General features: G+C 37.1%; 1 protein-coding gene and 1 pseudogene across 2 annotated transcripts; both read right to left on the bottom strand.

Annotated features, from left to right (window-relative positions):
* Positions 1–34,312: 34,312 nt before the first annotated feature.
* Positions 34,313–128,432, bottom strand: LOC110139862 (zinc finger X-linked protein ZXDB-like). 2 transcript variants are annotated; one of them, XM_070461940.1, is made up of 3 exons: positions 125,918–128,432; positions 107,073–107,166; positions 34,313–35,473 (listed from the first exon to the last, which is right to left on the bottom strand). In XM_070461940.1, the coding sequence occupies exons 1-2, from the start codon at positions 128,354–128,356 to the stop codon at positions 107,125–107,127; spliced, it is 2,481 nt and encodes an 826-aa protein (XP_070318041.1). In that variant the 5' UTR covers positions 128,357–128,432; the 3' UTR covers positions 34,313–35,473; positions 107,073–107,124. The 2 variants fall into 2 exon arrangements, with proteins under 2 accessions (XP_070318041.1, XP_070318042.1); XM_070461941.1 differs by lacking the exon at positions 34,313–35,473 and adding an exon at positions 60,159–60,521.
* LOC110139858 (cAMP-regulated phosphoprotein 19 pseudogene) lies at positions 60,159–60,507 on the bottom strand (annotated as a pseudogene).
* Positions 128,433–144,179: the final 15,747 nt, after the last annotated feature.

Here is a 144,179-nt window from a genome sequence, read left to right as displayed (position 1 = left end):
GTCTGTGTGTGTTAGTATTCAATCATGTCTGACTTTGAGAACCCATGGAATGTAGTCCACCAGGCTCCTCTGTCTGTGGAACTCTCCAGGCAGGAATAATGGAGTGCATAGTCATTCCTTTCTCCAAGGGATCTTCCTGACCCAGGGATAGAACCCAGGTCTCCTGCATTGCAGGCAGATTCTTTACTGTCTGCCACCAGGGAAGCTCCAAAATAACTTCAGCTGTTTGGAGATATAGAGGTGTTTAACCATTGTAAAAAAAAAAAAAAAGAGAGACAGAGAGAGAGAGAGAAAAGAAGAAAAAGAAATTTTAAAACTTCAAATTGGAAAATCGTCACTCTATGCAAATTATATAATACCATACATAGGAAATCTCAATGTTGCAACCAGAGAAATACTAGACACCATCAATGAATTTGTTAAAGTTTCAGGATAAAAATTTGTTGTTGTTTCTCAGTCACTCAATCATGGCCGATTATTTGTGACCCCATGGACTGCAGAACACCAGGCTTTCTTGTCCAACACCATTTCCCAGGGCTTGCTCAAACTCATGTCCATTGAGTCAGTGATACCATCCAATCATCTCACCCTCTGTCATCCACTTCTATTCCTGATTTCAATCTTTCCCAGGATCATGGTCTTTTCTAGTGAGTTGGCTCTTTGCATCAGATGGCCAAAGTATTGGAGCTTAAGCTTTAGCACCAGTCTTTCCAATGAACATTAAGGGTTGATTTCCTTTAGAATTGACTGGGTTGAGCTCCATGCAGTCCAATGGACTCTCAAGAGTTTTCTCCAACACCACAGTTCAAAAGCATCAATTCTTTGGCCTTCTTTATGGTCCAACTCTCACATCCATACATGAGTACTGGTAAAACCATAGCAATCTTGATTCCAGCTTGTGCTTCATCCAGCCCAGCATTTTACATGATGTACTCTGCATATAAGTTAAATAAGCAGGGTGACAATATACAGCCTTGACGTGCTTCTTTCCCAACATAGGACCAGTACACTGTTCCATGTTCGGGACTAACTGTTGCTTCTTGATCTGCATACGGATTTCTCAGGAGGCAGCTAACGTGGTCTGTTCCAGTTTTTTGTGATCCACACAGTCAAAGGCTTAAGTGTACTCAATGAAGGGGGAAGTAGATGCTTCTCTGGAACTCTCTTGCTTTTTGGATGATCCAACAGAGGTTGGCAATTTTATCTCTGGTTCCTCTCTGTTTTTTAAGTCTAGCTTTAACATTTGGAAGTTCGTGGTTCACATACTGTTGAAGCCTAGCTTGGAAATTTTGAGCATTACTTTTCTAGTGTGTGAGATGAGTGCAATTGTGAGTTAATTTGAACATTCTTTGGCACTGTCTTTCTTTCGGGTTAATTGAAAAGTGACGTTTTCAAGTCCTGTGACCACTACTGAGTTTTCCAGATTTGCTGGCATATTGACTGCAGCATTTTCACAGCATCATCTTTTAGGTTTTGAGATAGCTCAGCTGGAATTCCATCACCTCAACTAGCTTTGTAGTGATGTTTCCGAAGGCCCACTTGACTTTGCACTCCAGGATGTCTGTCTCTAGGTGAGTGATCACACCATTGTGGTTATCTGGGTCATTAAGATCTTTTTTTTGTATAGTTCTTTTGTTTATTCTTGCCACCTCTCCTTAATACCTTCTGCATCTGCTACATCTATACCATTTCTTTAATTTGAGTCTGAATTTTGCAATAAGGTGTTCATGTTCTGAGCCACAGTCAGCCCCTGGTCTTGTTTTTGTTGGCTATATACAGCTTATCCATGTTTGGCTGCAAAGAATATTATCAATCTGATTTTGGTACTGACCATCTGCTGATGTCCATGTGTAGAGTCATCACTTTTGTTGTTGGAAGAAGGTGTCTGCTATGACCAGTGCCTTCTCTTATTAAAACTCTGTTAGCCTTCACCCTGCTTCATTTTGTACTCCAAGGCCAAACTTGCCTGTTACTCCAGGTATCTCTTGACTTCCTACTTTTTCATTCCAGTCCCCTATAATGAAAAGGACATCTTCTTTGGGTGTTAGTTCTAGGTCTTGTCGGTCTTCAAAAAACCATTCAACTTCAGCTTCTTCAGCTTTAGTGGTTGGGGCATAAACTTGGATTATTGTGACATTGAATGGTTTTCCATGGAAAATGAATAGAAAAGATCATTATTTCGTTTTTGAGATTACACCCAAGTACTGCATTTTGGACTCTTTTGTTAACTATGAGGGCTACTGAATTTCTTCTAAGGAATTCTTGCCTACAGGAGTAGATATAATGGTCATCTGAATTAAATTTGCACATTCCAGCCTATTTTAGTTCACTGATTCCTAAAATGTCAGTGTTCATTCTTGCCGTCTCCTGTTTGACCACTTCCAATTGACATTGATTCATGGACGTAATACTCCAGAGTCTACGCAACATTGTTCGTTACAGGAACAGACTTTACTTCCATCACCAGTCACATCTTCAACTGGGCATTGTTTCTGCTTTGGCTCCACCTCTTCTTTCTTTCTGGAGTTTTTCCTCAATCTTCTCCAGTAGCTTATTGGGCATTTACCAATCTGGGGAGTCCATCTTTCAGTGTCTCATCTATTTGCTTTTTCATAGTGTTTAGGGGGTTATCAAGGCAAGAATACTTAAGTGGTTTACCTTTCCCTCCTCCAGTGCACCATGTTTTGTCAGACTCTCCACCTTGACCCATCCTTCTTGAATGGCCTATTCTCATTCATTTCATTGAGTTAGACAAGAGTGCAATCAAGTGGTCAGCTTGGTTAGTTTTCTCTATTTGTGGTTTCCATTCTGTCTGTCTCCTGATGGATAAGGATAGGAGACTTGTGCAAACTTCCTGATGAGAGGGACTGGCTATGGGAGAATCTGGGTTTTGCTTTGTTGGGCAGGGCTATGCTCAGTAAACCTTTCATATAATTTTCTTTTTTGCCTTTTTTTAAATATATGTTTTTTTCTTTTTATTTTAATTGGAGGCTAATTACTTTACAATATTGTGGTGGTTGTTGACATACATTCACATGAATCAGACATGGGTGTACCTGTGTTCCCCATACTGACCCTCCCTCCCACATCCCTCCCTATCCCATCTCTCAGGGTCAATCCAGTGCACCAGCCCTGAGCATCCTGCCTCATGCATCGAACCTGGATTGGGGATCTATTTCACATACGTTAATATACATGTTTTCAATGCTATTCTCTCAAATCTTCCCACCCTCACCTTCTCCCATACAGACCAAGAGTCTGTTCTTTTGCTGTCTTTCACATAGGGTCATCACTACCATCTTTCTAAAATCCATATATATGTGTTAATATACTGTATTGGTATTTTTCTTTCTGACTTACTTTGCTCTCTATAATAAGCTCCAGTTTCATCCACCTGATCAGAACTGATTCAAATGCATTCTTTTTAATAGCTGAGTAATATTCCATTGTGCATATGTGCCACTGCTTTCTTATCCATTCGTCTGCCCATGGACATCTAGGTTGCTTCCATGTCCTGGCTAGTATAAACAGTACTGTGATGAATATTGGGGTACACGCGTCTCTTTCAATCCTGGTTTCCTTAATGTGTATGCCCAGCAGTGGGATTATTGGTCATATGGCAGTTCTATTTCCAGTTTTTAAGGAATCTCCACACTATTATACATAGTGGCTGTACTACTTTGCATTTCCACCAACAGTGTAAGAGGGTTCCTTTTTCTCCAAACCCTCTCCAGCATTTATTGTTTGTAGACTTTTTTAGCAGCCATTCTGACTGGCTTGAGATGGTACATCATTGTGGTATTGATTTGCATCTCTCTGATAATGAGTGATGATGAGCATCTTTCCATGTATTTGCTAGTCATTTGTGTGTCTTCTTTGCAGAAATGTCTGTTCAGCTCTTTGGCCCATTTTTTGATTGGGTTGTTTATTTTTCTAGAATTGAGCTGCATGAGCTGCTTGTATATTTTTGAGATTAACTCTTTGTCAGTTGCTTCCTTTGCTATTATTTTCTCCCATTCTGAAGGCTGTCATTTCACCTTGCTTATAGTTTCCTTCGTTGTGCAAAAGCTTTTCAGTTTACTTAGGTCCCATTTGTTTATTTTTGCTTTTATTTTCATTACTTTGGGAGGTGGGTCATAGAGGATCCTGCTGTGATTTATGTCAGAGAGTGTTTTGCCTATGTTTTCCTCTAGAAGTTTTATAGTTTCTGGTCTTGCATTTAGATCTTTAATCCATTTTTAGTTTGTCTTTGTGTATGGTGTTAGAAAATATTCTAGTTTCATTCTTTAACAAGTGGTTGACCAGTTTTCCCAGCACCATTTGTTAAAGAGATTGTCTTTTCATGATTGTATATTCTTGCCTCCTTTGTCAAGGATAAGGTATCCATAGGTGCATGGATTTATCTGGGATTTCTATTTCATTCCATTCATCCATGTTTCTGTCTTTGTGCCAATACCATACTGTCTTGATGACTGTAGCTTTGTAGTATAGCCTGAAGTCAGGCAGGTTGATTCCTCCAGTTCCACTCTTCTTTCTTAAGATTGCTTTGGCTATTCAACATTTTTTTTAATTCCATACAAATTGTGAAATTATTTGTTCTAATTCTCTGAATAATACCATTGGTAGCTTGATAGGGATTGCATTGAATCTATAAATTGCTTTGGGTAGTATACTCATTATCCCTATATTGATTCTTCTGATCCATGAGCATGGTATATTTCTCCATCTATTTGTGTCCTCTTTGATTTCTTTCATCAGTGTTCTATAGTTTTCTATATATAGGTTTTTGTTTCTTTGTTTGGATTTATACTTAAGTATTTTATTCTTTTTGTTGCAGTCCTGAACGGAATTGTTTCCTTAATTTCTCTTTCTGTTTTCTCATTGTTAGTGTATAGGAATTCAAGGGATTTCTGTGTGTTAATTTTATATCCTGCAACATTGTGTATTCATTGAATAGCTCTAGTAATTTTCTGGTGGAGTCTTTAGGGTTTTCTATGCAGAGGATCATGTCATCTGCAAACAGTGAGAGTTTTACTTCTTCTTTTTCAATCTGGATTCCTTTTACTTCTTTTTCTGCTCTGATTGCTCTGGCCAAAACTTCCAAAACTATGTTGAATAGTAGTGATGAGAATGGGCATCCTTGTCTTGTTCCTGACTTTAGGGGAAATGCTTTCAGTTTTTCACCATTGAGAATAATGTTTGCTGTGGGTTTATAATATATGCTTTTATAATGTTGAGGTATGTTCATTCTATGCCTGCTTTCTGGAGGTGTTTTATTTTTTTTAATCATAAATGGATGTTGAATTTTGTCAAGGGCTTTCTGTTCATCTATTGAGATAATCATGTGATTTTTATCTTTTAATTTGTTAATGTGGTGTATCACATTGATTGATTTGCGAATACTGAAGAATACTTGCATTCCCAGGATGAAGCCCACTTGGCCACGATGTATTATCTTTTTAATATGTTGTTGGATTCTGTTTGAGGGAATTTTGTTAAGGATTTTTGCATCTATGTTCACCAGTGATATTGGCCTGTAGTTTTCTTTTTTTGTGGCATCATTGTCTGGTTCTGGTATTAGGGTGATGGTGGCCTTATAGCATGAGTTTTGAAGTTTACTTTCCTCTGAAATTTTCTGGAAGACTTTTGAGTAGGATAGGCGTTAGCTCTTCTCTAAATTTTTGGTAGAATTCAGCTGTGAAGGCGTCTGGTCCCGGGCTTTTGTTTGCTGGAAGATTTCTGATTATGGTTTCAGTTTCTGTGCTTGTGATGGGTCTGTTAAGATTTTCTATTACTTCCTGGTTCAGTTTTGGAAAGTTATACTTTACTAACAATTTGTCCACTCCTTCCAAGTTGTCCATTTTATTGGCATATAGATGCTGACAGTAGTCTTTTATGATCCTTTGTATTTCCGTGTTGTCTGCTGTGATTTCTCCATTTTCATTTCTAATTTTGTTGATTTGATTCTTCTCCCTTTGTTTCTTGATGAGTCTGGCTAATGGTTTGTCTATTTTATTTATCTTCTCAAAGAACTAGCTTTTAGCTTTGTTGATTTCTGCTATGGTCTCTTTTGTTTCTTTTGCATTTATTTCTGCCCTAATTTTTAAGATTTCTTTCCTTCTACTAATCCCGGGATTCTTCATTTCTTCCTTTTCTAGTTGTTTTAGGCGTAGAGCTAGGTTATTTATTTGATTTCTCTCCTGTTTCTTGAGGTAGGCTTGTATTGATATGAATTTTTCCCTTAGCACTGCTTTTACTGAATCCCACAGGTATTGGGTTGTTGTGTTCTCATTTTCATTCGTTTCCATGCATATTTTGATTTCATTTTTTATTTCTTCTGTGATTTATTGGTTATACAGAAGTGTGTTGTTTAGCCTCCATATGTTTGTATTTTTCATATTTTTTTCCTGTATTTGATGTCTAGTCTTACTGCATTGTGGTCATAAAAGATGCTTGAGATTATGTCAATTTTTTTGAATTTACCAAGGCTAGATTTATGGCCCAGGATGTGATCTCTCCTGGAAAAGGTTTCGTATGCACTTGAGAAAAAGGTAAATTCATTGTTTTAGGGTGAAATGTCCTATAGATATCAATTAAGTCTAACTGGTCCATTGTATTATTTAAAGTTTGTGTTTCCTTGCTAATTTTCTGTTTAGTTGGTCTATCCATAGGTGTGAGTGTGGTATTAAAGTCTCCCACTATTATTGTGTTACTGTTAGTTTCCCCTTTCATATATTTGATAGCATTTGCCTTACATATTGCAGTGCTCCTATGTTAGGTACATATATATTTATAATTATATCTTCGTCTTGGAGTGATCATTTGATCATTAGTTAATGTCTTTCTTTGTCTCTTTTCATGCCCTTTATTTTAAAGTCTATTTTATCTGATATGAGTATTCCTACTCTTGCTTTCTTTTGGTCTCCAATTGCGTGAAATACCTTTTCAAGCCTTTCACTTTTAGTCTGTAGGCTTGAGGTGAGTCTCTTGTAGACAGCATATATAGGCCTGTTGTTTTTGTATCCATTCAGCCAGTCTTTGTCTTTTGGTTGGGGCATTCAGCCCATTGCCATTTTCTTTGTTGTTTTGGGTTTGAGTTTATAAACCTTTTATGTGCGTCCTGTCTAGAGAAAATCCTTTAGTGTTTGTTGAAGAGCTGATTTGGTGGAGCTGAATTCTCTGAGTTTTTGCTTGTCTGTGAAGCTTTTGATTCCTTCTTCATATTTGAAGGAGATCCTTGCTGGGTACAGTAATCTGGGTTGTTGATTTTTCCCTTTCATTGCTTAAGTATGCCCTGCTAGTCCCTTCTGGCTTGAAGAGTTTCTATTGAAAAATCAGCTGTTATCCTTATGGGGATCTTGTGGGTTATTTATTGTTTGTCCCTTGCTGCCTTTAATATTTGTTCTTTGTGTATTTTCTCCATTAATTTAATTAATATGTGTCTTGGGGTGTTTTGCCTTGGATTTATCCTGTTTGGGACTCTCTTGGTTTCTTGGACTTGGGTGGCTATTTCTTTCCCCATTTTAGGGAAGTTTTCAACTATTATCTCCTCAAGTATTTTCTCATGAACTTTCTTTTTGTCATCTTCTGGGACTCCTATGATTCGAATGTTGAGGCATTTAACATTGTCCCAGAGGCCTCTGAGGTTGTCTTCATTTCTTTTAATTTTTTTTCTTTTTTACTCTCTGCTTCGTTTATTTCCACCATTCTATCTTCCACCTCACTTATCCTATCTTCTGCCTCAGTTATTCTACTGTTGGTTCCCTCCAGAGTGCTTTTGATCTCAGTTATGACATTATTCATTATTGATTGACTCTTTTTTATTTCTTCTAGGTCCTTGTTAAAATTTTCTTGCATCCTCTCAGTCCTTGTCTCCAGACAATTTATCTGTAACTCCATTTTATTTTCAAAATTTTGGATCTTTTTTACTATCATTATTCTGAATTATTTTTCAGGTATATTCCCTATCTCCTCCTCTTATGTTTGGTTTGGGCTTTTATCATGTTCCTTTACCTGCTGAATATTTCTCTGCCTTTTCATCTTGTTTAGGTTGCTGTGTTTGGGGTGGCCTTTCTGTAAGCTTTAAGTTTGTGGTTCCTCTTTATTGTGGAGGTTCCTCCCTGTGGGTGCGCTTGGACGAGTGGCTTATCAAGGTTTCTTGGTTAGGTAAGCTTGCGTCAATGTCCTTGTGGGTGGAGTGAGATCTCTTCTCTCTGGAGTGCAATGAAGCATCCAGTAGTGAGTTTTGAGATGTCTATGTGTTTGGTGTGACTTTTGGCTGCCTGTATTTTTGTGCTTAGGATTATGTTCCTGCTTTGATGGAGAATTATCTTGGTATGTCTTCCTCTTAAACTTGTTGGCTCTTGGGTGGAGCTTGGTTTCACTGTAGATATGGAGGCTTCTGGATGAGCTTTTGATCTTTATTGGTCCATGGAGTCAGGAGTTTTCTGGTGTTCTCAAGTTTTGGATTTAAGCCTCCTGTCTCTGGCTTTCAGTCTTATTCTTATAGTAGCCTCAAAACTTCTCCATCCATACAGAAACGATGATAAAACATCTAGGTTAGTGGTGAAAAGATTCTCCACAGTGAGGGGCACCCAGAGAGATTCACAGAGTTACATGAAGAGGAGAAGACGGAGGAGAGAGAGAGGTGACCAGGAGGAGAAGAGGGCAAATCAAAAGTGGAAAGAGCAGTCTAGCCAGTAATCAGTTCCCTATTTGCTCTCCACAGTCTGGAATACTCAGAGAGGTTCACAGAGCTCCATAGAGAAGAGAAGAGGGAGGAAGGACATAGAGGTGACCAGGAGGAGAGAATGGGGATTCTAAAGAAGAGAGACCAATATAGACTGTGGTCAGTTCCCTAAGTTTTCTCCACCACCTGGAACACCCAAAGAGATTCACTGAGTTAAGTGGAGAAGAAAAGGGAGAGGGAGGAGATAGAGTTGACCTGGGGGAGAAAAATGAGAGTCAAAGAGGGGAGAAAGCAATCAAGCCAGTAATCACACTCCTAAGTAAAAATGGATACTGAAGATTGGATTCATAAAATCCAATTAATATTAATTGGATTAATAACAAATACCAAAAAAAATTAATAACAAATACCAAAAAGCAAAGATTAACAATCTAGAGTAGAGGTTCAGTTCAATTCAGTTCAATCACTCAGTCGTGTCCTACTCTTTGTGACCCGAAAAATAGCAGCACGCCAGGCCTCCCTCTCCATCACCAACTCCCGGAGCCCACCCAAACCCACGCCCATCGAGTCAATGATGCCATCCAACCATCTCATCCTCCATTGTCCCCTTCTTCTCCTGCCCTCAATCTTTCCCAGCATCAGGGTCTTTTCCAATGAGTCAGCTCTTTTCATCAGTTGTTCAAAGTGTTGGAGTTTCACCTTCAACATCAGTCCTTCCAATGAACACCCAGGACTGATTTTTAAGATGGACTGGTTGGATCTCCTTGCAGTCCAAGCGAGTCTCAAGAGTCTTCTCCAATACCACAGTTCAAAAGCATCAATTCTTCGGCGCTCAGCTTTCTTTATAGTCCAACTCTCACATCCATACATGACTACTGCAAAAACCATAGCCTTGACGAGACGGACCTTTGTGGGCAAAGTAAATATTCTGCTTTTTATTATGCTATCTAGGTTGGTCATAACTTTCCTTCCAAAGAGTAACCGTCTTTTAATTTCATGGCTGCTATCACTATCTGCAGTGATTTTGGAGCCCAGAAAAATAAAGTCAGCCAGTTTCCACTGTTTCCCCATCTATCTGTCATGAAGTGATGGGACTGGATGCCATGATCTTAGCTTTCTGAATGTTGAGCTTTAAGCCAATTTTTTCACTCTCCTCTTTCACTTTCATCAAGAGGCTCTTTAGTTCTTCTTTACTTTCTGCCATAAGGGTGGTGTCATCTGCATATCTGTGGTTATTGATACTTCTCCGGGCAATCTTGATTCCAGCTTGTGCTTCCTCTGGCCCAGCTTTTCTCATGATGTACTCTGCATGTAAGTTAAATAAGCAGGGTGACGATATACAGCCTTGATGTACTCCTTTTCCTATTTGGAACCAGTCTGTTGTTCCACGTCCAGTTCTAGCTGTTTCTTCCTGACCTGCATACAGGTTTCTCAAGAGGCAGATCAGGTGGTCTGGTATACCCATCTCTTGCAGAATTTTCCACAATTTATTGTGATCCACACAGTCGAAGGCTTTGGCATAGTCAATAAAGCAGAAATAGATGTTTTTCTGGAACTCTCTTGCTTTTTCAGTGATCCAGCAAATGTTAGCAATTTGATCTCTGGTTCCTCTGCCTTTTAGACTCTCAAAAATACAATATAATAAAAACAAAAACAAAATCTCAGAAGTTTTTTTTAAAAAAATATGTAATCTGCTTTAACAATAGGGTCTTTTTTTTTCCCCAAGGTAATAGTAGGTTTTAAAAAAAAAATTAAAGGAATAATTAAAAAAAACAACAATTTTTAAAAATTTAAAAATGATAATAGTAAAATATATCTAGGAATTTCTCTGGAACTTTTGAGGGCAGTGTGTGGTCAGTTTAGTTTCAGATAGTTTCTTGTTCCACCTTATACTTCTTCTCAAGGTCTCTAGGTCACTTCCAATCTAGCCAGTGCTAACTATAGGGTTTTAATCTGTTGCACCTGTTACTTCCAAAGCTGCTCCCTCTTCTTTGTTTATTTTGGATTCCTCTGTTTGCAAGTCTCTTCAGTATCTAACTTCTACCCTGACACAAGGGGGCAAAGGTGGTCATTTATTTAGGCTCACTTGTTCAATTGTTCTGCAGGGAGGGAGGAACACTGTAAACAAATATAGCTGGCATGTGTGGGGAGTGTTTGCAGTGTCTGAGTCACACTGGGTTTGCCCCTGCTCACAGCACGTGTGCTTTCTCAGTCTGCACTGCTCAGGCTCCATATTGCTCTGCCCTGCAACTGTCTAAGGCAGGTTCTGGGTTGCATGCACTTCCCAGATCTATGCCACTCAGGTTCAGGTTCTTGGGTACTCCACAAAGGCACAGACTAGGTTGGGCCTGAGTTTTGTGCCCTTCCCAGGTCCGAGCAGCTCAGGCGACCAGGTGCTTGGTGAGTGCACTCTCCCCAGGTACAGTACGTCTTATCACTTCCCCACTACCAGCCACTCGGTTTCCTGGGTGTGCGGCAGGAGTACCTTGTCAGGTGTGCCGTGTGTCTCCTCTGGAGAGCTGATCTCTGGCTGCGGCCCTCCTGGCAGTTGTCAATCGTCCAGGATGCCAGGGGGATTTGGTTATGAGAGAGTCATTTCCTAGGCAGGTTGATAAGAAGTCTAGGGGTCCCCAAGGAGAGAGGGGTCTGGAATTCTAAAGGAGGAAGAAAGGACAAACTTTTTTCCCCCTCTACATTCCTTAGGATTATATAACAATAATGTTTCCTGCCTGAGGACAGTCTATGGATTAAACCTTCTGGTTAATCCTGTTATCTTAAAATGTAAATTATGGGAGTAGGTCTGGTGAGGTCTTTACAACCTCCAGACATTCTTTGGATTCATTGGAGAGTACATAACTCCCTTGCTAACACTAGCAAGTGGGTACTCTTTCTACCCCCTTCTAATGTCTATGTCAGAAGCTTTCTCTATCTCCTTTATACTTTAATAAAAACTTTATTACACAAAAGCTCTGAATGATCAAGCCTCATCTCTGGCCCCAGATTGAATTATTCTCCTTTGGAGGCCAAGAATCCTGGCATCTTTGCGTGGTTCAGCAACAACATTTCAGTTAGCAACTGGAAGCCTGCTCACAGTTTGGTAGGGTATGCCATCTCTGGGGCCGAGTTTGCCCCTTTCCTTCCAGCTCTGGCTGGTGCCTTCCTGCCTCCCTGCCTCCAGCGACTGATGGCCTGGTCCACACCCGGCTAACTCTTCTCTGGTCTTTGCTCAGTCTTTTACTCTGTGAGCGGGCCCAGCAGTGCCCTAGGTTAGAGTTTTTCATGGGAAACTTCTCTCTGTCTCTTTCCTCTTTATTTTCTTTCTCTTTTCCTCTCTGGATATCCCAAGGTTTGGGTTGCTATCTCATGTTAGCTTCCTCAGATTGCCCACAGAGCATTCAGGCCTGGTCCTTACCCTAAGCAATACAGCCTCCCTGTTCAGCCCCTGCTGCTGGTGCCAGACGCAAGCATCTGGTCTACTTCTCCACTGGGAGTTGCCATTAGGCACGTAATCTGTGGGTTTTATTTATTTTTTCCTCTTGCTTATGCTGCTTTCTGAGATTCCAAAACTCCACACAAACCTGTCAGTGAGAGGATTTCCTGGTGTTTGGAAACTTCTCTTTTAAGACTCCCTCTGCAGGATGGGTATCTGTCCCTAACTCTTTTGTCTCCCTTTTTATCTTTTATAATCTGTCCTACCTCCTTTTGAAGACAATAGGTTGCCTTTCTGGGTGCCTGGTGTCCTCCACCAGCGTTCAGAAGTTGTTCTGTGGTATTTGTTCAGCGTTCAATTGACCTTTTGATGAATTTGTGGGGGAGAAAGTGGTCTCCCCGTCCTATTCCTTTGCCATCTTTGTGAGTTCCCTCTTCAATTTTTGAAAGAGTTTTAGAAAGATAGGCATGATCTCTTCTCTAAATGTTTGATAGAATACTCCTTTGAAGCCATTTGGTCATGGGCTTATGTGTTTTGGAAGATTTTCGATCACAGCTTCAATTTCAGTGCTTATAACTGGGTTGTTCATAATTTCTATTTCTTCCTGATTCAGTCTTGGAAGATTGAACTTTTCTAAGAACCTGTCCATTTCTTCCAGGTTATCTATTTTATTGCCATATAGTTGTTCATAATAGTCTCTTATAAACCTTTGTATTTCTGCATTGTCTCTTGGAACCTCTACTTTTTCATTTCTAATTTTGTTGATTTGATTCTTCTCTCTTTGTTTCTTGTTGAGTCTGGCTAAGTGTCTATTTTGTTTACCTTCTCAAAGAAAGAGCTTTTAGTTTTATTAATCTTACTGTTGCTTCTTTCATTTCTTTTTCATGTATTTCTATTCCCATGTTTATTTCTGTCCTTCCACTAATACTGTTTTTTTTTTCTTTTTTCCAGTTGCTTTAGGTGTAAAGTTAGGTTCTCTATTTCATGTTTTTCTTGTTTCTGGAGTTAGGCTTGTATTGCTATAAACTTCACTGTTAGAACTGCTTTTGCTGCATCCCATAGGTTTTGAGTTGTTGTGTTTTCATTGCCATTTGTTTCTAGAATTTTTTTATTTCCTTTGGATTTCTTCAGTAATCTGTTGTTTATTTAGAAACGTGTTGTTTAATCTCCATGTGTTTGTGTTTCTTACAGTTTTTTCTTGTAATTAATATCTAGTATCATAGCATAGTGGTCAGAGAAGATACTTGATATGATTTCAATTCTCTTAAATTTACTGAGGTTTGATTTGTGACCCAACATGTGGTCTATCCTGGAGAATGTTCCTTGTGCACTATAAGAGGTGTATTCTTCTGCATTTGGCTGCAATGTCCTCAAGATGTCAATGATATCCATTTCACCTAATGTATCATTTAAGATTTGTGTTTCCTTATTAACTTTTTGTCTTGATGATTTGTCCATTGGTGTGAGTGGGGTGTTAAAGTCCCCTACTGTGATTGTGTTGCTGTCAATTTTTCCTTTTATGTCTGTTAGTGCTTGTCTTATGTATTGAGATGCTGCTGTGTTGGGTGCATAGATATTACAATTGTTATGTCTTCCTCTTGGATTGATCCCTTGATCATTATATGGTGTTCTTCCTTGTCTCTGTAATCGTCTTTATTTTAAGGTCCATTTTGTCTGATATGAGGATTCCTACTCCAGCTTTCCTTTGCTTCCCATTTTCATGGAATATATTTTTCTATCCCCTCACTTTCAGTCTATGTGTGTCTTGAAGTCTGAAGTGGATTTCTTGCAGACAGCATATATATGGGTCTTGTTTTTGTATCCATTCAGCCAGTCTGTATGTTTTGTTTGGAGCATTTAATCCATTTACATTTAAAGTAACTATTGATATATATATTCCTATTGCCATTTTCTAATTGTTTTGGGTTGATTTTGTGGATCTTTTTTCTTCTGTTGTATTTCATGACTATAGAAGTTCATTTAACATTCTTTGTAAAGCTGGTTTGGTGGTACTGAATTGTCTAACTTGTGCTTGTCTGAAAAGCTTTTTAGTTCTCCATCAATTTTGAATGAAATCCTTGCCAGGCAAAGTAATATTGGTTGTAGATTCTTCCCTCTCAGTACTGAAATATATCCTCCCATTCCCTTTTGGCCTGCAGAGTTTCAGCTGAAAGATCAACTTTTAAGCATGTGGAGTTTCCCTTGTGTGTTACTTGTTGATTCTCCCTTGCTGCTTCTAATATTATTTCTTTGTGTTTAGTCTTTGTAAGTTTGATTAGTCTGTGTCTTGGCATGTTTCCCCTTGGGAGTATCCTATATTGGAATCTTTGTGCCTCTTGGACTTGATTTGTTATTTCTTTTTCCATGTTGGGGAAATTTTCAACTACAATCTCTTCAAAAATTTTCTCATGACGTTTCTTTCTATCTTCTTCTTCTGGGACCCCTGTAATTCGAATTGTGGTGCATTTGATGTGGTCCCAGAGGTCTCTGAGACCATCCTCAGTTCTTTTTATTCTTTTCAGTTTTTTCTGCTCTTCAGAAGTTATTTCTACCATGTTATCTTCCAGCTCACTGATTCATTCTTCTACTTCAGATATTCTGCTATTGATCCTTCTAGAGTATTTTTAATTTCAGTAATTGTGTTGTTTGTCTCTGTATGCTTATTCTTTAATACTTCTATGTCTTTGTTAATTGATTTTTGCATTTTATCCATTTTGTTTTCAAGGTTTTTTATCATCTTTACTATCATTATTCTGAATTCTCTTTCATGCAATTTTCCTTTTCCTTCTTCATTTATTTAGACTTCTGTGTTTCTAGTTTTCTCCTTCATTTGTGCAGTATTTCTCTGCCTTTTCATTTTTTCAAATATTGTGTGTGAGGTCTCCTTTTCCCAGGCTTCAAGGAAAGTTGATTTCTTTCTTTGAAGAAGGTTGAATTCTTTCTTCTTTTTGGTTTCTGACCTCCAAAAGTTGGCCCAGCGGTTTGTGTGAGCTTTGTATAGGGTGAGATTTCCGCTGAGTTTTTGTTTATTTGATTTTCCTCTGATGGGCAAGGTTGAGTGAGATGCTAATCTTGTCTGCTGATGATTGGGTTTGTATTTTTGTAATGTTTGTTGTTTAGATGAAAGGTCCTGCCGAGGGTGCTTCGGGTAGTTGAATGATGCCTGGTCTTCTATTCAAGTGGTTTCCTTTGTGTGAGTTCTCGGTATTTGGTACTCCCTAAGGTTAGTTCTATGGACTACAGCCTTGTCTAACTCAGTGTAACTAAGCCAAGCCAAGCCAACCAAGACAAGATGAGTCATGGTGGAGAGGTCTGACAGAATGCAGTCCACTGGAGAAGGGAATGGCAAACCACTTCAGTACTCTTGCCTTGAAAACCCCATGAACAGTATGAAAAGGAAAAATGATAGGATACTGAAAGAGGAACTCCCCAGGTCGGTAGGTGCCCAATATGCTACTGGAGATCACTGGAGAAATAACTCCAGAAAGAATGAAGGGATGGATCCAAAGCAAAAACAATACCCAGTTGTGGATGTGATTGGTGATAGAAGCAAGGTCTGATGCTGTAAAAAGCAATATTGCATAAGGACCTGGAATGTTAGGTCCATGAATCAAGGCAAATTGAAAGTGGTCAAACAGGAGATGACAAGAGTGAACATCGACATTCTAGGAATCAGCGAAGTAAAATGGACTGGAATGGGTGAATTTAATTCAAATGACCATTATATCTACTGCTGTGGGGAAGAATCCCTTAGAAGAAATGGAGTAGTCATCATGGTCAACAAAAGAGTCTGAAATGCAGTACTTGGATGCAATCTCAAAAACGACAGAATGATCTTTGTTCATTTCCAAGGCAAACCATTCAATATCACAGTAATCCAAGCCTATGCCCCAACAAGTAACGTTAAAGAAACTGAAGTCGAAAGGTTCTATGCAGAGCTATAAGACATTTTAGAACTGACACCCAAAAAAGACGTCCTTTCCATTATGGGGGACTGGGATGCAAAAGTAGGAAGTCAAGAAACACCTGGAGTAACTCAAAGGCAAATTTGGCCTTGGGGTATGGAATGCAGCAGGGCAAAGGCTAATAGAGTTTTGCCAAGAGAACGCACTAGTCATAGCACACACTCTCTTCCAACAACACAACAGAAGACTAGACACATGGACATCACCAGATGGTCAACACCAAAATCAGATTGATTATATTCTTTGCAGCCAAAGTTGGAGAAGTTCTATACAGTCAGCAAAAACAAGACCGGGAGCTGCCTGTGGTTCAGATCATGAACACCTTATTGCCAAATTCAGACTGAAATTGAAGAAGTAGGGAAAACCACTAGACCATTCAGGTGTGACCTAAATCAAATCCCTTATGACTATACAGTGGAAGTGAGAAATAGATTTAAGGGACTAGATCTGATCGACTGAGTGCCTGATGAACTATGGACGGATGTTTGTGACATTGTACAGGAGACAGGGATTAGGATCATCCCCAAGGAAAATAAATGCAAAAAAGCAAAATGGCTGTCTGAGGAGGCCTTACAAATAGATGTGAAAAGAAGAGAAGTGAAAAGTAAAGGAGAAAAGAAAAGATATTCCCATTTGAATGCAGAGTTCCAAAGAATAGCAATGAGAGATAAGAAAGCCTTCCTCAGCAATCAATGCAAAGAAATGGAGGAAAACAACAGAATGGGAAAGACTAGAGATCTCGTCAAGAAAATTAGAGGTACCAAGGGAATATTTCATGCAAAGATGGGCTCGATAAAGCACAGAAATGGTATGGACCTAACAGAAGCAGAAGACATTAAGAAGAGGTGGCAAGAATACACAGAAGAACTGTACAAAAAAGATCTTCATGACCCAGATAATCATGATGGTGTGATCACTCACCTAGAGCCAGACATCCTGGAATGTGAAGTCAAGTGGGCCATAGAAAGCATCACTACAAACAAAGCTAGTGGATGTGATGGAATTCCAGTTGAGCTATTTCAAATCCTGAAAGATGATGTTGTGAAAGTGCTGCACTCAATATGCCAGCAAATTTGGAAAACTCAGCAGTGGCCACAGGACTGGAAAAGGTCAGTTTTCATTCCAATCCCAAAGAAAGGCAATGCCAAACAATGCTCAAGCTACCGCACAATTGCACTCATCTCACACACTAGTAAAGTAATGCTCAAAATTCTCAAAGTCAGGCTTCAGCAGTATGTGAACCATGAGCTTCCAGATGTTCAAGCTGGTTTTAGAAAAGGCAGAGGAACCAGGAATCAAATTGAAAACATCTGCTGGATCATTGAAAAAGCAAGAGATTTCCGGAAAAACATTTATTTCTGCTTTACTGACTATGCCAAAGCCTTTGACTGTGTGGGTCACAATAAACTGTGGAAAATTCTGCAAGAGATGGGCATACCAGACCACCAGACCTGCCTCTTGAGAAACCTGTGTGCGGGTCAGGAAGAAACAGCTAGAACTGGACATGGAACAACAGACTGGTTCCAAATAGGAGAAGGAATACATCAAGGCTGTATATTGTCACACTGCTTTTTTAACTTCAATGCAGAGTACATCATGAGAAATGCTGGGCTGGAAGAAGCACAAGCTGAAATCAAGATGGTCAGGAGAAATATTAATAACCTCAGATATGCAGATGATACCGCCCTTATGGCAGAAAGTGAAGAGGAACTAAAAAGCCTCTTGATGAAAGTGAAGGGGGAGAGTGAAAAAGTTGGCTTAAAGCTCAACATTCAGAAAACTAAGATCATGGCATCTGGTGCCATCACTTCATGGGGAATAAATGGGGAAACAGTGGAAACAGTGTCAGACTTTATTTTTTGGGCTCCAAAATCACTGCAGATGGTGACTGCAGCCATGAAATTAAAAGACACTTACTCCTTGGAAGGAAAGTTATGACCAATCTAGATAGCATATTAGAAAGCAGAGACATTACTTTGCCAACAAAGGTCTGTCTTGCATGACTATGGTTTTTCCAGTGGTCATGTATGGATGTGAGAGTTGGACTATGAAGAAGGCTGAGCACGGAAAAATTGATGCTTTTGAACTATGGTGTTGGAGAAGACTCTTGAGAGTCCCTTGGACTGCAAGGAGAACCAACCAGTCCATCCTAAAGAAGATCAGTCCTGGGTGTTCATTGGAAGGACTGGTGCTGAAGCTGAAACTCCAATACTTTGGCCACCTCATGCGAAGAGTTGACTCAGTGGAAAAGACCCTAATGCTAGGAGGGATTGGGGGCAGGAGGAGAAGGGGACAACAGAGGATGAGATGGCTGGATGGTGTCACTGACTCCATGGACATGAATTCGAGTAAACTCTGGGAGTTGGTGATGGACAGGGAGGCCTGGCATGCTGCTATTCATGGGGTCGCAGAGTCAGACACAACTGAGTGACTGAACTGAACTGAAATGAAGTTTAGTTCTTTGGTAGTCTAGGTTATTGGAGTCAGTGTACCCCCTCCAACGGCTCAGGGTTTGATCTCCGGTCAGGAACAAATATTCCAGAAGTGTTTTTTTTTTTTTATGGCGCTAAGGGAGAGTATAACAAATGCCCAGAAATGAGAAACCAAAGATGAACCACAGACCAGTGGCAGTTATAAAATGAGGCAAATGCTAATTAAAATAATAGAATATACACATATACATATACACCCATGAACAAAGTGAAAACAGTCCAACAATAATACAGTAGATTGATCCGGTGAACAAAGGAAATAAAAAATAATATTTACCAGTTAAGAACAAAACTAACTGAAGCACAAACTGGAAAGTAAAACTAAAGCAAGGTGCCAACTGGGGGATAAAGCAGTGAAAACAAAACTAACAAATATGTTTTGAGGAAAGGAGAGAAAACAAAGAAAGAAAGAATAGATATGCAAAGTTAAATAGAGGTAGATAAAGAAGATTTATACACTTTAAAGATTAACAGCAAGGGGAAAAGAACATTAGGAAAAACATACAAAGGAATAAATGTAAAAAAAAATAGGTTTAAAAATATAATTAAAATAAGAGAAAAGAAAAGAAAAAGTGGAAAACTCCACAGAACTGCAAAAGCCCAACAGAGGTTTATGACAACTATAAAAAATGTGACTGAGGAGAAAGAAAAAAAAAAAAGCTCAAAGGCTTAATGAATTTCTTAGTGCCAATAAAGTTGACAACTACAACAGACATGTGAAAAAAGGGAAAAAAAGAAAGAAAAAACACAAAAGAATCTACAGAACAACTGAAAAAATAAGAATAATAAATGATTTTCTTGAGTCTCTGCTGTCAGAGTCCTTTCCCGCTCTGGGAATCACAGTCCACCTTACCTCCCTAGGATGCCCTCCAACACTGTACTGATCTCTGGACCTGCTGTGGGGGCTGCTCAGATTCTAATCTGGTCCTACTCCTGTGTGTTCTTGCCTCCAATGTCCACAGCTATCAGAGCTAGTGCATTTTCTTTTGTGGGAGCTCTCAATGGCCTTTTATATATTCCATAGACACAGAGTCTGCTTAGTTGATCATGTGGATTTAATCTGCAGCTTGTACAGCTGGTGGGAAGGTTTTCAGTCTTCCTTCTTAGCCACATTGCCCCTGGGTTTCACTTGTGGTTTTATTTCCACCTCTGCATGTGGTTCATCCACTGGGGTTTAGCTCCTGAGGCTACCCTGGAGGGCTTGGGTTTGCCCCTGTGAGGGCCAGGTGTGGAAGTGATACATCTGCTTGGGTCGCACAAATTCTGGCAGCAGCATGTACTCTGAGGGGTTGGTGTCTAGGGCAGCAGGAAATATAGTGCTCTAGAAGGCTATGGCAACATGTATTGGCCAATACACTGCAGTATTATTGCCTGGAGAACCCCCTCTCTGACAGAGAAGCCTGGCAGGCCGCAGTCTACTAGGTTGCAAAGAGCTGGACAGGACCAAAGCGACCCTGCATACATAAACACAAGACTTTTTTTTTTTTTTTTTTGCCTGTGGCAGCTCTGCCCCAGTGAGAGTTGAGGGTGAAGGTGGTGCAACTTCTTGGCTTGCAGGGACACTGGCAGCACCGAGTGTTCAGGGACACAAACTGCCTCCAGGGCAGCAGTTACGGCTTTTTTCAAGACTCTTGTAGCTGGTGATCAGAAGGCTTCTTCAGCCAGTCTTTCTCTGTAGCTCCTCCCAATCAGGCACTTAAAGGGATCCCTTGACTGGGGTCCTTCTCTGTTTTTTGGCAAGTCAGACACATAGAGGGGCCCCCATGACTGGGGTCCTACTGTATAGTTTGGTGCATGAGGCACTTAAAGGGGCACCCTGGGTGGGGTCCTACTCTGTAGTTCAGTGTGCTGCCTATGTTGGCACGTGGAGAGAGAGAGGCGTGGTGATGGGTCCACACCCTATGTGTGACTCAGAAGTATTGCCTTGCTTCCATGACTGCCTGGCTTTCCTCCACAGGCTTTTCCCACCACGATCTCCTCCCTCACATCCCTTTGATCCATCTCTCTGTAGTCAACAGCAGCCCTCGCACTGGGATTGCTTCACAATCCCTTAAGTCCAACTTCCAGCCTCTGCCCCTTCCAGGAGACCCACGTTCCTGCCCAGCGTATGTATGGCTGTGGCAAGGACTGTCTGATTCTCATTCCATTTAGGCTGCCACAGATCAGCTGTTTCACTCTCAGCCTTAAATAGTTCTCCTCTGACTCAGACAATTGCCCCACTGTGGGGATCGGAACCCTGCTTCAGGTCCCCCATCCACGGAGGGTAGGTCCAGTCCTACTAATACTCTTGTTTTTCCCCATTGTTCCTTCCTCTTACAGGATTTTGCATGGTTCTATATATTCTTTTCCACCTGTTAGGTCCTCCTTTCTTCTCTCAGCTGGTGTTCTGCATGCACTTCTGTGTTTGAAGGTGTATTCTTGATGTATCCGTGGAGACAGATGTACTCCACATCCACCTACTCCTCCACCATCTTTTTCTCTATATATGTTTTGTTCTGTATATATGTGAGTCTGTTTCTGTTTCACTACATAAATTCACAAGTTTTATATTTTAAACTTTACAGGTGATAATATAGAGTATTTGTTTTTGTCTCACATTTCACTAAAGATAATACTATCTAGATCCATCCACATCATTCCAATTGGCAGAATTTCATTCTTTTGTATGATTGAGTAATATCCCACTGTATACATATACCACATCTTTATTTATTCATCTCTTGATGGACATTTAAGTTGCTTCCATATCTTGGTTGTTGTAAACATTGCTGCTGTGAACACTGGGCTGCATATATATTTTCACCAATTATTCCTTTTATCAGATATATATACCCAGGATTTACTAGACCATATGGTCATTTTATTTTTACTTTTTAAAGAAATCTCATTAATGTTTTCCATAATGCTATGCCAATTTACATTCCAACCAACAGTGTAAAACTGTTTCCTTTTCTTTACATTCTTATTAACATTTGTTATTTGTGGAGTATTTGAAGGCAGCCATCCAGACATTTGTGAAGTGATATCTCATTGTGGATTTAAGAAGGACTTTGTATAATGTCAAATTTGCCACAAAGACACAGAAACTTTAAGCTCATATGCCTCAAACATCACAGATCCTAAATATGTGAAGCTAACATTGACAGAATTAGAGAGAGAGAAGGCAGGTCAGATAAATAGTAAAATTCTATTTTCAATATTGAATAGAGCAACCAGACAGGAAATCAGTTTAAAAAAAAAGCAAGCAAGAAAGAAAAATTAACAAACATGAAGAATACGATAAAACAATGGACTTGACATGATGTATAGAGAAAATTCTATTCAACAATGGCAAAATTCATATTTTCTCAAATTCACACAGAACAATCTCCAGGATAGATCACATGTCAGTCCAAAAAAAAAAATAAGTCTTGTAAATTTAAGAGTATCAAAATCATATAAAGTGTGTTTACAACAGCAATGGAATAAAACTAGAAATTAATGGTGGAGGGAACACTGAAAATCTAGAAATTAAAAATGCAGATACAATGTTAATTAAACAATACACTTAAACAATCAATGATCAAAGAAGAAATCACAATGATCAAAGATAGATCAGAAACTATCCTGAGACTACTGATTATAATAACATATCAAAACCTAAATCTAAGAGAAAATTTTAACTGTAAATACTTACATTATAAAAATAATGACTCCGTCAAAAGAAATCCCTGACTGCACACATTAAGAAAAAGAGAAAAGAAAAAATAAACAAACCCGCAGCTAAAAGCAGGAAGGAAATAAGAAAGATTAGAGCAGAGATAAACAAAATAAAGAATGCTTTAAAAGAAAAGAGAAAATCAATGAAATCAAGCATTGGATCATTGAAAAGATCAATGACCTTGATAAACTTTTAATAAATTCAGATAAAAGAAAGAAAATCTTTAATCCATTTTGAGTTTATTTTTGTGTATGGTGTTAGAAATGATCTAGTTTCATTCTTTTACAAGTGGTTGACCAGTTTTCCCAGCACCACTTGTTAAAGAGGTTGTCTTTTTTCCATTATATATTCTTGCCTCCTTTGTCGAAGATAAGGTGTCCATAGATTCGTGGATTTATCTCTGGGCTTTCTATTCTGTTCCATTGATCTATATTTTTGTCTTTGTGCCAGTACCATACTGTTTCGATGACTGTGGCTAAAGATCTAAATGTAAGAACAGAAACTATAAAACTCTTAGAGGAGAACATAGGCAAAACACTCTCCGACATAAATCACAGCAGGATCCTCTATGACCCACCTCCCAGAATATTGGAAATAAAAGCAAAAATAACAAATGGGACCTAATGAAACTTAAAAGCTTTTGCACAACAAAGGAAACCATAAGCAAGGTGAAAAGACAGCCCTCAGATTTGGAGAAATAAATAGCAAACGAAGCAACAGACAAAGGATTAATCTCAAAAATATACAAGCAACTCCTCCAGCTCAACTCCAGAAAAATAAATGACCCAACCAAAAATGGGCCAAAGAACTAAACAGACATTTCTCCAAAGAAGACATACAGATGGCTAACAAACACATGAAAACATGCTCAACGTCACTCATTATCAGAGAAATGCAAATCAAAACCACAATGAGGTACCATCTCGCGCCAGTCAGAATGGCTGCTATCCAAAAGTCTGCAAACAATAAATGCTGGAGAGGGTGGGGAGAAAAGTGAACCCTCTTACACTGTTGGTGGGAATGCAAACTAGTACAGCCGCTATAGAGAACAGTGTAGAGATTTCTGAAAAAACTGGAAATAGAACTGCCATATGACCCAGCAATCCCACTTCTGGGCATACACACCGAGGAAACCAGATCTGAAAGAGACACGTGTACCCCAATGTTCATCACAGCACTGTTTATAATAGCCAGGACATGGAAGCAACCTAGATGCTCATCAGCAGACGAATGAATAAGGAAGCTGTGGTACATATACACCATGGAATATTACTCAGCCATTAAAAAGAATTCATTTGAATCAGTTCTGATGAGATGGATGAAACTGGAGCCCATTATACAGACTGAAGTAAGCCAGAAAGATAAAGACCAATACAGTATACTAACGCATATATATGGAATTTTAAAAGATGGTAACAATAACACTATATGCAAAACAGAAAAAGAGACACAGATGTACAGAACAGACTTTTGGAGTCTGTGGGAGAAGGCGAGGGTGGTATGTTTCGAGAGAACAGCATCAAAACATGTATATTATCTAGGGTGAAACAGATCACCAGCCCAGGTTGGATGCATGAGACAAGTGCTCGGGCCTGGTGCACTGGGAAGACCCAGATGGATCGGGTAGAGAGGGAGGTGGGAGGGGGGATCGGGATGGGGAATACATGTAAATCCATGGCTGATTCATGTCAATGTATGGCAAAAACCACTACAATATTGTAAAGTAATTAGTCTCCAACTAATAAAAATAAATGAAAAAAAAGAAAAGAAAGAAGATACCAGAAACTAAAAACATAAATAAAAGAGATATAACAAAATACCTTAAAGAAATAAAGGTATTATAATAAAATACTGTTAACAGTTGGATCTCCTAGATAAAACGGACAAATTTTTTTTTTAGAAACTCACAGCCTTTCAAGCTGAATCATGAAAAAACAGATCATCCGAAAATACCTAAAACTACTAAGGGAATTAAATCAGTAATCAAACACCTCCCAGAAAGAAAAGTCCAGGATCAAATGTCTTCACTGGTGAATTCTAACAAACATGTAAGGAAGAATTAACATCAATCCTCCTCAAAGTCTTCCAAAATATTTAAAATGGAACATGTCCAAATGTACTACCCTAGTACCAAAGTGAAACAAAAACACGACAAGTTATCTATGGAACAATATCCCTCATGAATATTGATATAATACTACAAAACAGAATTCAAAAGCAGGGTATAAGACCATGTAAGATTTATTCATGGAAAGCAAGAATAGTTCAATATATAAATACCAATCAATGTAATATGGCTCATTAAAAAAATGAAAGGGAAAAAACAAAATCATCCCAATTGATGCAGAAAAAGAATTGGAATTTGACAAAATCCAACACACAGTTTGTAACAAATTAAAAAAAAAACTAAGAATAGGACAAAAACTTAATATAATAAAGGTCATATAGTAAAATCTCACATCTATTATACTAAATATTGAAAGGCTGAAAACTTTACCTCTAAGATTAGGTACAAAACAAAGATGCTTGCTTTTGCCACTTTTATTCAAGATAGTGTAGGAAATTCTAAACAGAGCAGTCATGCAATAAAAAGAAACAAAAGATATACAAATGGGAAAGAAAGAAGTAAAATTTTCTGTTCACAGATAACATAATTTTATATGTAAAATATTTTGAATATAAAAAAGCTATTGAAACTAATAAATGAATATAACAGAGTAGGAAGGCACTAAATCAACATGCAAAAATCAGTTTTGCTTCTATACAATAAAATAAACAGTCTTAAAAGGAAATTTAGAAATCACTTCCTCTTCCAATAACATATTTGGGAACAATCTTAAAAGGAAATAATAGGCTTGTACAATAAATATTACAATACATTGCTGAAATAAAGAATACCTAAATAAATTAAAAGACATTTTCTGTTCTTATAGTGGAAGAAATATTATTAATATAATAATAATATATATGTATGTGTATGTATATATATATATATTAGTACCACCCAAGGAAACCTATTGCTTTGATGCAATCCTTATCAAAATTCCAGTGGTGATGTTTACACAAATGAAAAGTACCATTATAATATCTATATGGAATCTCAAAGAATAGAAAACAGGCAAAATATTCTTGCAAAAGAAAAAAGTTGAAACTTTTATATTTAATGATTTCAAGATCTATTGGAAAACGTCTTTCATCAAAGCAACGTGGTATTGGCATAAACATAGATATATAGAACATAGAATGAAATACAGAGCCCAGGGATATAAAACTTTATATATATAGGCAAAAATATTTTGACAATGACATCAAGATAATACAGTGGGTAAAAACAGTCTTGTCAGTAGATACTGTTGGAAAAATAAGATGTCCACATACAAAAGAATGGAGATAGATTCTTACACCATGCAAAAAAATTAACTCACAAGGGATCAAAACCTAAATGCAATGGTACAGCTATAAAAACCTTAGTCAAAAACATAAGCAAAAAAATTCAACAGAAGATTTCAAAATGTTTTCTTTAATATAATACCCTACACACAGGCAACAAAAGAGAAAACAAATAATGTGGGCAAGCTGGAGACAAGATGGTGGAGTAGAAGGACATGAGCTAATCTATTCTGATGAAAACACAAAATCACAACTAACTGTTGATCAACCATTGACAAAAAATTACAAAAAAAAAAAAACTGGAGCCTATCAAAAATGATATCCTACATACAAAGACAAAGAAGAAAGCACAAGGAGATTGTGAAAGTGAAAGTCACTCAGTCGTGTCTGATTCTTTACGATCCCATGAACTATACAGTCTGTGGATTCTCCAGTCCAGAATACTGGAGTGGGTAGCCATTCCCTTCTCCAGGGGATCTTCCCAACCAAGGGATCGAACCCAGTTCTCCCACATTGCAGGCAGATTCTTTACCAGGTGAGCCACCAGGGAAGCCCAAGGAGATAGTAGAAGGGGTGAAATCACAATAAAATCAAATCCCATATCCACTGGGTGAGTAACCCACAAACTGGAAAATAATTATGCCACAGAAGTTCTCCTGCAGTAGTGAAGGTTGTGAGCTCAGTGCTAGGCTCCCCAAGCTGGAGATCTGAAAACAGGTGGAGGACCACCCAGAGAATCTGGCTTTGAAAGCCAGTGGGATTTGATCACAGAAATTCCACAGGACTATGGGAAACAGAAAATCCACTCTTGGAGGGTTGCACACAAGACTGCATGTGCCCCAGGACTCAGGGGGAAAAGCAGATAGAACCTGGGCCAGACCTTCCTGCTAGTATTGGAGGGTCTCCTTCAGAGGCCAGGAGCAGATGTGGCTCACTGTGAAGACAGAGACAGTGGCTGTGGTGGTTCTGGGGAATATTTATTGGCAAGAGATCTCCCAAAGGCTGTCATTTTCTCACCAAGATAAGGCCCCTCCCAACAGGCTGTAGGCTACAGTGCTGGGATGCCTCAGTTCAAACAATCAACAGATGAGGTAGCATAGCTCCATCCATTAGCAGACAGACTGCTTAAAATCTTCTTGAGCACACAGCTTCCCAGTGAAAGCAACTGTTCACACATCTCTGCCACCAGAGGAACAAAACTCAGCTTCATCCACCAGGGTGCAGACAGCAGAAGCAAGAACTACAAGCCTGCAGCCTTCTGAAAGGAAACTGCAATCACAGAAAGTCAGACAAAATGAGTTGGCAAAGGAATATGTCCCAGATGAAAGATCAAGATAAAACCTCAGAAGTATAACTAAGTGAAGCAGAGATAGGAAATCTGAATGAAAATAATTCAGAGTAATGAAAGTAAAGATGATTCAAGAACTCAGAAAAAGAATGGAGGCACAAATTGAGAAGATACAAGAAATAATTAACAAAGACCTAGCAAACTAAAGAAAAAAAAAGATGAACAATACAATAACTAAAATGAAAAATGCACTAGAAAAACTCAAAAGGAGAATAACTGAGGCAGAAAAATTAATGAACTGAAAGACAGAATGGTGGGAATCACAGATACAGAACTGAATAAAGAAAAAAGAATGAAGTGAGAACAATCTCAGAGACTGATAGGACAACAATAAATGCAACAACATCACATTATAGAGCTCCCAGAAGGAGCAGAGAGAGAGAAAGGGAAGGAGAATATATTTGAAGAGATAATACCTGAAAACTTCCCTAACGTGAGAAAGGAAACAGTCACCCAATTTGAGGAAGTACAGAATCCCATAGAAGGTAAACCCAAAGAAGAACATGGCAAGACACATATTAAACAAATTATCAAAAATTAACTACAAAGAAAAGTATTAAAAGCAAAAGGGAAAATCAAGAAATAACTTACAAGGGAACTCTCATAAGGTTATCATCTTATTTCTCAGCAGAAACTCTGCAGGCCAGAAATGATAGCCATGATATATTTAAAGTGAGGAAAGGCAAGAACCTACACCCAAGAATAATCTACCCAGCAAGGCTCTCATTAAGATTGGACAGAGAAATCAAAAGCTTTACAGACAAGCAAAAGCTAAGAAAATTCCTCACCACCAGAACAGCTTTGCAACAAATACCTAATGAAAATTTCTAGGTGGAAAAGAAAATTACAAATGTAAAAGCTCTCTAGTAATGGCAAATATACAGTAAGTATAGCAAATCATTCACACACAAATATGAGATGAAAACCATAAAGAATGAGAAGAGGAGAATACAAACGAAGAATATTTAAATGGATTTGAAATTAAGAGACCAGTAACTTGAAAAAACTTATTTGTATATAGATTGCTATATCAAAACTTCATAGTAACCACAAACCAAAAGTCTACAATGTATATGCACAAAAAAGTAAAAGCAATCCAAGCACAACACTAAAGTTAGTCATCAAATCACAAGAGAAGGTAACAAAAGAGAAAGGGATAAAAAGAACCTATGAAAATGAATCCAAAACAACAAAATAGCATTAAGAACATACATGTTGATAATTACCTTAAACATTAATGGATTAAATACTCCACTGAAGACATAGACTGTCTGAATATATACAAAAATAAGACTCATATATATACTGTCTAAAAGAGAGCAACTTCAGATATATGGACACACACAGATGGAAAGTGAGTGGATGGAAAAAGTATTCCATGCAAATGGAAACGCAAAGAAAGCTGGAATAGCAATACTCATATCAGTAGAAATAAACTTTGAAACAAAGACTGTTGCATGAAACAAAGGACACTATATAGTGATCCAGGCATCAATCCAAGAAGAAGATATAAAAATTATAAATATATATGCAGCCTATATAGGAGTGCCTCAATGTATAAGGGAAATATTAAAAGTCATAAAGGGAGAAATTGACAGTAATAAAATAACAGTGAAGAAATTTGATACTCTAATTTCATCAATGGATATATCATCCAGACAGAATATTAATAACAAAACACAGGCCTTAAATGACACACTGGACTATGTGGATTTAACTGATAAGTATGGATTATTCCATCCAACAGCAGAAAAATACACATTCTTTTCAAGTGCACATGGAACATTCTGAAGGATTGATCACATGCTGGGCCAAAAAGAGAGTCTTGATACATTTAATAAAACTGAAATATTATCAAGTATCTTTTATGACAATAAAGCTATGATATTAAAAATCAACTGCATGAATAAAACTAAAAAACACAAACATATGGAGGCTAAATAATATGCTACTTAACAACCAATGGATAATAGGAGAAATTAAAGAGGAAACCTCAAAATACCTAGAAACAAATGAAAATGAAAGCACAAGAATTCAAAATCTATGAGACATAGCAAAAATATTTCTTAAGAGTAAGGATTGTAGCAATACAATCTTACCTAAGGAAAAAACATTTTAAAAAATCACAAATAAACAGTCTAACCTTACACTCAAAACAGGTACTAAAAAGGGAAAAAAAGCAAAACCCAAAGTCAGCAGAAGGAAAGAAATTATAAAGATAAGAGCAAAAATAAATGCCATAGAGACCAAGAAAAATCAATGAAACCAAAAGCTGATTCTGAAAGTATAAACAAAATTGATAAACTTTTAGTGAGACTCATCAATTAATAAAATTAAGAAAGAAAAAGAATGTTACAATGGACACCACAGAAATAAAATGGATCATAAGAGACTACTACAAGCAACTATATGTAATAAAATGAATGACTAAGTAATAAATGGACTAAGGTAAAATACCCCAAGATAAGCGAGGATGAAATAGAAATATAAATAGACTAATCACAATTATTAAAATTGAAACTGATTTTGAAACACCAAACAAAGTCTAGAACCATTTGGCTTCACAAGAGAATTCTATCAAATATTCAAAGAAGAGTTAATAGTTATCCATCTGAAACTATTTCTAAAGATTGCAGAGGAAGAAGTACTCATAAACTCATTCTATTGAGTCTCCATCACCCCGATACCAAGACCAAAAATAGATGCCTCCAAAAAGGGAAACTATAGACCAGTATCACTTATGACATAGACACATCAATCCACAACAAAATACAAGCAATCTGAATCCAACAATACATTAAAAGGATCATACACCATGATCAAGTGGGATTTATCCCAAGGATATAGGTATTTTTCAAAAACTACAAATCAATCTGTGTGACACACTACATCAGCAAATTGAAGGAAAAAATATATATTCATATTAATAGATGAAGGAAAAACTTTTGACAAAATTCAACACCCATTTATGATAAAAAACACTCCCAAAAGTGGGCATAGAAAGAACATATCTCAACATAATAAGGGCCATATGTGACAAACTTATAGCTAACAGAATACTCAGTGTTGAAAAGCATTTCCTCTAAGATCAGGAACAAGATTAAGATATCCATTCTTGCCAATTTTATTCATTGTAGTTTTGGAAGTCCTAGCAAAAGGCAATCAGAGAAGAAAAAGAAATAAAAAGAATCCACGTTGGAAAAAAAGAGTAAAACTGTCACTGTTTGTAGATGATACGTTCCCACACATAGAAAAGCCTAAAGATGGTATCATCAATAAATTTGGTGAGATTGAAGGATTCAAAATTAATACAGAGAAATCTGTTGCATTAATACATACTAAAAATGAAATATCTGAAAGAGAAATTTAAAAAACATTCCCATTTACCATCAAATCAAGAAGAATAAAATACCTATGAATAAACCTGAGGAGACAAAAGACCTGTACTCTAAAAAAGGCACTGATAAGCTAAACCAAAAGGCACTGATGAAATAGATCAAAGATTAAACAAATAGATGGAAAGATACACCATGTTCTTGGATATAAGAAATTAATATTGTCAAAGTAACTATAGTCCTCATGGAATCTACAGATTCAGTGCAATTCCTATCAAATTACCAGCGGCATTTTTCACAGAACTAGAACAAAAATCTTAAAATTTGTAAGAAAACACAAAAGACCCAGAATAGCCAAAACAATCCTGAGAAAGAAGAAAGAAGCTGGAGGTATCAGTCACCCTATCTTCAAACTATACTACAAAGCTACAGCCATCAAAACCATATGATACTGACACTAAAAAAGAAACACAGGTCAATGGAACAGGATGGAAAGCCCAGAAATAAACCCATGCACCTATGGTTAATTAATCTATGACAAATGAGGCAAGCATATACATTATTGAAAAGACAATGTCTTCAATAAATGGTACCAGGAAAACTGGACAGCTATATGTAAAAATAAAACTATGACATTCTTTAACATGACACACAAAAATAAGCTTAAAATGGAATAAAGACTTATATGTAAAACTAAACACTATAAAACTCTTAGAGGACAACATTGGCAGATCACACTTTAGCATACATTGTAGAAATGTTTTTGATCTATGTCTCAGAATAATGATTATGGAAATAAATAAATGGGACTTAATTAAACTTAAAAGCATTTTTACAGTAAAGGAAACCATAAAAAAAAAATGAAAAGACAACCAACAGAGTGATAGAAAATAATTTCAAAGATGCAACCTAAGGGATTAGTCTCCAAAGTTTTCAAACAGCTCATGCATCTCAATATAAAAAAAAAAAAAACACTCCAATCAAAAAATGAGCTAAAGACATATACATTTCTCCAAAGACATATATATGGCCAAGAGGTATATGAAATGACGCTCAACATCACTAATTACTGGAGAAATCCAAATCAAAACTGCAGTGAATTATCACCTCACACTGGTCAGAACGGCCATCATCAAAAAATTTACAAACAATGAATTATGGAGATGATGTGTAGAAAAGGGACACTTTCTACACTATTTGTTGACATATAAATTGGTACAGCCACTATGGAGAATATGGAGATTCCTCAAAAAACTAAAAATTGAGAGCTACCATATGATCCAGCAATCCCATTTCTTGGCATATAGCTGGAGAAAATTATAACTTAAAAATATATATACACCCCAATGTTCATCTTAGCACTATTTACAGTAGCCAGAACATGGAGGGAATCTAAATGTCCATCAACAGAGAACTGTATAAAGAAGATGTGGTGCATATATACAAAGGGATGTTAAGTGGGTCATAAAAAATAAAGCAATGTCATTGCAGCAACATGGATAGACATAAAGATTGTAATACTGGGTGAAGTAAGTCAGAGAAAGACAAATGCCATGTTATCACTTATATGTGGAATCTTAAAAAGGCTACAGATGAACTTATCTACAAAACAGAAATAGAGTATCAGATGCAGGAAATCTACTTATGGGTACCAGGGTGTAAGAGGGGAGGGAAAAAATTGGAGATTAACATTAAGATATACACACTACTATATATAAAATAGATTACTAGTAACAACCTACTGTACAGCATAGGGAACTCTATTCAATAGTCAGTAATAAGCTATATTTGACTACACAAAAGTATTTGTGTAGATCACAGCAAACTGTGGACAATTTTTAAAGAGATGGGAATACCAGACCACCTTACCTGTCTCTGGAGAAATCTGTATTTGGATTAAAAAGCAACAGTTAGAAACGACCATGGGAACAACTTAGGAACCGAACAACAATAACAATGAACAATGAATGAGGAAAGAATCTAAAAAAAAAAAGTTGACAAATATATATGTGTAACAGAAACTAACACAACAATGTCAATAAACTATATAGCAACAAAAATTTTAAAATTGAAGTTGTCACTAGAAATAAGACCTTTCATAATTATAAAGGTAGGTAGGTTTAGTCACTAAGAAGTGTCAAACTCTTGCGACCCTATGGACTGTAGCCCTCCAGGTTCCTCTGTCCATGGGATTTCCCAGGAAGAATACTGGAGTGGGTTGCCATTTCCTTCTCCAGGGGAATCTTCCCAACTCAGGTATTGGGCACAGGTCTTCTGCATTGCAAGCAGACTCTTTACTGACTAAGCCACCAGAGAATAATTATAAAACATAAATGCAAATTAAAAGAGATTTTTAGAGTAGGTCAAGCCACTACACAACTGTAGTTGTCTACAAGAAACCTACCTACTTTAAATACGAAGGCACATATAGATAAAAGGTAAATGGATTAAGAAAGCTTGCCATATCAAAAAAATGTGGGACTTTGTAGTACAAAGTCCTCTCCTTTATCTCCCTCTACTGGTAGAACTCACACTCTGCCCTGATTTCTGTCCTTGACATTAGCTATGTGACATTTGCCAATCCACATATGGACTATAGCCCTCCAGGCTCTCTGTCCATGGGGATTCTGCAGGCAAGAATACTGGAGTGGGTTGCCATGCCCTCCTCCAAGGGATCTTCCTGATCCAGGGATCAAACCTGGGTCTCCCGCATTACAGGTGGGTTCTTTACCGTCTGAGCCACAAGGGAAGCCCAATCCACATTGTAAATGTTAGTAAAGCTTACATTCTTTCCTAATTGTAGATAAATGTACAAATAAAACACCAGTATCTCCCCCCAAAAAAGAATATAGGAGGAGCTAGATTAATTTTAGAGCAGACTTCAAAGGAAGGACAGTTATAGCAGATTTAAAAGGGACATTTCATATAGAAAAATATTCAATTCTCAAAGAGAACATAATTTTTAATATGTGTATACCTAACAACACAGCATCAAACTACATGAAGCAAAAACTGATAGCAGGAATACACAAATCCGCTATTACAGTTGACGACTTTAACACCTTTCCACAGAAATGTAAAGGCCCAGGAGGCAGAAAATCAAGAAAGACATGGTTGAACTCAACAGCATTTATCAACTGGCAATAATGGACATCTTTTGAATACTTCTTTAAAAAACAGAATACACACATTGTTCTCAAGCTCACACAGAAAATTCATCAATATAGAACACATTCTCATCTATAAAAGATCTTAATAAATTTAAAAAATAGAAATCATACAATATCTGCTCTCAGTCTACCAGAGAGCAGACATAACAAGGGAGCTAAACTAGAAACAAATAACATCAAGCTAGGTGGAAAATTCCAGAGTATGTGGAGATTAAGAAACACACTTCAAAAAAAAAAAAAAAAACACACACTTCAGAAAAATGAATCAAAGAGGAAATTTCAAAGAAATCTAATCATATTGTGAACCACATGAAAACAAAAACACAACTTATCAAAATTTGTGGTATGCAGTGAAAGCAGTGCCTACAGGGAAATTTAGAGCATTGAAGACATGTATGAGAAAGGAAGGAAGATCTAAGCCAATAACTTAAGTTTCTACCTTGTATGACTAGGAAAAGAAGGATTAATTAAGTCAAAGTAAACATAAGAAAAATAATAATTAGAGTAGAAATCATTGAAATTAAAAGCAAGTAATCAATAGATATAATAATAGTAATAAAAAGCTTGGATTTTAAAAAGGTCAATAAAATCAATAAGTATCTGGTCAGGTCAACTAAGAAAAGAAGCTAGAACACAAATTATTAGTGTTAGAAATGAAAGAGGGCATAAATACAAAAGGTATGAGAATTATAAGATTACAAAGTATGAAAAATTTATGTTCACAAATACAATAACTTAGATGAAAGCAGATCAATACTTTAAACTATATAATTTACTAAAATTCACAGAGGAATAATCAATCTGAATAGGCTTATATTTATTAAAAATGAAATAAATAACCAATACATTTTGAATATAGAAGGCACCTGTTCCAGACAGATTCACTGGTAAATTCTACCAAACATGTAAGAAAAACATTATACTAAGTCTCTTAAATTTCTTTCAGAGTATAGAAGTTGAGGAAATACATTTTTTACTCATTCTATGAAGATGGCATTATATTAACTCCAAAATCAGACAAAGATATTACAAACAAGAAAACTAAAACCTGATATTTTTAATGAACATGAAATCCTCAACAAAATATTAGTCAGCCATATCCAAAAGAGTCTAAAAAGAATTACACACCGAGACTGAATGATATTTGTCCCTGGTGTGCAAAGCTGGTTCAACATTCTATATAAAATCAATTAATGCAATCTATCATATCAACAGACTGAAGAACAATCATATGATCATATCAATGTTATTCAGTCGCTAAATCCTGTCCGACTCTATGCAACTCCACCGACTGCAGCATGCCAGGTTAATTTGGTGACACCATTCAACTAGCTCATTCTCTGTTGCCCCCTTCTCTTCCTGCCCTCAATCTTTCCCAGCATCAGGGTCTTTTCCAATGAGGCAGCTCTTTGCATCATGTGCCCAAAGTGTTGGAGCTTCAACATCAGTCCTTCTAATGAATATTCGGTGTTGATTTCCTTTAGAGTTCACTGGTTTGATCTCCTGCAGTCCAAGGGATTCTCAAGCATCTCCAGCACCACAGCTCAAAAGCGCCAATTCTTCAGCCCTCGGCCTTCTTTATGGTCCAACACTCACATCCATACATAACTACTGGAAATATCATAGCTTTGACTCTATGGACTTTTGTCAGCAAAGTGATGTCTCTGCTTTTTAATATGTTGTCTAGGTTTGTCACAGCTTCTCTTCCAAGCAGCAAGCCTCTTTTAATTTCTAACTGCAGTAATTATCCACAGTGATTTTGTAGCCCAAGAAAATAAAACCTGCCACAGTTTCCATTTTTTCCCATCTTTTTGCCATGAAGTGTTGGGACCAGATGCCATGATCTTAGTTTTTTGAATGCTGAGTTTTATGAAAGCTTTTTTATTCTTCTCTTTCACCTTCATCAAGAGGCTCTTTAGTCCCTCTTCACTTTCTGTCATTAGGGTGGTATCACCTGCATCAATAGAAGAAGAAAAAACATTTTAGCAAATTCCATACCCATTTATGATAAAACTCTAAGATCTTTCACAGATTGATAAAGACTACAAAAACTGTACAAATAACATTACACTTAATGGTGAGAAACTGGGAGCTTTCCCACTAAGATCACATACAAGGCAAGGATGTCCCCTTACTATTTTTTTAATACTATACTGTATAACCTTAGTAATGAAATAAGGGAAGAAAAGGAAATAAACATTATACATATTGGAAAGCAAGACAAAAATTGTGTTCACTGAAGATAAGTTCATCTATAAGAATATACAAAAGAGACAGGAAATAATAAGTGGTTACAGAAAGCTTGCAGGATATAAGGTTATTATACAAAATTAAAGTGCTTTCCTATATATCAATAATAAACAAGCAGAATTTGAAACTAACATAAAATACCATTTATATTAATACATATGAAAATGAAATACTGAAGTATAAATCTAACAAAATATATACAAGATCTGTATGAGAAAAACTACAAAATTCTGACAAAGAAAATTTTAAAAGAACCAAACAAATGAAGAGATATTCCATGTTCATGGATAGGAAGACAATATTACCAGTATGTTATTTCCTTTCAACTCGCCTTACATATGCAGTCTATCCCTAATCCAAATCTCAGCAAATTACTTAATGAATTTTGATAAGCTGAATCTAAAGTTATACAGAAAGGTAAAAGACACATAATAGCCAACACCACATTAAAGGAAAAGTTAGAGGGCTGACATTCATGATTTCAAGGAAGTCATGACTTAAAGCAAAATACATATGACAATATGGTATTGGGGAAAAATAGACAAAAAAACCTGAGGAACAAAGTAGAAAGCCCAGAAATAGACACCATACTTATGGTCAACTTATTTTCGACAAAGGAGCAGAGGTGATATAAAGGAGAAAAAATAATTATAACAGCACTGGAACAACTAGATATACACATGCAAACAAGAAAGAAAGAAAGAATCTAGAAACAGACATTATGATTTCAAAAAATTAAAATAAATTGTAAACAAGTGTGAAATACAAGTTATAAAATTCTTAGAAGATAGTATGACCCACAACCACCTGTAAAAGAATGAAACTAGAACACTTTCTAACACCATACACAAAAATAAACTCAAAATGGATTAAAGATCTAAATGTAAGACCAGAAACTATAAAACTCCTAGAGGAGAACATAGGCAAAACACTCTCCGACATAAATCACAGCAGGATCCTTTATGACCCACATCCCAGAATTTTAGAAACAAAAGCAAAAATAAACAAATGGGACCTAATGAAACTTAAAAGCTTTTGCACAACAAAGGATACTATAAGTAAGGTGAAAAGACAGTCCTCAGATTGGGAGAAAATAATAGCAAATGAAGCAACAGACAAAGGATTAATCTCAAAAATATACAAGCAACTCCTCCAGCTCAACTCCAGAAAAATAAATGACCCAATCAAAAAATGGGCCAAAGAACTAAACAGACATTTCTCCAAGGAAGACATACGGATGGCAAAAAAACACATGAAAAGATGCTCAACATCACTCATTATCAGAGAAATGCAAATCAAAACCACAATGAGGTACCATTATACGCCAGTCAGGATGGCTGCTATCCAAAAGTCTACAAGCAATAAATGCTGGAGAGGGTGGGGAGAAAAGGGAACCCTCTTACACTGTTGGTGGGAATGCAAATTAGTACAGCCACTATGGAAAACAGTGTGGAGATTTCTTAAAAAGCTGGAAATAGATCTGCCATATGACCCAGCAATACCACTTCTAGGCATACACACTGAGGAAACCAGATCCGAAAGAGACACATGCACCCCAATGTTCATCGCAGCACTGTTTATAATAGCCAGGTCATGGAAGCAACCTAGATGCCCATCAGCAGACGAATGGATGAGGAAGCTGTGGTACATATACACAATGGAATATTACTCAGCCATCAAAAAGAATTCATTTGAATCAGTTCTAATGAGATGGGTGAAACTGGAACCCATTATACAGAGCAAAGTAAGCCAGAAAGATAAAGACCATTACAGTATACTAACACATATATATGGAATTTAGAAAGATGGTAACGATAACCTTATATGCAAAAAAAGAAAAAGAGACTCAGATGTATAGAACAGACTTGTGGACTCTGTGGGAGAAGGCGAGGGCGGGATGTTTCAAGAGAACAGCATCGAAACATGTATATCTAGGGTGACACAGATCACCAGCCCAGGTTGGATGCATGAGGCAAGTGCTCAGGCCTGGTGCACTGGGAAGACCCAGAGGGATGGGGTGGAGAGGGAGGTGGGAGGGGGGACCGGGATGGGGAATACATGTAAATCCATGGCTAATTCATTTCAATGTATGACAAGAACCACTGCAATGTTGTAAAGTAATTAGCCGCCAACAAATAAAAATAAATGGAAGAAAAAAAAAAAAAAGATAGTATGACCCAAAGGTATGGGATGGGGAGGGAGGTGGGAGGGGGCTTCAGGATGGGGAACACATGTAAATCCATGGCTGATTCATATCAGTGTATGCAAAAATCACTACAACATCGTAAAGTAATTAGCCTCCAACTAATATAAATAAATGGGAAAAAATTTAAAAAAGAAGATAGTATGAGAAAACCTAAGTGATCATGTACTGATGCCCTTTTGGATACTATATCAAACATGATAGATAAAATAATTGACAAACTGGACCTTGTTAAAATTAAAATCCTCTGCTCTACAAGTGACACTATCCAGGATACTAGAGAATAAGACACAAATTAAGTAAGAACATTAGCAAAAGACACATTTTATAAAAGACAGTTATCCAAAATACACAAAGAATACTTAAAACCAAACAATAAGAAAACAAACGCCTTGATTAAAAATAGACCAATAATGTTAACAGCTGACTAAGGATGATATACAGAGAGCATATAAGCATACAAAAAGATGCTACACATTGTATGTCACCAGGAAAATGGAAATTAAAAAAAAATATGATGCCACTACACACTTTTTAGATTGACTAAAATCTGGAACAACGGCAACACCAAATATTGTCAAGTATAAGTATAATGATATAGTCACTTTGGATGATATAATTTGTATAATGATATAGTCATACTTGGCCATTTATTACAAAATTAAAAATTATTTTACTATGTGATCTATTAATCACATTCCTTGGTATTCACTCAAAGGAGTTTAAAACATGTCCATATTAACACTGGAACATAACATTTATAACAGCTTTATTTCTAATTGCCAAAACTTGGAAGCAATCAAGATCTCCTTTAGTAGGTGAATGGATGAGTAAACTGTGGTATATCTTAACAGTAGAAAATTGGTCAGCAATAAAAATAAATAAGCTTTTAAGTTATTAAAGTTATGGAAGAACTTTAAATATGGATGATTAAGAGAAATAAGCCAATCTGAGAAGATTACATACTATATGATTCTACCTATATAACATTTTGGAAAAGATAAAACTATGGAGGCAGTATAAATAGCAGTGTTTTCCAGAATAAATAGATGGAGAATAGAATACTTTTAAGGCAGTGACAATACTCTATTTGTCCAAACCAAGCGAACCCTTAGGGAAACTATGGGCAATTGGTGATTATAATGTGTCAGCTGTTATTTGTAGGTTTAACTTTGGTAAAAAAACAAAAATGTACCATTTCAGTGTGTATTGTGATAATGGGGATACCTCTGTATGTGTAGTTGTAGGTGGGATATCTCTATACTTACTTCTCAATTTCATTATAAGCTCTCTAAAAACTACTCTAAAAATAAAATCTTCTTAAAAAGCAAGGATGCCTATATTAATATTAATTAAGCAGGCTTCAGAGCAAAGGACAGTAATGGGAACAAAGGGAAGCTTTACATAGTGATAAAATGAGCAGTCAACCATGAAGACAAAGTTGTGTTAAATGTATATGTACCAAACAGCAGAGCTTTATATTACAGCATGTAAAGACTGATGGAACTTATGGAAAGAAACAATTCCAAAAGTATCGTCAGTGACCTCAAAACCCCTCTCTCAACAATTGTTAGATCCAATATTAAGATAATCAGCAAGATATGATTAACACACAAAAATGTCATATTTTTGTTTACATATGTGGAAATTAAAACTAGATTAAAGTTGAAAATATATCATAAAATATACCAAAAATAAAATATTAGGTATGATTTTAACAATTTATGTATAGAATATATAAGCTGAGAACTACAAAATACCCATGAAATAAAATAAAGAACATATAAATAAATAGAGATACATACTGTGGTCAAGGTCATTATAATAAAGTTAATATTTTCCAAGTTGGTCTATATATTTAAGTTTCTACCAAAATTCCAGTCAAAATTATTGTAGATATAGAAAAGTTTGTTCTAAAGTATATACAGACTTTTGGATAGCAGCCATCCTGACTGGCGTATAATGGTACCTCATTGTGGTTTTGATTTGCATTTCTCTGATAATGAGTGATGTTTAGCATCTTTTCATGTGTTTGTTAGCCATCTGTATGTCTTCCTTGGAGAAATGTCTGTTGAGTTCTTTGGCCCATTTTTTGATTGGGTCACTTATTTTTCTGGAGTTGAGCTGGAGGAGTTGCTTGTATATTTTTGAGATTAATCCTTTGTCTGTTGCTTTGTTTGCTATTATTTTCTCCCAATCTGAGGGCTGTCTTTTCACCTTGCTTATAGTTTCCTTTGTTGTGCAAAAGCTTTTAAGTTTCATTAGGTCTCATTTGTTTATTTTTGCTTTTATTTCTAAAATTACTCAGCCATTAAAAAGAATTCATTTGAATCAGTTCTAATGAGATGGATGAAACTGGAGCCCATTATACAGAGCGAAGTAAGCCAGAAAGATAAAGACCATTACAGTATACTAACACATATATATGGACTTTAGAAAGATGGTAACGATAACTCTATATGCAAAACAGAAAAAGAGACTCAGATGTATAGAACAGACTTGTGGACTCTGGGAGAAGGCGAGGGTGGGATGTCTCAAGAGAACAGCATTGAAACATGTATATTATCTAGGGTGAAACAGATAACCAGCCCAGGTTGGGTGCATGAGACAAGTGCTCGGGCATGGTGCACTGGGAAGACCCAGAGGGATCGGGTGGAGAGGGAGGTGGGAGGGGGGACTGGGATGGGGAATACATGTAAATCCATGGCTAATTCATTTCAATGTATAACAAAAACTACAGTAATGATGTAAAGTAATTAGCCTCCAACTAATAAAAATAAATGGAAAAAAAATAAATGCAACATATGTAAAACAATTTTGAAAAAACAAAGTGTAAGGAACCATTCTTATAAATGATAGGATTATTCTATAGCTGCAGCAATTAAGACACTGGGGGTACTAAGGATGAATAAACACAAGGGTGAATGAAACACACCAACCAAAAGATGAGACATGCCGACCTGATTTTGCAAAGGTGCAAAAAAGCAACTTGTTATGGACATTTTTTTCCTCAACTTAAGGTGTTACAGGTAAATAGCCACAGGCAAGAAAATGAACAAAAACTTTGCCTTATTCAAAATGTAACAATCAAGTGGATCATAGAATTATGTATGAATGCAAAAATATAAAATATTTTTAAGTAAGGTAAAATCTTACTTAGAACAAAGTTACTAACATAGTTACTAAGTTAGTAGTAACAAAGTTACTAACTAAATTTTGTGAAAATTTCTTACATAAGACTCCAAACACACAATTCTTAAAAGGAAAAACTGAAAAAGTGGACCTCAAAATAAAAAATTTTGTTCTGTGAAAGACCCAGTTATGAGGATGAAAAGAGAAGTTACAAATCGGGAGAATTTTGTAAACCATATATCTAACAAAGGACTAGTATACAGAGTACATAAAAATCTCTCCAAATGCAAAAGTTAAAAACTCATAGAAATAGTAAACAATTAGCAAAATATAAAAAGACACAAGAAAGAGGAGTAATATTGAAAATGGTGGTGTAGGGGTATCTAAAACTCCATCTGCTCATTAAGGCATTAAAAAATAAATATGCCAGAAATATCAATCAGAATAAAATTTTTAGAGTCCTAGAATATGCTCAAAGCTTTGCAAAAATGCTTACCAGTGATAGAAACTGCTAAATTTCAGTAAGAGTGTTGTGGCACTTTAACTTACTCACCTACCATCCCTCACTCACCAGCTCGGAGGTGACTGTGGTGAGAGTAGTTTCCATTCATTTGTGTGACTTGCCAGAGGGGTTAATACATACCTCTTTATCAATGAATTGTTATCTCTTAATAATTCCAACTTTGAAAGTACCTAGTTGCCTTTTAAGAGGCGAATAGTTTAAACAAACTGCAGTGTGTGTATATATATGTACCACGTAATCATGAAAATGCAAGGAAACAAGATTTTGGTGAATGCAGCAACTTAGATGAATATCCATGGAATTATGTTGAGGAAAAAAATTCAATTCAAAAAATTAATATTCACTGTGATTACATTTACAAAACATCACAAAAATTATAAATTAATAAAAATTACAAACAGGTTAGTAATGCCAGTGGAGGAAAGGGGGTTGTGGAGGAAACAAGGAAGTGATGTGACTACAAAATAAAAAAGCAACAAACAGGAAGGTTCTTTGTGATGAGGGAGATGCTGTGTATCTAGACTGTATTAATGTCAAAATTCTGATTGTGATACAGCACCCCAGTTTTGAAAGGTATTACCACTGGAGAAACTGGGTGAAGGGTGAATTGGGACTCTTATCATTTCTTACACCTGCATGTGAAACTGTAATTATATAAAAAAATTATGAAGTTTAATTTAAAAATGCTATATAGTATATAAGCACATTTAGATAACATTTTTTAAATTTATTTATTTTAATTGGAGTGTAATTACTTTACAATACTGTAGTGGGTTTTGCCATACATTGACATGAATCAGCCTTGGGTGTACATGTGTACCACTTTCTAAAACCTCCTCCTACCTACCTCCCCATCCCATCCCTCAGGATTGTCCCAGTCCACCAGCTTTGAGTGCCCTGTTTCATGCATCAAACTTGGATTGGTGATCTATTTCACATATACATGTTTCAATGCTATTCTCTCAAATCATGCCTCCCTCACCTTCTCCCATAGAGTCCAAAAGTCCATTCTTTGCATCTGTGTTTCTTTTGCTTCCTGGCATATAGGGTCATCGTTACCATCTTTCTAAATTCCATATATATGCATTAATATGCTGTGTTGGTGTTTTTCTTTCTGACTTACTTCATTCTGCATAATAGGCTCCAATTTCATCCATCTCATTAGAACTGATTCAGATGCATTCTTTTTAATAGCTGAGTAATATTCCATTGTGTATATGTACCACTGCTTTCTTATCCATTCATCTGCTGATGGACATCTAGGTTGCTTCCATGTCCTGGCTATTGTAAACACTGCTGTGATGAATGGGGTACACGTGTCCTTTCAATTCTGGTTTCCTCAGTGTGTATGCCCAGCAGTGGGATTGCTGGGTCATATGGCAGTTCTATTTCCAGTTTTTTAAGGAATCTCCACACTGTTCTCCATAGTAGCTGTACTACTTTGCATTCCCAGCAACAGTGTAAGAGGGTTCCTTTTTCTCCCCACCCTCTCCAGCATTGATTGCTTGTAGATTTTTGGATAGCAGCCATTCTGAACAGCATGAGATGGTACCTCATTATGATCTTGATTTGCACTTCTCTGATAATGAGTGATATTGAGCATCTTTTCATGTATTTGTTAGCCATTTGTATGTCTTCTTTGGAGAAATGTCTACTTACTCCTTGGGCCCATTTTTTTATTGGGCTGTTTATTTTCCTGGTATTGAGCTGCATGAGCTGCTTGTATATTTTTGAGATTAATTCTTTGTCCGTTGCTTTGTTTGTTATTATATTCTCCCATTCTAAAGGCTGTTTTTTCACCTTGCTTAGAGTTTCCTTCGTTGTGTAAATCTTTTTAAGTTTAATTAGATCCCATTTGTTTATTTTTGCTTTTATTTCCATTACTCTGGGAGGTGGGTCATAGAGGATCCTGCTGTGATTTATGTCAGAGTGTTTTGCCTATGTTTTCCTCTAGGATTTTTATAGCTTCCGGTCTTACATTTAGATCTTTAATCCATTTGAGTTTATTTTGTGTGTGGTGTTAGAAAGTGTAAAAAGTTTCAGTCTTTTACAAGTGGTTGACCAATTTTCCCAGCACCACTTGTTAAAGAGATTGTCTTTTCATGATTGTAAATTCTTGCCTCCATTGTCAAAGATAAGGTGTCCATAAGTGCGTGGATTTATCTCTGAGCTTTCTATTTTGTTCCATTGATCTATATTTCTGTCTTTGTGCCAGTACCATACTGTCTTGATGACTGTAGCTTTGTAGTAGAGCCTGAAGTCAGGCAGGTTGATTCCTCCAGTTCCATTCTTCTTTCTCAAGATTGCTTTGACTATTAGAGGCTTTTTATATTTCCATATAAATTGTGAAATTTTTTATTCTAGTTCTCTGAAAAATACCATTGGTAGCTTGATAGGGATTGCATTGAATCTATAGATTGCTTTGGGTAGTATACTCATTTTCACTATATTGATACTTTCACTATATTGATTCTTCCAATCCATGAACATGGTATATTTCTCCATCTATGTGTGTCATCTTTGATTTCTTTCATCAGTGTTTCATAGTTTTCTATATATAGGTCTTTTGTTTCTTTAGGTAGATGTATTCCTATTTTATTCTTTCATCACAATGGTAAATGGAATTGTTTCCTTAATTTCTCTTTCTGTTTTCTCATTGGTAGTGTATAGGAATGCAAGGGGTTTCTGTGTATTAATTTTATATCCTGCAACTTTACTATATTCATTGATTAACTCCAGTAATTTTCTGGTAGTGTCTTTATAGTTTTCTATGTAGAGGATCATGTCGTCTGCAAACAGTGAAAGTTTTACTTCTTCTTTTCCAATCTGGATTCCTTTTATTTCTTTTTCTTGTCTGATTGCTGTGGCTCAAACTTCCAAAACTATGTTGAATAGTAGTGGTGAGAGTGGGCACCATTGTCTTGTTCCTGACTTTAGGGGACATGCTTTCAAATTTTCACCATTGAGGATAATGTTTGTTGTGGGTTTATCATATATGGCTTTTATTCTATTGAAGTATGTTCCTCTTATGCCTGCTTTCTGGAGGGTATTTTTTTTTATCATAAATGGATGTTTAATTTTGTCAAATATTTTCTCTGAATCTATTGAGACAATCATATGGTTTTTGCCTTTCAATTTGTTAATGTGGTGTATCACATTGATTGATTTGCTAATATTGAAGAATCCTTCCATCCCTGGGATAAAACACACTTGATCATGATGTGTGATCTTTTATATAACATTCTTAATGGCAAAATTGTCAAAATGGAGAGCACATTAGTTGATACTAAAGGATAGAGATGGATGTGGGGAAGTGAGTATGACTATAAAAAGGATAACATGAAGAAATTCCTTTGTAGTGACTGACCAGTGGTGTATCTTTTTTTAAATTAATATTTATTGGAGTATAGTTTCTTTACTATATTGTGTTAGTTTACTGTACAGCATAATGAGTCATCCATACATAAACAGGAATTCCTGTCCATTCAGTTATCACAGTGCATTAAGTAGAATTCCCTGTGTTATACAATATGTTCACAATTATCTATTTTATACATATTATCAATAGTGTATATGTAAAAATTGCAGTCTCCCAATTCCTCCCACCCCCTTCCCCCAGGTATCAATATATTTTTTCTATACATTTGTGTCTCTATTTCTGGTTTCCTAAAAGATAATCTATACCATTTTTCTAGATTCTGCATATATGTGTTAGTATATGATATTTGTTTTTCTCTTTCAGACTTACTTCACTCTGTTTGACAATCTCTAGGTCCATCAATGTCTCTGCAAATGACCGAATTTCATTCTTTTTTGTGATTGAGTAAAATTCCATTTTGTGTGTGTGTGTGTGTGTGTGTGTGTGTGTATATTACATCTTTTCTACCATTCCTCTGTTGATGGACATTTAGGTTGTTTCCATGTCTTGGCTATTGTAAATAGTGTTCCCACAAACATTGAGATGAATGTATCTTTTGAATTATGGGTTTCTCTATGTATATGCCCAGGACTGGGATTTCTGGATCATAGGGAAGCAATATGTTCAGTTTTAAAATGAACCTCCATACTATTCTCCATAGAAGCTTTAACAATTTACATTCACACAAACAGTGCAAGAGATTTCCGTTTTTCCCATACCCTATCCAGCATTTATTGTTAGTAGATTCTTCAATGATAGCCATTCTGACCTGTGTGAAGTGATACCTCATTGTAATTTTGGTTTGCATTTATGTTGAGCAACATTTTTCTGTTTGCTTTGTTTTTAATTTTTTAATTGGTAAATTGCTTTACAATGTTGTGTTGGTTTCTCCCATACAATAGCACAAATCACTCATGAATGCACACACACACACACACAAACATATATATATATATATATATATATATATATATATATCCTCTCATTCTTGAGCATCCCTCCCCTTCCCACCATCCCTCCCCTCTAGGTCATCAAAGAGCACCAGGCTGGGCTCAGTGTGTTATATGACAACTTCCCACTAACTATTTTACACATGATAGTGTATATAGGTCGATGCTACTTTCTAAATTAGTCCCATCCTCACCTTCCCCCACTATATCCAAAGTCTGTTCTCTACTAGGTTCATCAGTACCTTTTTTCTAGATTCCATACATATATGCATTAATATGTGATATTTGATTTCCTCTTCCTGACTTACTTCACTCTGTATAAGAGGCTCTAGGTTCATCTACCTTGCTACATCTGACTCAGATTCACTTATTTTTATGGCTGACATTCCATTGTATATATGTACCACAACTTCTTTATCAATTATCTGTCAATGGACATCTAGGCTGCTTCCATGTCCTGGATATTGTAAATATTGCTGCAATGAACATTGGTATATATGTGTCTTTTAGAACTCTGTGTTTTGTCTTGGTTTTGGTTTGTTTGTTTGCTTTTTAGTACATGTGTCTTACAATTGTGGTTTTTCTTTTAGCATTGTGATTTTCTCAGGGCATATGTCCTGTCGTGGGAGTGCTGGTAGATTTATTGCAAGGTTTTTTTTTTTTTTTTTTTTCAAGGAATAAACATACTGTTTCCCATAATGGCTGTATCAGTTTACATTCCCACCAACAGTGCAGAAGGGTTCCCTTTTCTCCACATCCTCTCCAAAATTTATTTTATATAGAATTTGTTATGATGGCCATTCTGGTGTGAGGCAATACCTCATTGTAGTTTTGATGTGTGTTTCTCTAATAGTGAGTGATACTGAGCACATTTTCATATGTTTACTGGCCATCTGTACATCTTCTTTGCAGAAACATCTGCTTAGGGCATCTGCCCTTTTTTAATTGGGTTGTTTGTTTTTCTGATATTGAACTGTATGATCTGCTTATATATTTTGAAGGTTAATCCTTTGTCAATGTCTTTGTTTGCAATTATTTTCTCATTAAATTTTGTTTATAGTTTCTTTTGCTGTGCAAAAGCTTTTAAGATTTATTAGATCTCATTTGTTTATTTCTGGTTTTATTTCCCTTAATCTAGGAGGTGAGTCAGAAAGAATCTTGCTGTGATCTATGTCAAAGAGTGTACTACCTATGCTTTCTTCCATAATTTTTGGTTTTACATTTAAATGTTTGGGCTTCCCTTATGGCTCAGATAGTAAAGAATCTGCCAGCAATGCAGGATATGTGGGTTAAACCCCTGGGTTGAGAAGATCCCATGGAGAAGGGAATGGCAACTCACTCCAGTATTCTTGCTTGGAGAATTCCATGGACAGAAGAGTCTGGTGGACTACAGTCCATGATGTCTCAAAGAGTTGGAAACTGAGCAGTTAATAGTTTGTCTTTAATACATTTTGAGTTTATTTCTGTGTGTGGTATTAGTAAGTGTTCTAGTTTCATTCTTTTACACATGGCTGTCCAGTTTTCTCAACACCACTTATTGAAGAGGCTGTCTTTTCTCCATTGTATATTCTTGTCCCCTTTGTCAAAGATAAGGTGCCCATATGTGCATGAGTTTATCTTTGCACTTTCTACTTTGTTTCATTGGTCCATATTTCTGTTTTTGTGCCAGTACCATACTATCTTGATGACAGTACCTTTGTAGAATATTTCAAAGAAAGTGAGTTTGATTCCTCCAGCTGCGTTTTTCTTTCTCAAGATTGCTTTGGCTCCTTGGGGTCTTTTGTTTTCATACAAATTTTGAATTTTTTTGTTCTAGTTCTGTGAAAAATACCATTGGTAATTTGATAAGGATTTCACTGAATTAGTAGATTGCTTTGGATAGTATAGTCATCCTGACAGTATTGATTCTTCCTATCCAAGAACATGGTATATCTCCCCATCTGTTTGTATTGTTTGCGTACAGATTGTTTTGTCTCTTTGAAAGTGAAAGTGTTAGTCACTCAGTCGTGTCCGACTCTTTGCGACCCCGTGGTCTGTAGCCTGCCAGGCTCCTCTGTCCATAGAAATCTCTAGGCAAGAATACTGGAGTGGGTTGGGTTTCCATTTCCTTCTCCAAGGGATCTTGCTGACCCAGGGATCAAACCCGGGTCTCCTGAATTGCAGGCAGGTTCTTTACCATCTGAACCACCAGGGAAGTTTTACTCCAAGATATTTTATTCTTTATGTTGCAGTGGTGAATGGGATTGTCTCCTTAGTTTCTTTCTGATTTTTCATTATTAGTGTATAGGAACGCAAGGAATTTCTGTGTATTAATTTTACATCCTGCAACTTTACTAAATTCATTGATTACCTCTAGCAGTTTTGGGGTGGCATTTTAGGGTTTTCTATGTACAGAATCATGTCATCTGCAAAGAGTGAAAGTTTTACTTCTTTTCCAATATGGATCCCTTTTATTTCTTTTTCTTCTCTGATTATTGTGGCTAAGACTTTCAAAACTATTGGGTAAAAATGGCAAAAGTGGGCATCCTTGTCTTGTTTCTGCTCTTAGAGGAAATGCTTTCAGTTTTTCACCATTGAGAATAAGGTTTGCCATGTGTCATATATAACCTTTATTATGTTGAGGTAGGTTCCTTCTATACTGATTTTCCAGAGAGCTTTTTAATTGTAAATTGGTGTTGAATTTTGTTAAAGCTTTCCCCTCATCTATTGAAATGATCATATGAATTTTGTCTTTCAATTTGTTAATACGATGTATCACATTGATTGATTTGCATATATTGATTCCTCGCATCCCTGGGATAAACCCTTTTTATCACAGTGTGTGATTCCTTTTATGTGTTGTTGGATTCTGTTTTCTAGAACTTTGTTGAGAATTTTAAAAATCTATGTTCATCAGTGATATTGGCCTATAATTTTCTTTTTGTGATATCTTTGTCTGCTTTTAGTATCAGGGTGAGGATGCCTTTGTAGAATGAATTTGGGAGTTTTCCTCCTTCTGCAATTTTTTTTGGAACAGTTTGAGCAGGATAGTTGTTAGCTCTTTTCTAAATGTTTGATAGAATTCGCCTGTGCAGCCAGCTGGCCCTGGGCTCTTTGTTGGAAGATATTTTATCATAGTTTCAATTACAATGCTTGTGATTGGCCTGTTCATAGTTTCTATTTCTTCTCAGTTCAGTCTTGGAAGTTTGTTCTTTTCCATTATTGGCATATAGTTGCTCATAGTAGTCTCTTATGATCCTTTGCATTTCTATTGTGTCTATTGCAACTTCTCCTTTTTCATTTCTAACTTTATTGATATGAGTCTTCACCCTTTTTTTCTTGATGACTGGCTATGGCTTGTTAACTTTGTTTATCTTCTCAAAGAACCACCTTTTATTTTTATTGATATTTGCTATTGTTTGTTTTATTTCTATTTATTTCTGTTCTTATAGTTATTATTTCCTTCTTCCTGCCAACTTTGGGTTTTTGTTGTTGTTGTTGTTCTTCTTCTTCTTTTTCTAGTTGCTTTAGATATCAGGTTAAATTGTTTATTTCATGTTTTTCTCATTTTTTGAGGTAAATTTATATTGCTATAAACTTCTCTCTTGCCACTGTTTTTACTGCATCCCATAGTTTTTGAGTTATCATGTTTTTATTTTCATTTGTTTCTATATTTTTTTTATTTCCTGTTTGATTTCCTCAATGACCTTTTGGCCTATAAAATACTGTATTGTTTAGCTTTCATGTGTTTGTGTTTTACAGTCCTTTTCCTGTAATTGATATCTAATCTTATAGCATTGTGATCTGAAAAAAGGCTTAATACAATTTCAATTTTCTAAAAGTTAACCAATGTTTGTTTTCTGACCCAAAATGTGATCTATCCTGAAGAATGTTCTACATGCTCTTGAGAAAAAAAATTGTATTCTGCTGTTTGGATATGTAATGTCCTATAGATACCAATTAATTCTATCTTGTCCAATGTGTCATTTAAGGATTGATTCCTTATTAATTTTCTGTCCAGATGACGTGTCCATTGGTGTGAATGGGGTGCTAAAATCTCTCATTATTATTGCATTACCCTTTAATAGTTGTTAGCATTTGCATTATGTATTGAGGTGCTCCTATGATGGGTGCATAAATATTTAAAATCATTACATCTCCTTCTTGATCCCTTGATCATTATATAATGTCCTTCCTTGTTTCTTGTAACAGTCTTTATTTCAAAGTTCATTTTATCTGATATAAATGTTGGTGTTCCTGCTATCTTTTGATTTCCATTTGTGTGGAATATCTTTGTCCCGCCCCTCACTTTAAGTCTGTCTGCTTGTGTCTGCTGAAATGAAGTTGGTCTCTAGTAGACAGCACATATAGGGGCCTTGCTTTGTATCCATTTGGCCAGTCTGTATCTTTGTTGGATAATTTAATACACTTACACTTAAGGTAATTGGTATATGTGATCCTATTATCATTTACTTCATTGATTTGGGTTTGTTTTTGTAGGTCTTTTCTTTTTCTTGTGTTTCCTTTCTAGAACTTCATAGAGAAGATCCTCTTGCATTTGTTATAGAGCTGGTTTGGTAGTGCTTAATTCTCTTATCTTTTTCTTATCTATAAACCTTTTGATTTCTCTGTCAAATCTGAATGAGATCTTTTCTGGGTAGAGTAGTCTTCATTGTAGTTCCCCCCCCCCCCCTTCATCATTTTAAGTACATCCTGCCATTCCCTTCTTGCCTGCAGTGTTTCTGCTGAAAAATCATCTGTTAACTTTATGGGGATTCCCTTGTATATTATTTGTTGGTTTTCCCTTGCTTCATTTAGTAATTGCTCCTTGTGTTTAATTTTTGTTAATTTGATCAATGTGTCTTGACCTGTTTCTTTCTGGGTTTATTTTGTATGAGACTTTTTGGGCTTCCTGGACTTGGCTGGGCATTTCCTTCCCTATGTTAGAGAAGTTTTTGATTATAATCTCCTCAAATATTTTTTTCATGCCCTTTCTTTTTCTCTTATTTTTATGCAACCTCTGAAATTCAAATGTTGGTGCACTTAATGTCCCAGATATCTCTGCGACTGTTCTCATTTCTTTACAGTATTGTTTCTTTATTCTGCTCTCCTTCGGTTATTTCCACAATTCCAGCTTCCCATTCAATTACCCATTCTCTTGCCTTGGTTAATCCTTTATTGTTTTCTTCTACTGTATTTTTATTTCAGTTTTTATGTTGTTGATTGGTCTTTATTTCTTCTAGGTTCTTGTTAAATATCTCTTGCATCTTCTCAATCCATGCCTCCAGTTTATTTATCTGTGCCTGTACTTTATGTCTGATGTTTTGGATCTTACCCATCATTACTCTGAATTCTTCTTCATGTTCAGTTCAATTCAGTTGCTCAGCTGTGTCCAACTCTTTGTGACCCCATGGACTGCAGCACACCAGGTCTCCCTGTCCATCACCAACTCCCAGAGTTTACTCAAACTCATGTCCATTGAGTTGGTGATGCCATCCAACCACCTCATCCTGTCGTCCCCTTCTCCTCCTGCCATCTTTCCCAGCATCAGGGTCTTTTCAAATGAGTCAGTTCTTCACTGTATTGGAGTTTCAGCTTCAACATCAGTCCTTCCAATGAATATTCAGGACTGATTTGTTTTAGATTGGACTGGTTGGATTTCCTTGCAGCCCAAAGGAATCTAAGAGTCTTCTTCAACACCACAGTTCAAAAGCATCAATTCTTCTGTGCTCAGCTTTCTTTATAGTCCAACTCACATCCATACATGACTACTGGAAAAACCATAGCTTTGACTAGATGGACCTTTGTTGGCAAAGTAATGTCTCTGCTTTTTAATATGCTGTCTAGGTTGGTCATAACTTTCCTTCCAAGGAGTAAGCATCTTTTAGTTTCATGGCTGCAGTCACCATCTGCAGTGATTTTGGAATCCCCCAAAAATAAAGTCTGTCACTGTTTCCCCATCTATCTGCCATGAAGTGATGGGACTGGATGCCATGATCTTAGCTTTCTGAATGTTGAGCTTTAAGCCAACTTTTTCACTCTCCTCTTTCACTTTCATTCATCAAGAGGCTCTTTAGTTCTTCGCTTTCTCCCATAAGGGTGGTGTCATCTGCATATCTGAGACCATTGATATTTCTCCCAGCAATCTGGAATCCAGCTTGTGCTTCATCCAGCCCAGAGTTTCTCATGATGTACTCTGCATAGAAGTTAAATAAGCAGGGTGACAATATGCAGCCTTAACATAGTCCTTTCCCTATTTGGAACCAGCCTGTTGTTTCATGTCCAGTTCTAACTGTTGCTTTCTGACCACATAGACTGTCTATTTTGTCTTCATTTATTTGGACCAGTGTATTTTTACAGTGCTCCATCATTTGCTGCATGTTTCTCTGTCTTTTCATTTTGTTTAATTTACTGTTTGGGGGGTCTCCTTTCCACAGGCTGAAAATCTTAGTCCCTCTTAGTTATGTAGTCTTCCCCCAGTGGGTAGAGTTGGGCCAGTGCTTTGTGAAGTTTTCCTGGTTAGGGGGACTTGTGCCTGTATTCTGGTGGGTGAAGTTGGATCTTGTCTCTCTAAAAGACAGTTTTGTGCCCAGTGGTGTGCAGCCTATTTCCTAATGGGAAGGGCTGTGGGAAGTGTTTTGCTAGCTGTTTGGCACAAGGCATCCAACAGTGAAGCTGGCTGGCCTTTGGTTGTTCCAGGTCTCAGTGTTGAGATGCAGGCCTTTGGGAGGTTTCTCACTAATTAGTATTTCATGGGGTCAGGAGTTCTCTGGTTATCCAATATTTTGGATTCAGTCTGCCCAAAAGTCTGTTTTTTACATGTGTGTCTCTTTTGTTGTCTTCCATATAGGGTCATTGTTGTCATCTTTCAAAATTGCCATATATATATGTTAATTTAAAGTATTTGTCTTTCTCTCTCTGACTTATGTATAATAGGCTCCAGTTTCATCCACTTCTTTAGGACTGACTCAAATGTGTTCCTTTTTATAGCTGAGTAATATTCCATTGTGCATATATAACACAACTTTCTTATCCATTCATCTGCTGATGGACATCTAGGCTGTTTCAATGTCCTAGCTATTGTAAATAGTGCTTCAATGAACATCGGGGTATGTGTGTCTCTTTTTATTCTTGTTTCCTTGGAGTGTACACCCCGTAGTGGGATCGTTGGGTCATTTGGAAGTTCTTTTTCCAGTTTTTAAGGAATCTCCACACTGTTCTCCATAGTGGCTGTACTAGTTTGCATTCCCACCCACAGCGTAAGAGGGTTCCCTTTTCTCCACACCCTCTCCAGCATTTGTTGTTTGTAGACTTTTTGATTATGGCCATTCTGACCAGTGTGAGATGGTGCTTCATTGTGGTTTTGATTTGCATTTCTCTAACAGTGAGTGATGTTGAGCATCTTTTCATCCCTCCCTCTCCACAGCACAACTAAGCAAGTGAGCCTGAACAAGTGGCTACTTTTGACCCCTCATGTCAGGGTGGAGCTAAGATACTGAAGAGACTTGCAAAGAGAGGAAGCCAAAATAAGCAAAGAAGGAGCGACCACCCTGAAAGTAACAGGTGCAGCAGATTAAAACCCCATAGTTAAGCTGAGACTGTGCATTTGAAGATGTATTTTTCAAAGAATTTGTCAATTTCTTCCAAGTTTCAAATTTTATTGGCATATAGTTGCTTGTACTACTCTCTTATGATCCTTTGTATTTCTGTTGTGTCAGTTACAATGTCTCTGTTTACATTTCTTTTTTGCAGTAGGAATTAAGTAGATATTTATTTTTTGTGTATTTCACAAGTATAGTTTTGGAAGAGTTATTTAACAATTTTCATCTTTAATTGCAAACTCTATAGACATGTTCAGAAAAAAAAAAGGCTTTTATTCTTGGCCCTTTTAATACAGGCAAGTGTCCCATTGCATCTGTATACTTTGCAATATTTAAAATAGATAACCAAAGGGACCTACTGTATGGCACATTGAACTGTGGTTAATGTTATGTAGCAGCCTGTATGGGAGGGGAATTTGGGGGGAAATGGATACATGTATATGTATTGCTGAATCCCTCTTTTGTTCACCTGAAACTATCACAACATTGTTACTTGGCTAAACCCCAATACAAAGTAAAAAGTTTAAAATAAAAAATAAGAGATGCAGTAACAGATTTGAGGGCTTATTTTAAAAATTAGATTTTTCTTCCAAATGCTGTTTAGTTGATCAATGACATTACAAAGATAGTTAATGGTTTTCATGACCGTCAGTGATTTATGGAATAAAAGCCATTAGTCTACTTATTAAAAGGCAGAAATTAGTAAAATAGTATTAAAATCAGGGTTTTTATCCTTTGAATAACAATCCCAGAATAAGACTTATTTGATCCCATTTTTATAAGGTGTGATGTGGTGTCAGAGGTGGAAAAGATATGGGGGAAGACTGGCAGTGCATGCTGAATTGCAGAATTAGGACAGGGGTTCAAACCTGTTCTTGTCCAGATAAAGATACTGTTTTTTAAAAAAAGTTTTAAATGGTTCCTTGCATGTGTGCATGCCAAGTCACTTCAGTCGTGTCTGACTCTGAGACCCTATGGACTGTAGACTGACAGGCTCCTCTGTCCATGGAATTATCCAGGCAAGAATACTGGAGCGGGTTTCCCTACCCTCCTCCAGGCGATCTTCCCAACCAGATATTGAACATGCATTTCTTATGTCTCCTGCATTGGCAGTTGGGTTCTTTACCACTAGTGCCAACTGGGAAACCCAAATTGCATCCTTAATTATGGTATACTGGAAAGGACATTAAAGGATTGATAATTAATCAGCCCTAAATACCATTTAATAAATGCCATCAGGGGCCTTAAGAAACAAGCAAGGATGACAACAGGATGGGGGAAGTGAAGTAAAATGAGGTAAAAAAGGAAAATGAAAAATGGAAGTAATGTGTCTGAATGTTGGGGAATGTGAAAAGGCCACAACAGAAGCTTTTAGTTGCCACTCGGACATGCCCTTCCTTCCTATAGGGTACCTGTCCCTGGATCACCAAACACCAACTTTAAAGCTCAGTCCAAGTAGAGTTCACATTTAAGTGTTTGATAAAATTTCAGTAATTTGGGTTGAAAGAATACATATCTGGTTTAGTAAAATGTATCAATAAATATTCAGAGGTGTAGTTTTATTGCATCAAGTAAAAAGAGCAACAAATTTCCAGTGAAGTAACAACAAATAGAGGCTTTGGTGAACATTTTGGACTTGTTTTTAGGTGGACAGCACAAGAATTTTTGAATAACTTGTAAATAGATTGCAAGCATGCTCCTTCTAGTTCATCAGGACAGTCATTCTTTACTATCTCAACAAGCCAATAAATATAATTTAGTCAGATATAGCCTTTAAAAATGAAATGTTTCTCAGAACTCTACTATCAAACAGGAGCTACTGGACATGAAACAGGTAATTTATTTTTTTCTGGTTTTAATGAAGTATTTATCTCCAACTTATTTACTCCAACATTTGTTTATAATAAAGACAATGATTCAAATCGGCCCTTTCTCAAACCACAAATTTTAAATCATAAAAAGGTTTAATTATTTTTTATTTATACCTCCAAGGGCAGCTCAGTCAAGTTAACCACCAAAAAAAAAAAAAAGGTTTAATTAAGTTCAACTTAATTAAAAGTATACTTAGTCAAAAGTATACTTAGTCAAAAGTATCAAGCAACGGTGAAACAATCTGCAAATATGTCTTCAATGAACTGAGCTTCTAAACAGAACAAAAACAGAAAAGTGCAAAACCCCTATCCCAATCACCAATAATGAAGGCTAAGCAATTAATCATACCTACAAGTCCTACATGGCAGGTCTTTCCTGATGAAAAGTTCTAAGATTTCAGTCACTGTGACTTTACAGAAGGCAGGTTGGTTTAATGAGAAAATTTACCTTTAATAAAAAGACAATATTTTATTAATGAGGAAATTTCCTCTTAATAAAAAGACAGTATTTTATTTTGGGTACTTAGTATTTCACAGATCTGCAACAAATTTTGAGGTAGATAAATATAAGCATTTATTATACAAGCTAATACTTCCCTGATCAGGGCATCCCTGATAGCTCAGTTGGTAAAGAAACCACCTGCAATGCAGGAGACCCTGGTTTGATAACTGGGTTGGGAAGATCCTCTGAAGAAGGGATAGGCTACCCACTCCAATATTATTGGGCTTCCCTCGTGACTCAGCTGGTAAAGAATCTACCTTGAATGCGGGAGACCTTGGTTTGATCCTTGGGTTAAGACGATCCCCTGGAGAAGGGAAAGGATACCCACTCCAGTATTCTGGCCTGGAGAATTCCGTGGACTGTATAGTCCATGGAGCCACAAAGAGTTTGACACAACTGAGCAACTTTCACTTGATGCAAGCTAAAATTCAGACAGTGATTACATCACTTGTCGCAAACAATAGCAGGAATCTTATCATAATCAAGAATAACATGATCTGATATTTCAGGTTAATCTCTGACATATTTGTGAATTTAATGATGATTGCTTGCAAATAGTCATTAAAAAACCTACTGAAGTAGAAATGAAGGAAAGTCGCTCAGTTGTGTCCAACTCTTTGCGACCCCATGGACTGTAGCCTACCGGGCTCCTCCCATGGGATTTTCCAGGCAAGAGTAATGGAGTAGGTTGCCATTTCCTTCTCCAGAGGATCTTCCCCACCCAGGGATCGAACCCAGGTCTCCACACTGTAGGCAGACACTTAACCATTTGAGCCACTAGGGAAGTCAAAAAACAAAAAAACAAAAACCTACTAGATATTACCAAAATTCCACTTTGGTGTATTTTGCAATTCTTAAATCAATCCCACAATGATTATACATACTTTGGTATAACCTACTCACTCCCGTTACAAATCTGTGTATATATATAATTAATCTTTATAACAAATTAGCACATTATTGATTTTGTTGTTTTCTGCTTTTGGGGTGGATGGATCAGGAAGACAATCAGCAAGCTTTTCTCAGAGTGCTAGGCAGTCTTTAAGTGCAGGTGCTATGCTTAATGCACCATTTATGGTAATTTGGGGTCATAGGAAAGCAGGTGTACAAATGAAGCCAAGATCTAGAAAAGATGCCTGGATCCAAAAGAGATGGCAGTCCTGCACAATTCAAAGATGAAGAAAAAAATACTATCATCTCAGGCTACAGATCCTCAGTGTCATGCTACAGCATTACAGCTTATGGTCAGAGCTCTGAAAAGAGCAGTAAATTTGTCGCAGTAAAGTCCGTTAAAGTTCTAACTAGATAAACGACAAGTAAAATTATATTTACATTTTACTAAAGTGACATCTATAGAAGCAAAATATCTAAATATGAATTATCTGTTCCACATATCATGTAAATTGCTCTAATTGTCACAAGCCTAATTCACTTATTTCACTATAATTACTTAAAATTCATCTCAACATAACTAGGTTTCTGGGCCAGTCTTCTCAAATATGTGTTTCATTATAAATTTCCTTTTATTTAAACAATTGTCAATTAGTAATAATACATGATTAAGAGTACTTAAAAACTGAGAAATCATTGTGTTAGAAAATACAGCATTCAAGAGTAAAATTATAGATATATATGTTTCTGAATAGACTGAACAGCACTGCTGCTGCTGCTGCTACTAAGTTGCCTCAGTCGTGTCCGACTCTGTGCAACCCCATGGACGGCAGGCCACCAAGCTCTGCTGTCCCTGGGATTCTCCAGGCAAGAACACAGTTGAGGCAAAATTATAGATACATATGTTTCTGAATAGACTGAACAGCACAGCCTGACACAATTTGAGTCAAAGAAACAATAAAAAAAAAGGAGGGGCTACAGGAAGCAAATTATTTTATTCTGTATGTATGCTTAGTCACTCAGTGGTGTCCAACTCTTTTCAACCACATGGACTGCAGCCTGCAAGGCTCCTCTGTCCATGAGGATTCTCCAGGCAAGAAACCTGGAGTGGGTTGCCATGTCCTTCCTCCAGGGGGAGGAAGGTTGGGATCTCCCCAACCCAGGGATTGAACTCAGGTCTCCTGCATTGTAAGTGGATTCTTTTTGTGTGTGTGTGGATTCTTTACTGACTGAGCCACCAGGGAAGACATTTTATTCTAATGTCCCTCAAATTGACTATGGAAGTAAAATGTTTCTACATTAAAAAACGTTAATATAAATTACATGAATTAATTTTCATAAAAGTCAAATATGTCTGCATAGGACAAAAGACATGCATAAGCAACATAACATATTTGCACGAGGCCACTGAATGTCATGAATATTAGTAACAAATGAAAAATTAAGTATATGACAGACTGAGCAATTACCAACTCAATGGACACAAATTTGAGCAAATTCCAGGAGATAGTTAAGGACAGGGAAACATGGCATGCTGCAGTCCATGGGGTCACAAAGAGTTGAAAACCACTTAGTGACTGAACAACAACAAGACTGAGCAAACATTTCAGTTTGGTATTCTATAACCCCAAGACTATAAACTACTCTTGAGAGGGTTAGCAGGTAGGCAGGCCAGAGGTCCCCAAGTCACAGGAGGAAATAAACTGCAAATGGCAGGCAGACATTTTTTTCCCCTTCTCTGTTGAGGAAGCCAGTTCTACCTAAGACTAACTTATTTATTTATTTATTTATTTATTTATTTTCTTAAACCTTGGGCTGATAATGAGTCAACAAACCAATATTCATCTCAATTGTTTTATGGCCGAATATGACACACCTTGTGCCATTCTAGCTCAACAATGAATATTGTGGGAGAGGGGCCTGATGAAACTCCCTCAGTCTTGAGGTGTCTCTTTTATCTGATTAGGAGCTCACTGCAGGCTGCAGTCCATGTGGTTGCAAAGATCTGGATGCGACTGAGCAACTTTCACTCACTCACTAACAGACATAAAACACTTTGCTAAAGACTAGCAAGCGGGCACTCTTTCTGTCCCCTTCTGATGTCTATGTCAGAAGCTTTCCCTATCTCTATTGTAATGTAATAAAACTTTACTACACAAAAAGCTCTGAGTAGTCAAGCCTTGTCTCTGGCCCCAGATCAAAACCGTCTCCTCTGGGTGTCATGAATCCCAGCATAGTGAACAGCTCACAAACCAAAACCTTTCACTTTTACTATATACAAATGACATATAGAGTTTTGTATAGGAATTCTTGTACTTCTGGTTAGCACATCATCTACTCTTTAATATGTGAAATTAACACAGACAGTTGTGAGAAGTTGTGAAAAAAAATGTACTTACAAAAGTGGCACAAAAGTGAATTCAACAGTTAATGCACATGCACACCTCACATCTTCAACAGCAAAAGGTATTTTAACACTATGGAACTTAATAAGAATATTAGCTTCAACAGTAGTTGTTAAGCATCAGAGTCACATAAGTTACAACAGAATGGGCAAATATTGCCTGAGTAACATTCTACTGTTGAAGCTGAAACAGAGTCAAGGTCATTATAGTTCAAGCACAGGATACAAATCTTTTGGAGTCCTGTCTGTATTTGAAATACGTGACTTTTCTTCAAACTTGTGGTCTTAAATTTCTGTTTTACAAAATCCAAAAGGAAAATGTAGAAGAAACCAATACAGTAGGGGTTATATTAAATAAGAGTAACATACAAAGCTATAATTTAATGAGTTAAAGAAAGCCAAAACATTAAAATTGTAAAACTTGTTACTTGTTGGAACTAGTACTACACTAGGAGTTAGGTAATACATATAATTATTTTCAAGTAGATTATTTTACTTTGCTCTAACATTTTCTTTTCACCAGTGCACTGTTAAACTAGCAAAAACTCTACATAAGTATTAGTATATTCCCTTACCAGGACTTCCCTAGTAGCTCAGTCAGTAAAGAATTTACCTGCAGTACAGGAGATCTGGATTTGATCCCTGAATTGGGAAGATCCCCTGGAAAAGGAAATGGCAACCCACTCCAGTATTCTTGCCTGGAAAATCCTATAGACTGAGGAGCCTGATGGGCTACAGTCAATGAGGTCACAAAAGTCAGACACAACTTAGCAACTAAACCACATCCACTTACAATAGCAGCACACACTACTGCTACCTGCGAAGTCATCACTCTTGAATGACTTAGTGAGTGAAAGGAAATAAAAAACAGAGAAGTAATATATTAAGAGGAAATAATGGGAATTGCAAGACACATGCAGTACAACTCTTTTAATCAATCAGCCAGTTTGCTAACAAGAGATGATTACCATTGAGGAAGGTTGTATGGAGTGGGAATGTGGTCACCAGTGACCTCTGTCTTATCTGTGGCTGTGGTAGGAAATTGCTTGTTCTTCATTTTTGCTTTAGCCATACTGTAATTCCCAGAATCAAAATAACTTTGCCCTTTCAGCAATCATTTCTTTAAAAAATCTGAACCTCTAGGCTTTAGTCTCAGATGAGGATACCTTGCTTTTAATTTTGTTTCTTCAGCTTTCTCTGGACTAGTCACTTTATCTTCCATTTTTTTCTGCTCCTCCATGGAGGCTGTCTCAGGGACTTTCATGAACGTACTTCTCACTATGTGGAGGAAACACCAGAAAGAGAAGCAGTTATCCGGTAACTGAGGCTGCCCAGCCGCCTGTCTGCCTCAGGTATGCTGGATTCTCACCCAACTCCCTAAGCATTTGACTGGGCCACCTCCACCCACCTCAATTTTCATTTCTAATTTTAATGATTTGAGTCCTTTCCCTTCTTTTCTTGATGAGTCTGTTTATCAATTTTGTTTAGCTTCTTGAGTGGGTAACCATTTCCTTCTCCAGGGAATTGTCCTGACCGAAGGATCAAACCCGGGTTTCTTGCATTGCAGGCAGACTCTTTACTGCCTGAGCCACAAAGGAAGCCCAACCAGCTTCTAGTTTTATTTATTTTTTCCATTATTTTCTTCACCTCTATTTCATTTATGTCTGCTCTTATCTTCCTGTTTCCTTCTACTAATGTTAGGTTTTGTTTGATCTTTATTCTCTGATAGCTTTAGGTGTAAGGTTGTTGTTGTTCTTCAGTCACAAAGTCGTGTCTGACTCTGAGACACCATGAACTGCAGCACACCAGACTTCCCTGTCCTTCACAATCTCCCTGAGTTGCTCAAACTCATCTCCATTGAGTCAGCAATGCCATCCAATAATCTTATCCTCTGTTTCCCCCTTCTCCTCCTGCCCTCAATATTTCCCAGCATTAAGGTCTTTTCAAGTGAATCAGCTCTTTTCAGTGGCCAAGGCAAAGAAATAGAGGGAAACAATAGAATAAGAAAGACTAGAGATCTCTTCAAGAAAATTAGAGAGACCAAGGGAACATTTCATGCAAAGATGGGCACAATAAAGGACAGAAATATTATGGACCTAACAGAAGCAGAAGATATTAAGAAGATGTGGCAAGAATACCCAAAAGAACTATATGAAAAGAATCTGCATGACCTTGATAAACAGGATGGTGTGATTACTCACCTAGAACCAGACATCCTGGAATGCAAAGTCAAATGGACCTTAGGACGCATCACTACAAAGCTAGTGGAGGTGATGGAATTCCAGTTGAGCTATTTCAAAACCTAAAAGATGATGCTGTGAAAGTGCTGCACTCAATATGCCAGCAAATTTGGAAAACTCAGCAGTGGTCACAGGGCTGGAAAAGGTCAGTTTTCATTCCAATTCCAAAGAAAGGCAGTGCCAAAGAATGTTCAAACTACTGCACAATTTCACTCGTCTCACATGCTAGCAAAATAATGCTCAAAATACTTCAAGCAAGGCTTCAACAGTATATAAACTGTGAAGTTCCAGATGTTCAAGCTGAATTTAGAAAAGCCAGAGGAAGCAGAGACCAAACTGCCACCATCCATTGGATCATCGAAAAAGCAAGAGAGTTCCAGAAAAACATCTATTTTTGCTTTATATACTCTGCCAAAGCCTTTGACTTTGTGGATCACAACAAACTGGAAAACCCCTAAAGAGATGGGAATACAAGTTCACCTTACCTGCCTCTTGAGAAATCTGTATGCAGCTCAGGAAGCAACAGTTAGAACCGGACATGGAACTGCAGACTGGTTCCAAATCAGAAAAGGATTATGTCAAGGCTGTATATTAACACCCTGCTTGTTTAACTTATATGCAGAGTACATCAAGTGAAATGCCAGGCTGGATGAGGCACAAGCTGGAATCAAGATTGCTTGGAGAAGTATCAATAACCTTAGTTACACAGATGACACCACCCTTATGGGAGAAAGTTAAGAACTAAAGAGTGTCTTGATGAAAGTGAAAGAGGAGAGTGAAAAAGTTGGCGTAAAACTTAACATTCATAAAACTAAAATCATGGCATCTGGTCCCATCACTGCATGGCAAATAGTTGGGGAAACAGTGGAAACAGTGAGAGACTTTATTTTTTTTTGGGGGGGGTTCCAAAATCACTGCAGATGGTGACTGCAACCATGAAATTAAAAGACGCTTTCTCCTGGAAGAAAAGCTATGACCAACCTAAATAGCATATTAAAAAGCAGAGACATTAGTTTGCCAACAAAGGTCCATCTAGTCAAAGCTATGGTTTTTCCAGTAGCCATGTATGGATGCGAGAGTTGGGCTATAAAGGAAGTTGAGTGCTGAAGAATTGATGCTTTTAGACTGTGGTGTTGGAGAAGACTCTTGAGAGTCCCTTTGACTGCAAGGAGATGAAACCAGTCACTTCTAAAGGAAATCAGTCCTGAATATTTATTGTAAGAGCTGATGCTGAAGCTGAATATGTTGGTCAACTGATGTGAAGAACTGACTCATTGGAAATGACCCTGGTGCTGGGAAAGATTGAAGGCAGGAGAAGGGGATGACATAGGATCAGATGGTTGGATGGCATCACTGACTCAGTGGACATGAGTTTTAGAGGGCTCTGGGAGTTGGTGATGGACAGGGAAGCCTGGTGTGCTGCAGTTCATGGTGTCTCAAAGACTCAGACATGATGAGTGACTGAACTGAATTCGTACATAGGTATATGTAGATAAATAGATCTGTGTGAAGGGGTATGTATTTGTACTACATATATTGGTACTGATATTTAGAAAAAATTTATCTGAATATTTGTCTTATTGTAACCTCTACCTGAAAATTTGTGTTGTTGCAACCCCAACCCGAATCATAAATATTTTTCTAATCCTGATGCTAATATAGCCTGTCCTTTTATTTAGATTAAAATTTTGCTACTTTTCACTAGGGTTTTGCAAATTTTATGGATTCTAAAAATGGATTTAAGAATTCCTTAGTTTTAGGTTTCCCTTTATATCTGTAAACTTCACAATATTCAAAGACTTCAATATACTTTCAAACCTTATTGACTCTACCAAGCTAGGTTTCATTACCTAGTTTTACACGTGAGGTAATTGAGGCTTAGAAAGGTGGAATGATTTACTCAAGCTCCCATTATGAGTGAGAAACAGAATTGGCATTTGAACCCATGTCAATAGATTCCCACAACCTTGGTTTTAAGAGTGTGATAAAAAAAAGAAGAAGAAAGTTAGATTGCTTTAGGTCCAGGTATTAGTGCTATCTCAACAAAGCAAAAATGTTTTCTAAAAATAAATATGCTAATGCATTGAAAATTGAACTTTCAATAAAATCAATTTCTAACCTATGTTTTTCTTTCTTTAAACTGTACTGCTATCAATAAAATGTCTTCCTTGTTAGATTTACTTACATAGGAATTCATCTTCCATTTTGGAACTCTTTTGAAACTTCCATTTGAAACATAGAGCATTCTCTGTGTGGACAAAAACTGTTGCCTGTCACTTCAATAAACAAAAAATGTTGCCTTCCATTCCCTTGAACAAAAGATGTTTTGACCATCAAGCCATCAGTCACTGAACTGCCCCTGAAAGTACACTCTGAGGGGAATTCAAGATAGAGAAAAAGGATACTGGCCCTAGATAGTTAAGATGTATATGAAAAGAGTAATTTCAATGAACCCAGACTCTTGCATGTTACTATCTTTGGAAAGGCAATAAAAAAATAATTAACTTGAGATGTCTATATTGTGATTAGCAACAGTCTTTGAATGTTTTACTACATGCTTTTTTTTTCAGCAAAAAAAAATTCTTATATTATCTGGCTCCTCCCTTATCCCTTTGGAATAGTTTCTTAGAACTATCTGAGAGGCTCTATCCTCAGCTGTAGTATTCAGGAAGCAATCAAATAAAACATAATTCTCAACTTCTAGGTGGAGCTTTTTTTCAGTCATTAGTTTTGGCAACCACAAAGGGATACAGAGCAGATTTCTCTGTTTCACCTGAACTCTATGAGAAATCAAAGCTTTGGTACCAGGGAGTCCCTCTTGTGCCTGCTCACCTCCTTGGAGAATCCAAATTAATTTGGGTGAGTTTCTCTTGGGCCTTGGATCTCCTGTTACTGGCTGGTTATCCTAAGTTTTATTCAATATTATTGAACTTCTTACTGGATGAGTAAGTAGATTTTCCTTGAAACATAGTTTTAAGAAGAGGTACTTGAGTACCTCTGAGTTGGGAATCCTCAGCCAAAAGATGCTGGAAAGATTTTGCTCAGTTGGAAGACACCAAGTGGGTTGTCATCAGTTGAGAGACACTGGGAATACTTTATTATGTTACATAAAGAATTTATACTTATAATAACTTGCTTAACTGAGAATTAAAGGAAATCTAACCTAAAAATAGCTTAATCAGGGTTCCTCTGACATACTAAAATTACTTTTTAAAAATTTTCTTGCTTGTTCAGCTAGAAAAATTCCAGTTTGATAAAATGTCTTTTCAGAATTTTGACCTTAAAAGAACAAAAGCCCTTCTACAGGGAACTTGAATTTCTTATGTCTTTTAGATGTAGATGTTCTAACTGATCTTCTTTTATATAAAGAGGTTCTAGCTGATCAGGTGTTCTAACTCATCTTCATTTAGATATGGATGTTCCAACTGATCAGTAGAAGATCTAACTGATCTTCCTATGAAAAGATTTGTCACTGCAATGCAGAAGGTACATACTGTGCATATTTGGCAGCCAGGCAAACAGAACGAGATTATGAGCAGCCTTTGGCTGGCTGTGACAACTCTCTGAGGCCTTTGACAACTTCACCTTCGTGCATCGGCCTGTACAATGAGATCTTTTCTTCCTAAGACTGTTTTGAGAAGTAAACTTTCTATATTTTGTGATTTTGTGAAACTTTCTAGATTTTCCTTTGTACTCTCTTGTTTGGATGCCCCTCGTGTCTTACTGGTTTGAGTCAATATTAAGATACTATTTGTCAATGGGCAGATGATGGATTATTTAAATTGGAGTAACTTTGAAACTGGTAAATTTTTAAAGAGTTTTCTGTTTTATTGGTATCTATTTTAAAAATAAAAACAAATTAGAAAGTGTATAAAAAATATGTAACAGCTAATTTAAGAACTACCTTGCTGTCATTGTTCAGTTTCCAAGTCGTTTCTGGCTCTGTGATCCCATGGATGGCACAGCACACCGGGCCTGTTTGTCCCTCACCATCTCCCAGAGTTTGCCCAAGTTCATGTTCACTGAATCAGTTATGCCATCTTATCCTCTGCTGCCCTCTTCTCCTGCTGCCTTCAATCTTTCCCAGCATCAGGGTCTTCCAATGAGTCAACTGTTCATATCAGGTGGCCAAATTATCAGAGCTTCAGCTTAAACATCAGTCCTTCCAATGACTATTCAGGGTTGATTTCTTTAGGACTGAATGATTTGATCTCCTTGCTGTCCAATAGACTCTAAAGAATCTTCTCCAGCACCACAGTTCAAAAGCTTCAATTCTTTGGCACTCTGCCTTCTTTATGGTCCAACTTTCACATGCATACTTGACTAACCAAGAACTACCTTAGGCTAAAACAAACAACAATAACAAGGAAAGAATTGTTTGGGATGCCTTACTTGTGGTCTTGGTTTCACCTTAATGTGTCTTACAGATGCTAATAGAAACATTGGTTAATTAGAGCTCATGTGGCTCAATATAAAAAAAATCCAATCAAAAAATGAGGGAAGATCTAAATAGACATTTCTCCAAAGAAGACATATGGATAACCAAAAAGCACATGAAAAGATGCTCAACATCACTTATTATTAGAGAAATACAAATCAAAACTACAATAAGGTATCACCTCACACAGGATAAAGTGGCCACCATCAAAAAATCTATACACAATAAATGCCAGAGAGGATGTGGAGAAGAAAAGAAGATGTGGTGCATGCAATAGAATATTACTCAGTCATAAAAAGAACAAAATAATGCCATTTGCAGCAACATAAGTGGACCTAGAGATTTTCACACTGAGTGAAGTAAGTCAGACAAAGAAAGGCTAATATCATATGATATTGCTTATATGTGGAATCTTAAAAGGGGGGAGTACAAATAAACTTACTTACAAAACAGAAGCAGAGACACAGATGTAGCAAGCAATCTTGTGGTTACTAGGTGATAAGTTGGGGGGGGGGGATAAGTTGTGAGTTTGAGACTGACATATACACACTACTATATATAAAATAGATAACAATAACCTGCCATATAGAACAGGGAACTCTACTCAGTACTCTGTAATGAACTACGTAGAAAAAGAATCTTTAAAAAAACAGTGGATTTGTTTACATGTATAATTGATTCACTTTGTTGTACACTTGAAAATAAAACAACATGGTAAATTAACTATTGAGGAGAAAAGGAAGACAGAGGATGAGATGGCTGGATGGCATCACCGACTCGATGGGCATGAGTTTGAGTAAACTCCGGGAGTTTGTGATGGACAGGGAGGCCTGGCGTGCTGCGATTCATGGGGTCGCAAAGAGTCGGACACGACTGAGCAACTGAACTGAACTGAATAAAATTTTAAAAACATCACTGGTCAATTAATGCTAACTAGATTGATTAACAGAAAAAAAAGATGAGGGAAAGTCTATAGACTTCTTCCCAACAAGATGGAAAAATTTTAAATGAACTATAATTGATTTACAAAATTTTGTTTATCAAATTAAAGATTGACAAAAGGGCCTGAGTCCCTTGATTCAATCCCTCACTTGAGGACCCCAAAGCCTTTATATAAAAATAGATAAAGTGGCTGGGGGATAAAAAGGAAAGCTTCTAGGATTTCTTGTGAGACCAAAGCTTGTTGATAGGCTCTTAATGAAAACTAAAGGTATAAAAGTTGATAATATCAAGATGAAAGTTCTGCTTCGTCATTCAGCCATGTCCAACTCTTTGTGACCCCATGGACTATAGCCTACCAGGCTCTTGTGTCCATGGAATTTTCCAGGAAAGAATACTGGAGTAGCTAGCCATTTCCTTCTCCATGGGATCTCCCCAGCCCAGGGATCTCTTGTGTCTCCTGTATTGGCAGGCAGATTCTTTACCACTGTGCCACCAGGAAGCCCATATTGAAATGGGCTTTGAATAAAATGATTACATCTATTTCACCCAATTTTTATCATGGAATAGACATTATGTCTCATTGGGGAATGCTTCCTCTTCCTGGAGATATAAGACAGAACATAGAAATCTGCCCCTCAGACAATCTTCATTAAACATACTAAAAGAATCAACAGGGTTAATTGAGTCTGCACAATATGAAATAAAAACTGGGAGCTAATATCCGGGGGCTAGTAAAAGTAGTAATAGAGATTTTTGCTCTGGGTATAAACTGTGTGCTCAGAAAGAGGGCCATTGTGCAATCCTTTGAAGGCATGGTAAATTGAACCTAAAGTTCTAGAACATAAAACACTTGAGGGGGAATCTTCAAGATGGCAGGAGAGTAAGATGTGGAGATCAACTTTCTCACAACAAATACATCAAAAACACATCTGCATGTGGAAGAGCTCCTAAAGAACACCTACTGAAGGCTGGCAGAAGATCTCAGACTTCCAAAAATGCAAGCTAATCTCAATCCAATGGGGTAGCACAAAAGAAATAAGTGAAAAAGAGACAAAGGAATTGGGGTGGGACATGTGCCTCTAAGAGGGAGATGTGAAGGAGGAAAATTTTCCATACACTCAGAAATCTCCTCAATGGTAGCTTAGCTTACGGTGTTTGGTGAATGGTGTTTCTGGGTTCGTGGGCTTTGAAGGAGAAGATTTAACTCTGGGATCAGACATGGTCTCAGTCTCCCAGAGCTTTTTGCAAAAGAGATTTTATTAAAGTAAAATGATAGAAAAAGTTTCTGACATAGACATCAGAAGAGGTGGAAAGATCACCTGTCTCACTAGTTTGAGTAGAGTATTGTATACTTTTTCTGATAGCTGCTGAGGATAAATAAAAGGAATGCCTCAAGGTTGTGAAAATTTTGTCTAGACCTTTTCCCATAACATATATCCTGGGATGACACCAGCATGAGATTAGCCAGAAGGAACAGGTTAACCCAGAGCCCAAGGCTGTGGTTTTACCTGGACCTTCTCCTATAACATGCATTCTGAGATAACATTGGCCCAAGACTAGCCAGGGAGAATGTGATCTGAGCAGCATGTCCCTGGCTGAGATATATTGTTTGTAGTCATTAGCTCCGGGTCTAAGGAAAGCTAGCCTTCAGGTGAAATAGATTTTTGCCATAGTAACACAGAGCTTAAGAGAAACATGTCCTACATGACTAGGGCAAAAGAATTGTATGAATGAAGGGGAAAAAAGATGTTTGCCACCTCCTCCTTAGGGGTTTCTGCACTCCCTATCAATCTGCCTAAACATAACTCTCAGCGGGGAACTTTAGAACCTCAGAAGAGAGAACAACAACAGGCGTGCAGAGGGCAAAGTGGAGAGACTTTTGCACAGAGGTTGTTGCCAACCAGCACCCACAGCCTGAAATGCTTGTCTACATGCCCACTGGGGCAAGTGGAGGCTGAGTGCTGAGGCTCAGGCTTCAGAGGTCAGACTCCAAGGAGAGGACTGGCCTTGACTGCCTGTGAAGATGATCTGAGGGGGCTAGTACAACACAGCTGTGGAAGTTCAGGAAAAGCCTGGGATTTCCGGAGGGACAAGAGATAATTGTCTTGGGATACAAGAGGAGAAGGGTAGGCCAGTCATGAACTCTCTAACTCCATGCATTCACATTTGGTAGAACACCACCTAGGCAAACTCAAGAGCTGGTGTGAGTCATGGCTGTTGTCTCCTACAGCAGAGATGGGAGTGACAGATGCCACGGCTGCCATCAAGCTTTGAGCAGGCATAGGTCCCTGTCCACACTTTCCTGGGAAGCTTGTACAGCTTGGCACTGACAAAGGACTACAACCCGGGGTCAACTCTCCTATGAGAGCACATGACCCACCTCAGGCTGCAGTTATTTCCCACAGAACTCTGCCACCACAGGCACTCCCAACAGATCCCACCTGTGACTGTCCTAACCATCCCTCTCCCCTGCCCCAGTGAGCAAGTGAGCCTTAATCAGCTGCTGTTTTTGCCCTCTCTTGGCTGGGTGTTGAAAGGTTGCCACTATGAACAATGAACAATGCTGGGATTCTTGCCTTCGAGAGGAGAGGTATTCGATCTGGGGCTAGTGATGAGACTTGATCACTCAGAACTTTTGTGTAATCAAGTTTTATTACAATATAAAGCAGACAGAGAAAGATTCTGACATAGACATTAGAAGGGGGCAGAAAGAGTGTCCCCTTGCTAGTTTTTAGCAAGGAGCTTTATACCTATTAGCAAGCTCCTAATTAGAGAAAAGAAATGCCTCATAATTGAGAGTGGCACCAGACCCCTCACCCACAACATGTATTTTAAGATAGCATTGGCACAAGGTGACTCATTCCAGGCCATAAACAATTAACATGAATCTTGAAGAAAGGCAGGTTTCCAAGCAAATACATAGTTTCATTAACATCGCTTATGAGAATATTTCCATTAGTAAAACATACTGGTTTGTTGAGCCATTATTGGTTCTGGGTCTCAGGCAGAACAGACTTGAAAGGCAGATTCTAAGGTAAACACATAGTTCATTAACACAGCAAACATTTCCATAAGAAAATGCATTGATTACCTCAAGGCTTGAGAAAAGTTAGGTTCAGGTGGAAATAGGTGTCATCATGGCAACACAGAATTTTAAAAGAAATCTCCTTTTAATTTTGTATAGAGAAGGGAAAACAAACAAACAAACAAACAAACAAAACATGTCTGACACTCAGTTTGTTTCCTCCTGCCACTTAAGAGAGAAGAAACAAGTCTGACAATTGCAGTCTATTTCCTCCACTTGGGAACCCCTGGCCTTCCTGCCTGTTACCCTCTCAGTGGGAAACAGATGCCTGAGGGCAGCATACAAACAGAGGTGAGGCCAAAACCAAAGTTGATTACCAAGGGCTGTATGAGCAGAGAACAGGAAGGAAATTTGTTCATGCAGTCACAAGAGCACTGTATTAAACCCCCTCTGTTGGCTTGGTAAGCCTTGTATCTGTGGAATATCTGAATAAACAACAAGTGTTCCCACATTTGAGGCTGCAGACTTTGGGGGTAATTGTGAATTTTGGAAGCAAGCACAAGCTGGAGTAGGGCTATATCAGAGTCTGAGTTGGCCCCACAGTGACCACAGCAGGTCCAGAGAAATTCCTAGAAATATTGGAGGACTTCCTGAGTAAACAACTTGGCTGGAGCTCACCGTGGGGGCAAGAACACTGACACTAAGAACACAGGAAAATATTCTTATTATCACTCTCTCTTTCTCACTTCACTCCCATATATAGACATTTTTCTTTGGTTTGTTCTATTGCTGCTCTCTTTAAATTATTACTCTACTTTTTAAAATTTTTTATTTACTTTTAATGTTTGTATGCTTTTATTAAAGAAATTTATTTTATTCTATTTCTGAAGTACTTTTTCATTATATTGCATTTTCCATGTTGTTTTCTTTGTTTTTTATCTTATTTTTAATTATATTTTATATTTATCTAATCTTTACTTCTTTGGTGTTTTGTATGTTTCCTTTTGTTTTCGTCTTGCTTTTATTTATTTTTTTATTATATTGGTGTATCTCTTTCATGTTTTCTTTGCCCCTTTTTTTGCTTTCTGAACTTGATTTAATCTGGGTTTTGTGTTTTTGTTAGTTTGGTTTTTAGTGTTTGTTTTCATTTATGGGTTTGTTTTTTGTTTGTTTGCTTGTTTGATTTCTCCCTTTCATTTTGTTTCCTTTATTTCTCTTCTTTTTGTGCATGTGAGTCTTTTTTTGTGTTTATGTTTGGTTTTCCTTTATCATTTCTCTTGGAGATTTTTCTGTCTTTGCTTTTTTGTTTGATTTTTTTTTTTTTATTTTTCTCTCTCTTCTGTGCTGTGTGGCTTGCAGAGCCTTGGTGCTTCACCCAGTGGGTTGGGCCTGAATCTCTGAGATGGGAGAACCAAGTGCAAGAGGTTGGACCACCAGAGAACTCCTGACTCCCTGGAATGATAATCAGTGAGAGCTCTCCCAAAGGCCGTTATCTCAACATGAAGATCCAGCTCCAGGAAACAGGAACACAAATCCACCCATTTTCTGAGAGGATGCCTAAAGCCATAATAAGTTCATAGATACCTCAAAACACACCATTGGATGCAGCACTGTCAATCAGAACAAAATTCACCTTCACCATCAGAACACAGGCACAGGTTCCCCCCATCAGGGAGCCTTCTCAAGGCATGGGTCCAAACCCAACCACTGGGTGCAGACTCCACGATCCTGCAGCCTGTGGAAAGGAAACCCCCTAAAAGGGTAAGTAAGATAAACAAAATCAGTAAAAGAAACATGCAGAAGATGAAGGAGCAAGATAAAAAGTCACACACAAAAAAATGAAGAGTAAATAGAATCTAGCTGAAAAATAATTCAGAGTAACAATAGTAAGATAATGCAAAATCTCAGAAATAGAATGGAGGCACAGATAAAGAGAATTGAGGCACAAATTGAGAAGACACAACAGATATTTCACAAGGACCTAGAAGAAATAAAAAACAGACAATCAGCAGTGAACAATACAATAACTGAAATTAAAAATGCACTAGAGAAAACCAATAGCAGAATAATTTAGGCAGAAGAATGGATAAATAGATATGTGTGCTAGAAGATGGAGTGGTGGAAGTAACTGAAGGAGAACAGAATTCAGAAAAAAGGAATGAAATGGAATGTGGACAGTCTCAGAGACCTCTGGGACAACATTAAGCACACCAACATTTGATTTATAGGGGTCCCAGGAAAAAAAGAGAAAAAAAAAGTGTATGAGAAAATATTTCAAGATATTATACTCAAAAACTTCCCTAACATGGGAAAAAGAATAGTCACCCATGTCCAGAACTCAGAGAGTCCCATACAGGAAAAGTACAAACAGAAAAATGCCAAGACACATATTAATCAGACTAAAAAAATTAAATACAAAGAAAAAATATTAAATGAAGCAAGTGAAAAACAATAAATAATATACAAGGGAATTCTCATAAGGTTAAAAGCTGATTTGTCAACAGAAATTATGCAGGCCGTAGGGAGTGGTGGCAGGATATACTTAAAGTGATGAAAGGAAAAAACCTACAACCACGATCACTCTACCCAGCAAGGATCTCATTTAAATTTGATGGAGAAATCAAAAGCTTTACAGACAAGAAAAGCTAAGAGAATTCAGCAACACCAAACCACCTTGACAACAAATGCTAAAAGAATTTCTCTAGACTGGAGAAACAAGAGAAAGAAAGACTTACAAAGGTAAATCCACAACAATAAAGTAAATATTAATAGGATCATACATATCAATAATTACCTTTAATGTAAATGTGCTAAGTACTCCAACCAAAAGACACAGATTGGTTGAATGGATACAAAAGAAGACACATATGTATGTTGTCTACAACAGATCCACTTCAGACCTAGGGACACATACAAAGTTGGAAAAAGTTATTCCATGCAAATGGAAGTTAAAACAAAGCTGGAGTAACAATACTCATATCAGATAAAATGGACTTTAAAATAAAGATTGTTAAAAGAGACAAGGATACTACATAATGGTCAAGGGATCAATCTAAGGAGATAATATAACAATTATAAAAATATTAATATATGCATCTAACATAGGAGCACTTAAATACATAAGGCAAATGCTAACACTTATTTGAGGGGAAATTGATAGTAACACAATAATAGTGGGGGACTATAACACTTCACTCTTACCAATGGACAGATCATCCAGACAGAAAATTAATAAAGAAAGAGAAGCCTTAAAAATGACAGATTAGAACAGATGAACTTGATATCAGAGTACATTATATACAAAAGCAGCAGGATACATTTTTTTTTTCACAAATGCACATGGAAAATTCTCCAGAACAGATCACATTTTGGGTCACAAATCAAGCCTTGGAAAACACAGAAAATTGACATTGTATTGGGCATCCTTTCTGTCCACAAAGCTATGAGATTAGATATTAAGCATAGAAAGGAAAAAATACAAAAGACACAAACACATAGAGGCTAAACTATAAGATTCTAAATGACCAAGAGGTCACTAAAGAAATCAAAGAGAAAATTTAAAAATACCTAGTAACAAATGATATTGAAAACACAACAACCCAAAATATATGGGAAGAAGCAAAAGCAGTGCTAAGAGAGGTTTACAGCAATAGAAGCCTACCTCAGGAAACAAGAAAAAAACATCAAATAAAGAATCTAACCTAATCTAAAGCAACTAGAAAGAAAGAACAACCCACCCCCCAAAAGGAACAAAGACACCAAAGTTAGCAGAGGGAAAGAAATAATAAAGATCAGAGCAGAAATAAATGAAAAAGAAGTAAAAATAAAGATCAGTAAATTTAAAATCTCTGTTTTGAGAAGATAAATAATATTGACAAACCATTAACCAGAGTCATTGAGAAAAAAAGAAGATTCAAATCAATAAAATTAGAAATGAAGAAGACCATACATGAAATGAGAAATGAAAAAGTTACAACACACAATGCAGAAATATAAAGGATTGTAAGGAACTACTATGAGCAACTATATGCCAATAAAATGGACAACCTGGAAGAAATGGACAAATTCATAGAAAAGTACAAATTTCCAAGACTGAACCAAAAAGAAACAAAAAATATGATCAGATCAATCACACTGAAATCAAGTTTGTAATCAAAAATCTTCCAACAAACAAAAGCTCAGAGCCAGATGGCTTTACAGATGAATTCCATCAAATGGGTAGAGAAGAGCTAACACCTATCCTGTTCAAACTCTTCCAAATAATTTCAGAGTGAGAAAAACCTCCTAAACTCAATTCTACAAGGTATCACCCTGATGCCAAAACCAGAAAAAGATATTACACACAAAAAATTACAGGCCAATACCACTGATGAACAATATGCACAAATCCGCAACAGAATTCTAACAAACAGAATTCACAACATATTAAAAGAATCACAAATCATGATCATGTAGGGTTTATTCCAGGGTTGCAAGGATTCTTCAATATATGCAAATCCATCAATGTGACAAATATATTAATAAATTGAAAGATAAAAAACATACGATCATCTCAACAATGAGAGAAAGCTTTCAACATAATTCAACACCTATTTATGATTTAAAAAATACTCCAGGAAATGGGCATAGTAGGATAATAAAGGCCATATACAACAAGCCCACAGCAAACATTATTCTCAATGGTGATAAACTGAAAACATTAACTCTAAGATCAGGAAAAAGATAAGGGTGTCCACTCGCACAACTATTATTCACTATCACTTTGTAAGTCCTAGCCAAGGCAGTCAGAGAAGGAAAAAAAAAAAAGAATCCAGATTGGAAAAGAAGAAGTAAAATACTTAGTCTTTGCAGATGACTTGATACTATACATAGAAAACCCTAAAGATGCCACCAGAAAACTACTAAAGTTTATCAATGAATTTAGTAAAGTCACAGGATACAAAATTAATACACAGAAATCTCTTGCATTCCTACACACTATCAATGAAAAACAGAAAGGTAAATTGAGGGAATGGTCCCATTCACCACTGTCACAAAAATAATAAATTACTTAGGAAGAAACCTACCTAAAGAGGCAAAAGACATGTATGCAGAAAACGATGAGACACTGATGAAAAAAATCAAAGATGACACATACAAATGGAGAGACATATTATGTTCTTGGATTGGAACAATCAATATTATGAAAATAACTATATACTACACAAAACAATTTACAGATTAAGTGCAACTCCCATCAAATTACCAATGGCATTTTTCACAGAACTAGAAAAAAATTCTTTACAATTTTTATGGAAATACCAAAGACCCCAAATAGTCAAAGCAATCTTGAGAAAAAAGAATGGAGCTGAAGGAATCAAGCTCCTTAACATCAGGCTATACTAAAAAGCTACAGTTTATCAAGACAGTATGTTAATGAAACAAAAACAGAAATATAGACCAATGGAACAAGGTAGAAAGCCCAGAGATTAACCCACACTCCTATGGGCACCTTACCTTTGACAAAGGATGCAAGAGTAGATAATGGAGAAAAGATAATGTCTCCAATAAGTGTTCCTGGGAAAACTGGACAGCTCTATGTAAAAGAATGAAATTAGAGCACTCCCTAACACCATACACAAAAATACACTCAAATGGATTAAAGACTTAAATGTACAGCCAGGAACTATAAACCTCTTAAAGGAAAAATAATAGGCAGAATACTCTTTGACATAAACCGTAGCAATATGCTCTTTGACTCATGTCTAGAGTAATGGAAATAAAACAAAAGTAAACAAATTGTACCTAATTAAACATAAACCTTTTGCATTGCAAAGGAAAGTATAAACAAGATGAAAAGACAGCCTTCAGAATGGGAGAAAACAATTGAAAATAAAACAACTGATATTAAACAAGGGTATAAATCTCCAAAATATACAAGCAGCTCATTAAGCTCAATATCAGAAAAGCAAGCAACCAATCAAAACATGGGCAGAAGACCTATACAGACATTTATCCAAAGAAGACACACAGTTGGCCAATAAACACATGAAGAGATGGTCATGTCTCATTATTAGAGAAATGCAAATCAAAACGACAATCAGGTATTATCTCACACTGGTCAGAATGGCTGTCATTAAAAAGTCCACAAACAATAAATGTTGGAGACGATATGGAGAAAAGAGAACCGTCTTGCACTGTTGGTTGGAATGTAAATTGATATAGCCACTATGGAGAACAGAAAGGAGATTCCTTTAAAAACTAGGAATAAAACTACCATAAGACCCAGTAATCCCACTACTGGGCATATACCTTGAGAAAACCATAATTCAAAAAGACTCATGTAACCTCAATGTTACATGGGGTTACAGCCCGTAACCCCAAATGTTGCAATTGCATTACTATTTATAATAGCTAGGACATGGAAGCAACCTAGATGTCCATCGACAAATGAATGAGATAAAGAACATGTGGTACAGATATACAATGGAATATTCAGTTCAGTTCAGTCACTCAGTCGTGTCTGACTCTGCTACCCCATGAACCGCAGCACGCAAGCCTCCCTGTCCATCACCAACTCCCGGAGCTTACTCAAATTCATGTCCATCGAGTTGGTGATGCCATCCAGCCATCTCATCCTCTGTTGTCCCCTTCTCCTCCTGCCCCCGATCCCTCCCAGCATCAGGGTCTTTTCCAATGAGTTAACTCTTCGCATGAGGTGGCCAAAGTACTGGAGTTTCGGCTTCAGCATCAATCCGTCCAATGAACACCCAGGACTGATCTCCTTTAGGATGGACTGGTAGGATCTCCTTGCAGTCCAAGGGACTCTCAAGAGTCTGTACCAACAACACAGTTCAAAAGCATCAATTTTTCGGCACTCAGCTTTCATCACAGTCCAACTCTCACATCCACACATGACCACTGGAAAAACCATAGCCTTGACTATACGGACCTTTGTTGGCAAAGTTATGTCTCTGCTTTCTAATATGCTATCTAGGTTGGTCATAACTTTTCTTCCAAGAAGTAAGCGTCTTTTAATTTCATGGCTGCAATCACCATCTGTAGTGATTTTGGAGCCCAAAAAAATAAAGTCTGACACTGTTTCCACTGTCTCCCCTTCTATTTCCCATGAGGTGATGGGACCAGATGCCATTATCTTAGTTTTCTGAATGTTAAGCTTTAAGCCAACTTTTTCACTCTCCTGTTTCACTTTCATCAAGAGGCTTTTTAGTTCCTCTTCACTTTCTGCCATAAGGGTGGTGTCATCTGCATCTCTGAGGTTATTGATATTTCTCCCACCAATCTTGATTCCAGCTGTGCTTCCTCCAGCCCAGTGTTTTCTCATGATGTACTCTGCATATAAGTTAAATAAGCAGGGTGACAATATACAGCCTTGACATACTCCTTTTCCTGTTTGGAACCAGTCAGTTGGTCCAAGTTCAGTTCTAACTGTTGCTTCCTGACCTGCATATAGGTTTCTCATGAGGTGAGTCAGGTGGTCTTTTATTCCCATCTCTTTCAGAATTTTCCACAGTTTATTGTGATCCACACAGTCAAAGGCTTTGGTGTAGTCAATAAAGCAGAAATAGATGTTTTTCTGGAACTCTCTTGCTTTTTTGATGATCCAGCAGATATTGGAAATTTGATCTCTGGTTCCTCTGCCTTTTCTAAAACCAGCTTGAACATCTGGAAGTTCACAGTTCATGTATTGCTGAAGCCTGGCTTGGAGAATTTTGAGCATTACTTTACTATCATGTGAGATGAGTGCAACTGTGTGGTAGTTTGATCATTCTTTGGGATTGTAATGAAAATATTACTTAGCCATAAAATGGAACAAATGTGAACCAGTTGAACCTAGGTGGATGAACCTAGAGCCTGCTATACAAAATGAAGTTAGTCAGAAAGAGAATAAGAGAACTCCTGGGAAGATGGCAGAGGAATAGGACTGGAAGACCACATTCATTTCCCACAGAACATCTTCAGAACACTGGCAAATGATCCCAGACTTCAGAAAGGCAAATCAATCTCCTTCAAATGAGGTATGGTGAATGATAAAGACAAAAAGGGACACAAAGGATTTGGGGATAGGGACCCCTGTCCTGAGGAGTGAGTCATGAAGGAGAAAAACTTCTGCACACTAGGAAACCCCTTAACAGGCAAGATCAAGGGGAGCTTTGGAACCACAGAAGGGAGCACAATGAGACAGGTGAAGGCAAAATGGAGAAAATTCACCACAGAGAATGTACCAAATGGCACTTCCTAACCAAGAAGTGGCTCACAGGCTCATGTCCACCCACAGCAAGTGGGGTCAGGGTGGAGAAGATCAGACTCTAGTGGTTGGTCCTCAGGCAGAGGTCTGGGTTTGAATAACATGAAAATACCCTGAGGGGGCTGGTACAACACAGTAAAAGCAGACCAGGGAAAAGCCTGGGTCCACCAGAGAAACAAAACATCATTGCTGCAGGAAGGTTCTAAAGCTTCACTGGCTCACAGAACAAAGGTCTCCACCCTAGTGAATGCTGAAGAGCAGTAAGCCAGCTGTGTTATACACCCCAGGAGTGGTGAGGTAGACATGAGTACCAAAGGCAGAAAGCAGGATAACACTGTGAGGGATTTCACAGGTGCCACTAAGCTGTGAGCAATTGTGGGTCACTTCCTGTGAACCTGAGTTGCTTGACTTGGCCAAGGGACTCACAATCCAGGACCAGTTGGGGAAGAACACAATTTGTCTCAGACTGGGCCAACATCCCACAGGTCCCAGCAGGGAGCCCAAGCGGCTTGGCACTGCCAAGGGTCCCAAAACACAGGACCAACTCCCCTGAGGAAGTGCGTAATCGGCCTAAAACTGTGACGACCCCCGAGCGGCCCAGCCACAGTGATGATTCCCCACACACCCGGTGGTGCCTGCTGAACCCTGCACTCTCCCCAGCACAACAGAGACAGTGAGTCTGTATAAGCCAGCTACTTTCACCCCCTTGTGTCTGGGCAGAAAACAGACATGGGAGAGAGACTCACAAGCAGTGGCAGGCCCATAAACAAAACAGAACACCAAGGGCTGTGTGAGCAAAGGAAAGAAGTGGAAACCATCCCAGAAAGTACAGGGGCAGTGGTTTAAACTTCCACGAATAACCTGAGTCTCTGTGCTTTAGGGGCAATTGTAGACTTTGGGAGGAAGTACAAGCTGGACCAAGGGAAGATATGATTCTGAACTGACTCCACACTGTCCACAACAGGTCCAGAGACCTTCCTTGATATATTGGAGGACTTTCTGAATATGTAAAGTGACTGGAACAGGAAAATGGAGGAATCACTCTGATAGTCCTCTCATTTCCAGTCTACATATACTTCCCATCCCATTTTTTTTTCTTTTTTCTCATATTGTACTAATATGGCTCTTTATTGCTCTTTTAATATTTATTTTTATAACACACTGTTACTTTAAAAATACTGTATTTTTTAAAATTCCATATTTTTTTATTTTGGGGCTTGCTGATTTGTTTTCTATTTTCTATTTCTGAGAGACGAATTTTTTCTAGACTTATTTTTGTTTCTTTTTTCAACCTTTTGTTTTTAATTTTGTATCTTTGAGAAACTAATTTTTACTACCCATTTTCGCTTAGGGGTTTGATTATAGGCTTGATGGCTCTCTTCTCTTTTGACACTTCTCTACATCCTTTTATTTTCTCCTTTTCCCCTCTTCTTTTCTCTATATAAGTCTGTGAATCTCTTGGGGCATTCTTGGCTGTTGAGAGTGGCTTCACCATTAATCTAGGGGCTTTGTCTTCTGTGCTATGTGACCTTAAGTCCTGATGCTACTGTAGGAAGTCAACCATGAACCCACAAGGCAGGAAATACAACTCCAGGACTTTGGACAATCAAGAATTCCTGAAACCATAGAACACTAATAGATGAGAGCCCACTTAAAGGCTGCCATCTAAGCACTGAATCCAAACTCCACCAAAAAGCCAAGAAATTTCTGTCCTTCAGCAAAAGAGGAGCACAACTCTGAACATTAACAGACAGGCTTCTGAAAGCCATACCAAAACCCCAGCTACCCCAAACCAAACTACTGGACATGGCATTACCCTCCAGAGAGACAAGATTGAGCTCCATTCACCAAAATGCAGGCACAAGCAACCCCAACAAGGAAACATTCATATGGCACTTGTCCAATCCTATCCAACAGGGGGTGGGGGTGGGCAGACTTCATAATTAAGAATTAAGAGAAACTACAACCTTCCAGCCAGCAGAAAGGAGACCCCAAGCACAGTAAATTAAACAAAATGAAAAGATAACAAAACATGCAGCAGATGAAGGAACATGGAAAAAAACCCACAACACCAAACAAGTGAGGAGGAAATAGTCTACATGAAAGACAATTCAAAATAATGATATTAAAGATGATTCAAAATCTTCAAAATAAAATGAATGCATGGATAAACAGATTGAAGACCTGGACTGAAAAAATACAAGAAATGTTTGACAAGGACCTAGAATAATTAAAAAATAGACAATGAACAATGAATAATAAATAACTGAGATTAAACTACATTGGAGGGAACCAACAGTAGAGTAAATGAGGCAGAAGAACAGATAAGTGAGCTGGAAGATAACTGAAGAATAGCAGAAATAACTGAAGTAAAGAGGAATAAAGAAAAGAGAATTAAAAAAAATGAGAATAGTCTCAGAGACCTCTGGGATAACATTAAGTCCCACAACATTCAAATCATAGGAATCCCAGGAGAAGAAAATGAAAAGGGCACAGGAAAATATTTGAGGAGATTACTGTCAAAAACTTCCCTAAAATGGTAAAGGAAAGAGCCACTGAAGTCTAGGAATCCCAGAGAGACCCACACAGGATAAACTCAGGAGAAACATGCCAAAATACATACTAATCAAGCTAACAAAAATTAAACACAAAGAAAAAGTATTAAAAGCAGCAAGGGAAAAACAACAAATAACACACAAGGGGATCCCCATAAGGGTACCAGCTGATCTTTTGACAGAAACTCTGCAGGCCAGAAGGGAATGGCAGAATGTACTTAAAAGTGATGAGAAGGAAAAACCTACAACCAAGATTACTTTATGCAGTAAGAATCTCATTCAGTTATGAAAGAGAAGCAAAAGTTAAGAGAATTCAGCACAATCAAATCAGCTCCTTAACAAATGTTAAAGGAAATTCTCTAGACAGGAAACACAGAAAAAGAAGAGCTATAAAAACAAACCCAAAACAATAAAGCAAATGATAACAGGATCATACTTTTAAGTATCTTAAATGTAAATGGGCTAAATGCTCCAACCAAAAGACACAGATTGGCTGAATGAATACAAAAATTAGACCCCTGCATATGCTGTCTACAAGAGATCTACTTCAGACCTAAGGACACATACAGACTGAGAGTGAGGGGTTAGAAAAAGGTATTCCATGCAAACAGAGATCAAAAGAAAGCAGGAATAACAATATTTCTTATCAGATAAAATAGAATTTAAAATACTGTTACAAGAGACAAAGAAGGACACTCTTTAGTGGTCAAGGGATCAATCCAAGAAGAAGATATAATAATTATAGCCATATATATGCACCCAACATGTGAGCACCTCAATACATAAGGCAATTGCTAACAACTGTTAAAAGGGAAATCAACAGTAACCCAATAATAGTGGGAGATTTTAATGCCTCACTCATAACAATGGAAAGATCATCCAGACAGTATATTAATAAGGAAATATAAGCTTTAAATGATACATTGGACCAGTTGAACCTAATTGAGATCCACAGGACATTTCATCCAAAAACAATAGATTTCACCATTTTCTCAAATTCACATGGAATATTCTTGAGCCATAAATCAAGATTGGTAAATTTCTAAAAATTGAAATAATTTCAAGCATCTTTTATGACCACAATGCTATAAGATTAGATATCAACTACATGGAAAAATAAATAAAAAACACAAACACATGGAGGCTAAACAACATGCTTCTGAATAACCAACAGATCACTGAAGAAATCAAAATATGACTAGAAAGAAATGACACTGAATATATGACAACTGTTTTGAGCTGCAGTAAATGGGACTATGGGATGCAGTGCTAAGAGATAATCTTACAACAATGCAAACCTACCTCAAGAAAAAAGACAGACATCAAATAAACAATCTAACCTTACATGGAAAGCAACTAGAAAAAAGAACAAAAAACTCCAAAAGTTAGAACAAAAGTAATCATAAAGATCAGAGCAGAAATAAATGAAAAAGAAATTAAGAAAAGTATAGCAAAGATCAATAAAACTAAAAGCTGGTGTTTTGAGAAGATAAAATTGACAAACTATTAACCAGACCTATCAAGAAAGAAGGGAGAAAACTCAAATCATTAAAATTAGGAATGAAAAAGGAGAAGTTACAACAGGTAACAGGGAAATATAAAAGATAATAAGAGACAACCATGAGCACCTATATGCCAATAAAATGGACAACCTGGAAGAAATGGACAAATTCTTATAAAACTATAAACTTCCAAAACTGAACCAGAAAGAAACAGAAAATATGAACAGACCAATCACAAATGCCAAAATTGAATCTGTAATAAAAAAAAATCTTCCAGCATACAAAAAGGCCCAGGGACAGATGGCTTCAAGAGGAAATTCTATCAAAAGTTTAGAGAAAAGCTAATACATATCCTACTTAAAATCTTCCAGAAAATTGTAGACAAATGAAAACTCCCAAACTCAGTCTACAAGAATGGCATCACCCTGATAACAAAACCAAAGATGCCACACAAAAAAACATAATTATAGACCAGTAACACTGATGAAATTAGATGAAAAAAATCCTCAACAAAATCCTACCAAATGGAATCCAACAACACATTAAAAAGATCATACATCATGATCCAGTGGGCTTTATGCCAAGGATGCAAGGATTCTTCAATATACAGAAATCAACATGATACACCATATTAACAAATCAAAATATAAAAACCATATGATCATTTCAATAGATCAGAGAAAGCCTTTGACAAAATTCAATGTCCATTTATGATAAAAACTCTCCAGAAAGTAGACATAGTACAAACATACTTTAACATAATAAAGGTCATATATGACAAACCCATAACAAATATTATTCTCAACAGTGAAAAGCTGAAAGCACTTCCTTTAAGACCAGGAAGAAGATAAGGGTGCCTATTCTCACCACTATTATTCAACATAATTTTGGAAGTCCTAGGCATAGCAATCAGAGAATAAAAATTAAGTAGAAGAAATGCAGACTGGAAAAGAAGAATTAAAACTCTCACTTCTTGTAGATTACATGATTCTTTATATAAAAAACCCTAAAGATGCCACCAGAAAACTACTAGAGCTTAGCAATGAATATAGTAACCTCTTAGGATACAAAATTAATACACAGAAATCCCTTGCATTGCTATACACTCAATGAAAAATCAGAAAGAGAAATTACAGGAACTGTATCATTTCATCATTGCAACAAAAAGAATAAAATACACAGGAATAAATTAACCAAAAGAGACAAAAGACAGGTATGCAGAAAACTATAATACACTGATGAAAGAAATTAAAGACTACCCAAACAGGTGGAGAGATATTCCATGTTCTTGGATTGGAAGAATTAGTATTTTGAAAATGACTATACTCACCAAAGCAATCTATAGATTCAGTGCAAACCCTATCCAACGAACAATGATATTTTTCACAGAACTAGAAAAAGTAATTTCACAAATTGTATGGAAAAACAAAAGACCCCAAATAGCCAAAGCAATGTTGAGAAGGAACAATGGAGCTGTAGGAATCAACTTTCCTGACATCCGGCTATACTACAAAGCTCCAGTTATTAAGACAGTATGGTAATGGCACAAAAAAACATAGGCCAATGGAACAACATAAAAAAAAATTCAGAGATAAATCTATGCACCTAGGGTACCTTATCTTTGACAAAGGAGGCAAAAACATACAATGGAGAAAAGACAGTCTCTTCAAGTGCTGCTGGGAAAACTGGTCCACTATGTGTAGAAGAATTAAATTAGAACACTTCCTAACACCACACAACAATAAACTCAAAACGGAATAAAGACCAAGATATAAGACCAGAAATTATAAAACTCTTAGATGAAAACATAGGCAGAATACTCTTTGACATAAATCACAGCAAGCTCCTCTATGATCCACCTCTTAGAGTAATAGGAAATAAGAACAAAGACAAACAAATTAGATCTAATTAAATTTAAAAGCTTTTGTACAATGAAGGAAACTATAAGCAAGGTGAAAATACAACCCTCAGAATGGGAAAAAATAATAGCAATTGAGGGCGGTCCCAAGATGGCATAGTAATAGGACAGGGACCCCACTTTCTCCCCCCACAGATTCATCAAAAGGCCATTTGAATGCTGAGCAACTTCCACAAAACAACTTTTAAACTCTGGTAGAAGACACTAGGCACCCAGAAAGGCAGCCCAATCTCTTCAAAAGGAGGCAGGACAAAATATAAAAGATAAAAACTGAGACAAAAGATTTAGAGACAGAGACCCATCCTGGGGAGGGAGTAAGGAAGGAAGAGAAGTCTCCACACAGTAGGAAACCCTCTTACAGGCATGTCTGTGGGCACTTTTGGAACCTCAGAGCAACAAAACTGCGTGGGGGGGGGGGGTCGGCACAGAATACACACCTAACCACAACTGCCAGCAGAGAAGTGGCATAGACGCTCATATCCACCACCAGCGAGTGGGGGCTGGACAGGGAGGCATAGGCTGCATCATCAGCCCTTAGGGTAAGGACCAAGCCTGAATGCCGTGAGGACAATCTGAGGGAGATAATGTGATATAGCAGCCAAAACCATGGGATCGACAGAGAAACAACAAAAAAAAGACCTTTCCCTCTAAAGGTTCTATCGCCACACAATGACCCCTGGTGCATCCACAGAACAAAGGATTGAGCGAATACCAAAGGAGAGCAAGCCAGCTGCTTATGGCCCTCCCTTCCCAGAGGCAGAGAGGCAGGCCAGCGACAGTCAGAGACAGAAGGCAAATAGCTGCTGCAATCTCGGCCCCAGAGACAGAATCTGTCACCAAACTGTGAGCTGGCTCCCAGTTGCTAACCTCATCTTCCTGGGATTGCAGATGGTTGACAACTGCCAGGTGTGTCACAGCCTAAGATCAGCTCCCCAGAGGAGACACACAGCATACCTGGGACTGTGCTCTCGTGGCACACCCGGAACACTGAACAATGGGAACCGTGCAAGTGAATAAGATGCACAGCCCACCTGGGAGTGTGCTTACCAAGCACTATGTTTCCTAAGCTGCCCGGACTTGGGAAGGGCACAAAATGCACTGCCCATTCGGGTCTGTGCCCTTGCAAAGCACACGAGAACTTGAGTGGTTAGACCTGGGAAGTGCATGAAATGCAGGGCCCTTTTGGGACAGTGCCCTCGCAGAGCACCCTAGAGACTGAGCAGTGTAGACCTGGGAAGCACACAGCACCTTGGGCTGTGACAAACCCAGTGTGGTCCATCCACTGCAAGCACTCTCCACACATGCCAGTGATATCTATTTGCAGTGTCCCTCCCTCCCCACAACACAACTGAACAAGTGAGCCTGTATAAGTGGCCACCTTCGCCCCTTTGTGTCAAGGGTAGAAATAGACCCTGAAGAGACTTGCAAACAGAGGAAGCCAAAACAAACAAACAAGAGGAAACTGCTCTGCAAGTAACAGATGAAACAGATTAAAACCCTGCATTTAATTTGAGGGACACCTATAGAACCTGAGAACAAATACAAGCTGGAACAAGGGACTATCTGATACTGAAGACACCACACTACCCACAACAACTCCAGAGAAATTCTTAGATATATTTTTATTGTTATCTTTTATTTATGTTTTTCCCATTTATTTTTATTAGTTGGAGGCTAATTACTTTACAATATTGTAGTGGTTTTTGCCATACATTGACATGAATCAGCCATGGATTTACATGTGTTCCCCATCCCGATCCCCCCTCCCTCCTCCCTCTCCATCCCATCCCTCTGGGTCTTCCCAGTGCACCAGCCCTGAGCACTTGTCTCATGCATCCAACCTGGGCTGGTGATCTGTTTCACCCTTGATAGTATACTTGTCTCAATGCTGTTCTCTCTAAACATCCCACCCTTGCCTTCTCCCACAGAGTCTAAAAGTCTGTTCTGTACATCTGTGTCTCTTTTTCTGTTTTGCATATAGGGTTATCATTACCATCTTTTTAACTTCCATATATATGCATTAGTATACTGTATTTGTCTTTATCTTTCTGGATTACTTCACTCTGTATAATGGGCTCCAGTTTCATCCATCTCATTAGAACTGATTCAAATGAATTCTTTTTAATGGCTGAGTAATATTCCATTGTGTATATGTACCACAGCTTTCTTATCTTTTAATTTAAAAAATAGTTATTTATTACTTCTTTAACTTTCACTTTTATAGCCTACTATTACCTTTCCAAAAAATCCCGCATTTTTAAAAACATTTCCATATTTTTTTAATTACTGTGATTGATTTTGTTTTCTATTTTTATGTTGTATTTTGAGAGTCTAACTTCTTGGTTTTTAGTCTTTGCTTTTTGATATTTGTTATCAATTTTGTATCTCAGAATCTAATATTCATTATCCATTTTTACTTAGGAAATTGACTACGGACTTGATTGCTCTCTCTCCCATTTTGACTCACCCTTTTCTCCTCTAGGTCACCTCTATCTCCTTCCTCCCTATTCTCTTCTCTACATAAATCTGTGAATCTCTCTGGGTGTTCCAGGATGTGGAGAGCACTTAGGGATTAGATTAATGGCTAGACTGCTCTCTCCCCTTTTGACTCAACTTTTCTCCTCCTGGTCAACTCTATCTCCCTCCTCCTTAAGGAGGAGATAGGGAGTTTATTTGAAAAAGAACTCAGAATAATGATAGCAAAGATGATCAAAATCTTGAAAACAATATGGAGCGACAGATAGACTAGAGACAAGCATTGATAAGATGCAAGAAATATTTAACAAGGACCTGGAAGAAATAAAGAAGAATCAATCAATAATGAATAATGCAATAACTGAGATCAAAAGCACTCTGGAGGGAACCAACAGTAGAATAACTGAGGCAGAAGAGAGGATAAGAAAGGTGGAAGATAGAATGTTGGAGATAAATGAAGCAGAGAGGGGAAAATAAAAAGGAATTAAAAGAAATGAGGACAACCTGAGAGGCCTAAGGGACAACGTTAAATGCCCCAACATTCAAATAATGGGTGTCACAGAAGAAGAAGACAAAAATAAATGACATGAGAAAATACTTGAGATAATGGTCAAAAACTTTCCTAATATGGGCAAGGAAGCAGCCACCCAAGTCCAAGAAACTGAGAGTCCCACACAGGATAAACCCAAGGCCAAACAACCAAATACATATGAATCAAACTAACAAAGATCAAACACAGGAAGTAAATATTAAAAGCAGCACAGGGAAAGCAATAAATAACACACAGTGGGATATCCATAAGGATAACAGCTGAACTTTCAATAGAGACTCTCCAGGCCAGAAGGGAATGGCAGGACATACCTAAAGTGAAGAAAGAGAAAAACCTACAGTCAAGATTATTCTAGCCAGCAAGGATCGCATTCAGATATGAAGGAGAAATCAAAAGCTTTACAGACAAGCAAAAGCTGAGAGAATTCAGCACCACTAAACCAGCTCTTCAGGAAACACGGAAAAGTTTTATAAAAATGAGCCCAAACAAAAAATTAAATGGTAATGAGATCATACTTATCAATAATTATCTTAAATGTAAATGGGTTAAATGCCCCAACCAAAAGACAAAGACTTACTGAATGGATATAAAAACAAGACCTATATATATGCTGTCTACAAGAGACCCACCTCAAACCAAGGGGCACATACAGACTGAAACTGAAGGGCTGGAAAAAGATATATCATGCAAATTGAGACCAAAAGAAAACAGGAGTAGCAATATTCACATATATAAAATAAATTTTGAAATAAAGACCGTGATGAGAGACAAAGAAGGACACTACATAATGATCAAAGGATCAATCCAAGAAGATATAACAATTATAAATATATATGCACCCAACATAGGAGCACCTCAATATGTAAGGCAAATGCTAAGAAGTATGAAAGGGGAAATTAACAGTAACACAATAATAGTGGAGGACTTTAATATCCCACTCACACTAAATCACCTAAATCAACTAATAAATCAACTAAAGTGAAAATTAGCAAGGAAACACAAGCTTTAAATGATACAATGGACAATTTAGACCTAACTGATATGCATAGGGCATTTCACCTAAAATCAAGGGAATTAAACTTTTTCTCAAGTGCACAAGGAACCTTCTCCAGGATAGATCACATCCTGGGCCATAAATCTCGCCTTGGTAAATTCAAAGCAATTGAAATCATTTCAAGCATCTTTTCTGATAATATCACAATAAGATTAGATATCAACTGCAGGAAAAAAAAAAACTATTTAAAAATACAAACATATGGAGGCTAAACAACATGCTTCTGAATAACCAAGAGATCATGGAAGAAATAAAGAAGGAAATCAAAATATTCATAGAAATAAATGAAAATTAAAACACGACAACCCAAAAGCAATAGGATTCAGGAAAAGTAGTATTCAGAGGGAGATTCATAACAATACAAGCCTACCTCAAGAAACAAAAGAAACGTCAAACAAACAACCAAACTTTACATCCAATGCAACTAGAAAAAGAAGAACCACAACGTTAAAAGAATGAAAGAAATCATAAAAAATCAGAGCAGAAATAAATGAAAAAGAAACGAAGGAGATTATGGCAAACATCAACAAAACTTAAAGCTGGTTCTTTGAGAAGATAAATAAAACAGATAACCATTATCCAGACTCATCAAGAAAAAAATGCTAGAAGAATCAAATCAATAAAATTAGAAATGAAAATGGAGAAATCATAACAGACGACACAAAAATACAAAAAAAAAAAAAATCACCAAAGACTACAATGAGCAATTATATGCCAATAAAATGGACAACTTGGAAGAAATGGACAAATTCTAAGAAAAGTATAACCTTCCAAAACTGAACCAGGAAAAAATAGAAAATCATAGCAGACCCATCACAAGCATGGAAATTGAAACTATAATACAAAATCTTCCAACAAACAAAAGCCAAGTACCAGATGGCTTCACAGGTGAATGCTACCTAAAATTTAGAGATGAGCTAAAACCTGTCCTACTCAAACTCTTCCAAAAAATTGCAGAGGAAGGCAAACTCCCAAACTCATTCTATGAAGCCACCATCACCCTAATAACAAAACTAAAGATGCCACAAAAAAAGATAAATAGCAGCCAATATCACTGATAACATATGTGCAATAAACCTGAATAAAATTCTAGCAGAGTCCAACAACATATTAAAAATATCATACATCATGACCAAGTGGGCTTTATCCCAAGGATTCAAGGTTTCTTCAAACTTTGAAAATCAATCAATGTGATATACCACATTAACAAATTGAAAGATAAAAACCATATAATTATCTCAATAGGTGTAGAGAAAGCCTTTGACAAAATTCAATGCCCATTGATGATAAACTCTCCTGAAACAGACATAGAAAGAACACACCTCAACATAATAAAAGCCATTTACCACAAACCACAGCAACAATTATACTCACTAGATAAAAATTGAAATCATTTCCCCGAAAATGAGGAAGAAGACAAGGTTGCCCACTCTCACCACTACTATTCAACATAGTTTTGAAAGTCCTTGCCACAGCAATCAGAGAAGAAATATAATAAAGGAATCAAGATTTGAAAAATAAAGAAGTAAAACTCTCACTGTTTGCAGATGAGATGATCCTCTACATAGAAAACCCTAAAGACACCACTAGAAAATTACTAGAGGTAATCAATGAATATCATCAAGTTGCAGGATATAAAATTAATACAAAGAAATCCCTTGCATTCCTATACACTATCAATGAGAAAACAGAAAGAGAAACTAAGGAAAAAATCCCATTCACCATTGCAACAAAAAGAATAAAATACTTAGGAATAAATTTGCCTAAAGAAACAAAAGACCTATATATAGAAAACTATAAAACACTGATGAACAAAATCAAAGATGACACAAATATATGGAGAAATATGACATGTTCATAGATTGGAAGAATCCATATAGTGAAAATGGGAATGATACCCAAAACAATCTATAGATTCAACATAATCCCTATCAAGCTACCAACGGTATTTTTCAGAGAACTAGAACAAATAGTTTCACAATTTTTGTAAAAACACAGAAAACCGCAAAGAGACAAGGAATCTTGAAAGAGAAGAATGGAACTGGAGGAATCAACTTGCCCAACTTTAGGCTATACTACAAAACTACAGTTATCAAGACAGTATGGTACTGGCACAAAGACAGAAATATAGATCAATGGAACAAAATAGAAAGTCCAGAGATATATGCACACACATATGGACACCTTATCTTTGACAAAGGAGGCAAAAATATACAGTGGAGAAAAGACAATCTCTGTATTAAATGGTGCTGGGAAAACGGGTCAACCACCTGTAAAAGAATGAAACTAGAATGCTTTCTAACACCATACACAAAAATAAACTCAAAATGGATTAAAGATCTAAATGTAAGACCAGAAAGTATAATGCTCTTAGAGGAAAACATAGGCAGAACTCTCTTTGACACAAATCACAGCAAGATGCTCTATGATCCACCTCCAAGAGTAATGGGGAAAAAAAGCAAAAATAAACAAATGGAACCTAATTAAACTTAAACGTTTTTACCACAACAAAGGAAACTATGAGCAAGTTGAAAAGGCAGCCTTCAGAATGGGAGAAAATCATAGCAAACGAAGCAACTGACAAAGAATTAATCTCAAAAATATACAAGCAGCTCATGCAGCTCAATTCCAGAAAAATAAACAACCCAATCAAAAAATGGGTCAAAGAACTAGACACTTCTCCAAAGAAGACATACAGATGGCTAACTGACACGTGAAAAGATGCTCAACATCACTCATTATCAGAGAAATGCAAATCAAAACCACAATGAGGTACCATCTCATGCTGGTCAGAATGGCTGCCATCAAAAAGTCTACAAACAATAAAGGCTGGAGAGGGTGTTGAGAAAATGGAACACTCTTACACTGTTGGTGGGAATGCAAACTATTACAGCCACTATGGAAAACAGTGTGGAGACTCCTTGAAAACCTGGAAATAGAAATACCATATGACCCAGCAATCCCAATGCTGGGCATACACACTTAGGAAACCAGAAATTAAAGAGACATATGTATACCCCCAATGTTCATTGCAGCACTGTTTACAATAGCAAGGACATGGAAGCAACCTAGATGTCCATCAGCAGAAGAATGGATAAGGAAGTTGTGGTACATATACACAATAGAATATTACTCACCTATAAAAAAGAATGCTTTTGAATCAGTTCTAATGAGGTGGATGAAACTGGAGTCTCTTATACAGAGTAAAATAAGCCAGAAAGAGAAACATCAATACACTATATTAATGCATATATGTGGATTTTAGAAAGACGGTAATGATGACCCTATATGCAAGACATCAAAAGAGACCCAGATGTAAAGAGCAGGATTTTGGAGTATGGATTATAAGAGCAGACTTCTGGAGTAGAAGGCGAGGGTGGGGCGATATTAGAGAATAGTATTGAAATGTGTATATTACCATATATAAAACAGATGACCATTTCAAGTTTGATGCATAAAACAGGGCACTCAAAGCTGGTGCTGTGGGACAACCCAGAGGGATAGGGAGGGGAGAAAGGTGGGAGGGAGATTCAAGATGTTGGGACACATATACACCCATGGCTGATTCATGCCGATGCATGGCAAAAACCACCACAATATTGTAAAGTAATTAGCCTCCAATTAAAATAATTAATCAAAAAAAGAAAAAGGAATAACAAATGATAACAACTGCCAAAGGATTAATCTCCAAAATATACAAACAACTCATGTATCTCAATTCAAGGAAAACAAACAACCCAATTAAATGTAGGCAGAAGACCTAAACAGACATTTGTCCTTAGAAGACATAGAGATGGATAATAAACACATGCAATGATGCTCAACATCATTCATTAATAGAGAAATGCAAATCAAAACTACAATGAGGTATCATCTCACACTGGTCAGGATTACCATCATCAAAAGTCTACTAACAAGAAATGCTGGAGAGGGTGTGGATAAAAGGAAACCTTCTTGCATTATTAGTGGGAATGCAAATTGATACAGCCACAATGGAGAACAGTATGGAGATTTATTTAAAAACTAGGAATAAAACACCAGTTCAAGTGGAAGAGTAGAAGGACGTGTGCTCATCTCCTCCTTCGAGAGCATCAAAATCGCAATTAGCTGCTGAACAGCCATTGACAGGAGGATGCTGGAACCTACCATAAAAATATGCTTCACATTCAAAGACAAAGAAGAAGCTTCAGTGAGATGGTAGGAAAGGCACAATCATGATAAAATCAAGTCCTATATCTGCAGGGTGGGTGACTCACAAACTGGAGAACAATACCAAAGACGTTCTCCCACTGTGGTGAAGGTTCTGAACCCCATGTCAGGCTTCCCAGCCTGGGGACCCAACAAAGGTACTGGGGAATCTCCAGGGAATCTGACCTTGAAGGCCAATGGAATTTGATTACAAGGCTTCCACAGTTTTGGAGAGCACAAACAAAGAGACTCCAGTTTTGGAGGGCACAAACAAAACCTTGTATGCACCAAGACTGAGAGGAAAGGAGCAGTGACTTCACAGGAAACTGAACCATAACAACCTGCTAGTGTTGGAGGGTCTCCTGTAGAGGTACGTGTTGGCACAGGCTCACCACAGGGACTGGCAGCAGCTGTCTAGGAAAGTCCCCTTTGGTGTAAACCCTCTTGGAGTTTGCCATTAACTGGACCATAGAGCCAATAGACCTGAGAGCTTGGTCACCTCAGGCCAAAAATCTACCAGGGAGGGAGCTCAATACCACCCATCAGCAGATAATTGGATTAAATCTTTACTGAGCAAGGCCCTGCCCACCAAAGCAAGACCAAGTTTTTCCCACCACCAGTCCCTTCTATCAGGAAGCTTACACAAGCCTCTTAGCCTCCTCCATCAGAGGGCAGACAGAAGAAACAAGAAGAATCACAGTTCCACAGGGCCTAAAACAAAACCACATTACAGAAAGCTAACGAGCACAACAAAGCATAAAGTTACATCCCAGATGAAGGTACAAGATAAAACAACAACAACAACAACAACAACAATTCAATGAAGTAGAAATAGGCAACCTTCCAGGAAAAGAATTCAGAATAATGATAGTGAATATGATTCAGGATCTCAGAAAAATAATGGAGGCAAAGATTGAGAAGATGCAAGAAATGTTTACCAAAGACCTAGAACTAAACAACAAACACACAGAGATGAATAATTCAGTAGAAGGAGTCCATAGCAGAATAACTGAGGAAGAAGCACAGATAAGTGACCTGGAGGACAGAATGGTGGAAATCACTGCCACAGAACAGAATATAGAAAGAAGAAGGAAAAGAAATGAAGACAGCCTAAGAGATCTCTGGGACAGTATTAAATACATGATCATTCGCATTATATGGGCCCCAGAAGGAGGGGAGAGAGAGAAAGGTGCTGAGAAAATATTTAAAGATATAATAGCTGAAGACTTCCTTAATATGGGGAAGGAAATAATCAACCAAGTCCAGGAAGTACCAAGAGTCCCTGGCAGGATAAACCCAAGGAGGGACACACTGAAACACAGTAATAGAACTGACAAAAATTAAAGACAGAGATAAAATATTAAAAGCAACAAGGGGAAAATGACAAATATAAGGGAATTCCCATCAGGCTATCAGCTGATTTCTCAACAGAAACTCTACAAGCCAGAAGGGAATGGCATGACATATTTAAAATGATTATAGAGAAGAACCTACAACCAAATCCTTCAGATTTGATGGAGAAATAAAAAGCTTTCAAGACAAGCAAAAGTTAAGAGAATTCAGCACCACTAAACCAGCTTCCCTGGTGGCTCAGACTGTAAAGCGTCCACCTACAATGTGGGAGACCCAGGTTAGATTCCTGGGTCAGGAAAATCCCCTGGAGAAGGAAATGGCAACCTATTCCAGTATTCTGGCCTGGAAAATCCCATGGATGGAGGAGCCTGGTAGGCTACAGTCCATGGGGTCACAAAGAGTCAGACATAATGGAGGACTTCACTTTCACTTTCAAACCAGTTTCACAACAAATGCTAAAGGAACTTCTCTAGGCAGAAAACAAGAGAAGGAAAAGCCCTACCTACAGAAAATAAACCCAGAACAATTAAGAAAATGGTAACAGGATCACATATATCAAAAATTACTTTAAATGCAAATGGATTAAATGCACTAATCAAAAGACATAGACAGGCTGAGCAGATGAAAACATTTGCATGTATGCACTTGTACTTACCACATATCACTCTGCTTGAGTCCCTAAATTTTATTTAATTATTCTATATCATTAGGTTAATCATGTTCCCATTATGACTTTCAACTGTAATTATCTTTTTTTTTGGGTCTGGCTATTGATTGTGAAAACTGATAAACATCTTTTACTATTGTGATTATGTAACTATTACTTACTTAAAACCATTGTATCATGATTGATCAAAAGAAAAATTTTAGAATTCTATATAACCAAAACTACCATTTAATAGAAAGCCCTGTAATCACTTTTTAAAATCTGGATGCATATCAGAATTATCTTGGAATTTTTTGAAAAATACAAATGATTTTGGTCATTTTTTTGGTCAGAGCTCCAGATGTGTTTCTAATGAGGGGCCGTGTTTAAAAACAACTGTACTTTATGAGGATCTTTTACTTTTATCTAACCTGTTTCACTTTTTCTATTTCATATTCAGTGCTCCCATTTCCTTTAGTTTATGTTCTCCAATTTCTCCATTTTTTATGTTATTTCTCAAACGTTTATCAACCATAGTCAAAAAGCTTTTGTATACATGTATATAAGTAATATGTATAATATATATTTTAGAAAACTTAGGAATTTTTGCCTAACCAAAAAATTTTTGGCACTTTGATTCCACTTGTTTGACTTTGTAAGAATAGAAAACTACATTTCTAATTTTAAAAAAAATAGATATGCAACAAGCAACAAAAGTTTACTATATAACACAGGGACATATAGTCTATATCCTGTAATAACCTATAATGGAAAATAATTTCAAAAGATAATATATGGGTATAACTGAATACACATTTATTTTGTGTGTGTATAACCAAATCACACACACAAAAAAAGAACTCTACTTTTTGAAATTTAATAATGTTTATCTTTTTGTGAGTTTTTCTAAATGTCCTATGGACATCTAATAATGACATGCTTCACTGTGCTGTGTTTAGATGCTCAGTTGTGTCCGACTCTTTGTGACCCCATGGACCATAGCCTGCCAGACTCCTCTGTCCATGGGGATTCTCCAAGCAAGAATACTGGAGTGAGTTGTCCTCCTCCAGAAAATCTTCCCAACCCAGGGATCGAACCCAGGTCTCCCACATTGAAGGCAGATTCTTTACCATTTGAGCCACCAGAGAAGCCCAAGAATACTGGAGTGGGTAGCCTATCGCTTCTCCAGGAGAACTTCCCAACCCAGGAATCGAACTGGAGTCTCCTGCAGTGCAGGCAGATTCCTTACCAGCGGAGCTACCAGGGAAGCCCAATAAACAACGCATGAGATACAAAATTTTAAATATATTTGTGTAAAATATGGCACAAATTAATTAAGTACAAATCTATTGTATTTAAATTATTAGTGACATTACTCAAGATTCTCTGATTATTTTTTCTTCACTTGATAAAATATCCTCAGAGAAATGTTAATGTGTTTCACTGTTATTATATATTTTTTCCTTTCCCTAATATTTCTTCTGATTCTTGCTTTATGTATGTTTCTTCATTTTTTAAATTTAAGATAGAATTTAAATTCTATATTCTTTGTGAATTGTACCTTTTATCATTAAAATGTTAATCTTGTTTCATTTAAAATAAATAAATAAATATAAAAAGAGAATAGAGAGAAAATCTAGCAATCCTCATGGGCAGACAAGTTTTGTTTTTATTTTTAATTATCATGCAAATTTCAAAACTGTTATTAGATTTTGATGAAACTTTGTCAAGTTTCTGTCATATCTGTATGATTTCAGGAATTTTAAAGTTTCCTTTTTTAGTGTCCAGTGTTAATTACTCTGCTTGATATATTAATGTTCATTTGTAGCAGTATTTTGTGTAAAATCAGCAAAAAGTTTAAATCTTCTTATAGTGTTTATAAATGGTTTAATTGTCTTCATTAACTAGGCTATGAAAAATTCTAAGAAACTAACTTAGGGCTTCTCTGGTGGCTCAGATGGTAAAGAATCTGCCTGTAATGCAAGAGACCTGGGTTTGATCCTTGGGTTGGGAATATCCCCTGGAGAAGGGGATGGCTACCCATGCCAGTACTCTTACCTGGAAAGTCCCATGGACAGAAAAGCCTGGAAGGCTACATAGGGTCCATAGGGTCACAAAGAGTCAGACATGATGGAGCACATACAATCATTACTAATTCTATTAAAAACTTACCTATTCCTTTTTTAAAATTGCCATTTTTGGCTTAATCAGTATGTGTTCTGGCTGTAAGTTGACTCTCAATATAAGAATCATTTCTATTAATTTCATTGCTCATATTTATCACTTTTGTTTCATATTTCATTGATTTTTACCAGAATGTTATTTTAATTCTTTAATCAATACATCTAAATTTGACAAAGAAGATACCCATCATGAATTCCCAAGCCAAATGCCTCTAATTTCTCCATAACATTCTTATAAACATTATCTCAAATTGGAAATAAAATTGTATATTTAAGCTTAATTACATATTCCATTTCTATTAAAATATATTGTGGATTTTAATTGAATATGCTGCTTTACTAAGAACATTTCTGAAAGTAGAAAATTTTGCTTTCAACTATGCTTTAATGAGAAACAAATTCTTCGCATATAATTTTACATTTCTGATTTTATGAAATATTTTCCACACACTAGCTTCCAGTTCCAAAAATCTTAAATTTATTTTTACCTCTCTTCTCCCACATTTTCAATATTGGGTCTTAATAGCTCCATTCATAATGTGGTGCAGCCCTAGCTTTACACAATTGTATTACACCAGCAAGTGTGTGGGAAGGGAAAACAGCAGAAGTATCCCACAAAGATTTTCCCAACCAATGCACATACCACATAAAAATCCCCCACTAATAAGAAATTAAAAGTATTTCAAAAATACCATGACAAAACAAAAAGGAGGAAATTTAGAGTGAGAAGTATCTGTTGTCTTAAGCATGGGCAAAATATATTACTTTTGAGAAAATTATATAATCATAAGTCTATGTAAACACACATAGAAAGGCAAGGGCACCTCTTAGAAGTCCTGGAAAAAGCTATGCAAGTGAGGGATCTTGAAGTGTATTTTTTATTCATTTCACTGTAACTGTGACTGTGGTATGCAGAATTCTAAGATGGTCTTTTTAAGCTTCCCAAACACCAGTGTACTCACCTTCTCCTAGATAATTTGTACAGTAATTCAGGTACTGAAGTTAAGGGACTATATACATATATATTATGTTTATGAGAATTTTATGGTGAAATTACAGGCATTTGGCTTGGGTATGTATGATATGTATTTTCTTTGTCAAATTTAAATTTATTGATTAAATAGATTGAAGAATATATGTGTGTGTGTATATATATGTGTGTGTATATATATGTATATATATATGTATATATGTATATGTATATATGTATGTATATATATATGTATATATATAGATAGATGTGAAAGAGTGGACTCATTGGACTCATATATATATATGAGTGGACTCAGATGCTGGGAAAGATTGAAGGCAAAAGGAGAAGGAGGAGGCAGAGGATGAGATGCTTAGATAGCCTCACCAACTCAATGGACATGAGTTTGAGTAAACTCTGGGAAATAGAAAAGGACAGAGGAGTCTAGCATACTACAGTCTATGGGGTCACAAAGAGTCAGAGACAGCTTAGCATCTGAACAACAACAAAAAAAGAAAATAAAAACAAGGAATAAAACTACCATATGACCTTGCAATCCCACTACTGGACATACACCCCGAAGGAATCATAACTGAAAAAGACAAATGTACCCCAATGTTCATCACAGCACTATTTACAATATCTTGGACATTGAAGCAACCTAGATGTTCATTAACAGATGAATGGGTAAGGAAGTTTTGGTACATAAACACAATGGAATATTACTTAGCTCTAAAAACTGCATTTGCATCAGTTCTAATGAGGTGGATGAACCTAGAGCCTATTATACATAGTGAAGTGAGTCAGAAAGAGAAAGATAAATATCATATATTAACACATATATGTGAAATCTAGAAAGATGGTACTGATTATCCTATTTGCAGGGCAGCAAAGAGACACAGATGTAAAGAACAGACTTATGGTCACAGTGGGGCAAGGAGAAGGTGGGATGACTTGAGAGAGTAGTATTCAAACATATATATTACCATATGTAAAATAGATAATTGGTGGGAATTTGCTGTGTGATGTAGGGAACCCAAAGTTGTTATTCTGTGATAACCTAGAGGGGTAGGATGAAGAGGGAGGTAGGAGGGAGGTTTAACAAGGTGAGGACATATGTATACCTATGGCTGGTTCATGTTAATGTATGACAGAAGCCATCAGAATATTGTAAAGTAATTATCATAAAATTAAATATAAAATAAAATTTAAGAAAGAGTAGTGTGTATATATATATGTGTGTGTGTGTGTGTGTATGTATATATATATATATATATATATATGAGAGAGAGAGAGAGAGTTATGACTGATTCATGTTGTTTTATGACAGAAACCACACAGGATTGTAAAGCAATTGCCCTTCAATTAAAAAATAAATATGTATACCCATGGCTAACTTATGTTGATATATGGCAGAAACCAGCATAATATTGTAGAATATTATCCTCCAATTAAAAATAAATAATTTTTAATTAAGTAAAAATAATACAAAAACCCCTTGATTTCTAGTTTTGTTGGAAATCTTCTCACTGATTTAACAAAGCAAATGAAAAAATATTTAGCTAGACAAATCATCCTTTTTATGTCATTCAAGTAGCAGACAAGGTCATTGCAGAATTGAAAGCAAATGTTTGTGTCTTACAAACCTCTACAAACTAGAAATGAAACTACAACCCATATTGACCTGAGGCAGAGCCTAAATAGCTCAATCAGGTAAAACCTGAAATCAAAAGGGGACTAAAGGGGAAAGGATTTTAACACTCAAAGTGCTGGAAATGCTCCTTCACCCAAAATCTGATTCACAGCTTCCTTAAAGATTTATCAAGGACAAATACAAATCTTGAAGCGTTTTCCACAATTAGTAATGCCTTAATCATCTAAGGAAATAACTAACTTTTCCAAGTGATACCTATAAACTAGTAAATGTATAATACCTGATTCATAACTAGATGTTAAAATAAAGCTGAGATATATAGTGTTGTCTGTTTATATGTTTTGTGTACATTATACATATATCATATGTCTACCTCTGGATATTATCAAAATTAAATTTATAAAAAAGCTCTTTCTGTTGATTTTAATACCTTACAAATCAAATATTTCTAAATATAAAGAAAACTGGCAAGAATTAATTCCAGATTCACATGATCTAGAAATATTCAACATTAATATCTGGTACTAAAGCTAACTTAAACTATTTGCTTTATCAAACAGGCTTTTTTTATTGCAACTAGGTTTACTGAAGGTCAATAAGTTTATGTTATTTGTCTTGTAGACTTTGTCAGCAAGGAAAATCAACTTGGTATGATGATATTTTCATAAGTTATGAAATAAAGGTTAAGTGAGATAGTTTTCAAGTGAACTCTTTAGGAATAATTATGTTTTGGGTACATCTATTTAAAATAGTTTCTCAAGATTTTTGGTAATTGAAACTACAGTTTTGCTAACCTAAATTATGGAATTTGTTAAATATCAGTTCATTTCCAATAAAATAAGATGTTGGATCATTGACTGCTAATTAGGTCTATATTTACTTACTTTTGCCTCCTTACAAGAGGGAAACTAAAGATTTTAGGATTTAATAAACATATTTTGCCACACATTGAGGGGGAAAAAGTGTGCTATGAGAAGATAGATGTTTTTAGAGGTTGTGGAATATTCCTATGTTTGCCTATCAGGAAATGCTGATACAGCAAAGAGTTCAAAATTATTGCTAATTGGTTTTCATTAGAGGTTAAGGTTTTCAAGAATTCAAATTGTGAAATACATAATTAAGCTACTGGGATAATAAGGAAAACATTTAAGTATTCAAGAAATGTAGGATGTATATTTTTAGCAAAAGAAGGTATTTGTTGTTCAGTTGCTCAGTCGTATCTGACTCTGCAACCCCATGGACTGCAGCACACCAGGTTTCCCTGTCCAACACCAAGTCCCAGAGCTTGCTCAAACTCAAGTCCATTGAGTCGGCGATGCCCTCCAACCATCTCATGCTCTGTTGTCCCCTTCTCCTCCTACCTTCTATCCTTCCCAGGATCAGGGTCTTTTATAACAAATCAGCTCTTTGCATCGGGAGGCCAAAGTATTGGAATTTCAGCTTCAGCATCAGTCCTTCCAATGAATATTCTGGGTTAATTTCCTTTGGGATTGACTGGCTTGATCTCCTTACAGTCCAAGGGGCTCTCAAGAGTCTTCTCCAACACCACAGTTCAAAAGCATCAATTCTTTGGCATTCAGCCTTCTTTATGGTCCAACTCTCACACCCATACATGACTGCTGGAAAAACCACAGCTGTGACTGGCAAAGTGATGTCTCTGCTTTTTAATATGCTGTCTAGGTATAAAGAATTGAAATGCACTTTATTAAAGGAAAGTGACTTTGTCCTAAAGCTTGTTGTTTTCTGGATGGGAAAGAAAATAAGAGATGAAAGAATACAGATACAGAAAGTTACAGGAGGTTTGTAAAAGGAAATTTTGAGAAAAGTTTTGTGCAACATCAAGTTGGGATTTGATTGAATATAATTAGGTAAATGAATTTTGTTATTGAGGGTAGGCTGGTACAGGATCAGAGCTTTGTTTTCTCTGTTATGAGAACAAAGTATTCTTGGAATGGTAATCTACATTTAATAACAGATTATTAGTTTCTTTTCTTTCTAAATGGTCTGCATGTGCCTTTAAAATATTTTATTGTCACTTTGATTGAATGAATAAGTATTGTATTATTTCACAGAGATCCTATTTGACCAAGTGTTTTAAAATATTTATTTATCTTTGGCAAATTTCCCCAAAATAAAATTCTCAGTGTTCTAAACCTTTTGATATTTATTGACATAATTTCCTAATCAAAATTTAATGAAGTCTTTTGACCTCCAGCCAACTTCTGAATGCATCAAAGAGCCCCTGAAACTACACAAAGAGAAATATTAAACTAATTAGGCTTAGATATGTTAAATTATATGGGAAACATTGTCATATAAATGTTGATAAAAGCTTCTTAGGTTATATTCTATGGGTATCATTAATACACATACTCCAAAAGTTATATGAAACCCCTAAAATATAAGTATCTGCCCGGGTGTTGCTAGTGGTAAAGAATCAGCCCGGCAATGCAGGAGATGCAAGAGATGCAGTTTTAATCCCTGGGTTGGGAAGAGCCCCTGGATGAGGAAAAGACAACACACTCCAATATTCTTGCCTGGAAAATTCCATGGACAGAGGAACCTGGTGGGCTACAGTTCATGGGGTCACAAAGAGTTGGACACTACTGAGCCACTAAGTGCACACACACACAAATCTGAAATGTATATTTTCAGTTATAAATATATATATAAATATAAGTGTATAATATTTTCATATATAATATTTTCAGTTATTAGTACCTTAAAATGTTATATGTTACAGAAATAACCAATTTCTTGTCAATTTCATTGTAATCAGATCTTTAGCCACAGCGTTTTAAATGTTTTAGTTTATAATCATTATTTTATTCTGATGTTTTACAAAATGAATATCTTCAAAGAGATTCATAAAAAAGAATTTTGACAAATATAAATGTCTGATAACTTTCAGATAATACCACTAAACTGGGTAGAAATTATAAAACTTTAATGGAAAACCTAATAACTTCATTCAGGTCAACAGGAATTAATTACATGGGACTGAAGTGTTAGTCGCTCAGTCATGTCTGATTATTTGTGACTATATGGAGCCCGCCAGGCTCCTATGTCCAGGGAATTTTCCAGGCAAGAATACTGGAGTGGGTTGTCATTCCCTTCTCCAGGGGATATTCTGGACCCAAGGATATAACCTGGGTCTCCTGCATTGCAGGCAGACTCTTCACTGTCTGAGCCACCATGGGACTGAATGTATTTTTTTTTTCCTGAAATATGCTGTTTTTTCATCTTTGTTTCCCAGAAAAACTTATCTTTTACACTATAACCTACAACAAGTTGATAAAGTATACTTTGTAAATGAAGATGAAACATTTATCTTTTTCTCTTGACCTGATCCCTCAATAATTTGGTTTCTGCAGCTGGCTCCTTTGTGGACTTAATGGTTTATTGTGACCAGATTACAACTAGTTATATTATTCATTGTTTTAGTTTGCTGTCTCTTGTTTTCAAATTATTTATGTTTTGTGTCTCTCTCTGATGTACTATGGCTTTATTAATGTTACCAACTGTATTACTTATATCCTATATATTTTATAAGATTATTATCTCTTGCATTACCTAGTATGTGACCTGGCTTCCAACAAAATTACTGATGGCTAAACATCTTGAAGTAGTTGATCATGTATACATACATATTACATACATATATATGTGTGTGTGTGTGTGTGTGTGTATATATATATGTATATATGTATATATGTATAAAACTCTACACAGAATAATTATAATAGTGCAACTCTAGATATGGGAAGAAACAACAAGGGAAAACATTTTCTGGATCATAATAGACTAATAAAACAGTCAACCCAGAGAATTTTAAGTTATCAGTATGGACTAATTCAAAAATTAGCACATTGTGTCTATCAAGAGAAGCCTCACCTAATCTAGGATGAGACTTCCTAGTGTTGTGAGGAAAATTGGTCTGGAAATGCCTCAAACCTTGGTTGAATTTATGACTAAGAGGAGGTTATGTGGGCCAAAAAAGTGTTGCCTTTCACTAAACAAGAATGTTTTGCTGTTCTCTCACTAAACAAAGAATGCTGCCTGTCATTCTGGTAAACAATAAATGTTGCCTGTTATTAAGCCATCAGCTACTGCAATCATCCTCCAAGGTGTGATCTGGGAGGAATTCATGATGGCCCTCGATAGTAAGGATGCATATGAAAGGAATATTTTCAATGATCCCAGACTGTTCCATCTTACCATAGATAGATAGGCACTAAAGTCATTAACTTGAGGTGTATCTGTTTTCTGTGATTAGCAATAATCTTTTGATCTTTGTCTACATATTTGTTTGTTTTTCAGGAAAATATCCTATATATTCTGACTCCTTCTAGAACTCTTTGGAACAGCTTCTCAGAAATATCTGAGCAGTTGTATCCTGGGCTATAGTCCTCAATGAGGTCACTGAATAAAGCATAATTCTCAACTTTTAGGTTGTGCTTTTAAGTTGACATATGAAAATGTTTCACATCTTATAATTTATGACTGTTTTGGTTTCTACCTTGCTGTATTTTTAGGGGCTTTCATCTACAGATGGCACAGAATATTTTAGGCAAACTGTGTGCTGTATACTAATATAGAAACATTTCTATCACATAGAAACATATGTGACCCATGTGCATATTTCAACCATTCTATATAGAATTGCTGTTTTTCTCCTAATTTGAGAAGTACATTTAAAGCCATAAGCCAAATTCAATTTGATCTCTATATTTTCCAATAATTTATATTTAAATTATTTATCAATATGAATAGCAGCAGTAGTATATAGAGATACAGTTTACAAGTCACTATGTCAATTTACCAAAGGTACATAATATGCACTTCTTTGGTATTCTATTTCCATCAAACAGAAACCTCAAAAAAATTCACTATAGAGCAGATTTCAAATAAGTTGTTAGTTACACCTAAATTTTAAAAATAAACTTAAGATTTATTTTATAATTATCTATGCAACAATTTCTGATTTTAGTTGAGAAATGTAAAACAAAACTAAAATGCTATTCCAGTTAAACACCCTCTAGAATGGCTAAGTGAAAAAGTCAAACATTAACAGGTCATGGTGAGTCTGAGAAACAACTAGACCTTTCATAACTGCTAGGAGGAATGTATTTTAGTAAAAGAACCTTTGAGAACTGTTTGAGAGTAGTTACTAAAACTAGACATATCAAGCTGCACTCCTATAGCTCATAGGAATGAATATATGTCCTTAATTAATACCTGCCCAAACCTGAAAACATTAATGTCCATAGACAGAATATGAGAGTAATTATGATATAGGCATACAGCAGAATGCTGTACAAGGAAAAATGAACTATTCCTACATGCAAAAGTGTGGCTGAACCTTACAAACTGCTGAGTAATATTTCACATAATTTGACTTACTATTCACAGACAAAAGGAATACATATTATAAAGCTTAAAAATAAGCAAAAACAAATTCCCAAGTAGCCCAGTGGGTAAAGAATCTGCCTGCAATGCAGGAGGCACAGGAGACATGAGTTCAATCCCCAGGTCTGGAAGATCCCCTGGAAGAGGAAATGGCAGCCCACTCCAGTATTCTTGCCTGGAAGGCAAGAATGGACAGAGGAGCCTGGTGGGCTACAGTCCATGGGATCACGAAGAGTCAGACACAACTTAAGGACTAAGCAATCTATGATTTTAGCATATTCAAACAAAAACCTGTACACAAATGTCCATAGCAGCATTATTCATACTAGCCCCAAAGTGGAGACAATTCAAATATCTATTAATTAATTAATTAATAAACAAAATGTGGTATACCCTATAATGGAACATTATTCAGCTATAAAGTGAATGAAGTACTGATATGTCCTATAACATAGATGAACATTGAAAATAGTATTATATTAAGCAAAATAATCCAGACATAACAGGCCATATATTGCATAAGTCCATTCATATGTAACATGAAGGACAGCCAAATCCATAGATACAGAAAGTAAATTAGTAGTTTCTAGTGGATGGGAGGAATGAGGGATTGCTGCTTAATAGGTATGGGGTTTCTTTTAAAATGATGAAATATTCTGGAAATAGCCATGATGGATCCATGACACTGTGAATGTACTAAAATCCATTGAACTGTACACTTTAAATGGTTAAAATAGTGAATTTTATGTTGGGTGAATTTTATCTCAGTAATAATGAATAATAATAAAAAACCAACAAAAGCATTAATTTATGGTTTTAGAAGTCAAGATAATATTTTTTGGTTCAGAATAGTGACTGGAAGAGGGCATCAGGGAACTTTAGATTCTGATAGTATTCTAGTTCTTGATCTGGGTAGTAGTTACATGGATGTATCCACTCTGTGAAAATTCATGTAGCTATACATTTATTATGATCTATTTGTAATGTATGTAATGTTTCATATAAAATATAAAAAATAATAAATTTTACAAATAAAATGCTTTGTAGAACCAGTTAAGATTCAATATTTGGTAGCTTAAAAATTAAAGCAAGGAATGATTAAAATATACAATGTAGTTTCAAAACAGATAACCCATAGGTTATCTGAATGTTTATTGAATCAAGAATGCATCAATCTTGCAAAGGAAAATCAATAAAAAATGAATTATCAACTTTACATTTAGGTTTAAAATACTTTTTAAAATTTTGTTGTAGAAAGAGTTGAAAGCACCAAACAGTAAAACACCAAAAATGTAAAATAATTAATAGCATCTAATTTGACCACACTTTGGCATTTCAACAGGCAAGCCTAAATTTGACAAACTTTTCTCTTCAGTTCTTATTTTTATGAAAATTCTGAAATCTAGACAGTATTAGATAGATGATTTATGCTGCGATAACATCTATTTGAAGGTTTCATATCGCTAACTGTAATTGGAAAATACTGGGCATTGAAAAATCGCCATTAAGCTTTTATACAGATGTTACAGACCAAAGACACTGAAGAAAAGACTAAACATTTGACTGTAGAGAAAACTTATCTTTTTTTGTTGTTTAAATTTTCATTTCTGTTTCCGGGAAGAATCCTTAATGATTTTTGTAAATTCAGGTAACATTTTATCTTTGAGGAATTTTTTACCCCAAAAGAATCTGAGGTGAAGGACAAGAAGAATCATTTTGCAAACAAGATCCTAAGCAGCGAGTCTTTATAATATTCAGTATATTTGGTACACAGATTTAGTAATAAAAAGGACTATCCAATGCTTACTATAGATATAGAAAACAAACTGGTGGTTGTCAGAGGGGAGGTGGTGAGAGGCAGGTGAAAAGGGTGCGGGGATTAAGAGATACAAATTTCCAGCTACAAGGCTGGGGGTGTAATGCACAGCATAGGGAATATGGTCAATAATATTGTAATAACTTTGGATGGTGACAGATAAAACTAGACTTATTGTGGTGATCATTTCACAATGTATAAAACTGTCAAATCTCATTTAATGGAATGCTTCTCTTCCATTTTGCTTTCTCAAAGTCTTTTGATAAAAAGAAATGTGGCAAGAGCAAGAGAACAAGATGGTGGAGGTGTAGATAGATGTGGAGTACATCTCTCTCCGTGGATACATCAGGAATACACCTTCAGACACAGAAGTGCATGCAGAACACCAGCTGAGAGCAGACAGGAGGACCTGACCAGTGGAAAAGAATATATAGAACCACTCAAAACTCAGTAGGAGGAAGGAACTAGGGGGAAAAAATAGGAGTATTAGTAGGACTGGACCTGCCCTTGGCAGGTGGGCTAAATGAAGCAGGGGTCCCATCCCCACATCGGGGAAATTGTCTGAGTCAGAGGAGAAACATTTAAGGGTGAGAGTGAAACAGCTGATCTGTGGCAGCCTAAATGGAATGAGAATCAGACAGTCCTTGACTCAGTCATACATACCTTGGACAGGGATGCAGGTCCCCTGGAAGGTGCAGTGGCTGGGAGCTGGAGTTTAGGGACTGTGGAGCAATCCCAGGGTGAGGGCTGCTGTTGACTGCAGAGAGACAGATAGAGAGGGTATGAGGGAGGAGATTGTGGTGGGAAATGCCTGTGAAAGAAAGCCAGGCAGTCATGGAAGTATGGCAATACAGCTGAGTCATGCATAGGGGGTGGAGCCATCACCATAGCCTCTCACTCCACAAGCCAGCATCACATCAGGCAGCTTAACAATAGAGAGGCTGGAGCATCAAACGCCTGAAGCACTGAACTACAGAATAGGACCCCACCCAGGGTGCCACTTTAAATGCCTGATGCATGGAACAACAGAGAAGGACCCCAGGCAAGGGAGCCCTCTAAGTGCCTGAACAGGCAGAGCTATGGAGAAAGCCTGGCCAAAGATCACCAGCTATAAGAGACTTGAAAAAAAGACTCTGAAAGGGCCATAACTCCTCCAGCAGAGGCAGTTCGTGTCCCTGCATACTTGCCGCCATCAGGGTCCTGCAAGCCAAGCAGCTGTGCCACGTACATGCTCAGCCCTCACTGGTGCAGAGCTACCAAAGGCCAAAAAAAAAAAAGCCATGAGGCTATGTGTGCAGCGTAGCTTTGGTCATGTTCAACTCTTTGTGACCCTGTAGACTGTGACCTGCCAGGCTACTCTGTCAGGGGGGCTCTCCAGTCAAGAATACTGGAGCGTATTGGCCAATACTAGTTGCCATACCCTTCTAGAGCACTATATTTCCTGATGCCTAGCCAACTCCCCTGAGTACCTGGTGCTACCAGAACCCTGCGACCCAAGCAGCTGCCTCACCTCCACACGTGGCCCTCACAGGGGCAAACCCAAGTCCTCCAGGGAAGCCCCAGGAGCAAACCCCAGTGGATGACCCACATGCAGAGGTGAAAATAAAACCACAATTGAAACCCGGGGTAGTGTGGCAAAGGAAGAAGACCCAAAACCTTCCCACCAGCTGTACAAGCTGAAGATTAAATCTACATGTTCAACTATGCAGACTCTGTGTCTATGGAATATATAAAAAGACATTGAGAGATCCCACAAAAGAAAAAGCACTAGTTCTGATAGCTGTGGACATTGGAGGCAAGAACACACAGGAGTAGGACCAGATTAGAATCTGAGCTGCCCCCACAGCAGGTCTAGAGATCAGTACAGTGCGTTTTTCCTTTTTTTTTCTTTACTCTTTTTTAAATTTTAATATTTAATTTTTTAAACCTACTATTATTTTTTTACATTTATTCCTTTGTTTGAATTCCCTACTGTACTTTTTCCCTTGTGGTTAAACTTTAATGTATATAAATCTGCTTTATATACCTCTATTTAACTTTGCATATGTATTATTTCTTTCTTTCCTTTCCTCTCAGCATATTTGTTACTTTTATTTTCATTGCTTTATTCCCCAATTGGCATCTTGCTTTAGTTTTGTTTTCCAGTTTGTGCTTTAGTTAGTTTTGTTCTTAACTGTTAGAAATAATTTTTGGTTTCCTTTATTTGCTGGGTCAATATATTATACTTTACTTTTGTTGGACTGTTTTGATTTTGCTTATGGATGTATATGTATTTGTATATATTCAGTCACACTTTTTATTGTTGTTATAAATCTCTGTCTCTACATTGGGATTTTGCAGTTCTGTGGATTTTTTTTTCTTTCTTCTTCCATTTTTTTCTTTTTTTTTTCTCTTTTTTATAATTTCAATTTTTAATGTTTTAAACCTATTATATTTTTCTAAATTTATCCCTTTGTTTGCCTTTCCTATTGGTCTTTGCCCCTTGAGTTAATCATTAATGGATATAAATCTTCTTCACCTATCTCTACTCAACTTTGCATATCTATTCCTTCTTTCTTTTCTTTCTTTCCTTTCCTCTCAACATATTTGTTAGTTTGTTTTCCAGTTGTGCTTTAGTTAATTTTGTTCTTAACTGGCAAATATAATTTTTTATTTTCTTTATGTATTGGGTCAGTCTACTGTACTTTATTTTTGTTGGACTGTTTTGACTTTCCTTATGGGTGTATATATATAAGTTTATATTCCATTACTTTAATTATTTGCCTGATTTTGCAACTGCCATTTGTCTGGGGCTCATCTTTGTTTTTTCATTTTTGGATATTTGTTTCAATATCACTTAATGCCATAAGAAACCATTGTTGAATCTTTGTTCCTGTCCAGAGATCAAGCTCTGAGCCTTTGGAGTGGGAACACTGACTCCAAGACCCTATTCTATCACAGAACTAACCCTGGAACTATCAAATATTGAGAACTCATACAAAGGAAACCACTTGAATACAAGACCCAGAATCACCCAACCACCAGTAGCACCATGGGCAGGATGCCTCATCTAAACAACAAACAAAACAAAAGTACAAATCAAATCATCAGCAGGCAGGATTACCACCTCACTCAACCTTGCCCATCAGAGGAAAAACAAACAAACAAACAAAAACAACAAAAAATACTCAGCACAAACCTCACTTTCTACAAAGCTTACACAAACCACTGGACCAAACTTAGGAGGGAAGAAACTAAAAGGAAGAAAGAATTCAACCTTGAAGCTTGAGAAAAGGAGACCTCAAACACAGTAAGTTAAAAAAAAAGTAATAATGAAAAGGCAGAGAGATACTACAAAAATGAAGGAACAAGCTAGAAACACAGAAGTCCAAATAAATGAAGAGGGAATATGGAAACTACCTGGAAAATAATTCAGAATGATGATAGTAAAGATTACCAAAAACCTTGAAAACAAAATGTAGAACATGCAAGAATCAATTAACAAAGAACAAGAAGAATTAAAGGATAAACATACAGAGACAAACAACACAATTACTGAAATTAAAAATACTGTGGAAGGAATCAATAGCAGAATATCTAAAGCAGAAGAAAGAATCAGTGAGCTGGAAGATAAAATGGTGGAAATAACTGCTGAAGACCAGATTAAAGTACAAAGAATGACAAGAACTGAGGATAGTCTCAGAGACCTCTGAGGCAATATCAAACACACCAACATTTGAATTATAGGGGTCCCAGAAGAAGAGAAAAAGAAAGGGTATAAGAAAATTTTTAAAGAGATTATAGTTGAAAATTTCCCCAACATGGAAAAGGAAATAGTCAATAAAGTCTAAGATGTGCAAAGAATCCCATACAGGATAAACCCAAGTAGAAACTCGACAAGACACATACTAATCACACTAACAAAGACTAAACACAAAGAAAATATTAAAAGCAGCAAGGGAAAAGCAACAAGTAACATACAAGGGAAACCCCACACATTTAACAGCTGTTCTTTCAGCAGAAACTCTGCAGGCCAGAAGGGAATGGCAGGATATAGTTAAAGTACTGAAAGTGAAACATCTACAACCAAGATTACTTTACCTGGCAAGGATCTCATTAAAAACTGATGGAAAAATAAAAAACTTTTCAGACAAGCAGAAGTTAAGAGAATTCAGTACCACCAAACCAGCTTTACAACAAATATTAAACAGACTTATATAGTCAAGAAATATAAGACAAGAAAAAATATCTACAAAATCAACCCCCCCAAAATTCATAAAATGGGAATAGGAACATACATATCAATAATTACTTAAAATGTAAATAGATTAAATGCTCCAACCAAAGACACAGACTGGCTGAATGGATCCAAAAACAAGACCCATATATATGCTGTCTACAAGAAACCCACTTCAGACCTCAAGACACATATAGACTTAAAGTGAGAGGATGGAAAAATATATTCCATGCAAATGGGAAGCAAAAGAAAGCTGGAGTAGCAATCCCTGTATCAGACAAAAGAGACTTTAAAATAAAGATTACAAGAGATTAGGAAGGACACTACATAATGATCAAGGGATCAATCCATGAGGAAGACATAACAATTGTAACTATCTATGCACCCAACATAGAAGCACCTCAATACAAAACACAAACACTAACAGACACAAAGGGAGATACTGAAAGTAACACAATCATAGCAGGAGACTTTTAACACCCCACTCGCACCAATGGACAGATCATCAAAACAGAAAATTTAATAAGGAAACACAAGTCTTAAATGATATATTAGATGAGATGGATTTCACTGATATCTTGGGGATGTCCCAGCCAAATGCAGAAGAATATACCTTCTTCTCAAGTGCACATGGAACATCCTCCAGGATAGACCACATCTTGGGTCACAAGTCAAACCTCAGTAAATTTAAGAAAGTTGAAATCATATCAAGGATCTTCTCCAACCACAATGCTATGAGACTAGACATCAATTACAAGAAAAACCTGTAAGAAACACATGGAGATTAAACAATGCATTTCTAAATAACCAACGGGTTACTGGAGAAGTCAAAAGGGAAATAAAAAAATTTCTAGAAACAAATGACAATGAGAACATGACAGCTCAATACCTATGGGATGCAGCAAAAGCAGTTCTAAGAGGGAAATTTATTGCAATACAATCCTACATCAAGAAACAAGAAAAACATTGAATAGACAACCTAATTTTACTCCTAAGGAAACTGGAAAAAGAACAACAAAAAACCCCAAAATAAGTAGAAGGAAAGAAATCCTAAAATACAAGTAGAAATTAATGAAAAAGAAATGAAAGAAACAATATTAAAGATTAATGAAACTAAAAGCTGTTTCTTTGAGAAGATAAACTAAATTGACAAACTTTTAGCTAGACTCATCAAGAAAAAAAGGAGAAGAATCAAATCAAAATTAGAAATGAAAAAATAGAGGTTACAACAAACAATGCAGAAATACAAAGGATTATAAGAGACTATTTTGAACAATTATATGGCAATCAAATAGATGACCTGGTTGAAATGGACAGATTCTTAGAAAAGTTCAATATTCCAAGACTGAGCCAGGAAGAAATAGAAATTATGAACAACCTGATTACAAGCACTGATATTGAAGTTGTGATCAAAAATCTCCCCCAAAACAAAAGCCCAGGTTGAGATGCTTTCACAGGAGAATTCTATCAAACATTTAGAGAAGAGCTAATGCCTATCCTTCAAAACTCTTTCAAAAAATTGCAGAGGAAGGAACACTTCCAAACACATTCCATGAGGCCACCATCACCCTGATACGAAAATTGGACAAAGACAACACAAAAAAGAAAACTACAGCAGGTCAATATCACTGATGAACATAGATGCAAAAATCCTCAACAAAATTTTAGCAAACAGAATTCAGCAACACATCAAAAAGTTCATACAGCATGATCAAGTAGCATTTATTCCAGGAATGCAAGGATTCTTCAATATATGCAAATTAATCAATGTGACACACCATGCTAACAAAATGAAAGAAAAAATTATATGACAATCTCAACAGATGCAGAAGAAACCTTTGAAAAAATTAAGCACACATTTATCATTAAAACTCTTCAAAAAAAAATGGGCATAGAGAAAACCTACCTCAACATAGTAAAAACCATATATGATAAGCCTAAAGCAAATATTATTTTCAATGGTGAAAAACTGAAAGCATTCAGCCTAAGATTCGGAACAACACAGTGGTATCCACTTTCATCACTATTATTCAACATAGTTATGGAAGTCCTAGCTACAGAAATCAGAGAAGAAAAATAAATAAAAGGAATACAGATCAGAAAAGAAAAGTAAAGCTCTCACTGTTTGCAGATGACATGATGCTCTACATAAAAAAAACCCTAAAGACACCACCAGAAAATTAATAGAGCTAATCAGTGAATTTAGCAAAGTTGCAGGATACAAAATCAATACAGAGAAATCACTTGCTTTTCTATACACCAAAAATGGAAAATCAGAAACAGAAATTAAGGAATCAATCCCATACACAATCTCAACAAAAAGAATGAAATTTGTAGGAATAAATTTCCCTAGAAAGACAAAAGAAAACAGATGGAGGGATATTCCATGTTCCTGGGTAGGAAGAATCAATATTGTGAAAATGAATATACTACCAAATGCAATCTACAGATTCAATGTGATCCCTATCAAATTACCAATGACATTTTTCACAGAACTAAAACAAAAAAATCACTATTCATATGGAAACACAGAAGAAGAATGGAGCTGGAGGAATCAACCGTCATGACTTCATATTATACTACAAAGCTACAGTCATCAAAACAGTATGGTATTGGCACAAACACAGAATTATAAACTAATGGAACAAGATAGAAAGTCCAGAAATAAACCCATGCACCTATGGGTACCTTATTTTTGACAAAGGAGGCAAGAATATACAATGGGGAAAAGACAACTTCTTCAATAAATGGTGCTGGGAAAACTGGACAGCTACATGTAAAAGAATGAAATTAGAATGCTTCTAACACCATACACAAAGATAAACTAAAAATGGATTAAAGACCTAAATGTAAGACCAGAAACTATAAAACTCTTAGAGGAAAACATAGGCGGAACACTCGATGACATAGATCAAAGCAAGACCTCTATGACCTACCTCCTAGAGTAACAGAAATAAAAACAAAAGTAAACAAGTGGGACCTGATTAAACTTAAAAGTTATTGCACAAAGAAGGAAACTATAAGCCAGGTAAAAAAGAAACTCTCAGAATGGATGAAAATAATAGCAAATGAAACAACTGACAAAGGAATAATTTTCAAAATATACAAGCAGCTCATACAATTCAATGCCAGAAAAACAAACAACCCAATCAAAAAGTGGGAAAAAGACCTAAACAGACATTTCTCCAAAGAAGACATACATATAGCTAACAAACACACAAAAAGATGCTAAACATCACTCATTATTAGAGAAATGCAAATCAAAACTACAATGAGATATCATCTCACACCAGTCAGAAAGGCCACCCTCAAAAATTCTACATACAATAAATGCTGGTGAGGGTGTGGAGAGAAGGGAACACACTTCGACTATTGGTTAATGTAAATTGATACAGCCACTATGGAAGACAGTATGGACATTCCTTAAAAGACTAGAAATAAAACCACCATATGACCCAGCAATCCCACTCCTAGGCATATATCCTGAGGAAAACAAAATTGAAAAAGACACATGTATCCCATTTTTCATTGCAGCACTATTTATAATAGGTAGAACATGGAAGCAACCTAGATATCCATCAACAGATGAATGGATATAGAAGTTGTGATACATATACACAATGGAATATTCAGTTCAGTTCAGTTCACTCACTCAGTCGAGTCCAACTCTTTGCGACCCCATGATTCACAGCACGCCAGGCCTCCCTGTCCATCACCAACTCCCACAGATTACTCAAACTCAAGCCCATAGAGTCGGTGATGCCATCCAGCCATCTCATCCTCTGTCGTCCCCATCTCCTCCTGTCCCCAATCCCTCCCAGCATCAGGGTCTTTTCCAATGAGTCAACTCTTCGCATCAGTTGGCCAAAGTACTGGAGTTTCAGCTTCAGCATCAGTCCTTCCAATGAACACCCAGGACTGATCTCCTTCAGGATGGACCTGTTGGATCTCCGTGCAGTCCAAGGGACTCTCAAGAGTCCGCCAACACCACAGTTCAAAAGCATCAATTCTTCAGCACTCAGCTTTCATCACAGTCCAACTCTCACATCCATACATGACCACTGGAAAAACCATAGCCTTGACCAGATGGACCTTTGTTGGCAAAGTAATGTCTCTGCTTTTTAACTTGCTATCTACGTTGGTCATAACTTTCCTTCCAAGGAGTAAGCGTCTTTTAATTTCATGGCTGCAGTCACCATCTGCAGTGATTTTGGAGCCCCCCAAAATAAAGTCTGACACTGTTTCCACTGTCTCCCCATCTATTTCCCATGAGGTGATGGGACCAGATGCCATGATCTTAGTTTTCTGAATGTTAAGCTTTAAGCCAACTTTTTCACTCTCCTCTTTCACTTTCACCAAGAGGCTCTTTAGTTCCTCTTCACTTTCTGCCATAAGGGTGGTGTCATCTGCATATCTGAGGTTATTGATATTTCTCCCAGCAATCTTGATTCCAGCTTGTGCTTCTTCCAGCTCACCGTTTCTCATGATGTACTCTGCATATAAGTTAAATAAGCAGGGTGACGATATACAGCCTTGATGTATTCCTTTTCCTATTTGGAACCAGTCTGTTGCTCCATGTCCAGTTCTAACTGTTGCTTCATGACCTGCATACAGGTTTCTCAAGAGGCAGGTCACTCAGCCATAAAAAGGAATGCATTTAAATCGGTTCTGATGAGGTGGGTGAACCTAGAACCTATTATACAGAGTGAAGTGAGTGAGAAAGAAAGAGACAAATATTGTATTCTACCACATATATACAGAATCTAGAAGAATGGTACTAAAGAACTTATTTACAAGACAGCAGTGGAGTAACAGTGAGAGAATAGACTTATGGACATCAGGAAAGGGGAGGAGAGGGTGAGATGTATGGAAAGAGTAACATGGAAACTTACATTACCATATGTAAAATAAACAGCCAACTGGAATTTGCTGTATGGCTCAGGAAACTCAAAAAGGGTCTCTGTATCAATCTAGAGGGGTGGGTTGGGGAGGGAGATGGGACAGACTTTCAAAATGGAAATGATATATGTATACCAATGGCTAATTCATGTTGAGGTTTGACAGAAAACAACAAAATTCTGCAAAGCAATTATACTTCAATAAAAAATAAATTAAAAAGAAAATGATGAACTATGGACGGAGGTTCATGACATTGTACAGGAGACAGGAATCAAGACCATCCCCAAGAAAAAGAAATGCAAAAAAAAGTAAAATGGCTGTCTGAGGCGGCCTTACAAATAGTTGTGAAAAGAAAGGAAGTGAAAAGAAAAGGGGAAAAGGAAAGATATTCCCATTTGAATGCAGAGTTCCAAAGAATAGCAAGGAGAGATAAGAAAGCCTTCCTCAGTGATCAATGCAAAGAAATAGGGGAAACAAATAGAATGGGAAAGACTAGAGTTCTCTTGAAGAAAATTAGATACCAAGGGAACATTTCATGCAAAGATGGACACAATAAAGGACAGAAATGGTATGGACCTAGCAGAAGCAGAAGATATTAAGAAGAGGTGGCAAGAATACAAAGAACTGTACAGAAAATTTCTTCACGACCCAGATAATCACGATGGTATGATCACTCAGCTAGAGCCAGACATCCTGGAATGTGAAGTCAAGTAGGCCTTAGGAAGCATCACTATGAACAAAGCTAGTGGAGGTGATGGAATTCCAATTGAGCTATTTCAAATCCTGAAAGATGATGCTATGAAAGTGCTGTACTCAATATGCCAGCAAATTTGGAAAACTCAACAGTGGCCACAGGACTGGAAAAGGTCAGTTCTCATTCCAATCCCAAAGAAAGACAATGCCAAAGAATTCTCAAACTACCACACAATTGCACTCATCTCACACACTAGTAAAGTATTTCTCAAAATTCTCCAAGCCAGACTTCAGCAATACATGAACTCTGAACTTCCAGATGTACAAGCTGGTTTTAGAAAAGGCCGAGGAACCAGAGATCAAATTGCCAACATATGCTGGATCATCAAAAAAGTAAGAGAATTCCAGAAAAACATCTATTTCTGCTTTATTGACTATACCAAAGCCTCTGACTGTGTGGGTCACAATAAATTGTGGAAAATTCTGAAAGAGATGGCATACCAGACCACCTGACCTGCCTCTTGAGAAATCTGTATGCAGGTCAGGAAGTAACAGTTAGAACTGGACATGGAACAACAGACTGGTTCCAAATAGGAAAAGGAATACGTCAAGGCTGTATATCGTCACCCTGCTTATTTAAATTATATGCAGAGTACATCATGAGAAATGCTGGGCTGGAGGAAGCACAAGCTGGAATCAAGATTGCCGGGAGAAATATCAATAACCTCAGATATGCAGATGACACCACCCTTATGGCAGAAAGTGAAAAAGAACTGAAGAGCCTCTTGAGGAAAGTGAAAGAGGAGAGTGAAAAAGTTGGCTTAAAGCTCAACATTCAGAAAAGTAAGATCATGGCTTCCGGTCCCACTATTTCATGGCAAATAGATGGGGGAAACAGTGGAAACTGTGGCTGACTTTATTTCTCTGGGCTCCAAAATCACTGCAGATGGTGATTGCAGCCATGAAATTAAAAGATGCTTACTCCTTGGAAGGAAAGTTATGACCAACCTAGACAGTATATTAAAAAGCAGAGACAGTACTTTGTCAACAAAGTTCTGTCTGGTCAAGGCTATGGTTTTTCCAGTGGTCATGTACGGATGTGAGAGTTGGACTATGGTGAAAGCTGAGCGCCAAAGAATCGATGCTTTTGAACTGTGGTGTTGGCGAAGACTCTTGAGAGTCCCTTGGACTGCAAGGAGATCCAACCAGTCCATCCTAAAGGAGATCAGTCCTGGGTGTTCATTGGTAGGACTGATGTTGAAGCTGAAACTCCAATACTTTGGCCAACTGATGCAAAGAGTTGACTCATTGGAAAAGACCCTGATGCTGGGAAAGATCAAGGCAGGAGGAGAAGGGGAGGACAGAGGATGAGATCGTAGGATGGCATCACCAACTCAATGGACATGGGCTTGGGTGGACTCTGGGAGTTGGTGATGGACAGGAGGCCTGATGTGCCGTGGTTCATGGGGTCACAAAGAGTCAGACACCACTGAGTGACTGAACTGAACTAATTAAAAGTTAAAAAAAAAAGATTGTTAAATCCCTATGTTGTACACTTGAAACTAACATTATATTGTATGCCAATTATAATTCAATAAAAATTAAATATATAAAAGTCACCAAATTTTTAAAGTCTCTTCTAAAGAAAGACTCAATCCTGTATATAGAGTCTTCTGAAATCAGACTATAATATGCTGTAAAATATACAAGATTAATCACAAGGATTGATTAAACAAAGTCTGATTTAATAACAGAAAGAAATTTCTTTTTTTTCCCCAATGAATTTCTCCTTCATTCCTTTCCATATGCCCTCTCCAGGCAAGTAGTTTTACATCTGGTCTAGGTTTCTCCATTTTTAAGGTAGCCAAATTATTAAGGTTATAATTGCAAAAACACTAATATTTTAACAATGCTCTGAAGTCCTATTGCTTTCTAAGTACATAAACAATGACATAGCCATGGGAAAGTGAATCTTCAAAGGAAAAGAAATAGAAAAACAAGCTTTACTTAATTAACATTCTGGTAAGTGATGCAAAAATAATAAATATGACATCCCTTTCTTTCTACTAGTATGTAATGGCATCTGACAACAGTTCTTATTTATATTATTGATAATTAACAATAAAGTAATAATAATAAACTCCAAGAAGCACAGGAATATAAGGTGACTTTAAGGAAGAAAAAATGTTGCATTTCCTAAAAACACCAAATGCTATGTTTGGTATTAATTAATTCCAACATGAATAAAGAGGAAAAAACATCTGTCCAGCAGTATACAATCTAAAATTGGAACTATCCTGGAATGAACTTTTACTCTATTCAGTGAGTCATTGCCTGAGGAATTTCCACTTCAGCTCTCTGTTTTGGCTAATTCCCCACAAACAGATATGTAACCAGCTTCCTTCTTCCACATCCAGCATAATGTTGTTTTATACCACAGTTATCCCTCCACTGTATCAGGTAAATAAGAAAGGGAAATAGAGCCTGCTAAAGATTAACAATTTTTTGGCTTCATTCCAAAGGGAGAATGCCTAGAGCTGAAATGTCTTTGTTTTTGCTACCATTTGTAATTGTTCTTCATCTCAGAAACACAGTGCTGCTTGTCACTAAAGAGAGTCCTGTTTTGCTATGGTGGACTTTGTTCCCTTTTCCAAATGTGTTAAGAACTTTTATTTATCTTAGTACTATTATCTATAGTTTTCTCTTTGAAAATGACATTTATTTTATATGATTTCCAGAAGATCACTTTCATATATAATACTACATTCAAGATTTCAGTATAGAACAAATAAAAATAAAGCATAATTTAAAATGTATTTACCAAAGGATTCTGCTATAATTATTTAAGTACCACTCACAATTTTGTTTAAATTTTAATTTAGGATAGTTTAATCTAATTGCTGTATCCCAAATTAAAGTTTAGATTCTTAAAACTTTTTGAAGTACCTTTGATAATCTGTGTATTGAATTTTTTTCTTATCAAAATTTTTAGTCCATACTCTAAGAACGACCAGCTGCTATTTAAATCTTTATCATTCCAAAGTATAACTATTTAGAACTTGACTATATATTATTTTTCATTGCTTGAGTTTTCTTTACTTATGTAATAATGTTTGTGAGCATAAGGACAGATTGTTAAATATGTGCTCAAAAATGTTTGTTTGAATGAATTGTTAAAGAACCCACCTGGCAATACAAGAGATATAAGAGACACAAGTTCAATCCATGGGTTAGGAGGATCCCCTGGAGGACAGCATGGAAACCCACTCCAGTATTCTTGCCTGGACAGTCCCATGGATAGAGGAGCCTGGCAGGCTACAGTCCATAGGGTCACAAAGCCAGACACGACTGAAGCAACTTAGCATGCATGCAAGCTTTTGTTTTAAACTTTATAGTGTCTCACACAGAGTAAGCACTCAATAATTATCCATTTTTTTAAAAAAGCTGATAACAGTAAGAGATATTCCTAAGGGATTCACACTTTTTTAGTGCTCTTACAAATCACTGTCTTGCTTTATTTAAAATAGTGAATGGTTATCTGTAGGCCAAGTGTTTTTTCAGGTCCATAAATGTTACCTTGCTCCTTGGAAGAAAAGCTATGACAAACATGAAAGTGTTAGTCACTCAGTTTTGTCCAACTCTTTGCGACCCCATGGTCTGTCCATGGAATTCTCCAGGCAATAATACTGGAATGGATTTCTGTTCCCTTCTCCAGGGGATCTTCCTGACCCAAACTCCCTGGGTTGGGAAGATCCCCAGAAGGAAAAGGCTACCCACTTCAGTATCCTGGCCTGGAGAATTTCATGGACTGTATAGTCTACAGAGTCGCAAAGAGTTGGACATGAGTGAGAAAAATATCTACTTCTGCTTTATTGACTACACCAAAGCCTTTCAATGTGTGGATCACAACAAACTGTGGAAAATTATTCAAGAGATGGGAATACCAGACCACCTTACCTGCCTCCTGAGAAATCTGTATGCAGGTCAAGAAGTAACAATTAAAACTGGATATGTAACAACAGATTGGTTCCAAATTGGGAAAGTAGTACATCAAGGCTGTATACTGTCACCCTGCTTATTTAACTTATATGTAGAGTACATCATGTGAAATGCCAGGCTAGATAAAGCGCAAGCTGGAATCAAGATTGCCAGGAGAAATACCAACAACCTCAGATATACAGATGACACCACCCTTATGGCAGAGAGTGAAGAGGAACTAAAGAGTCACTTGATGAAAGGGAAAGAGGAGAGTGAAAAAGTTGGCTTAAAACTCAACATTCAAAACACTAAGATCATGGCATCCAGTCCCGTCATTTTCATGGCAAATAGACAGAGGAAACAATGGAAACAGTGGGGGGCTCCAAAATCACTGCAGATGGTGACTGCAGCCATGAAATTAAGACACTTGCTCCTTGGCAGAAAAGCTATGACTAACCTAGACAGCATATTAAAAAGCAGAGACATTACTTTGCCAACAAAAGTCCATCTACTCAAAGCTATGGTTTTTCTAGTGGTTACATATGGATGTGAGAATTTGAATATTAAGAAAGCTGAGTGCCGAAGAATTGATGCTTTTGAACTGTGGTGTTGGCGAAGACTGTTGAGAGTCCCTTGGGCTGCAAGGAGATCAAGTCAGTCAATTGAAAAGGAAATCAGCCCTGAATGTTAATTGGCAGGACTGATGCTGAAGCTGAAGCCCCAGTACTTTGCCCACCTGATGCGGAGACCTGACTCCTTAGAAAAGACCCTGATGCTGGGAAAGACTGAAGGCAGGAGGAGAAGGGGACAACAGAGGATGAGATAATTGAATGGCATCACCAACTCAATGGACATGAGTTTGAGCAAGCTCCAGGACTTGGTGGTGGACAGGGAAGCCTGGCATGCTGCAGTCTATGGGGTCACAAAGAGTTGGACATGACTGAGCGACTGAACTGAACTGACTGAAATGTTAGCAGAAAATCAGAATGAGATGAAGTGTTCTGCTGATGACAGAACATCAGATGGAAAAATTCACCATCAAACAAAACATAATTGCTATGTAATTATTTATGCTACTTTTTTGTTCTTTCTTTGAATTCCATTCCATCTGAGTTATCACCATTAGTGGTAAGGGTAACAAAAAAAATGGGAAAATATGCTAGTATATATAAATAGGAGAGGATGTGATCCCTGTGACTGAGTTCCTACACCACATTGTTAGTCACAGAGGGAATCATGAATAAGGAGCCCCAAGGATCACATGGAAGTTAGTTTTGGACAATTCTGGTACTATCTCTTCTCATATGAGAAAAATATAGGCAAAATTCAATCTAGCAGAGTTTATATTGAGGAACTATTGAAAGTAATGACTACACAGCATCCCTCAATTCTGGAGAAGTGATTTATTATATCACTAAGTACTACATAAAACATCTTTTGAATGTCCATTGTAGGGAAGAGAATTGTAAGAAAGTATTGTCAGACGAAGTAACATAGCACATTTTGATGCAGAGTATTGTGGGAGGGTGTTGTATCAGGTTGAAGATGACTGCAGATATTAACACTCAAAGGCAAACCAGTGTACAGACATTAAATGTAAATCTGAGACTATATGAAGGAGCCAAGAGAGATGAAATGGCCCCTGTCTAATGGTGTGTATAACTCACAATATGTATAGTTTATTGAGGGTAAACTGATTATTCACTTCTCAATAAATTAAACATGCCCTAAATTAATTTTCTTTCAGTATATATTTCTGAAAAAAGTCAATACCCAACCTTTTGTTTATGTTAATGAAATGTAAGTTTTAGTTTTCAAAAAAAATCCTTAAAGTATCATTTGTGTTTTCTCATAGATGTCTCATATATTCACTGAGTCACCAAGTTATATGTTTCTCCAATTTAGAAACATCTCCAATCTGTCCTTGTCTGCCACAACTCCAGTCCAAGCCTTCATCACAGAACCATGAAATTATTACAGTAGAGTCCTAAATGATTTTCCTATTTCCCCTAACCAAATTCACATTGTACATGTCTACTATATTAAACTTTCTATATGTTCATCATTTAACTTCTCTTCTTAAATATTAATATTTTCACTGACTCTTAAACATGTCCAGAATAAAGTCTTATCCAATGTGACTGGTTTTCATAGTTCTTCAGAGATTGGTTCCATATTTGCAATATAATCCTAAGACCTAGCACTTATCAAACATGCATCCTGCATTTGAGCTAGTTGTCTTTCCAAGTGTTTTGTGGCCAATTGCATTTCAAATTCTTTCCTTGTGTTTTTTTTTTTCCTGACTGGAATTTATCTATTTTCTCATCTATGTAATTAAATCTAACAATACATTAAAGCATAGCTATTGCTCCTCCTTCCCTCAAGCCATTAATTTAATGTCTGAAAACACACTTGCTGATATTGTTTTGATGTGAAATATTTAATGTAAATTCACATTTTCTCTCCAAAATTAAGAAGTAGCTCACATTTTATTCCTCTTATCTGAATCCCTAGTACTCTTCTGTCTTGTATTTTGTATATAGGCAGTAAATTAGCATGAAATATACAATAAGTTTAGAATGTTACCAAATCAACTTAGACTTGAAAAATATAAAAAATTCATTTGTAATAAGTGTTTTGCTTTTAATATATAGTTGTGTTCTGACAAAGTGCTTGATAACCTGTTCTCTAAATGTGCATATTTCACTTTCTAAAAAATTGTTAAGCAAATCTTTTGTTCAGAACCATGAATTACATAAATTTCAGCTCAGTCTTATATTTCAATCATCACTGTTATCAATAGTTTGAGTGAGTTGCAACCAAATTAGGTTTTATTACCAAATCATCAAGTTGATCTGTTTGATGTCACTAATTACTAAGGGATTATGGATATTCACAAACAGGGAATTAATCAATGCTTTATCTGGACTCAAGGAATAGTCATAAATACCCTTCTTTTATTTTTCCTGGATAGGAATATGAAGTATTTGATCCAGAGAAAAATGACTCTTCTATTATATCAAGTTTCACTTCTATTACTCATGGCTTTCAATTATGTAATACTACAGTGAGATCAAGGTAAAAATGTCAAGATAAAAGTATTTTAACTCATGATGAACACCCTGGGGATGCAAACCTTTCTTTTTTTTTTTTTTAATTTATTTTTATTTGTTGGAGGCTAATTACTTTACAACATTGCAACTGCAAACCTTTCTACAAAGTATTTTGTTATTAGGATTTCAATTGGTAAAATTTTAATAAATCAAAGACTGAAAAAGCACAAAAAGCAAATGAGATAATACTAAATCACACCCCATTGTTTTCTTCTGAATGGCAAATTTATGCCAACACTAACAAAAATTAACCATAATGCTCGTAGTGATACTTCTGACTGTAGTTTCATGCTATTTTCACCATCAGTTTGGAAAAAAGTTATTGAGTGAGAAATCTTTTCACCAAATTGACTGAAAGAAACCAAATGGGCCCATAAATACAAGATTTTTATCTTCAAGAAAAATAGAGCCTGTCCTTTGACAATGCCACAGAATATAACAAAAGCATATTTTAAGATCATTTTTAATGAGGGATAAAAGAAACAAAATGACAGGATTTTAAAATATCTTTATGGTTATATATATTAACAGATGCTTAAGACCTTCCTCTTGGACTTAAGTGATGACAACACATTTCTAAAATGGGCTTAAAATATTTTGAAAGTGCTGAGGGAGAACTGTTAAACGGTTAGAAACAATTACACTCTGACCATTTCTTTGGATTACAAACTGATGTATACTTTTTGCTTTTTCACTGAGTGAGTACAACCAATTTAAAAATTAGACAGTACAGATGCATTTCAAGATGGCAAATTATAAAGTGCACTGCCAAAGTGCTACGATAATTGTTATCGACAAACGTACATACAAACAGTACTGGATTAGAATGCTTCAGAGCAATAGTGTTTGCTAGCAGAATTACATAGTAAAAAAAAAAAAAATTAGAAAAATAAAAAACTACATGTCTCACTAAAACCTTACATAAAATATGTTCACTATTATTTGATTCATATACAAACACTCTGACCTCTAATTCCAGAAAATAATTTCTTAATTCAGACTTGCAGTAAATATTGGGACTGAAAAATGGGCCATGTCCTCAACGGTTGAGAGATGGTGACCATGAAAAAAACTTACCTAATTAAAAAAACAGAGATCATGGCAAGGAATGTAATGCACATGTGAGGGAATAGTTTAGAGAGGGGGCAGAGCTGGCAGAAGGTAACAGACATCAATTATGGTGGAACAGAACAAGTGGTTATAAACAAAAGTTACCATGAAACTCTGAAGAGTAGAATGAAAGTTGATGTGCATACACACACACACACACACACACACACACACACAAACGCAGACACAAGTTAGGTAAATATTAATATGACTTATAGTTGCAACTTTGCCACAATTATCTCAAAATATCATGAGGATCAAATATAACAGTTGTGAAAGTGCTACATAAACTATAAAATGCTATGCTCAGGTAAGACCTAATATTTACTCAAAATGCAAAGTAAATCTCTCATTCCAACTCTGGAAGAAGGCAAACAGTGAACTCTCTGGAGCACAGAGGGAAGAAAATCTTACTCCGGTCCATTTCCAGATTTTCTTGGAACCACAGGCTCTCCCGTCACTCTACAAGACAGCTTTGAAGGCAGAACAAAAACACTGTCCTGGTCTAATGAACAGGTTGGCAAAGTCACAGAATTGTGTGGTAAAAATTCCTTAATCTGTGGGAGACAGAGATTCCCTTTTCTGTTTGTTAACCTGCATCAAGCATTATTGTCTGCACAACATGATGTTAAATTATGCTAATTGTTTCTCTTTGAAGAAGGGAATGAGAGGGCAGAAAAGGTCATAAAATTTCACTAAAGCATGCCAAAGTACAAAACATTTTCCCTCCAAACCTAACTAATAGGATAGAAAAGGAAGTCTACAATGCATCAGGTATGTGTAAATTACAATGAAGTCATGACACCTACGGAAATAAGGGTTAGTAAGAGAAAATGACTTATTTAAGGCCACTTTTTCAACACCACAAAGTCAATATTTCTGACTCTGAGTCATATCAAACACTTGGCACTGTCGCCGACACAGCTTTCCATCAAAAAAAAAAAAAAAAAAAGAAACGAGGCTAGAAAGATAAAAATGTTAAAAGAGCTAACCCAGACTTTCAGCTTTCTTTTTTAAGCACTACCACTAGATTTTAGAGAGATTTTGGCACTGCAAAAAATTTCCACTAAAATTTTAAAGTTAAACACCAGTTCCATGTTCTCAGATCATTAACTCTCAGTGCACTTTTCCTTATATTAGCAGCACATGCAGTTGTTAATCATTGTAAAAAGTCCTAAAATTTTCGCAAAAGAGCACAAACTCAAGAAAATAGAGCTAAAATGACCTTATGAACAATCTATTCAAACCACCTCATCTTATAAATAAGGAAATTAAGGCTCAGATAGGATAAGTGACTTGTTCAAGGTCACACAACCTGCCAGTTCCAGACTCTTAAGATCAAGATTTAAATCTCCAAACTTGCAGCTCAGGGCTCTGTTCTTCTTCAGACCTATAAGAAATGACTGTATTTAAGCATTCAGTCCAGAATATTCTCAAAATTGAGTGTCACCAATAAAAGTAACCCATGTGGCAAGGAATGAACAGAGTTTAGTTCATACCAAAAATGAGCTGCCAGTCACTGTGATAAGATCTGTTTCTTTCTGAGACCCATGGTTTCCTGCTGGATTGGAGAATCCAAACTGGGTTTCTTCCTCCTGTGCAAAGAAGTCAGAGTCCGGATGTACATTCCATTCCGTTTTTGTTGGTGGCAGTAGTTCTGAGACACTGTTTTCACAAAGGGTGCTTGAAGGAGTCAGAGCATCTGTGTCTACTGTTAGCTTACTGCTAGGGATCAAAGCTTGGGGCTCTTGACTCGAGTTTTTCACAGCCAAAGAGCTCAGAGATGCCAACGGCCCCGCACTTAGACTTGAGACATCATCCATATCTAAGGGACCCTGCTGAAAACCTGCTGCTGTCGTTCCAAAGAAGAGTGAGGTATCCAAACTTTGAGGAAGGTCACTGGTGGCCATCAAGGCCTGAGGGTCCACCGCCTGCCCTAAGGAATTATTATTATTAGCAGGGAGGTTTCCTGCCAGAGTTGAGTTCACAGAAGCCACATCAATAGTCAAGATCCCAGAGTTCACCAATGCCGTGTCCAGTACTGCAGCAGAACTATTACCAGGCACATCAGAGAAGAGAGACACAAGCTCAGCATCACTGAGGTCACTCTGCCCCTGGCTGGTAAGTTCACTGCTGGGTGTAAGAGAATTTGCAGCTTCCAGCTGAGCTAAGAGATCCTGGCGCAGGTTGTGCCTTTTGGACATGTGGGTCTTCATGCTGTGCTTGGACGTGAAGAGTTTATTACAAGTGGCGACTGGGCATCGGCTTTTCCAAGTGTCCACATCCTGCAGGTGTTTCTTGGAGTGAATGTAGAGACTACTGCGAGCAGAGAACCTGGCACAGCAACCTTCCACTGGGCACACAAAAGGCTTCGTGCCCAGGTGGGTTATGCTGTGGCCTTTCAGATGTTCAGCCCTTGTGAAAGATTTCCCACACCCTTCCACGGGGCACATGAACCTCCTGTCGTCGTCGTGCTTCCGTTTGTGCCTTAGGAGTTTGGACATGCTAGTGAAGTTCCAGCCACAGCCCTCAAAGTCACAAAGGAACGGTCTCTCACCAGTGTGGCTCCGAAGGTGAATTTTCAGCCTACATGCCTTGTCATACTGTTTACTGCAGCCGGGAAAGGAACAGGAAAAGAGTTCCTGTTCCCTGAAGTGGGCGCGGTTATGGGAAAACAGGGCACTCACTGTGATAAATGTCTTCTTGCAGCCGGAAAACGCACACTGGTAGGGCCTCTCAGGCTCGAAGTGGCTGCGCTGGTGGGCGCTGAGTTTGGCCTGCGTGGGGAAGGTCTCCTCACACACCTCACATTTGAATGAGTTCTCCTGCTCGTGGCCCTTCATGTGTGCTTTGAGGTTATACACGGTGGTGAAGCTCTTGCCACAGCCCTCTGCTGGGCAGCCAAAGGGCCTCAGTTTGTCGTGCGACTGCAGGTGCCTCTTGAGCTTGTAGGAGGTGGTGAAGGTCCACCCGCAACCACCCAGGGGGCACTTGAAGGGCCGCTGGCCCTGGCTGCTGCTGTGTGTCAGCAGGTGCACCTTCAGCTGGTGCTTCTTGGCGAAGGTTTGTCCGCACTGCACCTCAGGACACAGGTACAGCAACACGCCCTGGCCCGGGCCTGACGGCCCGCGGGGGCTCTCAAGAGCAGCCGGGCCCTCCGCCTCTTCCTCAGGCGCTGGGGCAGGCGCAGGTTCTGCCCGCTCCGCCAGCAGGAGGTCGGGCGGCAGCTCCGGACAGTCTCCAGGCTGCGCGGCGTGCGGGATCCCAGCTTGCGGGGCTATCAGACCCCCGGGCTGCGGGGCAGGGGCGATCCCAGGCGCCCAGGCGGGCGGTGGGGGCGTGGCCAGAGTGAGGACGCCGTTCTCCAAGCTCAACAGCAGGTTTTGGTTGTGAATGGTGACAGTGCCTGCGAAGGCCGCGGCAGGGCCCAGGCCTGGAGCGGGGATCGGGGCCAAGGCCGGGACTGGGGCGGGGATAGCCGACAGGCAGCTGGGGCCCAGCGCAGGGCGGCCCTCGGGGTTCGCGCCGCTTTCGCCCCCCAGAAGCCTTGGGCCCAGCCCGGCCTCCTCCCTCCACACGGGCCCTGCGGCCTGGCCAGCGCCCGCGGTATCTACGTCTCCACCCACCGGGTCCAGCAGCACCAGGAAGAAGTCATCGCCGCCGCTGCTGCCGCCGCCGCTGCCGCAGCCGCTAGCGTCATTGGGCCTCAGCGCCAACGGGCTCGGGCCCGGGCCTGGGCACGAAGAAGCCGCGCTGGCCTCCTCACGCCGCCGCCTGGGCCCGCCATCTTGGGGGCCCCGGAGCAGCAGGAGGCGGCGCGCCGGGGCCTGACTGGCCCGCAGGTCAGGACCTCCGCGGATCCGGCCGCCGCCCTCGGGGCTGCCAGCCCCTCCGCCTTGTCGCATCCCGCGAGCCGGGAGCAGCCTCGGGATTTCCATCTCTGCGTCCGTGAAGCTCCACTGGAACCAGAGCCGCGGAGGAGGCGCGACCCCGCCCCCTGCCGCGGGCCCGAACACGTTCCTCAAAGAGGAAAAAAAAAAAAAAATGTGCACTGCGCAGAAACTGGCCCTATCAGATATTAAAACGTGTTTAACGCCACTGTGATTTAAATATTCTTGTACAGGGTCTCTAGAACAGAATAGAACGCCCAGGGGCAGAGCCTCGTATACCTATATAAGTTCCACTGTTAATATTAGTAGGAAATCAAGGAGGTCTTCAGAGATACGAGGGAAACGGCAGTTCACTTCAGTAAAAAGTGCTGGAATGAATACCTTAGGTATCTATCTACTAAACGGCAATATAAACCGGAACCTCATGGTATGTACCAAAATAAACACACATACCCCAGTCCCTCCCAGTGCTCAGCATGGCAGTTAGCACTTACCATGTGTTAAACACTGTGTATTGGATGGATAGATGGCTGGATTGATAGGTGACAGAAAATTCCTGAGAGAATACACTATGGGAAAGGATGTCTTTTAAAAAATTTTCCTGGAGACTTCTATATTCAGAACTGTCTTGAAGCAATGTCCTCAGGCTGGTGCAGAGACTAGAATGAGTAAGAGGTGGGGTCAAAGCAGATTAGCACTGTTGAGCCTAGAAATGCAAGGCCTGGAGGATGAAGCAATTTATATTGAAATCTGGAAGACCCAACCTACTCCTGGGTTCTCCCTATAAGGTGCACAACCTAAACCAACTCTTTGCTCTTCCAGCTTTGGGTACACCATGGTAAATTTCATGTCAAATCTCACAGCATGATGAGAACATTCCTCAGCTTACTCTAGATTCTCAAGCACGTGGAGGTCTCTGGATAGCAGTACTGGTGAAATGTGATAAGGTTAAATCCTAAATTACTGTAGTGGACTCTCCTGAGAAAAAGGTGCAGATGCCTTTTGCCTGCTCTGAAGCTTTAGTGTGCCTGCTTGCATTTAAGTGTGGTGGCCTAGTCTCACTGTAATGGGTTTGGCCTGTGATGCCTAATGATCTTATTAATGTTGATGATGATCCTCCAATTTGTCAGTCATCAGTGAGTTGAGAATTGATATAAACATAGGGTGAATTATCTGGCAAGAGAAAGGTTTCAAGGGCTGACTAGATTATGGGATACCTGTAGTTTAAATGGGCTTCCCTGGTGGCTCAGTGGTAAAGAATACGCCGGCCAATGCAGAAGACGTGGGTCCATCCCTGGGTCGAGATTCCCTGGAGAAGGAAATGGCAACCCTTTGCAGTACTCTTACCTGAGAAATCCCATGGACAGAGGAGTCTGTCTGGCTACAGTCCATGGGGTCCAAAAAGAGTTGGATGTGTCTTGGTGAAAAATCGACAGTTTAACTAATCCCTTGTGTCCCCTCTTTTAATAATGGACACTTGCTGATCTCTTGATTAAAAGATCAAGTTTTTAATCCATAACAATTCAAACCTCATCAAAATTTTTACATCACACGTTTTTCTTTCTATTATGTTTTAAAAGGAAGCTTTTTTTTTTTTTTTTTTAATCTGAGGCCCAGTTCAGTTCAGTTCAGTTGCTCAGTCGAGTCCGACTCTTTTCGACCTCATGGACTGCAGCACGCCAGGCCTCCCTATCCATCGCAAACTCCCAGAGTTTACACAAACTCATGTCTTTGAGTCCGTGATGCCATCCAACCATCTCATCCTCTGTAGTCCCCTTGTCCGCCCACCTTCAGTCTTTACCAGCATCAGGGTCTTTTCAAATGAGTCAGTTCTTGGCATCAGGTGGCCAAAGTATTGGAGTTTCAATTTCAACATCAGTCCTTCCAATGAATATTCAGGAATGATTTCCTTTAGGATGGACTGGTTGGATCTCCTTGCAGCCCAAGGGACTCTCAAGAGTTTTCTCCAACACCACAGTTCAAAAGCATCAATTCTTCAGCACTCAACTTTCTTAATATTTAAACTCTCATGTCCATACATGACAACTGGAAAAACCATGGCTTTGACTAGAAGGACCCCTATTGGCAAGGTAATGTCTCAGCTTTTTTTTTTTTTAGATGTGTTACATTTTTTAATTTTTTAATTAATTAATTTTAATTGAAGACTAATTACTTTACAATATTGTAGTGGTTTTTGCCATACATTTGACATGAATCAGCCATGGGTATACATGTGTTCCCCATCCTGAACCCCCCCCCCCCTCCATCCCCATCCCATCCCCCAGGGTCATCCCAGTGGACGAGCCCTAGCACCCTGTCTCATGCATCAAACCTGGACTGGTGATCTATTTCATATATGATAATAAACATGTTTTAATGCTGTTATCTCAAATCATCCCACCCTTGCCTTCTCCAATAGAGTCCAAAAGTCCATTTTTTACATCTGTGTCTCTTTTGCTGTCTTCCATATAGGGTCATCGTTACTATCTTTCTAAATTCCATATATATGCATTAATATACTGTATTGGTGTTTTTCTTTCTGATTTACTTCACTGTATAATAGGCTCCAGTTTCACCCACGTCATTAGAACTGATTCAAATGTATACTTTTTAATAGCTGAGTAATGTTCCATTGTGTATATGTACCACTGCTTTCTTATCCATTCGTCTGCTGATGGATATCTAGGTTGCTTCCATGTCCTTGTCATTGTAAACAGTGCTGCGATGAACAGTGGGGTACACGTGTCTCTTTCAATTCTGGTTTCCTCAGTGTGTATGCCCAGCTGTGGGATTGCTGGGTCGTATGGCAGTTCTATTTCCAGTTTTCTAAGGAATCTCCACACTGTTCTCCATAGTGGCTGTACTGGTTTGCATTCCCACCAACAGTGTAAGAAGGTTCCCTAATCTCTGAACCCTCTCCAGCATTTATTGTTTGTAGACATTTTGATAGCAGCCATTCTGACTGGCATGAGATGGCACATCATTTTGGTTTTGAATTGCATTTCTCTGATAATGAGTGATGTTGAACATTTTTTCATGTGTTTGTTAGCCATCTGTATGTCTTCTTTGGAGAAATGTCTATTTAGTTCTTTGGCCCATTTTTGATTGGGTCATTTATTTTTCTAGAATTGAGCTACAGGAGTGCTTGTATATTTTTGAGATTAATTCTTTGTCAGTTGCTTTGCGTGCTATTATTTTCTCACATTCTGAAAGCTGTCTTTTCACATTGCTTATAGTTTCCTTTGTTGTGCAAAAGCTTTTAAGTTTAATTAGGTCCTATTTGTTTATTTTTTCTTTTATTTCCATTACTCTCGGAGATGGGTCATAGAGGATCCTGCTGTGATTTGTGTCCGAGAGTGTTTTGCCTATGTTTTCCTCTAGGAGTTTTATAGTTTCTGGTCTTACATTTAGATCTTTAATCCATTTTGAGTTTATTTTTGTTTATGGTGTTAGAAAGTGTTCTAGTTTCATTCTTTTACAAGTGGTTGACCAGTTTTCCCAGTATTTTATTCTTTTCATTGCAATGGTGAATGGAATTGTTTCCTTAATTCCTCTTTCTGTTTTCTCATTGGTAGTGTATAGGAATGCAAGGGGTTTCTGTGTGTTAATTTTATATCCTGCAACTTTACTATATGCACTGATTAGCTCTAGTAACAGTCTGGTGGAGTCTTTAGGGTTTTCTATGTAGAGGATCATGTCCTCTGCAAACAGTGAGAGTTTTACTTCTTCTTTTCCAATCTGGATTCCTTTTATTTCTTTTTCTGCTCTGATTGCTGTGGTTAAGACTGCCAAAACTATGTTGAATAGTAGTGGTGAGAGTGGGCACCATTGTCTTGTTCCTGACTTTAGGGGAAATGCTTTCAATTTTTCACCATTGAGAAATAATGTTTCCTGTGGGTTTATCATATATGGCTTTTAATGCATTGAGATATGTTCCTTCTATGCCTGCTTTCTGGAGGGTTTTTATCATAAATGGATGTTGAATTATGTCAAAGGCTTTCTCTGCATATATTGAGAATATCATACGGTTTTATCTTTCAATTTGTTAATGTGGTATATAACATTGATTGATTTGCAAATATTGAAGAATCCTTGCATCCCTGGTATGAAGCCCACTTGGTCATGATGTCTGATCTTTTTAATATGTTGTTGAATTCTTTTTGCTAGAATTTTGTTCAGGATTTCTGCATCTATGTTCATCAGTGATATTGGCCTGCAGTTTCCTTTTTTGTGGCATCATTGTCTGGTTTTGGTATTAGGGTGATGGTGGCCTCATACAATGAGTTTGACAGTTTACCTTCCTCTGCAATTTTCTGAGTTTGAGTAGGATATGTGTTGGGTCTTCTCTAAATTTTTGGTAGAATTCAGCTGTGAAGCCGTCTGGTTCTGGGGTTTTGTTTGTTGCAAGATTTCTGATTACAGTTTCAATTTCTGTGCTTTTGCTGGGTCTGTTAAGATTTTCTCTTTCTTCCTGGTTCAGTTTTGGAAAGTTATACTTTTCTAACAATTTGTTCAGTTCTTCCAGGTTGTCCATTTTATTTGCTTATAGTTGATGATAGTAGTCTCATGATCCTTTGTATTTCTGTGTTGTCTGTTGTGATTCCTCCATTTTCATTTCTAATTTTGTTGATTTGATTCTTCTCAATTTTTTTCTTGATGAGTCTGGATAATGGTTTGTCTATATTATTTATCTTCTCAAAGAACCAGCTTTTAGCTTTGTTGATTTTTGCTATGGTCTCCTTTGTTTCTTTTGCATTTCTGTCCTAATTTTTAAGATTTCTTTCCTTCTACTAACCTTGAGGTTCTTCGTTTGTTCTTTTTCTAGTTGATTTGTGTGTAGAGTTAGGTTATTTATTTGATTTTTTTCTTGTTCTTGAGGTAAGCTTGTATTGCCTTGAATCTTCCTTTTAGTACTGCTTTTACTGAATCCCATAGGTTTTGGGTTGTTGTGTTTTCATTTTCATTTGTTTCTATGCATATTTTGGTTTCTTTTTTTATTTCTTCTATGATTTGTTGGTTATTTTGAACTGTGTTGTTTACCCTCCATATGTTTGTATTTTTAATAGTTTTTGTTTTTCCTGTGGTTGACATCTAATCTCACCACATTGTGATCAGAAAAGATGCTTGGAATGATTTCAAATTTGTTGAATTTACCAAGGCTAGATATGGCCCAGAATGTGATCTATCCTGAAGAAGGTTCCGTGTGCACTTGAGAAAAAGGTGAAATTCATTGTTTTGAAATGTCCTATAGATATCAATTAGATCTAACTAATCCATTGTATCAATTAAAGTTTGTATTTTCTTGTTAATTTTCTGTTTAGTTGATCTAGCCATAGGTGTAAGTGGGGTATTAAAGTCTCCCACTATTATTGTGTTATTGTTAATTTCCCCTTTCATACTTATTAACATTTGCCTTTCATATTGTGGTGCTTCTATGTTGGGTGCATAGATATTTATAATTTGTTCTATCTTCTTTTTGGATTGATCCTTTGATCATGATGTAGTGTCCTTCTTTGTCTCTTTTCACAGTCTTTATTTTAAAGTACATTTTATCTGATATGAGTATTGCTACTCCTGCTTTCTTTTGGTCTCCATTTGAATGAAATATCTTTTTCCAGCCCTTCACTTTCAGTCTGTATGTGTCCCTTGTTTTGAGGTCGGTCTCTTTTAGACAGCATATATAAAGGTCTTCTTTTTGTATCCGTTCAGCCAGTCTTTGTCTTTTGGTTGGGGCATTCAACCCATTTACATTTAAGGTAATTATTGATAAGTATGATCCTCTTGCCATTTACTTTGTTGTTTTGGGTTGAAGTTTATACACCCTTTCTGGGTTTCCTGTCTAGAGAAGATCCTTTAGCATTTGTTGACGAGCTGGTTTGGTGGTACTGAATTCTCTCAGCTTTTTGCTTGTCTGTAAAGCTTTTGATTTCTCCTTCATATCTGAATGAGATCCTTGCCAGATACAGTAAATTGGGTTATAGGTTTTTCTCTTTCATCACTTTAAGTATGTCCTTCCATTCCCTTCTGGCCTGAAGAGTTTCTGTGGACAGATCAGCAGTTACCCTTATGGGAGTCCCCTTGTGTGTTATTTGTTGTATTTCCCTTGCTGCTTTTAATATTTGTTCTTTGTGTTTGATCTTTGTTAATTTGATTAATATGTGTCTTAGGTTGTTTCACCTTGGGCTTATCCTGTTTGGGACTGTCTGTGTTTCTTGGACTTGGGTGACTTTTTCCTTCCCCATTTTGGGAAGTTTTCAACTATTATCCCCTCATATATTCTCTCATGGCCTTTCTTTTTGCCTTCTTCTTCTGGGATTCCTGTGATTCGAATGTTGGGGTGTTTAACTTTGTCCCAGAGGTCTTTGAGGTTGTCCTCATTTCAATTATTTTTTCTTTTTTCCTCTCTGCTTCATTTATTTCCACCATTTTATCTTCCACCTCACTTATCCTCTCTTCTGCCTGAATTATTCTACTGTTTGTTCCCTCTAGAGTGTTTTTGATCTCAGTTATTGCATTATTCCTTATTAATTGACTCTTTTGTTTCTTGTAGGTCCTTGTTAAACATTTCTTGCACCTTCTCAGTCATTGTCTCCAGACTATTTATCTGTAATTCCATTTTGTTTTCAAGATTTTGGATCATGTTTACTATCATTCTGAATTCTTTTTCAGGTAGACTCCCTATCTCTTCCTCTTTGGTTTGCTGGGCATTTATCATGTTCCTTTACCTGATAAATATTTCTCCTCCTTTTCATCTATGTTCCCTGGAGTCAGGAGTTTTCTGGTGTTCTCAAGTTTTGGATTTAGGCCTCCTGCCTCTGGCTTTCAGTCTTGTTCTTACAGTAGCCTCAAGACTTCTCCATCCATACAGCACCAATGATAAAACATCTAGGTTAATGATGAAAAGGTTCTCTACAGTGAGGGACACACACATATATATATGAAATTTGCTTTAAAAATAGGGTCTTTTTTGCAAGGTAATATGTTATAAAAATGAAAATTAAAGGAGTAATAACTTAAAAATAAAAAAAAATTTTATTTAAAAAAAGATAATAGTGAAATATACCTGAGAATTTCTCTGGAGCTGTTGAGGGCAGTGTGGGGTCAGTTCAGTTTCAGATAGTTCCTTGTTCCAGCTTATACTTCTCAAGGTCTAAAGGGCCCTTCCAATGTAGTCAATGCTAACTACAGGGTTTTAATCTGTTGTACCTGTCACTGCCAAAGTGGTTCCCTCTTCTTTGTTTATTTTGGGTTCCTCTGTTTGCAAGTCTCTTCAGTGTCTAGTTTCCTCCCTGACACAAGGGGGCAAAGGTGGTCACAATTCATACCACAAATCCATCATACCAGAAGTTCATCCCTACAGTTCTACAGCCAATTCTGATATTTGGATAAGGCCACTCAACTCTACCTTGTTCTTCAAGAATGTCTTCATCAAGAATATCTAGGTTATTTCTTGCCTCTCTTGAATCCTTTTCAAATATCAATTCATTGGAAAAAATTCAACCAAAATCCCATTTAGGGTTCTAATTGAGACTGCATTGCACTTTTAGATTTGATTTCTTGTCTGTAATATAGAATATTATTGAATGGATATAGTGTGCCTTTCCTTTTAATAAAAACTTCATTAATATGTCCCAGTAATATTTCATTTTTTTCCCCATAAGAGAGCATTTTATCCTAGGCACCTCATATTTTACAAATACTGCCTTTGAAATTTTCATTTTGTAAATGTGTTGCTGGTAAATAGAATAAAACTGACTTCTGTATGTTACTATTTTATCCTATAAATAGCCACCTAAGCTCTTTTATTGATTCTACCAATTTGTCTGTAAATACTGTAGAATTTAGTGTACAGAATTATATCATCTGCAAATAATGCCAGTTTCATGTCTTCCTTTCCAAGCACTTTGTTCCTTCTTTTCCCACCTACTATACTTTCTGGGTGATAGTGGACATTCTTACTTGATGAAACCCTCAAAAGAAAGCTTTCAGTAATTCCAAGAATGATATTTGCTGTAGGTGTTGTGTTCTGTAGCAATCTGTATACAATAGTTGAAAATTCCCTAAAATGGGGAAGGAAATAGTCAGCCAAGTCCAAGAAACACAGAGAGTCCCAAACAGGATAAGCCCAAGGTGAAACACCCCAAGACACATATTAATCAAATTAACAAAGATCAAACACACACAAAAAAATATTAAAAGCAACAAGGGAAAAACAACAAATAACACACAAGGGTATTCCCATAAGGATAACAGTGATCTTTCCATCAAAACTCTTCAGGCCAGAAGGGAAAGGAAGGACATACTTAAAGTGATGAAAGAGAAAAACCTACAAACCAATTTACTGTTCCCAGCACGGATCTCATTCAGATATGAAGGAGAAATCAAAAGCTTTACAGACAAGCAAAAGCTGAGAGAATTCAGTGCCACCAAACCAGCTTGTCAACAGATGCTAAAGGATCTTCTCTAGACAGGAAACCCAGAAAGGGTGTATAAACTTCAACCCAAAACAACAAAGTAAATGGCAAGAGGATCATACTTATCAATAATTACCTTAAATGTAAATGGGTTGAATGCCCCAACCAAAAGACAAAGGCTGGCTGAATGGATACAAAAAGAAGGCCCCTATATATGCTGTCTAAATGAGACCGACCTCAAAACAAGGGACACATACAGACTGAACGTGAAGGGCTGGAAAAAGATATTTCATTCAAATGGAGACCAAAAGAAAGCAGGAGTAACAATACTCATATCAGATAAAATGTACTTTAAAATAAAGACTGTGAAAAGAGACAAAGAAGGACACTACATCATGAACAAAGGATCAATCCAAGAAGAAGATAGAACAAATTATAAATATCTATGCACCCAACATAGGAGCATCATAATATGTAAGGCAAATGCTAACAAGTATGAAAGGGGAAATTAACAATAACACAATAATAGTGGGAGACTTTAATACCCCACTTACACCTATGGCTAGATCAACTAAACAGAAAATTAACAAGGAAATACAAGCTTTAAATGATATACAGTGGGGCCCACCCCAGGCTGGCAATGGGCTGAGGGGTTAAGATGTCAGCTTGGCTCTGGGCTTATGGAGCCATTACAGGGCAGGACCGGGCCCTCGCCAGCGGGTGTGAGTGTCCCGCCTCATCTCCTTCAGTGCGACCCATCTCCTCCACAGCAAATTTCTTAGTAATGAAGAAAACCTGAAATTATTTGGTAAATGCAACAACCCAAATGGCCATGGGCACAATTATAAAGTGGTGACAGTACATGGAGAGATTGATCCTGTTACAGGAATGGTCATGAATTTTACTGACCTCAAAGAGTATATGGAGGAAGCAATTATGAAGCCCCTTGATCATAAGTATCTGGATCTAGGTGTGCCATATTTTACAGACATTGTAAGCACAACAGAAATTGTAGCCGTATATATCTGGGAAAACCTCGAGAAATTTCTTCCTGTGGGAGTTCTTTATATAAAAGTACATGAAACTGACAATAATATTGTAGCCTATAAAGGAGAATAACTCTCAGAGATTAATTTCCATCCATATTTGAAGAATATTTTTATCCCCTTGAACAATGAACAAGTCAACACCTAACTGTTGCACTTCCACATTGTGTTCTGGAATCATTGTGAGTGAGTCCTGTTCTAGACTCAAATCTATTTTAAAACCAAATTTGTTGTAAAGTAATTAGCCTCCAACTAATAAAAATAAATGGAAAAAAATAAAACCAAATTTGTAATGTATTCTGAGTATCATTTAAAGAGTCAACTATAGATTAAAATCACTTCACCAAAATGTTCTGGTATAGAATCATTTGGAGCAAAAGAAATCTGATGTTTTGTTTTCTTTTCCCATTATCTCATTTTTCATATTCATTTTTTTCTTGGTACAATATAAATGGCAAAAATGTTTATAAGACAGACAGTAGGTGAATCTTATAAAAAATACCAGTGACCACAAAGTCTGGAAACAGAGACTACATAATATTTCTAGTAGATTGAGCTCCCTTGATTACTTTTTCTAGGATATGCTAAACATGTTCCACTGGAAAAGGGAATGGCAAAGCACTTCAGCATTCTTGCCTTGAGAACCCCATGAACAGTATGAAAAGGCAAAAGTTATGACACAGAAAGATGAAATCCCCAGGTCAGTAGGTGCCCAATATGCTGCTGGAGAAGAGTGGAGAAATAGTTCCAGAAGGAATGAAGAGGTTGAGCCAAAGTGAAAACAACACCCAGCTGTGGATGTGTCTGGTCGTGAAAGTAAAGTCCAATGCTGTAAAGAACAATATTGCATAGGAACCTGGAATGTTAAGTCCGTGAATCAAGGTAAACTGAAAGTGGTCAAACAGGAGATGGCAAGAGTGAACATCGGCATTTTAGGAATCAGTGAACTAAAATGGACTGTAGAGGTCTAATTTAATTCAGGTGACCATTATATCTACTACTGTGGACAAGAATCCCTTAGAAGAAATGGAGTAGCTCTCACAGTCAACAAAAGAGCCTGAAATGCAGTACTTGGGTGCAATCTCAAAAATGACAAAATGATCTCTATTCATTTCCAAGGCAAACCATTCAGTATCAAAATTCATTACAATATCAGTAATCCAAGTCTATGCCCCAACCACTAATGCTGAAGTTGAATGGTTCCATGAAGACCTATAAAACCTAGAACTAACACCAAAAAAGATGTCCTTTTCATCATAGGGGACTGGAATGGAAAAGTAGGAGGTTATGAGATACCTGGAGTAATAGACAAGTTAGTCTTTGGAATACAGAATGAAACAGGGCAAATGCTAACAGATTTGCCAAGAGAATACACCGGTTATAATGAACACCCTTTTCCAACAACACAAGAGATGACCCTAAACATGGTTACAACCAGATGGTCAATACTGAAATCAGATTGATTATATTTTTTGCAGGCAAAGGTGGAGAACCTCTATATAGTCAGCAAAAACAAGACCAGGAGCTGACTGTGGCTCAGATCATGAACTCCTTATTGCAAAGTTCAGATTTAAATTGAAGAAAGTAGGGAAACCCACTAGGCCATTCAGGTATGATCTAAATTAAATCCCTTATGATTATACAATGGCAGTGACAAATAGATTCAATGGATTAGATCTGATAGAGTGCCTGAAGAACTATGGACAAAGGTTTGTGACATTGTACAGGAGGTGATAATCAAAACCATTCCCAAGGAAAAGAAATGCAAGAAGGCAAAGTGGTTGTCTGAGGAGACCTTACAAATAGCTGAGAAGAGAAGAGAAGCAAAAGGCAAAGGAGAAAAGGTGCACGCTCATTCAGTGAAAATTAGACCTGAATCATCTGGGACAATGCATTATAAATGCATGTACAAGGACTGATGGGAGTGCCTTTTGGTAGTGCATGTTGTTCATTGCAAATGTGCTTATTGAACCATGAACTGCTAGTAAGGAACACTGAACATATCATAGAAGATGAATAAACTACTTATGTATATTTGTCTGTTTTCAGACCTTATGGCTACCTGAACAATTTAAACTCCGAAGACTGAAAAATAATCACATGTATTAAACCTTGTTAAGATAATCAGCATGAAAAGGATATGTTACTCTGTACAGCAGTTCTTTATGGAAGTTTATCCTAGTTAATCTTGTTTGTTCTGATCACTAAATTTACCTGATTCAAGTTGAGCTGCTTTTGTGGCTTTTATCTCTGGTATCTTTCTTCATACAAAAATCTACAAGAATATATTTACTTTCTTCTCATAAAGAACAGTTCTCACTTGTGTTCTCATTTGTATTTTAAACTCCTTAAACATAGGGTGCATTTTTCTCTCCACATAACAACTAGTACACAATGGATTCTTAGAATGTTGCTGCCTGAAAAGATTAAAAGGACTTGTGTCATGATTAGTACACTAAAAAAAAAAAAATTCAACGGAGTGTACTTTTATTTTGAAGAGTTTTTAACTGCATAAATTTTACAATAAATTTTGAAAAAAATAAATGAATGACACAATGGACCAGTTAGACCTAATTGATATCTATAGGACATTTCACCCCAAAACAATGAGTTTCACCTTTTTCTCAAGTTCACACTGAACCTTCTCCAGGAGAGATCACATCCTGGCCATAAATCTAGCCTTAATAAATTCAAACAAATTGAAATCATTCCAAGCATCTTTTCTGACCACAATGCAGTAACATTATATGTCAATAACAGGAAAAAAAAAAAAACTATTAAAAATTCCAACATATGGAGGCTAAACAACATGCTTCTGAATAACCAACAAATCACAGAAGAAATAAAAAAAGAAATAAAAATATGCATAGAAACGAATAAAAATGAAAACACAACAACCCAAAACCTATGGGACACTGTAAAAGCAATGCTAAGGGGAACGTTCATAGCAATACAGGCTTACCTCAATAAACAAGAAAAAAGCTAAATAAATAACCTAACTCTACACCTAAAGCAACTAGAAAAGGAAGAAATGAAGAACCCCAGAGTCAGTGAAAGGAAAGAAATCTTAAAAATTAGGGAAGAAATAAATGCAAAAGAAACAAAGGAGACCATAGCAAAAATCAATAAAGCTAAAAGCTGGTTCTTTGAGAAAATAAATAAAATTGACAAAGTATTAGCCAGACTCATAAAGAAACAAAGGGAGAAGAATAAAATCAATAAAATTAGAAATGAAAAAGGAGAAATCACAACAAACAACAGAAATACAAAGGATCATAAGAGGCTACTATCAGCAACTATATGCCAATAAAATGGACAACTTGGAAGAAATGGACAAATTCTTAGAAAAGTATAACTTTCAAACTGAACCAGGAAGAAATAGAAAATCTTAACAGACCCATCAAAAGCATGGAAATTGAAACTGTAATCAGAAATCTTCCAGGAAACAAAAGCGCAGGACCAGATGGCTTCACAGTTGAATTCTACCAAAAATTTAGAGAAGAGCTAACACCTCTCCTCAGAGAATGCAATGGCACCCCACTCCAGTATTCTTGCCTGGAAAATCCCATGGATGGAAGAGCCTGGTAGCCTGCAGTCCATGGGGTCGCTAAGAGCTGGACATGACTGAGCGACTTCACTTTCACTTTTCACTTGCACACATCAGAGAAGTAAATGGCAACCCACTCCAGAGTTCTTGCCTGGAGAATCCCAGGGACGGGGGAGCCTGGTGGGCTGCCATCTCTGGGGTTGCACAGAGTCAGACACGACTGAAGTGACTTACCAGCAACACGTATCCTACTCAAACTCTTCCATAAAATTGTAGAGGAAGGTGAAATTCCAAACTCATTCTATGAGGCCACCATCACCCTAACACCAAAACCAGACAAAGATGCCACAAAAAAAGAAAACTACAGGCCAATATCACTAATAAACATAGATGCAAAAATCCTTAACAAAATTCTAGCAAACAGAATCCAACAACAAATTTAAAAGATCATACATCATGACCAAGTGGGCTTTATCCCAGGGATGCAAGGATTCTTTAATATCCACAAATCAATCAATGTAGTACACCACATTAACAAATTGAAAGATAAAAACCACATGATTATCTCAATAGATGCAGAGAAAGCCTTATACAAAATTCAACATCCATTTATAATAAAAACCTTCTGGAAAGCAGGCATAGAAGGAATATACCTCAACATAATAAAAGCTATATATGAGAAACTCACAGCAAATATCCTCAATGGTGAAAAATTGAAAGCATTTCCCCTAAAGTCAGGAACAAGAAAAGGGTACCGACTCTCACCACTACTATTCAACATAGTTTTGGAAGTTTTGGCAACAGCAGTCAGAGCAGAAAAAGAAATAATAGGAATCCAGATTGGAATAAAAAGAAATAAAACTCTCACTTTTTGCAGATGACATGATCCTCTACATAGAAAACCCTAAAGACTCTACCATAAAATTACTAGAGCTAATCAATAAATACAGTAATGTTGCAGGATATAAAATCAACACAGAGAATTCCCTTGCATTCCTATACACTACCAATGAGAAAACAGAAAGAGAAATTAAGGAAACAATTCCATTCACCATTGCAATGAAAAGAATAAAATACTTAGGAATATATCTACCTAAAGAAACAAAAGACCTATATATAGAAAACTATAAAACACTGATGAAAGAAATCAAAGATGACACAAATAGATGGAGAAATATACCGTGTTCATGGATTGGAAGAATCAATATAGTGAAAATGAGTATACTACACAAAGCAATATATAGATTCAATGCAATCCCTATCAAGCTACCAACAGTATTTTTCACAGAACTAGAACAAATAATTTCACAATTTGTATGGAAATACAAAAACATCAAATACCAAAGCAATCTTGGGAAAGAATAATGGAACTGGAGGAATCAACCTTCCTGACTTCAGGCTATACTGCAAAGCTACAGTCATCAAGACAGTATGGTACTGATCACAAAGAGAGAAATATAGATCAATGGAACAAAATAGAAAGCCCAGAGATAAATCCATGCACCTATGAACACCTTATCTTTGACAAAGGAGGCAAGAATATACAATGAAGAAAAGACAATCTCTGTAACAGGTGGTGCTGGGAAAACTGGTCAACCACTTGTAAAAGAATGAAACTAGAAAACTTTCTAACACCATACACAAAAATAAACTCAAAATGGATTAAAGATCTTTATGTAAGACCAGAAACTATAAAACTCCTAGAGGAAAACATAGGCAAAACACTCTCGGACATAAATCACAGTGGGATCCTCTATGGCTCACCTCGCAGAGTAATGGAAATAAAAGTAAAAATAAAAAAAGGGGACCTAATTAAACTTAAACTTTTGCACAACGAAGGAAACTATAAGCAGGGTGAAAAGACAGCCTTCAGAATGTGAGAAAATAATAGCAAACGAAGCAACTGACAAAGAATTAATCTCAAAAATATAGAAGCACTCCTGCAGCTCAATTCCAGAAAAATAAATGACCCAATCAAAAAATGGGCCAAAGTATTAAACAGACATTTCTCCAAAGACATCCAGATGGCTAACAAACATGAAAAGATGCTCAACATCACTCATTATCAGAGAAATGCAAATCAAAACCAAAATGTGGTACCATCTCACACCGGTCAGAATGGCTGTTATCCAAAGTCTACAAACAATAAATGCTGGAGAGGGTGTGGAGAAAAGGGAACACTCTACAAAGTTGGTGGAAATGCAAACTAGTACAGCCACTATGGAAAGCAGTGTGGAGATTTCTTAAAAAACTGGAAATAGAACTGCCATACGATCGAGCAATCCCACAGCTGGGCATACACACCGAGGAAACTAGAATTGAAAAAGACTCATGTACCCCAATGTTCATGGCAGCACTGTTTATAATAGCCAGGACATGGAAGCAACCTAGATGTCCATCTGCAGATGAATGAATAAGAAAGCTGTGGTACATATACAAAATGGAATATTACTCAGTCATTAAAAAGAATACATTTGAATCAGTTCTAATGAGATGGATGAAACTGGAGCCTATTATACAAAGTGAAGTAAGTCAGGAAGAAAAAGTCAGTATACTAACACATATATATGGAATTTCGAAAGATGGTGATGATAACCCTATATGCGAGCAGCAAAAGAGACACAGGTGTATAGAACAGTCTTTTGGCCTCTTTGGGAGAAGTCAAGGGTTGGATGATCTGAGAGAATGTCTTTGAAACATATATGTTATCATATGTAAAATAGATCGCCAGTCCAGGTTCGATGCATGAGACAGGGTGCTCACGGATGGTGCACTAGGATGACCCAGAGGGATGGGATGGGGAGGGAGGTGGGAGGGGAGTTCAGGATGGGGAACACATGTACACCGAAGGCTGATTCATGTCA

Source organism: Odocoileus virginianus, chromosome X, assembly GCF_023699985.2.
Source record: "Odocoileus virginianus isolate 20LAN1187 ecotype Illinois chromosome X, Ovbor_1.2, whole genome shotgun sequence".
NCBI classification, from domain to species: domain Eukaryota; kingdom Metazoa; phylum Chordata; class Mammalia; order Artiodactyla; family Cervidae; genus Odocoileus; species Odocoileus virginianus.
This window is presented reverse-complemented; position numbering and strand designations above follow the sequence as displayed.

Bases quoted from the DNA above. Each gene is read 5' to 3' on its own strand.
- LOC110139862 (XM_070461940.1), bottom strand. From the start codon at position 128,356: ATGGAAATCCCGAGGCTGCTCCCGGCTCGCGGGATGCGACAAGGCGGA. The intron at 107,167-125,917 runs GTATGAACTAAA...GTCTCTCTGCAG, and splicing joins TGACTGGCAGCTCATTTTTG to TCAACAGCAGCCCTCACCCT.